We start from the raw sequence: 144,179 nt of genomic DNA, 5'->3' as shown, positions 1-144,179 counted from the left end.
GTGGACAACAGGTACATGTAGATTCAATAGACTAGTCTCTAGTTTTGTGTATTTTTGACATTTTCCATTATAAAAAAGAAAGTTTCAAATAATATGAAGAGAAAAGGAAGGAATGATGAACATCGGATTCAGGATGCAGGTATTGACATGGGGGGAGGCAGAGCAATGGGATGGCAGAGAACCCTACGAGTCAGTGTCACTTCTTGTCAAGGATCTGGCTTGGTTCTATTTTGTTTTGCATGGTGAGTTCATGGACTCCTCTTATGTAATGGATTAAATAACCAAATTAAAGCAAGCCATGCACGGAGCAATGAAGAAATAATTAGAGAATAGAGGGGAAAAGCATGAAGGCAGCTCGCCCACAGTTCTCAGTGGCACTCAGTGGATGGGTCCCAGGATGCGTCCTTCTGGTGCTCTGTTTGCAAGGAGAGAGCTTACACCTCGTGGAGACCTGGATGCCAGTTCTCCTGCCCTCCACTGGCTCTCTCTCCTGCAGAGGACGTTTCTCTCGTCAGTGTTTCTGAACATTTGACAGTATGCTGTCTGCCAAAGGCCTGGGCCAAGTATCCTAGGGCTTCTAGGTTCCCGATTAAAGGCTGGGCTGGATGTTTGGGATGTCACACAGGCGTTTTCTTGTACTGTCCAGTTTTTTTGGATGAAAATGTAGGGGTCTGTATTCATCCCTGGCATATGTCATTATTTAGGGACTCAGAAACATTTTACCTGGTCACCAAAGTAAGTCACCAGTGTTGGGGCCAGTCGCAGTGGCTCACACCTGTAATCCCAGCACTTGGAGAGACCAAGGCAGGCAGATCACCTGAAGTCATGAGTTCGAGACCAGGCATGGCCAACATGATGAAACCCCATCTCTACTGAAAATACAAAAATTAGCCAGACTTGGTGGCAAACGCCTGTAATCCCAGCTACTCAGGAGGCTGAGGCATGAGAATCAGTTGAACCTGGGAAATGGAGGTTGCAGGGAGCTGAGATCGTGCCACTGCACTCCAGCCTAGGTGACAGAAGGAGACTCTGTCTCAAAAAAAAAAAAAAAAAAAAAAAAAAAAGCAAGAAAGAAAAAGAAAAAGAAAAAAAAGAAGTCACTAGGTTTGGAAGAGCTGCCAAAAGAGAAGTGGACTCACCCGGGCACCCTAGAAAAGGGGTGGAGTGTTTCTTCTTTGAGAAGAAAATAAACTTATAAAAAAAGAAGTTATTCAATTATATATAGTGCTATAGTTTGGACGTTTGTTCCCAAAAACCTCATGTCAAAATGTATCCCCAATTTGGGGCGTGGGGCCTAAGGGGAGGTGTTTGGGTCATGAGGACAGATCCCTCGTGAATAGAGTAATTCCCTGGGGTAGTTGGGGGTGAATGAGCTCTCGCTCTATTAGTCGCTGAGAGAGCTGGTTGTTGAAAAGACCCCGCACCCCCTCCCTCTCTCTCGCCTCCTCTCTTGCCATGTGATCTGCACACACCAGGTCCCTCTCACCATCTGCCATGAGTGGAAGCACCCTGACGCCCTCACCAGACGCCTAGTCTTGAACTTTTCCAGACATCAGAATCATGAGTCAAATAAACCTTTTTTCTTTATAAGTTACCCAGTCTCAGCTGTTCCTTAAAGCAACACAAAACAGACTACGACACTTGGTAAATCATGGTAAGGAATACTTTATTTGGGACCATTGCAATAGGCGTAGGGACCATTGCAATAGACGTAGGGACCACTGCAATAGGGTCTTGCAGTAGGGGGAGAGACTGGGTTCAACTCTGAATACAGCTGGTGCAAGTGGGAGTTTATAGCCAAGAAGCAGGGTGAGGGTCAGTGGATGGAAAATTACTAAGAGGAAACGTCAGAGGTAAGGGGGATTCTGGCCAAACCCACCTAATAGGATTCTTGCTGAAGACAGGCCAGGGTAAACCAGATGTCACCTGCGGGATGGTGGAGGCTGAAGAACCTGATCAGATAATAAGGGTGAGGGGATTCTTGCTAAACTGACTTAACAGGCTTCTTTGCTATACTGGATTTTACATGGAAGTGCACAGATGGGCCTAGGAAAAGGCTCAGGAGCCTGACTAAAGTTTGGTCAAGCAGAGAACCTTTGTCAACTAATGGACAGGGATCTCTTTGGTGTGTGAGTGTGTGGGTGTGAGAGTGTATGTGTGTGTGTGAGTGTGAATGTGTGAGAGAGTGTGACTGTGTGTGTGTGCGTATTTGGTGTCCCCTCACAGTCAGTACTTGCAGTGACACCCTAAATTCCTCTCAGTCTAAAATGGTTCTGTCCTCTTGGAGACCTTAATGAGACCTCAGCAGAGAAAAACCCTCACTTACCTCCTCCCCACACCCCAGCTCTTCTGGCTCTTCTCAAAGCGTGGTCCCCAACCTTAACAGCAGCATCTGCAGCCCTGGAAACTCCTTGGAAATGCACATGCCCTGCCCTGCTGAATCTGACACTCTGGGAGTGGTGCTCAGCAGTCTGTGCCTTAACAAGCCCTCCAGGGGATTCCGATGCAGGCTGAAGTTTGAGCACCACCTAAACCAGTGCTGCATTGTATCCCATCCCTGGATTCCTTCTTGCTTCATCACCTTTCCAGACAATATTTCACAGGTCATTGTGTCTGGGACCTACTACCACCCATCTTGCCCCTATCCTTCTATCACAAATGAATGCCTTAGGAAACCTCAGCAGGGGATCAACCTCATCCCCCATTTCTTGAGATGTCAGGAGCAGCCAGAGCAAACCTCATAGCCACAGGATGCCACTCTGAGCTCCTGTCTCCTGCCTCTGCAGAAGCTTCCCAGCTGTGGTCCATTGGCCAGCTCTCTCCACACACCCATGGCCTGCCTGCTTTTCTCTGCTGCGTTTTAGCAGGTAGCTTTTGATGTCATTGAAAAAAGAAAGTAAGACCATAAGGCCAAAACTCCTCCAATTTCTCTTCCATCTGCAAACTTGTTTGCATCTCTCCTTCTTCTTTTGTTTTTTTGTTTTTGTTTTTGTTTTTTTTGAGACGGAGTCTCACTCTGTCACCCATACTGGAGTGCAGTTGCACGATCTCGGCTCACTGCAAGCTCTGCCTCCCGGGTTCATGCCATTCTCCTGCCTCAGCCTCCAGAGTAGCTGGTACTACAGGCGTCTGCCACCACACCTGGCTAATTTTTTTGTATTTCTAGTAGAGACGGGGTTTCACCGTGTTAGCCAGGATGGTCTCGATCTTCTGACCTTGTGATCCGCCTGCCTCAGCCTTCCAAAGTGCTGGGATTAAAGGCGTGAGCCACCACACCCAGCTGAGGCCTTTTTTTCTGAATCAGTGTGAGTCTACCTGGCGCACATCAGAGGCTCATCCCTCCAGCTATACCAGGTCATCTCCCACCATGGGCCCAGGAGACTCAGGCCTCACCTGTGCTTCCTCCCTGCCCAGATTCTCTTCTAATGCTTAAAAACAAACAGCAACTATGTGACAACATTTTCAAACACATTATTTTTAGAGACAGGGTCTTGCTCTGTCACCCAGGCTGGAGTGCAACGGCGTGATCATAGCTCATCGCAACCTTGAACTCCTAGGCTCACGAAATCCTCCAGCTTCAGCCTCCCAAGTAGGTGGGACTACAGGTGCATGCCACCACACCTGGGAAATTTGTCTTTTTATTTTTTTGGAGGCGGGGTCTTGCTATGTTGCCCGGGCTGGTCTTGAATCCCTGGGCTCAAGTGATCCTCCTGCCTTGGCCTCCCAAAGTGCTGGGAATACAGGTGTGAGCCACTATGCCTGGTCTAAAATTTTTAAAAATATAAACTGAGAATCTATATTCCCTAACATAGTGCAGGCATAGTTTTGAATTCCAGCTCTCCAATGACTATCAAGGAGGCATTGGTCAAATTATTTACTTTTTCTATATTCCAGCTTCTACCACTATAAAAAGAGGTATCATAACACCTTTTGCATGATTATTAAGAAAAGGGTGAAATATTACAAATGTAAACTTTTGTGTGTGTGTGTTTTGTTTGTTTATTTTTGAGACAGACCCTCGCTCCATCACTCAGGCTGGAGTGCAGTGGCACCATTTTGGCTCACGGCAACCTCTACCTCCCGGGTTCAAGCGATTCTTCTGCCTCAGTCTCCTGAGTAGCCAGGACTACAGGTGTGTGCTACCACGCCCAGCTAATTTTTGTATATTTAGTAGAATTGGGGTTTCACTCTGTTAGCCAGGATGGTCTCGATCTCCTGACCTCATGATCCACCCACCTTGGCCTCCCAAAGTGCTGGGATTACAGACGTGAGCCATCGTGCCCAGCCCAAATACACATTTTTGGGGGCATTGGAGGAACAGAGTTTCGCTCTTGTTGCCCAGGCTAGAGTGCAGTGGCGCGATCTCAGCTCACTGCAACCTCCACCTTCCGGTTTCAAGCAATTCTCCTCCCTCAGCTTCCCGAGTAGGTGGGATTATAGGCACTCACCACCACGCCTGGCTAATTTTTGTAATTTTAGAGGAGACAGGGTTTCACATTGGCCACGCAGGTCTTGATCTCCTGACCTCGTGATCCGCCTGCCTCGGACTCCAAAGTACTGGGATTACAGGTGTGAGCCACCGCGCCCGGAACAAATACAAAATTTTTTTTTATCAAAGTGATAAGAGCTTGACATGTCGAATAAAAATATTTACTGCTTGATCCATATGTTAGATTTTTTTATTTAAATATTTATATAATATGAATGCCTAAATTTCATTAGGCATCTTATGGTTCAAATCCTCACAACATGATCAGAAACTGAAGCAAATGTTCCAAGTAAAGTCATGATGAGAATTTTTTAATTCCAGATTTGATGGTGAGAAAAGTCCAATGTTTCCATGTTACAGAAATTACTTGCTTACAAGAGAATGATTATTGACGGGATAAATTGCATGATTATCTCTTGAATAAGGTGATCTCCCTTGTTAAAAAAATGAAAAACAACAGCAACATCAGCAGCGTTCTCTGCCCTGTGCCCCTCTGGTTATCGTCCTAGTTCCAATTGAGTTTCTTGACAGAACAAGCTATAATCGCGCTCTCAACTTCTTCTTCTTCTTCTTCTTTTTTTTTTTTAATTTTCTTGAGACAGAGTCTCGCTCTGTCGCCCAGGCTGGAGTGCAGTGGCGCGATCTCAGCTCACCGCAAGCTCCACCTCCCGGGTTCACGCCATTCTCCTGCCTCAGCCTCCCAAGTAGCTGGGACTACAGGCGCCCGCCACCACACCCGGCTAATTTTTGGTATTTTTTAGTAGAGACAGGATTTCACTGTGTTAGCCACGATGGTCTCGATCTCCTGACCTCATGATCTGCCCACCTCGGCCTCCCAATGTGGTGGGATTACAGGCGTGAACCACTGTGCCTAGCCTCAACTTCTTCACCTGCCTCCCGGTCGCTCTGTCTCATTCCCTGGAAACTGATTTCCTGGAGTTCATCAATCAGTAGCTTCCATGTCAACAAATCCAATGGGCATTTTAGCGCTCTGTTTCATTCCATCCCTTTCATTGAGCTCCTGCCCTATACTGAGTTCCTGGCATGAAGCTCAGCCATTGGAGGTGGCCGTGGAGTTGCTTCGTTCAGCAAGTAGTTATGGGACCCTTCCAGTGTGCCTGGTGCTGTGCTGTGTCAGAACTGATGGACAACAGCTCCCACTAACAACAACCTGGCCTTGAGAAACTTATAGCCATTACTGCAGAGTCTGGTGCAGGCAATGAGACTCAAAGAAGACGAGAGGGACTCCTGACTTTAGCCAGTGACAGCGAAGGGAATCCTAGAAACCATCCCTGAGGAGGAAACACGAGATTAGTCTAAAGGTCAAGGAGGGATTAACCAATGAGGGGAAGAAGAAGGATGCCCGGGACAGAAGCACAGCCCGTGCAAACAAGCGGGAGAAGCACAGTACAGGATGTGCTTTCCTATTCACAGAGCCTTACAGTCACATAAGGGGACGTGGGAGCATTGGGGAAGGCTTCCTGAGGGAGGTGACATCTACACTGAGCCTTAAGGGATGGCCAGGTATCTATTAAGGAGGTGAAGGACACCCTAGGAAGGTAATGCCACATGTGCAAAGGCACAAAATGTGGTGTCTTGGGAGAGTGGTAGGGAATGTGGAATGATGACTGATGTGAAGGACATAAGGACATGGTAGCACCTTGGGACAGCAATGCCATGGTGTGCAGCTTGGACTGAAAGTGACAGAAATCACTGAAGTGGAGAGAGAGATTCCCTTCTATGATGATCACTACAACTGTTTCGTGGAAGATGCATCAGAGGAGGCAAGGCTGGAGGTAGGGAGACAAGTTAGAAATTAGGCTGGGGCGAAAATGACAAATCCTCAACCAAGGCAGTGGCGGTAGGAAGGGGAAGTATTTTAAACATAGGACAGGAGGGCACGGTGGCTCACGCCTGTAATCCCAGCACTTTGGGAGGCCAAGTCGGGCGGATCATGAGGTCAAGAGATTGAGACCATCCTGGCCAACACGGTGAAACCCCGTCTCTACTTAAAAATACAAAAATTAGCTGGGCGTGGTAGCATGTGCCTATATATAGTTCCAGCTATTCGGGAGGCTGAGGCAGGAGAATCGTTTGAACCCAGGAGGCAGAGGTTGCAGTGAGCTGAAATGGCACCACTGCACTCCAGCCTGGGTGACAGAGCAAGATTCCATCGCGAAAAAAAAAAAAAAAAAAAAGCAGGACCAAGGCTAGGGACAGTAGCTTATGCCTATAATTCCAACACTTTTGGAGGCTGAGGCTGGTGAACCTCGTGAGCTTAGGAGTTCGACACCAGCCTGGGCAACATAGGGGAACCCTGTGTATACAAAAAATAGCCAGTCATGGTAGTGCACGCCTATAGTCCCAGCAACTCCGGAGGCTGAGGTCGGAAGATCACCTGAGTCTGGGAGGTCAAGGCTGCAGTGAGCCATGATCACGTCACTGCATTCCAGCCCGAGTAACGGGTAACGGGAGTGAGACCTTGTCTGGAAAAAAAAAACGTAGGACCTTAACAATGCTAGCAGACCTAAGTGTGAATCTCAGCACTGCCCTTTACTACTTGTGCCACCTCGGGCAAGTCATTTAACCTCTCTAGGATTCCATTTCCTCACCTGGGAAATCGGGACAATAACAAAGCCTACCTTGCAGCTGCGGAAAGGATGAATTGCCTAATATATGCAAAGAACACAACCCAAGACCAAGACACAGGAAATGCGCAGATAATGAGAGCTCCTATCCTTGGCATCATTAACTATCCTTGGTTAACCAGATGCAGGTTAAACAAAGAGTGCACAGTGACTCCCGGGTTTCTGGCCTGCTGTTACTAAAAGCGGAGACAGCAGTGGGTAGATTGGGAGGGAGGCCTGGAAGAGGATGAGCTCATTTGTTGAGCATGAAGTGCCCACTATTGGAAGAGATGATCCTCCATGGGTCCCTTGCACTCTCACACATCTTGCTGTGTATGCCAAGATTGCAAGACCCTGACCATTTTTAACCTGGGCCACTTCTCAGTGCTGTGTTTATAGCGAGCTGCCTTGAGGGATGAGGTACCATCTCCCTGGAGGAGGAAGAGCAGGCTTGCTTACTCCTCCCTGCATAAGCAGCTCCAGGCTCAGTGTTCCTCAGCTAGGATGCTAACCAACTGCCTGTGGAGCAACCATCTGGGGCCCCCCACATTGCCCCTGTGAGACTTGGAGGCAAATATGCTGATGCACATGCTTCTTGCTGTGCTCTGAGTAACAAAGTCCTATGTTTCTGACCCCGGAGTGTCATGTCTTCTGGCAGCATCCATGAATCAATGACAGGTTAATTTATTAGCTTATAAGTTGGAGAGAGTCATCAGTGTGTACTGGCAAGTAAAGCCAGGATTACAAATAATATCGCCAGCAGAACATGTTGGTACGTGCCTATAGTGCCAGAAATACGGGTGGCTGAAACAGGAATGTCCTTGAGCCCAGGAGTTCAAGGCTACAGTGAGCTATGATTGCACCACTGCACTCCAGCCTGGGTGACAGAGTGAAACCCTGTCTTAAATAAATAGATAGATGGATAGATAGATAGATAGATAGATAGATAGATAGATAGATAGATAGATAGATAGCATTGCCTAGGAAGAGATACGGGGTAGTACCCTGGGCAATGGCAACAAGTAAAGAATGAGGGTAAGAAAAGGAGCTCCCAGGAGAACTCAAGAAGGAAACCTAGAGGAGAGTAGTTCTTTGCAAGCCAAGGGAGTAGAGTTTCAATCAAAAGAGTAGGCAACAGGATCAGATGCTGCTTAAAAGTCAAGTAAGACAAAGACTGAATGTGGCCACTGAGTTTAGCAACTAGGTCATTTATTTAGCCGTTGCTAAAGGCTAAAGGCAAGAGACATTTTAGTGACATGGTGTGGCCAGAAGCCAAACTGAAGTGGGTGAGGAATGAATGGAGGTAAAGAAAGAATGACAATAGGCTGGGTGTGGTGACTCACACCTGTAATCCCAGCACTTTGGGGGGCCAAGGCCGGAGGATTACTTGAGGCCAGGAGTTCAAGACCAGCCTGGGCAACATGGTAAAATTGTCTCCACAAAAAAATTACAAAAGTTAGCTAGCCATGGTGGCGTGCACCTGTGATCCTAGCTACTTGGGAGGCTGAATTGGGAGCCTAGCTTGAGCCCAGGAGGTCAAGGTTGCAGTGAACCGTGACGGTGCCACTGCACTCCAGCCTGGGCATCAGGGCAAGACCCTGTCTCAAAAAAAAAGAAAGAAGGGAGGGAGGAAGACAGAGAGAGATAGAAAAAAGGGAGGAAGGAAAGAAGGAAGAAAAATGGAAGGAAGGCAGGAAGGGAGGGAGGGAGGGAGGGAGGAAGGAATGATAATAACTAAAAACCTTAGCTGAAAAGGAAGAATAAAGGTAGGGCACTGGTGACTGAAGCAGGCAGAGGCAAATGAAATTTTTCAAATAGATGGAAGAGACTTGAGTAGAGCATATCTTGGGGAGAACAAACCAGAAAAGAGGAAAGGTCACAGTAAAAAAATTAAGAGCAAGGGGAGGAGGATGGAATCAGGTCTCTGAAAAAGAGGAGAGGGCTAATATTTAGATCCCAAGTGACGGGCTGGTCTGGGCCCTCACCCACTGAAATGGCATTTGCCCCAACCACACACCCTCAAGCAGACCAACAGGCTATCTAGGTTGTGTGGTCCATCTCCAGGTGGGTAGAGCTCACTGTCTGCAGGGAGGGGCCTGGTCAGTAGGTTTCCTTGGTGGTCACTCTTTCTGGCGGTCCTGCAGACCAGAGATGAGAGACACCTAAGTATTTTTCAAGCTGGGTTATCTGAAGATGCCAGCAGGTGTATTCTGTATACAAAGGGTTCAGGTAAGTTTGGAAAGTGCTGTCCAAGCCCTGCAAAGCCAGCTTGTAGGAAGGCTGAGTATTCTCTGCTGGCAGAGATGGACATTTGGGAGTGGGGTGGCCAAAAGGAAGAGAAAGCCTGCAGGAGAGATGCCAGGACTCATACTCAAGGTACTCAGGGATAATGGAGAAGACACCCATGGAAAACCCGTGATCACAGAGCAGGAAGAGGAACTCTCATTTGCAGAGCACCTCTACTCTGCTTGAAGTTTATATATTGACAAAGACTCTTTGCTTGGCCAAACTTTAGTCAGGCTCCCAAACCTTCTCCTAGACCCTCTGTGCACTCCCATGTCCAAAGAAAATGACTTAAAATACTCATTGGATTAAAATATCTGGGTAGTGCCAGGCATGGTACTCACACCTGTAATCTCAGCACTTTGGGAGGTTGAGGTAGGCGGATCACTTGAGTTCGGGAGTTTGAGACCAGCCTGGCCAACATGGTGAAATCCTGTCTCTACTACAAATACAAAAGTAGCCGGGTGTGGTGGTCCATGTCTGTAATCCTAGCTACTCGGCAGGCTGAGTACCAACCCAGGGTTACTGGGTAGGATTAAGTAAGCAAATATAGCAGGAGAATCGCTTGAACCCGGGAGACGAAGGTTGCACTGAGCTGAGATCGCACCACTGCACTCCAGCTTGGGCAACAGAGTGAGACTGTCTCCAAAAATAAATAAATAAATAAATAAATAAATAAATAAATAAATAAAAAAAATATCTGGGAAGTATGAGGTGAACCCAATTGTGGAAAATGAGGGGGAAAGGAGAGGATTTGTGAGATTTAAAAAGCATGGGGACAGTCTGAAATATTTATGAATCATGGAAAGATGGTTCCATTATCAAGGCATAGTAGGATGCCACATATTTATATTTACTTAGAAACAGCCATTGGGAATTTAGTTGACACTGTAATTAGACTGGGTCAGTAACCTAATCATGTGCTCTGACAGATGCAGCCTTGGGGAGGGGAGATATTTGGAGTCATCTGGGGTTGGGCTTGAACAGCTTGATCTTTCCCTGTGAAGAAAGAACATTAGAATTGTTGGCTCTGCCCTGTATGTGCTGAAATGAGTGTCAGTGAAGCTGTGCACTGAAAATAAGGAGAGGTGGGGACTGGTGTTCGGGATGTGGGGTCAAAGCACTGCAGGTCCCCCTGTGGTGGGAGAAAGTGGGCTCGGGGAGTAATTGTGTGAACAGGCTGAAAGAAGTGGGGCTGTGGGAAGAGGCAGTGTCTATAATCATTCATCTGAGAGGGGAAATATCCCGGTAAGAGCTGGCTCTGGCACCTACCCCTCAAGATGAGCATGGTTAGGAATTTGAAATTCAGAGAGAACAGAGCTAGTTTCAGTTTCAACCTTGTTTATTTTTTAGGCATTTAATTTTGTTATTGAGCCCAGAGTTCCAGACTAGCCTGGGCAACACAGAAAGACCCCATCTCTATAGAAAAGAAAGAAAATTGTGTCTATCTCCAATCCAATGGTGAAATTAGGATGTCTGTAATCTCCTCTTAACATCCTGGATCATACATTATTACAGAGCTAGTTTAGTCACATTACTTGTCATGAGGAACCAATCCATAAACAACTGGGTAGGATTAAGTGAGCAAATGCATGTAAATCTCATTTTATATACATTGTTTATTACATTGAGACCTTAGGTAGGGTCTCAATGAATACTACTAGACTTTTTTCTCTTTTCAGGACTTGAGGGTGAAACGGTCATAATGCTGCCTCTGTTCATGACACATTGTCATTATTTGTCCATGCAGTGTCTTTATTGTTTTAGGTGGTCCTCTACAGTTCACACACTTTCATATGTGTGTGTTATGAGATACAGGGATATTGCTGTGGCTGCTTGTTACTATGCAGAAGTCCAGCTACCATCTCACCAGAACATAGTGAGTCAACCAACCTTCCCTAAACTCTGATTTTATAAGCCTGTCTCCCCTATGGGCCTTGTGGGTCACAACAGCAGCATAATGGCATAATGACATAGGCACCCCTGCTTCTCTTATGTGCTAGATTTATGTCATGAGAATTGCTGAATGTGCAACATGGAATGAGTCATGACACTGTTCCATCCCACCAATAACAGATTCCAGTGTTGCCTGGCCAAGTGTCCAAGGCCACATGGGGCATAGCTAGGATGGAGGTGCTGATGCTGCCTGAATCCCAGAGGTGGAGGGGCTAAGATGACTGAAGGCAGGTTACACAGAGGGTGGGGCGTGGGTACTGCAGGGAGGGTGGGAGACTCTAAAGGACTGGATGGGTGTTGGAGAACCAGTGCTCATGCACCTAAACAAGAATAAGCAAATGAGAAATTCCAGATGGTATCTGCAGTTGTGGAGTCAGGAATCCCCATGTGACCACTCTGAGGGATTCCTAGGATTTGCTGTCAGAGGAGGAATGAAATTAATACCTCTGGACACAAGGTCTAATGAGAGTATAAACCCTCTGACTTTCACTTCATTATCTGTAAACTGACTATGTGACTATCTCCATGTGAGCAGCAGTGGCGGGAGCCTTCTCACCTTTGACCCTGGGAAGGGAGCCCCCTCCCTCACCCCCACTGTGTGTGTGAGATCGCTCTGCATGTGCACATGGGTGGAGATGGGATAGGGTCACTCTCAGGTGAATGTCTGGGGGTTCATGACTGGTGTACCTGAAAAAAGATGGTATTGCATGGTTTTTTGTTTTTTGTTTTCCTCAGCTTCATCTGCTTAGTTATTGAACTGTCCCTGAGTGTGAAAAATAAATCCACTCACTGTTTCTCTTGCTTCATCTTAATTAGAAACGAAGACTAGGCTGGATGCAGTGGCTCACGCATGTAGTCCCAGCACTTTGGGAGGCCAAGGCGGGGGGATCACGAGGTCAGGAGTTTGAGACCAGCCTGGCCAATAGGGTGAAATAGTGTCTCTACTAAAAATACAAAAATTAGCCGGGTGTGGTGGTGCATACCTGTAGTCCCAGTTACTCGGGAGGCTGAGGCAGAAGAATCGCTTGAACCTGGGAGGTGGAGGTTGCAGTGAGCCGAGATCCCGCCACCATACTCCAGCCCGGGCGACAGAGCAAGAGCCCATCTCAAAAACAAACAAAAAAAGAGACTAATTTGACCACGGCCTCCTTTTGAGATCATTCTTTTGCCAGACTCCTCTGACATCTCAGGCTGACTGTCTTCAAACCTGTCTACGAACACTCCTTGCTGGTGTCCTGTGCAAAGCCCCCCTGAAGAGTATCAGGGAACATTCTGAGACCCAGTCCCTGTCCCCGTGTGCCCCTTTCACTATAGCTGCCTTGGAAACCTCCTGCCTGTCTTCAGTTGCTGCAGCAATTTCTCCTATCATTATCTTGATGATGATGGCATCTGAAAGCTCCATCTAGATTTCATTTGAGGCACAGTCTGTGCGTGTTATAGGCACTTAAGATATAATACATTTCAAACTGAGGCCCTCAACTTCCTCCCCAAATAAAAAGTTACATGTCCTCTTATCTCCAACTTCAGATAATGGCTCGACTAGTACCCAGTCATGAATCTCTGACATGGCCTCTCAAAACCACTGTCAAGCATAGCTGTGATCTCTACACGGAGCGCCACAATCGTCATTCACTTCCACACCAGCACCCAGACAGTATTCCCACCCCGCACTCACACTGCTCAGTGCCAGTTTAAATGTCAATTTTTCAGATGATACAATAGTTGGCATTTAAAAAACCAAACCAAACAATAATGTCTCAATGTCCAAAACTGACGAACACATTTTGCTTAGTTATTTCCCAAATGTGGAAGTGGATCTGATATATATTTTCTCCCTCTGCTTCCCAACATGTTCTAACTGATACATAATTTTTAGCGATACCAGTCACAATGGGGGTCCCGCAAAAGAAGGTTTTGTAAGCTGAAATTAATTGACAGCTATTTAAGACTGTCACTGTGCCATGAGGAATTGTTGGACATGTTCAAATGAAAATGAGATAAGCTAAGAAGTATATTTTAACGATGTTATTGGTAAGTTTGCTTTCATTAAAGCCAGGAAGGCAAATGTATTAACACTTTCCTTTGGTACAAACTATTTAAAGTTAAAATGATGTGAGTTTTAACACACTCACTTTGCAGTTTCTTATGTTTTTAAACTACTTTCACGTTGCAGCAAAAACGAACCTTAAAGGCTTCACAGAGGCCGGTCCACGGGAGGGGAACGCCCGTCTCGCGGTCCCGCCGGGCTCACACGGACGGAGCGGCCTGGGATTCCGCCCACCCCTTCCCGCCGACAGCGCTTCCTCCTCCTGGGAGGGTCTGGGGACTTCTCCCAGAAGCCGCCACCTCGCGCGAAGACACCGGGCGTTCGCCGCTCCCTGCGGGAGGGAACTGGCTTGGGGCCCTGCCGGGCACCGCGCGCGAGTGAGGCAGAAACCCACGCACTATGCAGAAAGCCCAGAAAAATGTCCCTGGAGAAGCCGGGGAACAGCTCCCTCCACAGCTGTCAGGGCCCGAACAGGCTGTTTCCTCACGGAGGTCTCCGCCCCAGGTTGTCACGAAGCCGCCACCACGCCTCCCCCGGGTCCTGAGGGAACGCAGCGCTCTGCCTCACTGCACACAAGGCAGTCCGCAGGCGAAACACGCTTGCGCGCCGGCAAGTCCGCCAGGGCGGGTTCGCGCGCCCTCTTGCGGCCCTCTCGGCGCAGTGCAGGGAGCTTTGCGTTTTAGGGACTTGCGCTCCCTCTGGCCATCCTCTATTGTGTTTTGGTATTTTTAGTAGCCATGCTGGCCAGGTTGGTTTGGAACTCCTGACCTCAGGCGATCCACCCGCCTCGGCCTCCCAAAGTGCTGGGATTACAGGTATGAGCCACCATGCCTGGCCCTGGCCATCCTCTTTAGTTACTGAACTTCAGATTATTCAAAGCCATCATACTCCACTCAACAGCTTCAGAATATCCTCTAGTATTCTCCAACACACACGGAACACTCTCCAGATTAGACCGTAAATTAGGTCACAAAGCAAGTCTCAATCAGTTTTAAAAGACTGAAGTAATACAATATTTTCTATAACCACAATATAAGGAAACATTAACAGAAGGAAAACTGGAACATTCACAAATATGCGAGAATTAAACAACACTCTTAAACAACCAATGGTCAAAGAAAAAATAACATGGGAAATTGGAAAATACTATGAGACAAATGAAAATGAAGCATAACATACCAAAACTATGAGAATCAGTGAAAGCAGTTTCAAAGGGAAAATTTTACGAGTAAACATTTACCTTTAAAAACCAGAGCTACCCGCCAGGCGCGGTGGCTCACGCCTGTAATCCCAACACTTTGGGAGGCCGAGGTGGGCGGATCACGAGGTCAGGAGATCAAGACCATCCTGGCTAACGTAGGGAAACCCCGTCTCTACTAAAAATACAAAAAATTAGCTGGGCGTGGTGGTGGGCGCCTGTAGTTCCAGCTACTTAGCAGGCTGAGGCAGGAGAATGGTGTGAACCCAGGAGGCGAAGCTTGCAGTGAGCCAAGATGGCGCCACTCACACTCTAGCCTGGCGGACAGAGCAAGACTCCGTCTCAAAAAAAAAAAAAGATATCAGGTAAATAACCTAACTTTACACCTTAAGGAGCTGGATAAAGAAGAGAAAACAAAACCCAAAGTTAGGAGAAGGAAATGCCATAGTTTAAATGTGTCCTCCAATGTCCATGTATGGGAAGCTTAATCTCCAGTGTAACAGGTAAGACCTTTAAGAGGTGATTAGGCCATGAGGACTCTGTCCTCATGAGTGGATTAATGCCATTATTAAGGGAGTGTATTCGTTACAAAAGGACAAGTTCAGCACTCTCTTGCTCTCTCTCTTCCCTTTTCTTGACCCCTTCTGCTTTCTGCCATGGGATAACATAGCAAGAAGGCCCTCACAAGATGTTGGCACCTTGATCTTGGACTTCCCAGCCTCCAGAACTATAAGAAGATAAATTTCTGATTTTTGAAAAATAAATTATGCAGTCTGTGGTATTTTGTTGTAGAAGCACAAATGGACTAAGACAGAAGGAAATAATAAAGATTAGAGCATAGTTAAACAAAATAGGGGATAGAAAAATAGGGAAAAATCAACAAAACCCAAGGATGGTCCTTTGAAAAGGGCAAGCTCTCTTCTCACCCCACACACCCTTCCCCCAACACATGGGCACATATACAACTGCCACTGTGTCTCAGCCCAATGATATCCACCCGGACTCCAACCCAGGCCGTCCCATCTCTGCGTCAGCCCTCAAAAGGCTTTCAGCACAGGCTTGTTGATCTTGTTAAATGAAAATGTGTTTAACAAATTGGGATTGCAAAATCAGGTTGATTTATAGAGTAAAATGCTACCTGTGGCTAGGGCCTTCCAGGGCCCTGTGCACACACGTATGGATGCCACAGCTCCCTGAAGCCACATAGCTGGAGACAAGAGCCAATCAGGTTCATCTGGTCAGGCGGGCAGCAGCAGGTGTTCCTGAAACCCTGCTCCTGAGACTCCTTAGCTCCAACACAGAATGTCTGGCCAAACTGGTCTACCTTGGATGGAGCCCCTCACCTACTCTGGGTCCCCACTCTCAAGTCCTTTCCAGACCTAGGGTATGAAAGGCCAGAGTCAGACCCAACACCTGCCCTGGTGTGGAGACTGCCCCACCAAGAGGCCCTTCCTCCTCCATTCTATACCCTCCACCTCTACAGCAAAGACACCATTCCTCAGCCGCATAAGCGGCAATGTCCCCACATTCCCAGCCACGGTCAGCTTCTTAAAACACAGGAGCCAACCTTCTCCATAGCCTCAGGGGAGGAGAGCATGCAGGGCCCTACAGATGCTCCACTTTAGGGCATGTAACAGAAGGTGATAGGGACAGAGCTCAGCTCTGTACTGATTCTTTGTGAATGGCTTGGTGCTCTCCGTCAGGTGATAAGTGAGTTCTCACACTCTTGGTTCTCATGAGAACTGACTGTTGGAAAGAGCCTGGACCTCCTTGCTAGCCATGTGGTGCCAGCTCCCCGTCTCCTTCTGTCATGAGTGGAAGCAGCCTGAGGCCCTCACCAGAAGCAGGTGCTGGCTCCATGGTCCTTGGAAAGCCTGCAGAGCCATGGGCCAAATAAGTCTCTTTTCTTTATAAATTACCTGCTTCAGACATTCCTTTTTAGCAACACAGACGGACTGCGGGGGGAGAGTGACCCAGCCACACATCCAGGCTTCTCCCCAGCTGTCTCTCTTTCTTTCTTTCTTTCTTTCTTTCTTTCTTTCTTTCTTTCTTTCTTTCTTTCTTTCTTTCTTTCTTTCTTTCTTTCTTTCTTTCTTTTTCTTTCTTTCTTTCTTTCCTTCCTTTCTTTCTTTCCTTCCTTCCTTCCTTCCTTCCTTCCTTCCTTCCTTCCTTCCTTCCTTCCTTCCTTCCTTCCTTCCTTCCTTCTTTCCTTCTTTCCTTCCTTCCTTCCTTTTTCTTTCTTTCTTTCTTTCTTTCTTTCTTTCTTTCTTTCTTTCTTTCTTTCTTTCTTTCTTTCTTTCTTTCTTTCTTTCTTTCTTTCTTTCTTTTTCTTTCTTTCTTTCTTTCTTTCTGAGACAGAGTCTTGCTCTGTCACCCAGGCTGGAGTGCAGTGGTGTGATCTTGGCTCACTGCAACCTCCACCTCTGGGGTTCAAGCAATTCTCTGCCTCAGCCTCCCGAGTAGCTGGGATTACAGGTGCCTGCTGCCATGCCTGGCTAATTTTTTTGTATTTTTAGTAGAGACGGGGTTTCACCAAGTTGGCCAGGCTGGCCTTGAATTCCTGACCTCGTGATCCACCTGCCTCTCAAAGTGCTGGGATTATAGGCGTGAGCCACTGCGCTCAGCCCTCCCCAGCTTTCTAAAGAGGGACCGGGGCTCCTCCCCTCTGCAGCCGTGGGTATTTAGGCCAGGCGTCTTGGCAGGCATTAAACCAGTATCAAACCCATCAGGGGTTTCCCCCATGAGGTTTCAGCCCTTCAAGAGACTTAACACTCATATTGAAATTTAATCCCTAATGCATTAGTGACTTTATGAGGAGGAAGAGAGACCTGAGCTGGCACCATCGGCCCCCTTGCCACGTGATGCCCTGTGCTGTCTCAGGATGCTGCAGAGTCCCCACCAGCAAGAAGTCCCCACCAGCAGCCCCTTGGCCTTGGGCTTCTCAGACTCCATAATTTTAAGAAACAAAAGCCTTTTGTTTATAAATTACCCAGCTTCAGGTATTCTGTTACAAGCAACAGAAAACAGACTAAGACAGCCGAACTACTAAGCACCCAGAATGCTCGACATCATGGGCCAGCAAGTGTGGCCAGGGGAACCCAGGCACACATTTGGACAGAGCCCAAAGGGACAGAGGATAAAAGATAAAAGGGGCAGGATTCTGAGTTGGAGACAGTCCTGGGGCTGGGCTGACTGACCTCGCTTCATCAAGAGGGCAGGTTCTTGTTGCCTGGAAAGTGATTTTAGGGCAACACAGGATTTTCACCCTTTGCCTGCAGGTCACTGCAAGATGAGTGCATAAATAAAGGCTGAAGATCACAACCGGTGCTGAGTTTCTGAATATCAAGCATGTAGACTTCAGGAACCATGGGGTCACCGTCTCAATAGGTTCTTTTAGCATCCAGGGATGTCTTAAAGCCCCTTGGTGCAAGGCAAATGCATTTATTGATTCCTAAAATGTGCAGATTAGTACTTTTCAAGAAAGGAACATTTTGAGGAAGAGCCCCTTTTATGGGGTTCTCTGTGCTGTCATGCTGTGCAGTGACTCATCTGCCTGGGTGAGGGTGGTGGTAGAGCGGAGGAAGCCACTACTGTTATCAGGGACTCGACTCGGGGTCCACTTGATCCTAATCATGTTGGGGAGAGCCTTGACCTCTGACCTCCCAGGCGGGGTCGGAGGATTCTGGTGAACTAATTCTGTGTAAAACCCTCACAGGCCTGCCCCCGCCCTTTCCCAAAGTGCCTGACTGTGGGAAGGACTCTTCCTGCATCCAAGGAGTGCTGTCCCCTCCTGAAAGGGAGTCTCCACTATCCGTGCTTCAGGCTTTCGCCTTCTACAGTAGAATTTGTGCCCTGGGCTGCACCTCTCCTCTCAGTTGGCCTTTCCGCTTGTGTGGACTCACAAAGAGCGCAGGAAGAAGGACGAGGCCCACCGGGTGTGTTGCAGGGGGGCGGCATTGCTCTGCGTCCATCCAGCGCCATGTTCACCCCCAGGCGCCTGGGGGTTTCGGTTTCTTCTGGCTCACATGGGTCATGCAAGGACCGCAGGCTGCTGTTCATTGGATTTGGCAGGAATGTTATCACCCTGGGCTTTGGGGAAACATCTTCTGCCAGCCCCCTATGGTTGTGCTTTGGCTTCCTGATTTTGCCAGGCGTGTTCCACGCCCACGGCTTTACCATCTGTGCCACCATCTTGGCACAACTCTGCAATGACTACCGCCATGAGATGCTGAATCACCTCTTTGTAAGGCATTTCCTGAGGGCTCAGCTGGGGAAGGGCGGGCAATGTGAGCCCACGGGCGTCCTCAAGTCCTCTCACCCTGGGTTCTGCCCCCAACCCCGGGTGCTGGGTTCTTCTCATCAGAAGTTGGTCTTCTGCTGCCCTTGCTATGAGGCCAGTCAAGGGAGGAGTCTCGGTTCTCCAATCACAGGTGCCTTCTCTTGAACCCCAGTTTCTGAGAGCCTGGACCCATCTTTGGCGAGTCCCAGGGCAATTAGAGCAGTTCGGACCTTTCCAAAGGAGCACCCAGCAGTGCCTGATCCTTGGTGAGCATGGTGGGGAAGGGAGGAGTGTGGTAGTGATCTGAGGACCAGAGTTGCTCTGGGGACTCGGCAACTGTCCCATCTCCTCTTTGAGCCTCTGGGGTATGGCGGCCGATTGAGAGCCTCCCATCTCTCTGGCTGACTGCCTCTCTCTGTCTCCACAGAAGAATCATGCCGACCTTGTTGAAACCATCATCCAGGTGCTCTGGAGGCAGCACCTGCCTGGACCAGAGCAAGCTCAGCCATGAGCCCAGCCTTCATGGCTCCCTGCTTGGGATCCAAGTGCTTCCACACTGCACCCCTGGTGGTCAAGGTCAAGATGAGGGTGTTCCTCGACTTGGGGAGGGCACTGAGAGGGAAGGCCAAGGGAGCGCTGAGACTCAGCAGTGTGCCCTGTTTAGAGGCAACTGGGAGAACGGCGGTGAAGCACAATGATCTGGTACTGGGCTGGACAGAAGTGTGTGCCCAGCGACAAGGCACTTCTCCTCTGAGCTCCAGCTGCTGCCTCTGGAGGGTGCGAGACAGAAGCAAGGTGTGCTGCACTGAGCACACACAGATCATGTATGGGGTTGCAGAGAGTTTTTGAAAGTTTTTCCTTGTTTTGTTTTTGTGAACTGGGGGACTCAAAATTTTTACCTATGGTTTTTACTGGCCATTATTTAGGTGCTCTAATGTTCACCAAAATTCTTGTCTCATTTCCTCCATAAAGCCATTTGCCCATAACTGTTAATGCATTCGTTGGTATCCATTTTTGTTTTCATTTTTAATTTTCTTTGAGAATAAGACTGAAAGTACCTCAAGAGAAAAATATAAAGAAATTTTAAGATGACAGCACCTAAGGATGCATGAACAATAGGATATTATGCAATGCAAAGTTTTCAAGCATAAGAATATGACAGTGGACACTAATATACTCTATAACCAGATTCATCTAGACTGATTTATTATCTGTGCACACTTAAGGTCTCTTTTCCTTTTTTTCTGTCTGTACACAAACACACATGTACAAACATATATGTGCACATGATATTTTTTCTCCCAACCGTTTGAGGCTATTTAAATACTTCAGCATGTTTTTACTAACAATGGAGATATCCTACTACACAACCACCTTACAATTATCAGCTACTATATTAGGGTTCTGCAGAGAGACAGAACTCATAGGATAGAGAGATACAGATAATAGGTATAGATATAGATACATGAAAGGGGATTTATTAGGGGAATTGGCTCACGTGATTATAAGGGCTGAGAAATCCCACTACAGGCTGTCTTCAAGCGGAGCCCCTGGGATGCCAGAAGCATGGTTCAGTCAAAGGCTAAAAGCCTCAAAACCAGGGAAGCTGATGGTGTAATTCTCAGCCCAAAGTTAAAAGTTTTGAGAACCCAGGAGGCTATTGGTATAAGTCCTAGTGTCCCAAGGCTAGGGAGCCTGGAGTTCTAATGTCCAGGGGCAGGAGACAGAGTGTCCCAAATCATTTTCTTTCCTTTTTGTTTTATCCAGGCCCCAAGCCATTGGATGTTGCCTTCCTACATTCAGGGCAGTCCCTCCCCACTCAGTCCTGTCACCATTCACTGTAGAGGAGTTTAAAAACCGTGGGAATTCCAGGATATACTGCGGAATTTCTGGGAGCAAGCTCTTGGGAAATTGGACAGAGCTAGCCAAGGGCGGGGCATTTTCTCACCACTTTTCTCTGTGCTACTCTGGTTTCACTGGTCACATATCCCCAATGGACACAGCGTTCCCAGAGAGTGTGGAAGGAATCAAGAACCCCAACTCTGTGGGCTGGATCCAGCTTCAGCCTGATTTATGCTCTAACGTCCTTCCCTCTGACTTGTATCGCTGTGAGCACGGCCACACAGAAAAGCTACCAGGAGGAAGATAGCAGCTTTTTCCTCAGAAAACATAAATCCAGAATCTGCCCAGAAGCTGTTTCTCAGCATCGGACAAGAATAGCGATCCTGCTACACTGATCCTCTGCTCACATTTCCAGATAGACCTGGATTGTCCTGGGACTCCCACAACCCAGGGAAGTGGAGCATCAGGATTTTCTATGGCAATAATATGGCCGTAAGGGACAGAGTAGTACACTGCTCCTGTGAAAAGATTAGGAGAAACTGCTGGTGCAGATGGGATGACAGAGTTGGAAAGTTTTGAATCCTGCTTGCCTCAATTATCATGAGGTAAAAGCTCATTTTCTTCTTCTAGGGATTTTATATGGAAAGAATAAGCCTCCTCTGATTTCTATGGGGTGCAAAAATTCTCAAATATAGAGAAGGCAATGTCAAAATCGCAAGGATGTGATTGCCCAAGGCAGGCAACAGATGCGGGAGCAGGAGGCACTCCCACATGCAGCTGGTGAGTGTGCAAAGGTTTTGGAAGGCTTTGGGCATGTGAATGAAAAAGCCTTATCAATATGTGTTACTTTGCCTAAGAAATTCCATTTTTTATGATCCCACGGAAACAATTAGGTTGTCTGCAAAGACTTTCCTGCAGGGTTATCAAAATTGTATTTATAATAGTGAAAAATTAGAAGCAATTTTAGCTCTTGGTTCCATAAATAAAGTCTAGATTTTTGAGGTATGACAGGTGGGGAAGAACACTCAGGTTGGGTTCCCCAGAAAGTTGTGAGATGGGATTTGTATGGAGGCTTTCATATCACAACCTGCAGAAGAGAAGGAGGTGGGATTGGGTAGAGGGAGAAGTTAGGCTGCTATGCAGTCTCAGTAAGGGCACTAGTTGACCCCAGGAAGAGCTGCAGAACTGAGACTGCCCTTCAAAATTACCCCAACTTTGAGTGGAAGGGCCAGAACTTTGCCCCATGTCAACTAGTCATTGGCTGTGGCTGTCCCAGGAACAAGATGTGTTCCAGGGCGAGGGGGTGCTCTTCGGCTGAGGGCTGTCTGCCAGCTGCACTCCCAGCAGCTGGAGAACAAATTCCTCTGTTCTGAAAGGGGGTCCTGGGTGGCACCAGCTGACAGCTGCTGCAGGCCACACCTTCCACCACTTGGATTCACTTCTTCATATAAGTTTTGGGAGAAACAATTCTAGGATTCTGGTGGGTCTCTTTTTCCAGGAAGAAACTTTAAGAGGCCGAGGGATGGACTACAGCCTCCCGGACCCCTGCAGTTGACATTGATTGCCGCTCTCCTCTGCTATCCATTCCAGGTGCCCCTCAACCTCCGCTGGCACCTCTGCTGGTCTTGGTGGCTTCCCGGTGGCATGATCCAGACATTCATCCCTGAGCCCCTGGTCACCATGTGCCTCTCAGGCCATGGCTGCTGCACTTATCTATTTATCAAATGTTACTATCAAAATGGGGCAAGGTAGTCCAAGGAGCTTTCCAGTATTAAAGTGCATTACCTGGGTGCCAAACATATTTCTCTCTCCCCCCACTGTGTGTTAATCACCCTACTTCCTTCTAATAATCAGGATCAAATACCCTCGTTGGGATGGTGACTCCTCTGCTTGCTGGCTGGTTCCTTGGCAGCAGCTGTAGTTTACAGCTCAAAAGAACTCTTGATGTGTTTCCCAAGGGAATTGTTTCACCCTCTAAACCTATAGAATGGAGGTTTGTGGGATAGGGAAGTACATAACCCTCAGCTGGGCGGCCGGGAGTGATGGTGGGCAAGGACTCTCCTGTTTACATTCCTTGGTTCCCAGGCCGCGGATGCTGCTTATCAGGAACACAACCATGTAAAGGCACGATGTCCTTCGACTTACAATGCAATTACATTCCAATAAACCCGCCTTAAGTCGAAAATAAGTCAAAAATACATTTAGTACCCCAATAAACCATCGTAAGGCTGCAAAATTGTGAGTCAAACCATCATTAGTTGGGGACCATCTGTAGTTGATCAGCGTGATCTACTGGTATTTTAGCTGTCTGCTAAAATAAGACTTAGCTCTATTTAGAGGAAGATAAGTCAGGAATATCTATAATTTTTTCAACTATAATGTTTGTCATCAAATGAAATATTAGAAGTCATGCAGGGGAAAAGAAATAATCAACTGGCCAGATAGCAACATACCCAAAAGCAATTCATTTATTGCAGTTAACACCCAAGGATTTTAAAATAAATATTATTTAAAATAAATAATATATTCAAAAAAGAAAAAAGAAGGAAGAATTTTAGCAAATAAATAGAATCCATATAAAAAGAGTACTAAGATTCCAGAAATAAAACATCTGATTAAAATGAATAATTAAAAATATGGTTTTAATAGATTAAAAACAAGATAATAGCAGAAATACAGGTAAGTGGAAAGTATCCAGGTTGATGCACAGATAGATAAAGAAGAACGGGAGATACAGAAAACTGTAAGAGCCATCTGGAACATGATGAAAAGTCCTAAGCTATCTATAACTGGAAACCTAGAATTAGAGAGAGAAAACGAGGTAAAGCAATATTTGAAGAAACCCGGGTGAGAATTTCCCCACACTGATGAAAGACATCATGACACAATCGCAAAAAGCTCTACAAACCCTCAGTATGAGTCAAAAGCAAAGAAAACCCCTGCACACCCAGGCACATTGCAGTAAAACCTATGACAGCTAACAGCAAAGAGAAAATCTGACAAGCAGCTACAGAAAAAGAAAACAATGGGACTCACAATTCACAACAGCCTTTTTAGTAGAAACGCTGGAAACTGAAGACAATGGGATGTCATTTTATTTTAGATGCTTAAAAAACAAAAACAAAAACAAAAACCAGCCGGGCGCGGTGGCTCACGCCTGTAATCTCAGCACTTTGGGAGGCTGAGGCGGGCGGATTACGAGGTCAGGAGATTGAGAGGATCCTGGCTAACACGGTGAAACCCTGTCTCTGCTAAAAACACAAAAAATTAGCCGAGTATAGTGGCGGGCGCCTGTAGTCCCAGCTATTGGGGACGCTGAGGCAGGAGAATGGCGTGAACCCGGGAGGCAGAGCTTGCATTGAGCCGAGATCACGCCACTGCCCTCCAGCTTGGGCGACAGAGCGAGACTCCGAGACTCCGTCTCAAAACAAACAAACAAACAAACAAACAAACAAAAAACAAAAGAAAAAACCAAAAACCAAAAACCAAAAACAAAACCCCAAATGGCAGCCTAGAACTCTATTTCAAGAGAAATTATCCTCCTAAATGAATGTAATATGTATCTGAAAAGTTGACAGAATCCACTGGAAGACTATGATAAAATGCCAGAAGAGTTAATCAGGTGGAAGGAAAATGACAGCAACTGTAACAAGGAGCTTCAGGAAAGAATTAAGAGCACAAGAATAGCTAAATATGTGAGTAAATACAAGCAGACATTGCTCAAAAACAATAATAGTAATAATATCTTTGGGAGTTTAAAATAAATATAGAAATAAAGTTCTATGACAACAATGGAACAAAAGGCAAGGAATAAATGAAATTAAACTTAGTTTTTTTCATTGCTTTGAAATGGCAAAATATTAATTTCAAGAGTGTTCCAATGAGTCAAAGATACATAGAGAATTTAAAGAGCGATTATTTTCAAGCATTTCAGTCTCAGGACTGCTTTACCCTTTTTTTTTTTTTTTTTTTTTTTTTTTTTTTTTTTTTTTGAAGCAGAGCTTTGCTCTTGTTGCCCAGGCTGGAGTGCAATGCCATGATCTCAGCTTGCTGCAACCTCTGCCTCCTGGGTTCAAGTGATTCTTCTGCCTCAGCCTCCCAAGTAGCTGGGATTATAGGCATGCGCCACCATGCCTGGCTAATTTTGTATTTTTAGTAGAGGTGGGGTTTCTCCATGTTGGTCAGGCTGGTGTCGAACTTCCGACCTTGGGTGATCCGCCCACCTCAGCCTCCCAAAGTGCTGGGATTACAGGTGTGAGCCACCATGCCCGGCCTGCTTTACACTTTTAAAAATTATTGAGGAACCCAAAGAGCTTTTTTATATAGGTTATATCTATTGATACGTACTGTACTTGAAATTAAAACGGGAAAAATTAAAAATATTTATTTTAAAAACTGGGCGGGCACAGTGGCTCATGCCTGTAATCCCAGCACGTTGGGAGGCCAAGGCAGGTGAATCACGAGGCCAGGAGATGGAGACTATCCTGGCTAACACAGTGAAACCGCATCTCTACTAAAAATACAAAAAATTAGCCGGGTGTGGTGGGATGCACCTCCCAGCTACTCAGGAGGCTAAGGCAGGAGAATTCCTTGAACCTGGGAGGCAGAGGTTGCAGTGAACCGAGATCGCACCATTGCACTCCAGCCTGGACGACAAGAGAGAAACTCCGTCTTAAAGAAAAAAAAAATCACTAGGAATGTGGAAAATTTGAAGAAAACTATTAACCAGCTTGATCTAATTAATATTTATAGACTATTAACATCTGATTGCAGAATTTTCAAGTGAAAATTCGTACTTTTGTGTTATTTTCAAGTGAATATGGAGCATTAACCAAAATATACCAGAGGCTGGGTCATAAAATAAGTCTCAACAAACTTCTAAGGATTAAAATAATATAGTGTGAAGCTAGGCATGGCAGCTGATCACCTGTAATCCCAGCACATTGGGAGGCCGAGGCACGTGGATCACTTGAGGTCAGGAGTTCGAGACCATCCTGGCTAACATGGTGAAACCCCGTCTCTACTAAAAATACAAAAATTAGCAGGGTGTGGTGGCACACACCTGTAGTCCCAGCTACTTGGGAGGCTGAGGCAGAAGAATTGCTTGAGCCCAGGAGGCAGAGGTTGCAGTGAGCCAAGATCTCGCCACTGCACTCCACTCCAGCCTGGGCGAAAGGGTGAGACTCTGTCTCAAACAACAACAACAACAACAACAACAACAACAAAACCTGACATTTCAGTTGGCAAGGCTGAAAGTACCTGAAACAATCATACATTGTTGGTGGGTTGTAAAATGGTACAAATACTTTGGAAAACAACCAGCAGTTTCTTATAAAGTTTTACATATATTTATCATAGGAACTAGCAACTCCAAACCTAGAAATTGATGCAATATAAATGAAAAAAATATGTCTACACAAAAAGTTGTATATGACTGTTCATAGCAGATTTATTCATCATAACCCCAAACTGGAAACAACTGTCCATCATCGAGTGAGTTAATCAACTGTGGTCATATATTAATATAATGGTATGCTACTCGGCAATAAGAGAATGAAACACTGACACACACCAAATTAATGGATCTCAAAACTTTATACTGAGAGAAAGAAGGCAGACACAGGAGAGTATGCTGTATCATTCCATTTATATGAAAGTCTAGAAAAGATAATTCTAATCTATACTGACAAAAAGTAGATTTATGGTTTCTTGGAGTCAGAGGTGGGAAGTATTGTCTGGGAAAGAATACAGGAAATTTTGGGGTTGATGAAAATGTTGTTTGATTGTGGTGGTGGCTATACAGGTGTATAAGTTTGCCAAAATTTATCAAAATGTAAAGTTAAACTGGGTACAAATTATTTTATATAATTTATGTCTCAATAAAGGTGATAAAATCTATTTGAAACAGCTAAATAGGTACTTTAAAGAAATGTATAGTGTTAAACACAAATATTAGCAAAAAAGAATTGAACATTGCTTATCTAAGATTTCATTCCAAGAAGCTAGAAAAAAACCCCAGTAAATCACACCCAAATAAAATACATAGAAGAAAATAAAGGAGCATAAATTAGTAAAAAAGAAATTAGCTCTATAAAAGTAGGTGGGTTTTTTTTTTTTTTAAATTAAATGTTAAGTCCTAGAAAACCCAATCAAGAAAACAAAAAGAGAGTACATAAATTACCAACACCAGGACTGAAGAAGGGAACATCACTTTAGATCCTAAAGATATTAAAAACAGAACAGATACTATAAACCATTTAAAGCCAGTAATTAGATATTTTGGTGAAATTATATGGACATAATTTTTAAAAGATTTTACCAAAATGTACATGAGATAAAAAATCTGATTAATCCTATGTCTATCAAATCATTGAATACATAGTTAAAATTTTTCCAACAAAAATTTTCCAACAAAAATTACTCTGGTAATTTTTACACACAAAATTATAGCAAATAACACCAAAACCAATAATACCAATCTTACACATCTTACCCACACTCTTCCAGAGGACCAAAAACAAACAAACAAAAAACCAAAAACAAAATAAAGGGAATCCTCAACTCATGTTATGAGTCCATAATTCTGATACAAAGTCAAACAAGGTTATTATAAGAAAGAAAACACAGAAAATATGGACATAGACACAAAATCCTATACAAAATTTTGACAAATTTAATTCAATAGCATATTAAAAATATTACCCACAATGACCAAATGAAATCTATTCCAGGAATGCAAATTGCTTTAATATCGAAAAATCAATTTGTATAGATGAATCTTGAGGACATTATGCTAAGGGAAATAAGCCAGTTACCAAAGGACAAATACTGTATGATTCTACTTATACGAGGTATCTAGAGCAGTCAAATTCATAGAGACAGAAAGTAGGATGGTGGTTTCCAGGGTTTAGGGGGTGAAGTGGGGAATGGAGAGTCATTGTTTAATGGGTATTCAGTTTCAGCTTTCTAAGATGAAACAGATTCTGGAGATGGATAGTTGCACAATATGACTTAATAGCACTGAACTGTACACATAATAATGGCTAGGATTATAAATTTTATGTGTATTTTATGACAATTTTTAAATGTTTAAAATCAAACCACATCATTTAAACACATTAACAGAATGAAAAACTATAAGCATCTCAATAGTGGCAAAAAATGTATTTGATGAAATTCTACACCCATCCTGATAACAAACCTCAGAAAAGTCATTTGAGTGATAGAGACTATCTAAAATTTACACTTCAAGTCATACCAAATGGTAAAATGTTTTGTTTTCCTTTAGATTCTGGGAAAAAGGCAAGGATGTCTACAAATCCTATTTCTGGAGGTCCTAGCCAGTGCAATAAAGCAAGAAAAAAGTGGTATAAAGATTATAAAGAATGATGTAAAACTGACTTTACTACAGATGACATACTGTGTACACAGAAAGTCAAAAAAATGAACGATTATAAATAAGTGAATTTAGCAAGGTCACTGGATATAAGATCAACTTTAAAAATCTATTCCATATATATATATGATATACCGTATACCTATACTGTGGCAACAATCAGAAAATGAAATTAAAATAATAGCATTTATACCATCAACAACGTCAAATACATAGTACTAATCTAACAAAACTTCTACAATTGAAAAAATACAGTAACTTCTATAATTGAAAAAATTGCAAAACATTGCAAAAATATAAAAATTGGTGAAATTTTGAGGTCAGTTCCAGAGGCGGGTGGATCACTTGAAGTCAGGAGTTCAAGACCAGCCTAGCCAACATGGGGAAATCCCATCTCTACTAAAAAAATACAAAAAATTAGCCAGGCGTGGTGGCAGGCACCTGTAATCCCAGCTACTCAGGAGTCTGAGGTTGCAGTGAGCCGTGATTGTGCCACTGCACTCCAGCCTGGGTGACAAAGCAAGGCTCCATCTCAAAAAAAACAAAAACAAAAACAAAAAACAAAACCCCCAAATGTTTAAAGTATCTATATAAATGAAATGTTTTGGAATACTCATAAATGTCTCAGTATTAATGTTCATACATTCATTTTTCCAGAATTAATCTATGTATCTGATGTAATGCCAACAAAATCCTAGCTTTTTGGTATGGGGTAATTGAAAAAAAAAAATCATTCAACAATGTATATGAAAATGCCAAGGACCTAAAATAGTGACAATTTTGAACAAGAACAAAATTAGAAAACATACAGTTGACCCGTGAGCACAGGTTTTAACTGTGTGGGACCACTTATACATGGGTTTACTTCTACCTCTGCCACCTGAGACAGCAAGACCAACCCCTCCTCTTCTTCCTCCACCTTAGCCTGCTCAACGTGAAGACGATGAGGATAAAGATCTTGATGATGATCCACTTCTACCTAATGAATAGTAAATATTATTTTCTCTTCCTTATGATTTTCTTAATCATATTTTTTCTCTAGCTTATGTAAGAATACAGTACATAATACATATACAAAATATGTTAATTGACTGTTTATGTTATTGATAAGGCTTCTAGTCAAATGTAGGTTATTAGTAGTTAAGTTTTTGAGGTCAAAAGTTGTACAATGATACTTGATTGTGTGAGGGCTCAGTTCCCCTAATCCCCGAATTGTTCAAAGGTCAACTGTACTATCAGTTTTCATTTAAAATACTTGGTATTATTACAATAATAAACGCACAGAACAATGAAACAGAGTATAGTCCAAAAGACCCTAACATGCATGATCATCGGATTTATCATAAATGTTCAACTGCAAAACAAGGGAAAGAGAGAAAGATGGCCTTTTCAATAAATGATGTGGAACAAATTGCTTATTTGTATGAAAAATATTTTGACCTCTACTCCATACCACACACAAATATTAATTTCAGATGGATCATACGCATTAAATAGTAGATATGTGGAAGAGAATGTAGAAAAACATCTTTATGACCTTGAGTTAGGAAAATATTTCTTAAACTGGGCAAAAAAGCACTAATCAAAAGAAAAGTTATTCTTTATCAAAATTTAGAACTTCTGTTCATCAAAGGACATCATTTGGAGAGTGAAAAGGTAAGCTGCAGATGAGATATTTGTAATACAGACATCTAAAAAACACCCGTCTCCAGAATATATAAAGAATCCTACAAATGAGCAAATATCAGTTCCCACTAAAAAATGGCAAAAGTCTTGAGGTACCTCTCAAAGAAGATATTTAAAAAGCCAACACATATCGAAAGGGGGGCTCAACAGCATTATCCATTGAGGAAATGCAAATTAAAGCCATAATGGAATAGCGGCATGCACAAGAGCCAGGCCCTGGGAGCTCACGGTGCCACTGAAACTGCTCTCATCAGGTTGGTGTGGGTTATCTCCAGCCCCTTACGCAATGGATACTTTTCAGTTCTTTTGTCATTTGAATCTGCTGACCATGTTCCTCTTCTTGAAGCGCTTCCCTCTAAGGCAGGAATGGGAGGAAGGGTTTAGATGTAGTGAAGATTTGGAGGCAGAATGGAGGGACCAACAGAGTTGCATTATGACATGTCAACTCTGTGACAGCAGAGCTTCTTAAAGGTCTCTCAAACTTTTCATTCAGAAAGTGGCACATTAACTATCCTCAATGAGGACGGGTCTCTTAGTAATAGTTAATAGGCTTCACTATTAAACCTCAATCAAAAATGGTCATTTTAACCAGAATGTCAAACTGTTCATTCATGATGGAAGATAATTCACATCATTCATCCTTTACCTCCTTCCCAATGTTAAATACATATTTACCCTGGCATCGTGAAATAGGTATTTGATTTTCTTAGCCTCCCTGAAGTGTAACTCATCATGCCTTGCTCTTTTTGGATGTCAGGTCTTTGGTCTGTTAAGGGCTTTCTGGTATTAGGGACACAGCTTCTGGGTTCCCATTGTTACCCTAGGCCCCTCCTAGCAGAAGTATTTCATAGTGTTCCCAGAACTTCCAAGCCCTCATTTATAGACTTGGGAGTTATTGGCTATTTTCTCTCCCTACACTTCATCATGAAAAGTTCAGAGGCTTTACATAGCCTCTTCCATAAAGACACCTGCTGTTGCCATTATGACCTTTTCTTTGGTGGCATGTTGAAAGTGGAACTTCTTTCTGAGGCTTGTGGTCTTCTGGTCTACAGCCTGGGCAGAAGTTCCAGATATTCTTGGACATATTTTTCATCTATCTGGAATTTCTATCACCTCCTACAAAGGAAACTCAGTGGGTGGTAGGAATAAGGTGCTAAGTAACTTTTTTTTTGGAATTTAGGTAACATCAGAACCAACTTCCATGCTCTCATATGCATGAGCACCTCTCCCCCTCATTGTACATCCGGCACTGAGGGTAGGTCCTGGCACATTGAAGGTGCCCAATAAATAAAATGCACAACAAAAAGATTTTTCCTTTTTATGTAAATATTACAGGTTCATTGCAAAGAAAAAAATTAACTTAAGAACACAGAAAAGAAAGTAAAAAACAAAAAAATCTGATACTCCACTAAAACAGAAATAACCATCATAAATTTTTTGGAGACCATCCTTTCATTCATCTCTCTCAAAAGTTCACATAAATACATAATATTACATATATAGTTTCATACCATACATGCAGCATTTACATTTTTCTGTTTTTATAGTCTCCCCTCCCCTTATTGCTAATTCTCCTTTTTTCACTCCCCTCAAGGTAATCAATATTAACAGCCTGGTGTATATTCTTCCATACCTGTCTCCATGTGCATCTAACCACACACACATAAATACAAAATAAATGGGTGTGATTATTTTAACAAAAATGATATATTGTATATATACATTTCTGTTATAAAGCAATTATTTATCAATACATTGTGGAAATACAGTGAAATCAGCTAGTATAGATATAGTTCATTTTTAAAATTACTCTCACACTGTTCCATAATAAGGATATGTCAGAATTTATCTAACCATTTCTCTATTAATAGGTATTCATTTGTTTGCAGTTGGGGCTTTGCCCCCCTCTACAAACAATACTTCAACAAACATGTTTATTTATATTCTTATGCATTGATGCTGCTTTTATTTCTATGGGACAGATCCCAAAAGTGAGACTGCTGGGTCTAAGAGTATATATGTTTTAAACTTTTCAATATATATTATTGGACTGCTGGTGGAAGTATGTTATATAACCTTTAGGTAATAGTACATGGTTTCCCAAACCCCAATGGCAAAAGATCTCTTAATTTCTGCCAAATCCATGAAGGGGAAGTTTCATCTCATTGAGCATTTCAATTTGCATTTCCCTGAGTAATTCTGAGGTTCAAAATCTTTTCATAGGATAATGATCACCTACAGTTGCTCTCCTATGAAGAACCATCCAGTCCAGAGGAATTAAAGACTTAAGTGTAAAAAATAAAATCATAAAAATCTTAAAAATAAATTTAGGATACTATGTATAACCTGGAATTAAGGAGATCTCTTTTCAGTAAAATGAGTCAATAAAAAATCTAAAAAGGAAATGATATATTTTCCTATAAAAATGTTGTGCCATTACCATAAAGTATAAAGACAAATGCTAGATTAAGAAAAACATCTGCTACATAATGAAAAAGGATTAATATCTAAAATATATAAAAAGCACCTCCAGGTTTATAAGACAGATAAATGAATAGAAAAATAGGCGAATACATATATAGGCAATTAACTAATGATAATTTGTTAAATGAGTAAAGTATGAAATCTGGATGAAGGCTTTCATTTGTTCATTATTTTCCTCTAGTGAGAGTTTCCTTATAACTTCTAAGATTTAATGTTATTAAATGATTTCCCACATAATTGTTTATAGTTACTCTATATACTTTCTGATGAATTCCTAATGAAGATTTTCCTATATTCATAAAATACAGTTTATAAGATTCATCTTGTGGAGTTGACATCTAGGTGAATGACTTATTGTTCTTTATATTAACTTACTTTCTCTCTGATGTATTATTTGATGTACAATAAGGCTTGAACTACTCCTGAAGGCTTTTCCACATTCATTACATTTATAGGGTTTTTCTCCAGTATGCATCCTCAAGTGTACAGTAAAGTCTGAGTTAGTTCTGAAGGCTTTTCCACATTCTTCACATTTATAGGGCCTCTCCCCAGTATGAATTCTCTGATGTAGGGTTAGCTGTGATAGAGTAATACAACCCTTTCCACATTCCTTACAGGTGTAGGGTTTTTCTCCAGTGTGTGTTCTCCAATGCACTGTAAGGTAAGAACCCCTCCTGAAGGCTTTTCCACAGACATCACACTTATAGGGCTTCTCTCCACTATGGATTTTCTGATGTTCTGTGACATGTACCATCTGGCTAAATGCTTTCCCACAGTCATTACATTTAAATGGTTTCTCTCCAGTATGTGTTCTTTGATGTGTATTAAAGCCTGAGTTACTTGTGAAAACCTTTCCACATTCATTACATTTATAGGGCTTCTCTCCAGTATGACTTCGTTGGTGCACAGTAAGCTGTGATGTATTAGTGAAGGCTTTCTCACATTCATTACATTTATATGGTTTTTCCCCAGTATGGGTCCTCTGATGTACAATAAGGTATGATTTAGTCCTAAAGGACTTTCCACAGTCATAACATTTATAGGGTTTCACTCCAGTATGAATTTTCTGATGCTCCTTGAGATGTACCATTTTGGTGAAGGCCCTCCCGCAGTCAGTACATGTATATGGTTTCTCTCCAGTGTGAATTCTCTGATGTACAGTTAAGTGTGATTTTATTCTGAAAGACTCCCCACATTCATTGCACAGGTAAGGTTTCTCTTCAGTATGAATACGCTGATGTAGAATTAGAGAATAAGAACGCATGAAGGCCTTTCCACATTCATTACATTTATAAGGTTTCTCTCCTGTATGCATTCTGTGGTGTACAGTAAGGCATGAATAATTAATGAATGCTTTCCCACATTCATTACATTTATAGGGTTTTTCTCCTGTGTGAATTCGCTGATGTTCTGTGAAATTTGCAATGCGGTTGAATGCTTTCCCACATTCATTACATTCATAGGGTTTTTCCCCACTGTGAGTTCTTATATGTACGATAAGGCTTGAATTACTTCTATAGGCTTTTCCACATTCATTACATCTAAAAGGTTTCTCTCCAGTATGAATCCTCTGATGCACATTAAAAATTGTGGTGTTCTTAAAAGACTTCCCACACTCATTGCACTGATACGGTTTCTCTTCAGTGTGGGTCTTCTGATGTACACTAAGATATGACTTGTTCCTAAAGGCTTTCCCACAGTCATCACATTTGCAGGGTTTCTCACCATTGTGAGTTTCCTGATGTCTTGCAAGTTTTGATTTATCACTAAAAGCTTTCCCGCATTCATTACATTTATAGGGTTTCTCCCCAGTATGAATTCTCTGATGTAGGGTTAGCTGTGATAGAGTAATACAACCCTTTCCACATTCCTTACAGGTGTAGGGTTTTTCTCCAGTGTGTGTTCTCCAATGCACTGTAAGGTAAGAACCCCTCCTGAAGGCTTTTCCACAGACATCACACTTATAGGGCTTCTCTCCACTATGGATTTTCTGATGTTCTGTGACATGTACCATCTGGCTAAATGTTTTCCCACAGTCATTACATTTAAATGGTTTCTCTCCAGTATGTGTTCTTTGATGTGTATTAAAGCCTGAGTTACTTGTGAAAACCTTTCCACATTCATTACATTTATAGGGCTTCTCTCCAGTATGACTTCGTTGGTGCACAGTAAGCTGTGATGTATTAGTGAAGGCTTTCTCACATTCATTACATTTATATGGTTTTTCCCCAGTATGGGTCCTCTGATGTACAATAAGGTATGATTTAGTCCTAAAGGACTTTCCACAGTCATAACATTTATAGGGTTTCACTCCAGTATGAATTTTCTGATGCTCCTTGAGATGTACCATTTTGGTGAAGGCCCTCCCGCAGTCAGTACATGTATATGGTTTCTCTCCAGTGTGAATTCTCTGATGTACAGTTAAGTGTGATTTTATTCTGAAAGACTCCCCACATTCATTGCACAGGTAAGGTTTCTCTTCAGTATGAATACGCTGATGTAGAATTAGAGAATAAGAACGCATGAAGGCCTTTCCACATTCATTACATTTATAAGGTTTCTCTCCTGTATGCATTCTGTGGTGTACAGTAAGGCATGAATAATTAATGAATGCTTTCCCACATTCATTACATTTATAGGGTTTTTCTCCTGTGTGAATTCGCTGATGTTCTGTGAAATTTGCAATGCGGTTGAATGCTTTCCCACATTCATTACATTCATAGGGTTTTTCCCGAGTGTGAGTTCTTATATGTACAATAAGGCTTGAATTACTTCTATAGGCTTTTCCACATTCATTACATCTAAAAGGTTTCTCTCCAGTATGAATCCTCTGATGCACATTAAAAATTGTGGTGTTCTTAAAAGACTTCCCACACTCATTGCACTGATACGGTTTCTCTTCAGTGTGGGTCTTCTGATGTACACTAAGATATGACTTGTTCCTAAAGGCTTTCCCACAGTCATCACATTTGCAGGGTTTCTCACCATTGTGAGTTTCCTGATGTCTTGCAAGTTTTGATTTATCACTAAAAGCTTTCCCGCATTCATTACATTTATAGGGTTTCTCCCCAGTATGAATTCTCTGATGTAGGGTTAGCTGTGATAGAGTAATACAACCCTTTCCACATTCCTTACAGGTGTAGGGTTTTTCTCCAGTGTGTGTTCTCCAATGCACTGTAAGGTAAGAACCCCTCCTGAAGGCTTTTCCACAGACATCACACTTATAGGGCTTCTCTCCACTATGGATTTTCTGATGTTCTGTGACATGTACCATCTGGCTAAATGCTTTCCCACAGTCATTACATTTAAATGGTTTCTCTCCAGTATGTGTTCTTTGATGTATATTAAAGCCTGAGTTACTTGTGAAAACCTTTCCACATTCATTACATTTATAGGGCTTCTCTCCAGTATGACTTCGTTGGTGCACAGTAAGCTGTGATGTATTAGTGAAGGCTTTCTCACATTCATTACATTTATATGGTTTTTCCCCAGTATGGGTCCTCTGATGTACAATAAGGTATGATTTAGTCCTAAAGGACTTTCCACAGTCATAACATTTATAGGGTTTCACTCCAGTATGAATTTTCTGATGCTCCTTGAGATGTACCATTCTGGTGAAGGCCCTCTCGCAGTCAGTACATGTATATGGTTTCTCTCCAGTGTGAATTCTCTGATGTACAGTTAAGTGTGATTTTATTCTGAAAGACTCCCCACATTCATTGCACAGGTAAGGTTTCTCTTCAGTATGAATACGCTGATGTAGAATTAGAGAATAAGAACGCATGAAGGCCTTTCCACATTCATTACATTTATAAGGTTTCTCTCCTGTATGCATTCTGTGGTGTACAGTAAGGCATGAATAATTAATGAATGCTTTCCCACATTCATTACATTTATAGGGTTTTTCTCCTGTGTGAATTCGCTGATGTTCTGTGAAATTTGCAATGCGGTTGAATGCTTTCCCACATTCATTACATTCATAGGGTTTTTCCCCACTGTGAGTTCTTATATGTATGATAAGGGTTGAATTACTTCGATAGGCTTTTCCACATTCATTACATCTAAAAGGTTTCTCTCCAGTATGAATCCTCTGATGCACATTAAAAATTGTGGTGTTCTTAAAAGAATTCCCACACTCATTGCACTGATACGGTTTCTCTTCAGTGTGGGTCTTCTGATGTACACTAAGATATGACTTGTTCCTAAAGGCTTTCCCACAATCATCACATTTGTAGGGTTTCTCACCATCGTGAGTTTCCTGATGTCTTGCAAGTTTTGATTTATCACTAAAAGCTTTCCCACATTCATTACATTTATAGGGTTTCTCTCCAGTTTGAATTCTCTGGTGCTGATTAAGACGGGCACACTGGCTAAAAGATTTCCCACACACATTACACTGATAAGGTTTCTCTTTAGTGTGAATTCTCTGATGTACCATAAGTGACGAGGAAGCAATGAAGGCCTTTCCACATTCATTACATTTATAGGGTTTTTCTCCAGTGTGGATTTTTTTGTGCTGACTGAGATATGAAGGCTGGCTGAATGTTTTCCCACATTCATTACATTCATAAGGTTTTTCTTTAGTATGAGTTCTTTGATGTTGAATGAGCAATGACCTATAACGAAAGGCCTTTTCGCATGTACCACATTTGTAGGGTTTTTCCCTATTATTGGATTTTTTCCCCAAAGTAAGTTCTGAAGTCTGCCTTATGGCTTTGCTGCCTTTCATCTCCTTGCAAATTATCTTCCCCAAACGGGTATCTGTAACCAAATTTAAATTCTCTGTGAAATTTTCCTCTTGTGTTTGGCATCTGCTGTGAAGCTCTTCGGTGGCAATGCCTGGTTCTGGAATAAGAACAGATTCAAATCTAAAGCCTCTTTGACTAGTGGGAGTCTTCTTGAGTGGAATTATTCTTTGACTCAAATGATTCTCCTGATTATTTTGTAATCTCAATATCCTATCATTCCATTTCCATAACCCTTCCACTCTGGAATCCCACAGACCATTCTCCGTAAGTTTCTCTAGTACGGCATCCTGTGATAAATCTTCAGAAATATCCTTTGTTCGTGTAGCATTCTTGGTTGCAGGTTTGGGCTCCATGTCTGGAATAAAAAAGAGATAAATCAAGTAATTCCTTTCTTAAGCTGGAGCAATCTCACTAAAGAGAACAATAAAAATAAATACATGGATAATGAATATATGGTTTTAATTGCTTTCACACTTGTTTTCTAGTGAGAAGAAGGTAGGGTTAAGGGAGGCTGGTTTAGCAAAAACTAAAGTAGAAAATTCACTGAAACTTTCCTGTTAAAAAAGTCCATTCAGCTAGGCACAGTGGCTCATGCCTATAATCTCAGCACTTGGGAGGCCAAGGTGAGAGAATTGCTTGAGTTCAGGAGTTTGAGACCAGTCTGGGCAATACAGCAAAACACTGTCTCTACAAAAAAAATACAAAAATTAGCCAGGCATGATAGTGTGCACCTGTAGTCCCAGTTACTTGTGACGCTGAGGTGGGAGGATTGCTTGATTCCAGGAGGTGGAGGTTGCAGTGAGCCAAGATTGTGTCACTACACTCTACCCTGGGTGACAGAGCAAGACTGACTCAAAAAAAAAAAAAAAACAGTGTTGCAGGAAGTCAGGGACCTCTAATGGAGGGACTGACTGAAGCCCTGGCAGAATGTGAAGATTTCATGGACATTTATCACTTCCCCAACCAATACTTTTGTGATTTCCTATGCCTGTCTTTAATCTCTTAATCCCACCATCTTCGTAAGCTGAGGATAAATGTTGCCTCAGGACCTTGTGATGATTGTGTTAACTGCACAAATTGTTTACAGAGCATGTGTGTTTGAACAATATCAAATCTAGGCACCTTAAGAACAGGATAACAGCGATTTTCAAGGAACAGGGGAGAGAACCTTAAAGTCTGGCTGCCTGTAGGCTGGGCAGGACAGAGCCATATTTCTCTTATTACTGAAAACAGGTAAGAGAAGTATCGCTGAATTCTTTCCCCAGTAAGGAATATTAATAATTAACAGCCCTGGGAAAAGAATACATTCCCAGGGAAGGCCTCTGAAATGGCCTCCCTGGGAGTGTCTGCCTTTATGCAGATGTAGATAGGGATGAAACATGCCCTAGTCTCCTGCAGCACCCCTGGCTTGCTAGGATGAGGAAATTCCAGCCTGGCAAATTCTAGTCAGACCGGTTCTCTACTCTTGAACCCTGTCAAAATGTTTATCAATGACAATGTGTACACAGCAGGACACAGAAGTTCATTAGTGATTCTAGTTTCGCCCTGACCTTGTGATCTCACCCTGACTTCCTGCCTTGTGATCTTTTGTTGCCCTTAAGCATGTGATCTCCGTGACCCACACTCTATTCGTACACTCCCTCCCCTTTTGAAAATCACTAATAAAAACTTGCTCATTTTGCAGCTTAGGGGGCATCACGGAACCTGCTGACATGTGATGTCTCCTCCAGACACCCAGCTTTAAAATTTCTCTCTTTTGTACTCTTTCCCTTTATTTCTCAGACTGGCCGACACTTAAAGAAATAGAAAAGAACCCACGTCAAATTATCGGGGGCAGGTTCCCCCAATAAAAAAGTCCATTTGTGATTTAGACCCAACTATTTTAGATGGTATTCTTCAACTTTTGACAAGCTCAAACACTGTCATACTCTCCTGCTATTTACTCCACAAACCAGACATTAGTTCCCAACCATACTTTCTATTTGTCTTTTTTTTTTTTTTTTTTTTTGAGACAGAGTCTTGCTGTGACACCCAGGCTAGAGTTCAATGGTGCGATCTCGGCTCACTGCAACCTCCGCCTCCTGGGTTCAAGCAATTCTCCTGTCTCAGCCTCCTGAGTAGGTGGGACAACAGGCATGTGCCACCACGCCCAGCTGATTTTTGTATTTTTAGTAAAGATGGGGTTTTGCCATGTTGGCCAGGCTGGTCTTGAACTCCTGACCTCAGGTGATCCACCCACCTCAGCCTCCCAAAGTGCTGGGATTACAGGCATGAGCCACCATGCTTGGCCTCTATTTGTTCTCATTCTTGATTGACTAGCTTTGTTGTGAGGGCTTTCTCAAATTTCACCGGCAGAATAGTTTATTCAAGTCTTTGTATATACCTTTTAATAAAACTTTTATGGAAAAAAACACTGATTTTCAAAAAGAGCTAAACAATAAACTAATCAAAAGTTAATATTTATACTTACTATTTCATATAGTGATAATTATTTAATTAAGGGTAGATTTAACAACGTTTTTATGGCCCTAAGAACTTTTCTGCTAGTTTGTCAAAAATTCATTAAAAATTACACTGTGGGATACTGGTCTTATAATGTGTTTGTGTATGCAATTTAATATTTTATTTTTAAGACACTTTAATGCTTTTTAAAACTTCTAATTCATTTTCAGGTAATTATGCCTCAATGTTTAAATATAAGTTCAATAAAAGCTCTTGTTGATGGTAGAATGGTTTTATGACTTTTTTTTTTTTTTTTTTTTTGAGGCAGTGTCACTCTGTTGCCCAGGCTGGAATACAGTGGCACGATCTCAGTTCACTGCAACCTCCACCTCCTGGGTTCAAGCGATTCCTGTGCTTCAGCTTCTGAAGTAGTTGGAATTACAGGCATGCACCACCACACCCAGCTAATTTTTCTTATTTTTAGTAGAGAAAGTATTTTGCTGTGTTGGCCAGGATGGTCTCCAACTCCTGGCCTCAAGTGATCCACCCTCCTCGGCCTTCCAAAGTGCTGGGGTTACAGATGTGAGCCACTGTGCCCAGCCAATTTGATGATTTTAAAACTCATTTTTAAACAGTATGATTTGTCTACGTTATTTTACTTTTATAACATTTAAATTAATATTTTGTTATGTTGTTGCTATTTATCACTCTTACTTTTAAATAGTTTTAATTAGTTTGAGCATATTTTTTGCTGTCATAGGATATTATATTGCCAATATCTGATAAAAGAAAACAAAACTTTTGTTGTCAGAAAAAAAGCTATAAGGCTGAGTGTGGTGGCTCATGCCTGTAATCCCAGCACTTTGGGAGGCTGAGGCAGGAAGACTACTTGAGCCCAGGAGTTTAAGACCAGCTTTGGCAACACAGTGAGACCCCATCTCTACAAAAAATTAAAAATGAGCTTGGCATGGTGGCACACACTTGTAGTCCTAAATATTTGGAAGGCTAAAGCTGGAGGATCCCTGAAGCCCAGGAGGTTGAAGCTACAGTAAGCTATGATCTACACTGCACTACAGCCTGGGTGACAAAGTGAAACCCTGTCTCAAATAAATAAATAAAAGAAGGCCAGGCATGGTGGCTCATGCCTGTAATCCCAGCACTTTGGGAGGCCGAGGTGGGCAGATCACCTGGGGTCAGGGGTTCGAGACCAGCCTGGCCAACATGGTGAAACCCCACCTCAACACAAAAATTAGCTGGGTGTGGTGGCACACGCTTGTAATCCCAGCTACTCAGGAGGCTGAGGAAGGAAAATTGCTTGAACCTGGTCAGGAGGTCAGGAGACGGAGGTTGTAGGGAGCCGGGATTGCACCACTGCACTCCAGCCTGGGTGACAGAGCAACACTCCATCTCAAATAAATAAATAAATAAATAAATAAATAAATAAATAAAATAAAATAAAAGAAGAAGAAAAGCTATAGAAAACATGTGTAGCACCAATTTGGAATTCAGAAACTAATAATAAATGTAAAAGGCCAAAAGAATATGAAGTTGGAAAGCAGAAAAATAATGAAAAACTTGCAAACATTAGAAAAGGAGACATCCAGGATAGGGTGAAAAGGTCTATCACAGATGTAACCAGAGTCCTAGAAGGTTAAAAAGAGAAGTGAGAGAGAATGGACAGAAGCTAAGTCAAAGAAACAATGTATTAGAATTTTCCACAACAGATAAAAAAAAAAATCAAGTCACAAATCATAGAAGCCAAATGAATCTTCAGCATGAGAAAGATGAAGAAAACTATACTAAAGTATACAGTAGTAAAACCACTGAAAACTAAACTCTTAAAAGCAGCCAAAAAAAGAGAGACAGGGCCAGGAACGGTGGCTTACGCCTGTAATCCCAGCACTTTCGGAGGCCAAGGTGGGCGGATCACCTGAGGTCAGGACTTCGAGATCAGCCTGGCCAATACAGTGAGACCCCGTCTCTACCAAAAATACAAAAATTAGCTGAGCATGGTGGTAGGTGCCTGTAGTCCCAGCTACTCAGGAGGCTGAGGCAGGAGAATCACTTGAACCCGGGAGGCAGAGTTTGCAGTGAGCTGAGATCACGCCACTGTACGCCAGCCTGGGCGACAGAGCAAGACTCCATCTCAAAAAAAAAAAAAAAAAAAAAAAAAAAGAGACAGAGATATCCGGTTTTGTTTTTTGTTTTTGTTTTTAAAAAAAAACAGAGTCTTGCTCTGTCGCCCAGGTTGGAGTGCAGTGGATAGGATTACAGGTGGGTGCCACAATGCCCAGCTAATTTTTGTATTTTTAGTAGAGATGGGATTTTGCCATGTTTCCCAGGCTTGTCGTGAACGCCTGACCCCAAGTGATCCACCCACCTCGGCCTCCCAACACCTGGTCAAAGACAGATGTCCTTTAACGAGCAACAATTAGATCAGCAGTTACAAATTATAACCAATTTGGCCCACTGTCTGTTTCTGTATAGCCAGCAAGATAAGAATGATTTTTTGGCCGGGCGCGGTGGCTCAAGCCTGTAATCCCAGCACGTTGGGAGGCCGAGACGGGCGGATCACGAGGTCAGCAGATCGAGACCATCCTGGCCAACACGGTGAAACCCCGTCTCTACTAAAAAAATACAAAAAATTAGGCGGGCGCCTGTAGTCCCAGCTCCTCCGGAGGCTGAGGCAGCGTAAACCCGGGAGGCGGAGCTTGCAGTGAATTGAGATCCGGCCACTGCACTCCAGCCGGGACGACAGAGCGAGTCTCTGTCTCAAAAAAAAAAAAAAAAAAAAAGAATGATTTTTTATATTTTATTTATTTATTTACTTTCTTACTTATTTTGAGACCGAGTCTTACTCTGTCACCCAGGCTGGCGTGCAGTGGGCAATCTCAGCTCACTGCAACCTCCGCCTCCTGGGTTCAAGTGATTCTTGTGCCGCTGCCTTCTGAGTAGCTGGGATTAGAGGCCAGTGCCACCATGCCTAGCTAAAATTTGTATTTTTAGTAGAGACGGGGTTTCACCATGTTGCCCAGGCTGGTCTCAAACTCCTGGCCTCAAGTGATCTGCCTGCCTTGGCCTCCCAAAGTGCTGGGATTACAAGCACGAGCCACCACGCCTGGCCAAATTTCACATTTAAAGTGGTTGAAAAATATATGAAAAGAATGATTCTGTGACACATTAAAAATGTATGAAATTCAAATTTCAGAGTTCATAAGTGAAGTTTTAGTGGAGCACAACCGCACTACTTAGTTAATGTGTTGCCTATGGATTCCTTGGTGCTAAAATGTCAGAGTGGAGAAGTTGCAGCAGAGAGTCCTTATGATCCAACAAAGCCGAAAATGTTGCTGCCTTGCCTTTTATATAAAAGTTTAGACAGATGGTTCACTTCTCAACAGGTTCTACATAAGACAGAAAACAACAAATGATACCTTTGAAATGCTGAAAAAATGTAACCGCAAATCTAAAATTCCAAGCTTACCAAAAATATCCTCCCAAAATGAAGGTCAAATGAAAATATTTTTAGAAAAAAAAAGAGAAGAGGCTAGGCATGGTGGCTCACGCCTGTAATCCCAGCACTTTGGGAGGTCGAGGCGGGCAGATCTCATGAGGCTAGGAGTTCGAGACTGGCCTGACCAACATAGAGAAACCCCGTCTCTCCTAAAAATACAAAATTAGCCTGGCATGGTGGCATATGCTTGCAATCCCAGCTACTCGGGAGGCTGAGGAAGGAGAATCGCTTGAACCTGGGAGATGGAGGTTGTAGTGAGCCAAGATCGTGCATTGCACTCCAGCCTGGGCAACAAGAGCAAAACTCCATCTCAAAAGAAAAAAATAAAAAAGAAAAACAAAAGAGAGTATGGCACAAGTATATCTGAGTAAAAGGAAATATTAAAGAGTGTTTTTTAGGCAGAAGAAAAATAATCTCAGATACAAGCTCAGCATTGAAAAAAACAGAGAAAGGAAAGGCAAAAACGTGGGTAAGTTTAAATGAACATTGACTGCATAAAGCATAATAATAATATTTTACGTGATTTGACATATATAGAATTAAAATATATAATTTCAATAATGTATGTGAGGTTAAATGGAATAAGCTGTTCTAAGATCCTTTTATTGCTTGGGAAGAGGGAAAAACCTATATATAACTATTGAATCACGGATGCAGACTTTCATCTCAGGGTTAATCACTGAACAAATAATTTAAAATGTTATGATTACCAAGTGATCAGAGAGGGCAAATAGAACAATAAAAAGTGATAAATGTAAAGAAAGGCATGAATGGAAAGAAAAAGAATACAGAATGGGCAAAATGCTTTCACAGTTAAATGTAAATGTACTATGTATAAATAGACTGAACACTCCAAAAGACAGGAACTGTCAGATTGGTTAAAATATTAACAATAGGCCAGGCGCAGTGGCTCACGCCTGTAATCCCAGTACTTTGGGAGGCCAAGGCGGGTGGATCACTTGAGGTCAAGAGATCGAGACCAACCTGGCCAGCATGGTAAAACCCCGTCTCTACTAAAAATAGAAAATTAGCTGGACATCAGCAGATGTCCTGTAATCCCAGCTACTTGGGAGGCTGAGGTAGGAGAATCGCTTGAACCCAGGAGGCAGAGTTTGTGGTGAGCCGAGATTGCGTCATTGCACTCCAACCTGGGCGACAAGAGCGAAACTCAGCCTCAAAAAAAAAAAAAAAAGAAAAAAAAATTAACAACATACTACTTATAAAATAAAGACAAAAAGTACAAGAATACACAGAAGGTGAAAGTGAGCAGATGAAAAAAGATATACCATACAAACAACAACCAAAAGAAAGATGCTGTAGTGATATTAACATCAGACAAAACAGACTTTAAGGCAAAAACTATTAAGAAATGAGATACTTCAAAATGACAAAAGCCAATTTACCATAAAGATAACAATTATAACTTTGTATTTACATAATAACATAGCTTCAAATACAGAAAGCAAAAAATTAAATGAACTAAATAGGAAACAAATGTATAGTCTCACTAGCAGACTTTAAAAAATCTTTCTCAACTGACAGAATAAGCTGTAAGTACACAGATTTTAACAACGTAATTAACAAACTTAATCTCCTGACACATCTAGAAATTATACTTAATACGTATAGGCTATAAATTTTTTTCAAGAGCACAAAATGCTTACAAAATTCTGCAAAGACTGACATAATTCAGAGCATCTTGTCTGACCATAATAGAATTAAAGTTAATAAGATTGTTAGAAAATTCCCAAATGGCACAAAATTAAGAAAAACATTTAAAAATAACTGAAGGATAAAAGATATCACAATAGAAATATAACATATTTTCCACTCAAAAATTATGAAGATGCTACATAAAAAAATGTGATACAGTTCTGATAGCCCTAAACAATTAGAAAAGAACAGCTGAAAATCAATGATATAAGTTATCTAATTCAAGAGGTTAGAAAAGATCCACAAATTAAGCTCTAAGAATGGAATAAAATAATAAAGAACAGAAAGTAATAAAACTCAAACATACAAGAAAAAGGACTAAAAACAGTAATGTTTTTAAAAGCCAAGTAATGTCATGCATGGTGGCTCACATCTGAAATCCCAGCAATTTGGGAGGCCAAGGTGGGAGGATAGCTTGAGCCCAGGAGTTTGAGAACATCTTGGTCAACATAGTGAGACCCCTCTACAAAACATAAAAATCTTAGGTGGTGGTGTGTGCCTCTAATCCCAGCTATGTAGGAGGATGAGGCAGGAGGATCACTTGAGCCCAGAAGTTCGAGGCTGCAGTGAGCTATGATCATGCCACTGCATTCCAGCCTGGGTGACAGAATGAGACCCGGTCTCAAAGAAAAAAAAACAGTTGAGTAAGATTGATAAACTCTAGCAAGACTGAGTAAGATAAAATAAAGAAAACACAAAAAACCAGTATCAGGAATAAGAAGTGGCACATTACTTCAGATCCGTATAAACATTTAAATGATAAGCAGAAGATAGTATGCCAATAAATTTAAAAATTAAACAGAACAATCCCTAAACATAATTTGCTAAACTAAAACAAAAAGAAATAGGAAATAGGAAAAGTCCTAAGTACTGAAGGTATACAAGCTATAATTAAACACTTTTCCCAATAAAAGCTTCAGGCCAAGATGGCTTCCCTGGTGAATTCCACTACCATAAAAAATAACTTTCCCTCTCTCACAACTTTTTCTTCCCTCACCATAAGCTGATGATCTTGCCTCACATTTTAGAAAATATGGCAGCTATCATAATAGCGGCCTCAATCTTCCTGCCCTCAACTGACCTGCAGGTGCACCCATCTTCTCCACCTTTCTCAGTATTACAACACAGGAGGTGACCTCTCCACCTATTAAAGGTAAATCCCCCTTTCCATTCTAGATTTTATCTCCTTTAACCCTGTCAAACACTTTAGTCCTTCATCTTTGTCTTGCAACATCAATGTCGCTCTCTCCATTAAGGCGATCCTATCAGCACTCAAACATGTCATAGCAGCTCCCATCTCAAAAATAAAACAAGTGTTTTTTCTTGACTCCATTCTTTCCTTTAGCCACTGCTCCATTTCTCTTTCCCTCTTCACAGGGGAAAAAAAAGTCCCTCTCTAAAAAGTTATCTAAAACTATCTCTAATGTCTACTTTTCACTCAATCTTTTAAGCATAAATAATATCTGATATATAAAAATATGTAATGCATGTGTGGGTTGTTCATGGCATCATAATAAAATGAATCAGAATCTATTTATTTCTTTCCATCTCCACTACCATCACCCTAATCTTCCTCTCATCTCCTGGATAGACTATTGTAACAACCTTTTAACTTACTGCCTGCTTTATGCCTCAAGTTTAATCTCTATAAACAGGGTTATTTTCTAAAAACCCTGCAGTAAAATCTCTCCATGCTTTGGAATTCACTTAGATCATCTACAAAGCCCTGCACAGGCAGGCTCCTACATCTCTAATCTTATTCTGTACCAGTTTCCGCTCACTTTAGTCACAGCAGCTTCCTTTTGATTTCCAGAATACATGGCCTTCTTTGCTGTATTAGATCCTTTGCATTGTTGTTCCCTTAGCCTGGAATACTTCCCTTTTCCTCTTCCCCTCCCTGGCTTCTTCTTCTGACCCTTCAGGTCTCAGCTCAAATGTCACCTCTTCAGAAGCTCCCCTGACCACCCTGTTTGAAGGTGTCCTCATCCCACCCCAGTTACTCTTTCCTATCCTCCAATTTATCTCACAGCTGGGAGGTATGGCAACCATCATTTAGTTTGTTTTTATTTATTTGCCAAATTTCTGTTTCTCAAAATTTAATCTTCATGAAGGCGGGGACCTGGTCCATTTTATTAGGTGCTGTAGCCCTTGTACCTAAGCCAGTTCACAGCATATAGATGTATACTATTGATTAAATACATCAATACTATATTTTGATTCTCAACTGATTTCTTGTTTGTATTCTCAATTAGTTAAGAACCTGGAGGACAGGTGGTGGGTTCCTCCAAAGTTTCTGCAGCCTTGCAGGTGAAGAAAACTAAATAATGAGTAAATAAGTTTGCCTTAAGAGAAATCAGTGGGGACCCTTATGAAAGCATTTTCAGGCAAATGAAGGAAGAAATGTCAGATAATGGTGAAACAAATGAGAAACATAAAGTTAACTGGAGAAGATAGACCTGAAAGGGATATTTTGTGTATGTTTGAATGAAGAACAAAATAATAATTATGAAAAGCATGTCCCCAGGAAAGCAGAATAGGATGAGATGGTTCCCAAAAGTGGAGGACAGAGAGAGAGGATAAGAGAAGATGGGGGTGAGAGAGACAGGCAGCGAGATGGGGGATCTCTTCCTCTGAGACAGCTTTGAACAAATATATCTTTAAAAGTTTTTCAGATGTTGTGTTGAACATCCCCCTATAGTCTGTTACTTCAAATAAATCCCATCTTCTTGGTTCTGTTTAACTCACCAGGATAGGGAATTCTTGAAATTTCTCTCATTGTCACCCATAGTTCTTTCCCATTCTCCAAATGAGATATCATGTCTGGTTTGGAAACTGCAAGCCCTGTCCAGAGAAAAATAAACAGGATTTGATTGGAGCCATGAGCAAGAACTCCTGCCAAATTCAGTCTCAGTTCTTAATCTTCCATGCAGAATGACCATTACAGGAAGCTCTAGAGCCGCACTGTCCAATACAGTTGCCAGTTGTCACATATGGCTATTTAAATTTGAATTTAAATTAAATAAAATTAAGTAAAATCTAAAATTCAGTTCTTCAGACGGACTAGCCAAATTTCAAGTGCTCAAAAGGCACAAGTGAGGCTGGGTGCGGTGGCTCATGTCTGCAATCCCAGCACTTTGGGAGGCCGAGGCAGGCGGATCACGAGGTCAGGAGATCAAGACCATCCTGGCTAACACGGTGAAATCCCATCTCTACTAAAAATGCAAAAAATTAGCCAGGCGTGGCGGCGGGCGCCTGTAGTCCCAGCTACTTGGGAGGCTGAGGCAGGAGAATGGCATGAACCCCGGAGGTGGAGCTTGTAGTAAGCTGAGATCGCGCCAATGCACTCCAGCCTGGGCAACTGAGCGAGACTCCGTCTCACAAAAAAAAAAAAAAAAAAAAAAAATAGGCACAAGTGACTAGTACCTGCCATATTGTACAGTGATGTTTTAGACAATTACAAAGACATCCCAAAGGAGCTCAACACTATGATTCTGGTTTGGTGGGATAACAGATTATGGGAATAATCTAGTGAGTTTAGAAAGAAATTGAATACATTTGTTTCTTTCTTCTAGAGGTACTGATAACTTCCATTTAAGGAAGTGACTAGAAAATACTTCGGTCCAAAATCTGTGGGGTTGTCAACAATCTCCAAGATTCCAGAGAAGTATGTTTCTTACTCTACAATGGGCAGATCATGTAGTTAAAAGTGAGGAATAGCATAACCCAACAATGTGCCCCTAAGATCAAGTACTTCAGTTAAATACTTTAGAGGCCTTTTATCTTTGGCAAACCCGGTCAAATGGGCAGATCAATCAACACAGAAGAGAAGTTATCCTTACCCAGGGAGACCAGATTCCTGTAATTCTCTAGCATCACATCCTTGTGCAGGTTCCTCTGTGTAGGGTCCATCAATCTCCACTCCTCCAATGTGAAGTCTATAGCCACATCCTTAAATGTCACTGATTCCTAAAACAATTACACTGTGATCATTTAGAGACTATACAATTAGACTTGTTAGGCAGAATTATACATTAAAAACTGGGGAAGAGCCCCAGAAACCAGAATCACCAAATGATTATGTAGGTCAACCAGTTCATCCCTTATAGGATGTATCAATCTCTCCAGTGACAAGAACTTGAAGCCATAATATGCTGCCTATATAATCTTCAGAGTTTCATCTGATAGCAGAATTTCTTTTCAGACCAAGTCTGGCTTCCTATCAATTATAAAGATTGGCTCCACTATATTATCTGGAGTCAAACAGCATAGTTTCCTCCTTCCCTAGAAAGTATTTAAAATATTTGATAACAGCGAGCAGTTTCTACCCAAATCATCTTTCTTCCTTAAAACCCTGGCTTATCTAAAATATCAATTTTCTTTCAGTTCTAATCTATAGACTATGACTTACTAAAAGATATATTTTATCATTTGTATTATGGATATAGAATACTATAAGCTTTCTCTTTGAAAAAGAAAAATAAAAAATCAAGGAACTTTGGGGAAGTTCTTTGGTCAGGATATATACACATATTAAAAAATGGAAGACTAGGCCATAAACATTTTTAATGGTTACCTACTGGAGAAAAGAGGGAGCAGAGAGGACTGGAATGAAGGCTAGACTCCTTTGGCTATTTGTTTTGTAGATTGGACTTTTGGACCATTTAAATACTTTATATTATAAATAAAATTTAAAAAAAAATCCTTAAAAATTAAGAGTAACATGAAACCAGGTGGTAGCATACTCATTCATTAGAGAGGAACTATTTTGAGTGATTTTAATAGAGTAAGTTTTCTGTATATACCTCACAAGATACACCCTGAGAAAAATAACTGCAAAATAAAAACAAAACCAAAATATTTTCAGTAAATAATCATATTAATTATAGTGACAGACATGCTATTATGTACTGTTGTGTGTGTAGTGCTGGATAAAGCAAATCAGCATACTGATGCCATTGAGAACTAATACATTTGGCATGGGAGAAAGAAGACAGAAATGTACTATTGATAAGATTAGGTTAAAAACTCCATAGTTCTGAATTTGAATAGGAAGTATCACTAGAGATTCATGAAGCATTTTAAGGGGAAAAAAATATTTCCTAGCTTCAGCCACTGAAAAGGCCCAGAAACCATAACTAATAAGGTGGCACTATGCAAACCAGACTGTAGGCTCTAAATATTACTTCCGCCTAAAAGGAACCAGGGCCTAGAACACCCTGACACATCAAAAAGCAAGGAAGGTATCAAAGACTACTAGGGTCATATATAAGACACAGGAAACAACTTGAAGAGGCTTCCACTGGCGAATGATGTGACAATTTGAGCATCAATAAGGATAATAATTGCAATGGATTTAAAAAATATCTAATACAGTTATATTCATGATTCATTATTTTAAAAATCTCATCTATCATTTTTGGAGAATACCTGGAAACCGGTAAGTAAAGAGAAAGAATCAAACTTTCATCCTTTCTTACCTATGCAAAGTATACATAGTTTGTATTATAATCAAACATAATTAAGTAGTTGATGAGGGAAGGTTTTTCTTTATGGAAGTACTCTAACTAATAAATGAAGAAGGAACAAAAGAATTAGAACATCACAATTTGCAACTTCTAATGAATTAAAGAACCATCAGCAGCTGCTAACATAAAAGAAAGGCCTCAGTTTGATGGTGTACGTCTTCTGGTGGCATATACTAGCAATATGAAATGACATTGCTGAAAATATTTTAAAAAATCAAAATCTCAGCCGGGTGCAGTAACTCATGTCTGTAATCCCAGCACTTTGTGAGGCCAAGACAGGAGGGTCATTTGAGCCCAGGAGTTCAAGACCAGTCTAGGCAACATAGGAAGACCCCATGTCTACAAAAAATAAAATAGAATAAATTAGCTGGACATGGTGGTGCGTGCCTGTGGTCCCGACTACTTGGGAGGCTTATATGGGAGGAGCCCTTGAGCCCAGGAGGTCAACAAAGAGACGTTGTTTAAAAAAAAATAAATAAACAAAAAACATCAAACTCTGAATCTGATCAAGGATCTAACTAACAATTTAAAAGCAATACAGATGGGGCAGAGGGGCATGTTAAATAATTCCATGGGGATGTAATCAGTAAAATCCGTATCTTGTGAAATACTAAATTTATGCTGTCCAATAAAAATAAAAAGCAAGCCATATAGGTGATTTTATATTTTCTAGTAGCCACATTAAAAACAAAAAGAAACAAGTAAAATTAGTTTTAATAATGTTTTATTTAATCCAAATATATAAAATGTTATTTCAAAATGCATCAAAACAAAAACTCTTAATAAGATAGTTTACGTTATCTTATACTGTCTTTGAAATCTTGTGTGTGTTTTAAATTGACAGACCATCTCAATTCGCACTAGTCATGTTTCAGGTGGTCCAGTGTCACATGTGGCTAGTGGCTTCTGTATTAGACAACATAGCTCTAAAGTACCAATAACCTGGTTTCTTTAATAAACAGTTACAAAGCGGTAAAAGAAAGAGGGGGAAACTTCTGCATTAAAAGTGACCTAAGAGGCATATTAACCTATTGGGAGCAAGTCCCCCAAAATCTGGCCATAAACTGGCCCCAAAACTGGCCATAAACAAAATCTCTGCAGCACTGTAACATGTTCATAATGGCCCTAACGCCCGCGCTGGAAGGTTGTGGGTTTACTGGAATGAGGGCAAGGAACATCTGGCCTGCCCACGGTGGAAAACTGCTTAAAGGTGTTCTTAAGTCACAAACAACAGCATGAGCGATCTGTGCCTTCACGACAAACTCCTGCTGCAGTTAACTAACCCAATCTATTCCTTTAATTCAGACCATCCCTTCGTTTCCCATAAGGGATACTTTTAGTTAATTTAATATCTATAGAAACAACGCTAACGACTGGTTTGCTGTTAATAAATATGTGGGTAAATCTCTGTTCGGGGGTCTCAGCTCTGAAGGCTGTGAGACCCCTAATTTCCCACTTCACACCTCTATATTTCTGTGTGTGTCTTTAAACCCTCCAGCACTGCTGGGTTAGGGTCTCCCTGACCGAGCTGGTCTCCGCAAGTGGTGTCCATTCGTGGGGGCTCGAATCCAGGTCGAAGGGTCGCTGGAGCGATGGTTGGAATGGAAAAACTAAGCTGGAGGACACCCGAGTACTCTTAAAGCAATCCCCGTGGTGAGTGAGAAGGGAGCTCAGAAGCGTCAGGGTAACAATAGGACAAGTGTGGGGTCTGGTTCGTTTCACCTGGGAACTTTTTCACACTGATGATGAGGAGGAAGGAGAGCATGGCAAAGTAACAGAAGAGGTTACAGAGCATGTTTATTTGCAGTTAAAGCTAAAGCGGCAAAGGAGGGAGAGGTTCATCCCTACCCTTCTGCACCCCTTCAACATTATTTTGAAGAAAAAGACCCTCCAGATCTTTCTTTTCTGGAGGACACTGGGTAAAAAGTAGTTGCCCCAGTGACTGTTTGAGCAGCACCTTGAGCAACTGCTCTTAGTTCTATTCAGGCAGGAATTCAGCAAGCTAGACGAGAGGGTGATTTAGAGGCTTGGCAATTCCCTGTTCGAATACACCCCCCAGATCAACAGGGAAATATTAGTTACATTTGAGCCTTTCCCTTTTAAATTACTCAAAGAATTTCAATAACCTATAAATCAGTATGGACCAGGTTCTCCTTTTGTATTGGGACTGTTAAAGAATGTTGCTGTTTCCAGTCAGATGGTACCTACTGACTGGGACGCTCTTACTGGAGCTTGTCTAACTCTTGCTCTTACAATGTAAAGCAGCATTCTCCTGCTTACATTGTAAGAACATCTCCTGCTTACATTGTACATCTCCTGCTTACATTGTACATCTCCTGCTTACATTGTAAGAACTCCTGTTCTTACAATGTAAAACTCGGTACGCAAATGAAGCTTACATTCAGGCTGCTCACAATGCCCAGGCCCAACCTCAAATTAATATAACTGCAGACCAACTTTTGGGGGTTGGCGGCTGGGCTGGCTGAGATGCACAAGTGGTCATGCAGGATGATGCCATAGAACAGCTTAGCAGAGTGTGCATTAGAGCTTGGGAAAAAATCACTTCAGGTGGAGAACAATACCCTTCCTTTAGTGCTATAAAACAGGGACCAAGAGAACTATACGTTGATTTCGCAGCTCAGTTACAGGAGTCTTTTAAAAAGATGATTGCAGATTTGGCTGCTCAGGATACAGCGTTGCAGTTACCTTACTAGCTTTCGACAATGCTAATCCTGATTGCCAGGCTGCTCTGCGACCTATCAGAGGGAAAGCACATGTAGTTGATTATATCAAGGACTGTGATGGTATCGGAGGTAATGTGCATAAAGCTACTCTGTTGGCACAGGCAATGGCAGGACCGAGAGTGGATAAAGGAAATACTCCATTTCCTGGAGCTTGTTTTAACTGTGGGAAGCATGGTCATACTAAAAAAGAATGTAGAAAAAATCAGCAAGTCAGGCTACCAGATAGGGGAAAAAAGAAAACTGCTGATCCTGAAATATGTCCAAAATGTGAAAAAGGAAAACACTGGGCTAATCAATGTCACTCTAAGTTTGATAAAGAAGAGAACTTGATTTTGGGAAATGCCATGAGGGGCCTGTCCTGGGTCCCCTTCTAAACCGGGGCATTTCCAGCTCAGGTCATTCCCTCACCCTTGTACAATGTCTGTCCTCCGCCACAGCTGGTGGTGCCACAGTAGATTTACGCTGCACAAAAGCTGTAAGCCTTCTGCCTGGGGAATCCCCACAAAAGGTCCCAACAGGAGTCTGTGGACCCTTGCCGGGGGGACAAGAGGATTACTTTTAGGAAGGTCCAGTTTAAGTTTAAAAGGGGTACAAATACATACAGGAGTCATTGATTCAGATTACAATGGGGAAATTCAAATCGTTATAGCTACTTCTGTTCCCTGGAAAGCAGAGCCAGGAGAGCGTATAGCACAGCTCCTGATTGTGCCATATGTGGGAATGGGAAAAAGTAAAATTAAACAAGAGGATTTGGAAGCACAAATAAACAAGGCAAAGCAGCTTATTGGGTAAATCAAATTACTGATAAACGCCCTACCTGTGAAATAACTATTCAGGGAAAGAAATTTAAAGGTTTGGTAGATACAGGAGTGGACATTTCAATCATTTCTCTATAGCACTGGCCGTCTGCATGGCCAATTCAACCTGCTCAATTTAACATAGTTGGAGCTGGTACAGCCGCCGAAGTATATCAAAGTAATTATATTTTGCATTGTGAAGGGACTGATGGACAACCTGGGACTATTCAACCAATTATAACTTCTGTACCTATAAATTTATGGGGAAGAGATTTATTACACCAATGGGGAGCACAAGTTCTAATTCCAGAACAATTATATAGTCCTCAAAATCAACATATGATGCATGAAATGGGGTATGTCCCTGGTACGGGACTAGAAAAAAATTTTGCAACGTTTAAAAAGTTCTTGCCAAACATTAGGATATCATTTTTGATGGCAGCCATTGTTAAGCCTCCAGAACCTATACCTTTAAAATGGTTAACAGATAAGCCAATTTGGATAGAACAAAGGCCGCTAAGTAAAGAGAAACTAGAGGCTTTAGAGAAATTAGTTACTGAACAACTAGAAAATGGGCACACAGCTCCAACATTTTCCCTTTGGAATTCTCCAGTTTTCGTAATTAAGAAAAAAATCAGGTAAATGGAGAATGTTAACTGATTTAAGAGCCATCAATTCAGTTATACAACCTATGGGAGCATTACAGCCAGGATTGCCTTCTCCTGCTATAATTCCAAAAAGTTGGCCTTTAATAGTCACAGATTTAAAAGACTGTTTCTTTACTATCCCTTTAGCTGAGCAAGACTGTAAATGGTTTGCATTTACAATTCCTGAAGTAAACAACCTGCAGCCTGCTAAGCGTTTTCATTGTTTTGCAGATGGGTCTAGTAATGGTAAAGCTTCTTATTTTGGCTCAAAAAGTAAAGTGTTTCAGATGCCCTATACTTCAGGTCAAAAAGTGGAGCTTGTAGCTGTAATTGAGGTATTGACTGCTTTTGATATGCCTATTAATGTGATTTCTGATTCTTCATACGTGGTTCATTCCCCACAGTTAACTGAAAATGCTCAGTTATGATTTCAAACAGATGAACAACTGATGACTTTATTTACCCAATTACAAACAGCAGTTAGGAGTAGAATGCACCCTTGTTACATCGCTCACATCAGGGCTCATACACCTCTTCCAGGACCTTTGACTGAAGGGAATCAAATGGCTGACCACCTAGTTGCTAATGCAATATCTAATTCTAGACACTTTCACAATTTAACCCGTGTAAATGCCTCTAGTCTCAAATGCAGATACAGCATTACCTGGAAAGAAGCTAAAGCTATTATCCAGCGATGCCCAACTTGCCAAATGGTACATTCCTCATCTTTTATAGGAGGAGTTAATCCTCAAGGACTGGAACCTAACTCTTTGGCAAATGGATGTCACACATGTTCCCTCGTTTGGGAGACTAGCTTATGTACATGTATGTGTGGACAATTTTTCTTACTTTGTCTGGGCTACATGCCAATGAGGAGAGTCTTCTGCCTGTGTTAAACTCCACCTTTTGCAGTGTTTTGAGGTGATGGGCATTCCAGCTTCTATTAAAACAGATAATGCCCCAGGCTATACTAGCCAAGCTCTAGCTACATTTTTCTCTATGTGGAATATTAAACACATTACTGGTATCCCACACAATTCTCAAGGACAAGCCATAGTGGAAAGAAAGAATCTGTCCCTTAAATAGCAGTTGCAAAGGCAGAAAGGGGGAGACAGACAATACAGAACCCCACAAATGCAACTGAATCTAGCATTATTAACTTTAAATTTGTTGAGCCTGCCCAAAGGCCAGATATTATCAGCAGCTGAACAGCATCTACAGAAACCAGCTGCAAAGACAGAAGCAAAACTATTGGTTTGATGGAGAGATCCAATAACAAAAAGTTGGGAAATAGGTAAAATAATAACTTGGGGTAGAGGTTATGCTTGTGTTTTTCCAGGCCAAAATCAACAGCTGATTTGGATACCATCAAGACACCTGACACCTTATTACGAGCCAGATGCCGAGGAAGAGACTCTGGGAGGATCCCGAGGACCCCCCCGGCTGCAGCCATGTCGAGGCTGATGCTGAGGAGGACCCCAACTGTCATGTCACCTGTCAAACACAGCCACCCACCTGGGGACAGATGAAGAAGCTGTCATAGATGGTGGAAGAAAACCTGAGGAAAGCGGGACAACCAGTCACAATGAATAATTTAATGGTAGCTATGATAGTGGTTATCACCACTGCCATGAGTATTCCTTCAATAAGGGCTGACACAGAGAACAATTATACTTATTGGGCATATTTATCAATCTTGGCTGGCAATAATGCCTGGATGTAATCACTCTATGACACAGTTACACATGTTTTCTGATCTCAGTATTCACCATAACAAATTTGCTCCTATAATTGAGGCATACCACCCTCAAAAACCTATTTGTAAACAGGATTGGACCCAGTTAGAAAAAATGAACGTACTTGTTTAGGAAGATTGCATTGCAGAACAGGCAGAGGTGCTGTACAATGATTCCTATGGAATCATTATTAATTGGTCCCCTAAGGGGATGTTTAGCTTGAATTGCACCTCTCAGTCTGCATGCCACGGCCACACTATGTTCAGATGATCTGAACAAAATGGTCAGATAGTAGAAATGATAAGAAGTATGGCAAGAGTTCCTATGATCTGGAATCATGGTGGTATAGTAGCACCTCAACCTCAAATGATATGGCCCATTGTAGGAGCTAAACATAAGGATTTGTGGAAACTATTAAATGCTCTTAATAAGATCAAAATTTGGGAAAGAATAAAAAAGCATCTAGAAGGACACTCTACAAACTTGTTTTTGGATACAGCAAAATTAAAAGAACAAATATTTAAAGCATCCCAAGCACACCTGACCTTAATGCCAGGAACTGGAGTGCTTAAAGGAGCTGCAGACAAATTAACAGCTAGTAACCCATTAAAATGGATAAAAACACTTGGAAGCTCTGTAATTTCAGTGATGATTGTTTTTGTAACCTGTGTTGTTTGTCTTTGTATGGTCGGCAGATGTGGATCCTGACTCCTGCAAGAAGTAGCTCACCGTGACAAAGCTGCCCTTGTTTGTATCTCTTTGCAAATCAAAGAAGGGGGACATGTTGGGAGCAAGCCCCCCAAAATCTGGCCATAAACTGGCCCCAAAACTGGCCATAAACAAAATCTCTGCAACACTGTAACATGTTCATACCAGCCCTAACGCCCGCGCTGGAAGGTTGTGGGTTTACTAGAACGAGGGCAAGGAACACCTGGCCCGCCCAGGGCGGAAAACCACTTAAAGGCATTCTTAAGCCACAAACAATAGCATGAGTAATCGGTGCCTTAAGGACAAGCTCCTGCTGCAGTTAACTTGCCCAACCTATTCCTTTAATTTGGCCCATCCCTTCATTTCCCATAAGGGATACTTTTAGTTAATTTAATATCTATAGAAACAATGCTAATGACTGGTTTGTTGTTAATAAATATGTGGGTAAATCTCTGTTTGGGGCTCTCAGCTGTGAAGGCCGTGAGACCCTTGATTTCCCACTTCACACCTCTATATTTCTGTGTGTGTGTCTTTAATTCCTCTAGCGCCGCCGCTGGGTTAGGGTCTCCCCAGCTGAACTGGTCTCGGCATTAACCAATTACACCATACGAATCAACTGGGGAGACAAATACCAAATGAGTATTTGGTGAAACAAAGGTTCAGTGTTCACTTTTTTAGCTGTAATAATAGTAATATTATATAACACTAAGAATTTTAAAAATTGTCAGAGATATATAATAAAATATATTAAATAATATAATGTTTTGTATTTGTATCAAAATAATTAGTGAGAGAAGGGTTACAGATGAAATGTGATTGTTCATGGGTTAACTGGTAGAGACGGCAATAGGTTAAAGGGATTCAAACTACTCCCCACTTCTGTGACTATAATGCTTATCAAGTATCAGAGACTGCTCTAGGGGCTTATAATGTATTGAATGAATCATCACAATAAGGAAGGTGCTATTTACAAATAAGGAGAGTGAGGCACAGAGATGTTAGGTGTCTTGCCCAAGGTCAAAGAAGCAGAAGAGTCTAGATTCAAATCCAAGCAGTCTGTATTGAGAATTCCAGCTTGTAACCTTGTTATCATTCTGATCTATGGTCTAGTAAACTAAGAGCCCTGAGTAGCTCACTACTCAGGCAAAGAAGTCAACTTAGATCATATCTGGCTAAGGTCTGTTCTAGATCAGAAGAAAGATTTCCTCTGGGGTGTTTTACTACCACTTAGATATGTATGCTTGTCATACATGTCTTATGTATACATATCCCTTTGGCGTTTTCAACCTTTAGGTTTTTGAAGCATGTTTTAGATAATACTGCTAATAATAAAACATGGCAAATGTAGGAGATGATGAGTTCATAAACTTTATTGCTAATCACTTGACATGTGTGTAATTCAAACTGTAACCAATGTACTGGGTTTTGTTTTCTTTTTCCACCAAGAACTCAGCCCCAGGAAAAACCTGAAAAGGCCCTCATCTCTCATCTATGGTTCACCTTGAGGCTCTGTACAAGCAAGAAGTGACTAAGTCAGAGTTGTAACCTGCCTGCCTAAGAGGAAAATGTATGCCCAACACATACAAAGATCCCTCTGGCAGTTGCTGAAGACTTACTGGTTTAAGGTATAAAGAAATCTGTCTAATCATTAACTAATCACCATGTTAACCAAGCAGATATTTTAGTGGCTATACATGATAAAGAATACAGACTTTACAGATTGGTTCAGGAAAGTTTCTAAACAAAAATAGCAGCAGTGCCACCAACAACTGCAAAAACAAACCCTAAAGAGGGGAGAATCTGATTTCCAGAGTTACCACATTATATTATTTAAAATAACTAACTGGTTTTCAACAAAAAATTATTAAAACACACAAAGAAACATGAAAGCATGGACCCACACACAGTAAAAAATAAAGCATCAATGGAAACTACCTCCAAGGAAGTCAAGATGTTGTACTTATTAAACACAGACATTAAGCCTGCTATTATAAGTATGTTCAAAGGCCTAAATAAAACCACGTATAAAGATTTAAAAGAAATTATGAGAATGATATTTCACTAAATGGAAATTTTGGAGTTGAAAAGTATAATTGAAATAAGTGTATCAGTAAAACATAACAAATTTAAACATATACTCACCTAACAAAACAGTCCCATAATATAGGAAGCAAAAATGTATAAAATCGAAGGGGCAAAGAGATAATTCAACAGTAGTAGCCGGAGAAAGTGAAAGCAGTGCTCAGAGGGAAATTTACAGCTATAAAATGTCTACAATTTAAAAAGAAGAAATCAATAACCTAAAGTTATACCTTAAGGCGCTAGAGAAGGAAGAGTGAACTAAATTTTTTAGAAAGCAGAAGGAAGGAAATAATAAATATTAGAATGGAGATAAAATAGAGAACAGAAAAACAGCAGAGGAAATAAAAAAGGCAAAAGTTGGTTATTTGGAAAGATTAAAAAATGGCAAACCATTAGCTAGAGGGACTAAGAAAAAAAGAGAGAAGACACAGATTACTAAAATCAGAATGAAAAAGAAGACATCCCTACTGACCTTAAAGAAATAAGAGGATTATAAAGGAACACTATGAACAATGGTATGTGAACTTAGACGAACCGGACAAATTCTTAGAAAAGCATTAACTACCAAAACTGACTCAGTGTTACAGGAAATCTGGATAGATCCATAACAAGTAAAACTTCCCACAAAGAAAAGCCTGGGTTCAAATGGCTTCATGTGAATTATACCAAATATTTCAAGAAGAATTAATACCAATCCTTCACTAACTCTTCCAAAAAATGGAAGGGAACAATTCCAAACCCACTTTATGAGACCAATATTACCTAAACTAGACAAAGACATCAGATGAACACTACAGACCAGTATCCTTATGAATACAGACACAAAATTCTCAACAAAATACTAACAAAGTGGGTTCAGCAACAAATAAAATGCAGCATATACTACAGCCAAATGGAAATTATCTTAGGAATAGAAGGTTTTGTATTTTATGTAATACAAAAAATCAATCAATAGAATAAAGAACAACTGCACAATCATCTTAATAGATTCAAAAATGCATTTGACATAATTCAACAAACTAAAAATAGAAGCAAACATCATCAACCCGATAAAGACTCTCTGTGAAAAACTACATCTAACATCATACTTAATGGTAAACAGCTGAATAGCTGAATGTGATCATAAACAGGACAACAATGTCCCTTCTCACTTTTCTTTTTCTTTTTTTTTTTTTTTTGGATACAGGATCTTGCTTATCACCCAGGTTGGAGTACAGGGGTGCAATTTCGGTTCACTGCAACCTCCACCCCACCAGTTCAAGGGATCCTCCCATCTCAGCCTCCCAAGTAGCTGGGATTACAGGTTTGCACCACCACGCCTGGCTAATTTTTGTATTTTTTAGTAGAGTCGGGGTTTTACAATGTTGGCCAGGCTGGTCTCAAACTCCTGTCCTCAAGTGAGCCACCCACCTTAGGCTCCCAAAGTGCTGGGATTACAGGTATGGGCCACCATGTCCAGCCATTCCTTCTCACTTCTATTCAACATTATATTCTACATTTTTGCAAGGGAAATTAGAAAAGGAAAAGAAATACAAAGTATCCAGATAGGAAAGGACAAAGCAAATTTCTATTTGCAAATGATACAATCTCTCTATATAGTTAATGTTATCTTGCATATAAAAAACCCTAAGAAATCCAGGCATATACACACATAATTTAGTTCTATTAGAACTAATAAGCTAGTTCAGCAAGATTCAGGATACAAGATCTATATGTGTGTGTGTAAGTCAATTATTTGCATACACTACCAATAACTATTTCAAAAAGAAATTAAGAAAAAAAATCATTTATAACAGCAAAAATAAGAAAACAGGAATGAAGTTAACAAAAGATGCGTAAAATATGCACACTGAAAACTATAAAACTACAAAACTGAAAGAAACTAAAGAATACATAAATAAATGGGAGGACAACCCATGTTGAAGTATGGAAGACTTAATCTTGCGAATACAGCATTACTCTCCAAATTGATCAACAGATTCAACACAAGACTTACGTAAATTCCATCTGGCTTATTTTTTTCTGAAATGGAAAAGCTGATCCTAAAATTCATTTGGAAATGAATTTGTTTTTCAAAACAATATTGAAAAAGAAGAAAGCTGAGGCACTCACACCTCCTAATTTCAAAACTTACTTCAAAGATACTTTCAAAACTTACTTCAAAGCTATAGTGCTCAAGACAGTATGGTACTGACATTAGGATAGACATTTCCATCAATGGAATAGGACTGACATTCTAGGAATAAATCCTTCCTATAATGGTCAGTTGGTTTTCAATAAGGGTACTAAGACAATGAGTAGAGAATAGTCTTTTCAACAAACAGTGCTGAGACAACTGAATATTCACATGCCAAAGAATGAAGCTGAATCTCTACCTCAGACCATAAACAAAACTTAACTCAAAATGGACTATAAACCTAAATGTAAGTAGTAAAACTATAAAACTGTAAGAACAAAAGAGGAACATCTCCATGACCTTTGATTTGGCAATGAATTATTAGATATGACACCAAAAGCACAATAGACAAAAGACAAGAACAGATCATTTGGACTTCATCAAAATTAAAAACTTCTGTGCTTCCAGGGACATCATTAAAAACTCAAAAAGGCAACCAAAGAATGTGAGAAAATATTTACAAATCATTTATCTGAAAAGGAATGTGTGTTTACATGTAAACAAATAACCCAAATAAAAAATGGTCAAAGGATTTGAATAGACATTTCTCCAAAGGAGATATACAAATGACCAATAAGTATGCTCAAGAGAAGATGCTCAAAGTCCTTAGTAATTCGGAAAATAAAATCCATAAGATACAGTAAGATACCACTTCACACCCAATGAGATGTCTATAATAAAAAAAGCCAGACAATATTAAGTGTTGTTGAGCAATTGCAACACTCATACATTGCTGGTGGGGATGTAATATGGCGCAGCTGCTTTGGAAAGCAATCTGACAGTTCCCCAAATGGTTTAACATAGAATTATCATATGATCCAGCAAAATTCCAACCCTACGTATATACCAAGAGAAATGAAAACATATGCTCACACAAAAACATATACACAAATGTATTAGCATCATTATTAATTGCCCCAAAGTGGAAACAACTCAAATGCTCATCAACTGACAAATGGATAAGCAGTATGTGCTATATCCATACAACTGGAATACTATTTGGCCACAAAAAGGAATACAGTACTGACACAAGCTATAACACACATAAGCCTTGAAAACATTATGCTAAAATGAAAGAAGACAGTCTCAAAGGGCCATATATTATATCATTCCACTTATATGAAATGTCCAGAATAGGCAAATCTATAGAGATGAAAAGATTAGTGGTTGTCAGAGGCTATCAGGTGGGGGAATTGAGTACTGCTAGTGGGTATGGGGCTTCTTTTTGAGGGTGATGGAATGTTCTGGAATTCCACACAGTGATGGTTATCTGGGGATATATTTAAAAACCACTGAAATGAATACTTTATGAATTATATGAATTACAACTTAGTAAAACTATCATTAAAAATACTGCCAGAGGGGTGGTTCCAAGATGGCCGAATAGGAACAGTTCCAGTCTACAGCTCTCAGCATCAGCAGCGCAGAAGACAGGTGATTTCTGCATTTCCAACTGAGGTACTGGGTTCATCTCACTAGGGCTTGTCGGACAGTGGGTGAGGGTCAGTGGGTGCAGCCCACCAAGTGTAAGCCGAAGCAGGGCGAGGCATCACCTCACCTGGGAAGTGCAAGGGGTCAGGGAATACCCTTTCCTACCCAAGGGAAGCTGTGACAGATGGCACCTGGAAAATCGGGTCATTCTCACCCTAATACTGTGCTTTTCCAACGGTCTTAGCAAATGGCACACCAGGAGATTATATCCCGCACCTGGCTTGGAGGGTCTCATACCCACGGAGCCTCGCTCATTGCTAGCACAGCAGTCTGAGACTGAACTGCAAGGCGGTAGCAAGGATGGGGGAGGGGTGCCCGCCATTGCTGAGGCTTGAGTAGGTAAACAAAGTGGCCAGGAAGCTCGAACTGGGTGGAGCCCACCACAGCTCAAGGAGGCCTGCCTGCTTCTGTAGACTCCACCTCTGGTGGCAGGGCATAGCTGAACAAAAGGCTGCAGAAACCTCTGCAGACTTAAATGTCTGACAGGTTTGAAGAGAGTAGTGGTTCTCCCAGCACGGAGTTTGAGATCTGAGAACGGACAGACTGCCTCCTCAAGTGGGTCCCTGAGCCCCGAGTAGCCTAACTGGGAGGCAACCCCCAGTAGGGGCAGACTGACACCCCCCACGGCCGGGTACCCCTCTGAGATGAAGCTTCCAGAGGAACGATCAGGCAGCAACATCTGCTGTTTAGCAATATTCGCTGTTCTGCAGCCTCCACTGCCTGATACCCAGGCAAACAGGGTCTGGAGTGCACCTACAGCAAACTCCAACAGACCTGCAGCTGAGGGTCCTGACTGCTGGAAGGAAAACTAACAAACAGAAAGGACATCCACACCAAAATCCCATCTGTACATCACCATCATCAAAGACCAAAGGTAGATAAAACCACAAAGATGGGGAAAAAAACAGAGCAGGAAAGTTGAAAATTCTAAAAATCAGAGAACCTCTCCCCCTCCAAAGGAACACAGCTCCTTGCCAGCAACGGAACAAAGCTGGACAGAGAATGACTTTGACGAGTTGAAAGAAGAAGCCTTCAGAAAATCAAGCTTCTCCAAGCTAAAGGAGGAAGTTTGAACCCATCGCAAAGAAGCTAAAAACCTTGAAAAAAGATTAGACGAAAGGCTAACTAGAATAACCAGTGTAGAGAAGTCCTTAAATGACCTGATGGAGCTGAAAACCATGGCACGAGAACTATGTAACAAATGCACAAGCTTCATTTGCCAATTCGATCACGTGGAAGAAAGGATATCAGTGATTGAAGATGAAATGAATGAAATGAAGCAAGAAGTTTAGAGTAAAAAGAGTAAAAAGAAACGAACAAAGCCTCTAAGAAATATGGGACTATGTGAAAAGATCAAATCTACGTCCGATTGGTGTACTTGAAAGTAACGGGGATAATGGAACCAAATTGGAAAACACTCTGCAGGATATTATCTAGGAGAACTTCCCCAACCTAGCAAGGAAGGCCAACATTCAAATTCAGGAAATACAGAGAACGTCACAAAGATACTCCTCGAGAAGAGCAACTCCAAGACACATAATTGTCAGATTCACCAAAGTTGAAATGAACTAAAAAACGTTAAGGGCAGTCAGAGAGAAAGGTCGGGTTACCCACAAAGGGAAGCCCATCAGATTAACAGCGGATCTCTCGGCAGAAACTCTACAAGCCAGAAGAGAGTGGGGGCCAATATTCGACATTCTTAAAGAAAAGACTTTTCAACCAAGAATTTCATATCCAGCCAAACTAAGCTTCAGTAAGTGAAAGAGAAATAAAATCCATTACAGACAAGCAAATGCTGAAAGATTTTGTCAGCACCAGGCCTGCTCTACAAGAGCTCCTGAAGGAAGCACTAAACATGGAAAGGAACAACCGGTACCAGCCACTGAAAAACATGCCAAACTGTAAAGACCATCGATGCTAGGAAGAAACTGCATCAACTGACGAGCAAAATAACCAACTAACATCATAATGACAGGATCAAATTCACACATAACAATATTAACCTTAAATGTAAATGGGCTAAATGCTCCAATTAAAAGACACAGACTGGCAAACTGGATAAAGAGTCAAGCTTCATCAGTGTGCTGTATTCAGGAGACCCATCTCACGTGCAGAGACATACATAGGCTCAAAATAAAGGGATGGAGGAAGATCTACCAAGCAAATGGAAAACAAAAAAAGGCGGAGGTTGCAATCCTAGTTTCTGATAAAACAGACTTTAAACCAACAAAGATCAAAAGAGACAAAGAAGGCCATTACATAATGGTAAAGGGATCAATTCAATAAGAAGAGCTGACTATCCTAAATATATATGCACCCAATACAGGAGCACCCAGATTCATAAAGCAAGTCCTTAGAGACCTACAAAGAGACTTAGACTCCCACACAATAACAATGGGAGACTTTAACACCCCACTGTCAACATTAGACAGATCAATGAGACAGAAAGTTAAAAAGGATATTCAGGAGTTGAACTTGGCTCTGTACCAAGCAGACCTAATAGACATCTACAGAACTCTCCACCCCAAATCAACAGAATATACATTCTTCTTAGCACCACATCGCACTTATTCCAAAATTGACCACATGGTTGGAAGTAAAGAACTCCTCAGCAAATGTAAAAGAACAGAAATTATAACAAACTGTCTCTCAGACCACAGTGCAATCAAACTAGAATGCAGGATTAAGAAACTCACTCAAAACCCCTCAACTACACGGAAACTGAACAATCTGCTCCTGAATGACTACTGGGTACATAACGAAATGAAGGCAGAAATAAAGACGTTCTTTGAAACCAATGAGAACAAAGACACAACATACCAGAATCTCTGGGACACATTTAAAACAGTGTGTAGAGGGAAATGTATAGCATGATATACCCACAAGAGAAAGCAGGAAAGATCTAAAATTGACACCCTAACATCACAATTAAAACAACTAGAGAAGCAAGAGCAAACACATTAAAAAGCCAGCAGAAGGCAAGAAATGACGAAGATCAGAGCAGAACTGGAAGATAGAAATACAAAAAACCCTCAAAAGATCAATGAATCCAGGAGCTGGTTTTTTGAAAAGATCAACAAAATTGACAGACTGCTAGCAAGATTAATAAAGAAGAAAAGAGAGGAGAATCAAATAGATGCAATAAAAACTGATAGAGGGGATATCACCACCGATCCCACAGAAATACAAACTGCCATCAGAGAATACTATAAACACCTCTATGCAAATAAACTAGAAAATCGAGAATAAATGGATAAATTCCTGGACATACACACTCTCCCAAGACTAAACCAGGAAGAAGTTGAATCCCTGAATAGACCAATAATAGGCTCTAAAATTGAGGCAATAATAGCCTACCAACCAAAAAAAGTCCGGGACCAGACAGATTCACAGCTGAATTCTACCAGAGGTACATGGAGGAGCTGGTACCATCCCTTCTGAAACTATTCCAATCAATAGAAAAAGAGGGAATCCTCCCTAAGTCATTTTATGAGGCCAACATCATCCTGATACTAAAGCCTGGCAGAGACACAACAAAAAAAGAGAATTTTAGACCAATATCCCTGATGAACATCGATGCAAAAATCCTCAATAAAATACTGGCAAACCGAATCCAGCGGCACATCAAAAAGCTTATCCACCATGATCAAGTGGGCTTCATCCCTGGGATGCAAGGCTGGTTCAACATATGCAAATCAACACACATAATCCATCATATAAACAGAATCAAAGACAAAAACCACATGACCACATGATTGTCTCAATAGATGCAGAAAAGGCCTCTGACAAAATTCAACAGCCCTTCATGCTAAAAACTCTCAATAAATTAGGTATTGATGGGACATATCTCAAAATAATAAGACCTATTTATGACAAACCCACAGCCAATATCATACTGAATGGGCAAAAACTAGAAGCACTCCCTTTGAAAACTGGCACAAGACAAGGATGCCCTCTCTCACCACTCCTATTCAACATAGTGTTGGAAGTTCTGGCCAGGGCAATCAGGCAGGAGAAAGAAATAAAGGGTATTCAGTTAGGAAAAGAGGAAGTCAAATTGTCCCTGTTTGCAGATTACATGATTGTATATTTAGAAAACCCCATCATCTCAGCCCAAAATCTCCTTAAGCTGATAAGCAGCTTCAGCAGTCTCAGGATACAAAATCAATGTGCAAAAATCACAAGCATTCTTATACACCAATAACAGACAAACAGAGAGCCAAATAATGAGTGCATTCCCATTCACAATTGCTTCAAAGGAATAAAATACCTAGGAATCCAACTTACAAGGGATGTGAAGGACCTCTTCAAGGAGAACTACAAACCACTGCTCAATGAAATAAAAGAGGCCACAAACAAACGGAAGAACATTCCATGCTCATGCATAGAAGAACCAGTATCGTGAAAATGGCCATACTGCCCAAGGTAATTTGTAGATTCAATGCCATCCCCGATAAGCTACCAATGACTTTCTTCACAGAATTGGAAAAAACTACTTTAAAGTTCATATGGAACCAAAAAAGAGCCCGCATTGCCAAGACAATCCTAAGCAAAAAGAACAAAGCTGGAGGCATCACGCTACCTGACTTCAAACTATACTACAAGGCTACAGTAACCAAAACAGCACGGTACTGGTACCAAAACAGATATATAGACCAATGGAACACAACAGAGCCCTCGGAAATAATAGCACACATCTACAGCCATCTGATATTTTACAAACCTGACAAAAAATGGGGAAAGGATTCCCTATTTAATAAATGGTGCTGGGAAAACTGGCTAGCCATATGTAGAAAGCTGAAACTGGCTCCCTTCCTTACACCTTATACAAAAATTAATTCAAGATGGATTAAAGACTTAAATGTTAGACCTAAAACCATAAAAACCCTAGAAGAAAATCTAGGCAATATCATTCAGGACACAGGCATGGGCAAGGACTTCATGTCTCAAACACCAAAGCAATGGCAACAAAAGCCAAAATAGACAATTGGGATCTAATTAAACTAAAGAGCTTCTGCACAGCAAAAGAAACTACCATCAGAGTGAATAGACAACCTACAGAATGGGAGAAAATTTTTGCAATCTATTTATCTGACAAAGGGCTAATATCCAGAATCTACAAAGAACTCAAACAAACTTACAAGAAAAAAGCAAACAGCCAGGCACGATGGCTCACACCTGTAATCCCAGCAGTTTGGGAGGCCAAGGCGGGCGGATCATGAGGTCAGGAGATCGAGACCATCCTGGCTAACACGGTGAAACTCCGTCTCTACTAAAAATACAAACAATTTAGCCAGGTGTAGTGGCGGGCGCCTGTACTCCCAGCTACTCGGGAGGCTGAGACTGGAGAATGGCGTGAACCCGGGAGGCGGAGCTTGCAGTAAGCTGAGATCGCGCCACCACACTGCAGCCTGGGCAACAAAGCGAGACTCTGTCTCAAAAAAACAAACAAACAAAAACCCCAAAAAACAAACCACCCCATCAAAAAGTGGGCAAAGGATATAAACAGACACTTCTCAAAAGAAGACATTTATGCAGCAAACAGACACATGAAAAAATGCTCATCATCACTGGCCATTAGAGAAATGCAAATCAAAACCACAATCAAAACCATCTCGCACCAGTTAGAATGGCAATCATTAAAAAGTCAGGAAACAACAGGTGTTGGGGAGGATGTGGAAAAACAGGAACACTTTTACACTGTTGGTGGGACTGTACACTAGTTCAACCATTGTGGAAGACTGTGTGGCGATTCCTCAAGCATCTAGAACTAGAAATACCATTTGACCCAGCCATCCCATGACTGGGTATATACCCAAAGGATTATAAATCATGCTGCTATAAAGACACATGCACACGTATGTTTATTGCAGCACTATTCACAATAGTAAAGACTTGGAACCAACCCAAATGTCCATCGATGATAGACTGGATTAAGAAAACGTGGCACATATAACCATGGAATACTATGCAGCCATAAAAAAGGATGAGTTCATGTCCTTTGTAGGGACATGGATGAAGCTGGAAACCATCATTCTCAGCAAACTATCGCAAGGACAAAAAAACAAAAACAAAAACAAAAACCGCATGTTCTCACTCATGGGTGGGAACTGAACAATGAAAACACATGGACCCAGGGTGGGGAACATCACACACTGGGGCCTGTCGTGGAGTTGGGGGAGGCGGGGCGGGGTAGGGATGGCATTAGGAGATATAACTAATGTAAACGACGAGTTAATGGATGCAGCACACCAACATGGCACATGTATACATATGTAACAAACCTGCACGTTGTGCACATGTACCCTAGAACTTAAAGTATAATAAAGAAAACAAAAAAAGAAAGAAAGAAAAGAGCTTCAGGATCAAGAGTGCCCTGAAGTACAGCGGTCTGGATAACGCAAGTGTTGAATCAGATCTTTCCCTGCTGCCGTGTTCCCCAAATAATAGTAAGGGCCCTCTGTACAGATGCCAACTCCACTGACCCACCAGTATTTGAAAAGGATGCCATGGGGAGTTATTTCTGCTACTCTTTTAAAAAAATAATTCACTTATGAGATGGAAGTGGAAATTCACAGAGAATTGACAGGTATGGGTTACCTCTTGTAGGGCCTCAGAATAGAGCAATGCCAAGCACCCTTTGGGGGCCTGGTCTTGTGCTACTGACCTTACTGGTCGTACAGAAGGGCTGCTCCCATTGGCTCTTGGGTGGGATGGTGAATGTGCTAAACCAGGTTCACTGCACCTTCCCCTCACAAAGGAGTATATATGCCTGGAGTGGCTCCATTGCTAGGCTCCATTTCCAGCACCTACCAATTGGCACTGTGTATTTTTAAAAGAACAACATTGAGGCTCCGTGCCTCCTTTCAAAGAGAGAGAAAGTTTCTATTCAGTGTTCTAAATGCTATCTGCTTAGTTTGATAGGGTTGTAGTGACTATCATAGGTGTTTTATTGAAGTCCAGAATATCCCAGAAAATGTACATTCCTCTCTTTTCTTATTAAATGGTGCACAGGAAAAAAAAAATACTGCCAGAAAGACAATCTTTTTCTTCTCTCCCAGGGGAAAATCAGGTAAATAAATAATTATAAAAAATCAGAGGTTTGTGTGGCATGAAGAACGAATGAAATATTGATTGTGGAATGTGGAAGTGTGAATTAAGCTTTGAAACATAAAACTGCTGCAATAGTTTTGATGCGTTCCCCCCAAAACCTCATGTTCAAAACTGATCCCTATGTTGGAGATGGGGCCTAATGGGAGGTGTCTGTGTCATAGGCCTGGGTCCCTCATGAATGGCTTGGTGCCATCCTCACGGTAATGAGTGAGTTCTCCCTCTATGATTAATAGTTCCCATGAGAGCTGGCTGTTAAAAAGAGCATGGGCCGGGCACAGTGGCTCACGTCTGTAATCCCAGCACTTTGGGAGGCTGAGGTGGGCAGATCACGAGGTCAGGAGATCAAGACCATCCTGGCTAACACAGTGAAACCCTGTTTCTACTAAAAATACAAAAAAATTAGCCGGCTGTGGTGGTGGGCACCTGTAGTCCCAGCTACTCGGGAGGCTGAGGCAGGAGAATGGCGTGAACCCAGGAGGTGGAGCTTGCAGTGAGCCAAGATCGCACCACTGCACTTCAGCCTGGGTGACAAAGCGAGACTCCGTCTCAGAAAAACAAGAAAAAGAGCATGGCCCCTTCTCTCTCCCACTCTTGCTATGTGGTCTCTACACACACTGGCGCTCTTTCCTTTTCACTGTGAATGCAAGCAGCCTGAGGCCCTCACAAGATGCAGATACTGACAGTATGCTTCTTATACAAACTGCAGAACTGTGAGCCAAATAAACCCTTTTCTTTATAAATTACCCACCCTTGGGTATTCCTTTATATGGCAACAAACAGACTAAAACAACTTCTAAGAATGTTGAGGGCATTCTGATCTTGGTGAAAGTAAATTCACTTAAGTATCCTTTATTCAGAAACTGAACTTTGTTAAACTGAAGAAACTATTACTATAACTAAAGTTTTATTTTTATTGCAAAAAGTTCCTAGGGAGCTAAAAGAGTACCCATTTATTTCAATTGCACCATCCCAGACCAACTCTATTCATAATTTAGACAAAATTGGAAACCTAATACATAATACCCGGAAATTGTTGATTCTAAGATAATACACTGATGCATACAATGGAAACCAGAAATCATAAGCCTCATATTCTTTACCTCAAAGACACTGAGAAAATAACATTAAGCCAGACTGATGTAAAAGTTTCTTTTTGATGGAGTTCGAGAAAGTAAAAATTAGCTTATACTGAGAAAGCAAAATTCTGCCCTTCCACACCTCAAGCTAGAATAGACACAGATAAAACCCATTGAAAAGTTAACAGCAAACAATATTTCTTCTAAGGTCATTCTGCAGCTGTAAAATGTCATAATTACCCGTTTTGAGCAACTACTGCTTTCTTACTCATTATGACACCTCGTCTTTTAAAGTCATAGGCTGTCAGAAATTGTGTAGTCTGAAATCACATCAGAAAGAACGAAAGTGACTTTGATGATGAGAAGCAGTTATCTGCAACTCAGATGCAGACTTTCACATGAGGGGTTTCTGAATATGTAATTTTACATTTAACTTTGTATTTTCCAAGGAAATAGGATCCCAGGTCCATTATGCAGTCTGGACATGGCATTGACTCTTTTATACAGAGCCTATTTTGCTTTAAGTCTATCACATCACTGATCTCACTGAAATTTCATCAGAATTCCCTCCTTCATCAAGATTATATGATAACCCAGTCAGGTGCCATGGCTCATGCTCGTAATCCCAGCATTTTGGGAGGCTGAGGTGGGCGGATCACTCGAGGTCAGGAGTTGGAAGACCAGCTTGGCCAACATGGTGAAACTCCGTCTATACTAAAAATACAAAAATTAGCCGGACATAGAGGTGGGTGCCTAGTCCCAGCTACTGGGAGGTTTTTAAAGGCTTCTTATTATCTCCTGTTCATCTTGAGGTTATGCTTATCTAGTTGTTTGTTGTTGGGAAATTAAGTTGTTCACCAAAAGTTACAACATGCACACTGGCACTATGATACTCACTGTCCATGACCTCACTGGTTTTAGTTTGTGACTTCACTAGCATGTAAGTGTCTTAATCTTACATATGTCAGAAAATATCAAGACTCTTTGTCTTGATGTGTTCCTTTTGGGTCAGATTATAACAATCATGCAATAAGAGTTCTTCATCAATCTTCTATAGTTTCTTTGTTAGACGTTTGCACTAAAAAACATGTACCTGTAAAATAAAAGACATTTAGCATTGAAAGTTCTTCTTTTAAAGGACTATGCTACAAACAAACAAACAAACAAACCACTAATTGAAAATGTCAGCCGGGCACAGTGGCTCATGTCTGTAACCCAGCACTTTGGGAGGCTGAGGCAGGCAGGTCACCTGAGGTCAGGAGTTCAAGACCAGCCTGGCCAACACGGTGAAACCCCATCTCTACTGAAAATACAAAAAGTAGCTGGGTGTGGTAGTAGGTGCCTGTAATCCCGGCTACTTGGGAGGCTGAGGCAGGAGAATTGCTTATACCTGGGAGGCAAAGGTTGCAGTGAGCCGAGATTGTGCCACTGCACTCCAGCCTGGGTGACAGAGTGAGACTTCATCTCAAGGAAAAAAAAAAAAAAGAAAATGTCAATAATAGTTATAAGAAAATCAAGCAAATAAAAAACCAATTAAATTAAATTAATAACTTATTGATAGTTATCATCAAATCATTGGTTCTATTCAAAGTAAAATTAAACTAAGCTATGTTCAGTATGTATAAAAAAAAAGGATGCAGAATTTAGGGAAGAGCCAGACGGAGTTAATCTTCTACCAGGGACTCCCTGTCAGAACAAAAACAAACCATACGAATTGTACACCATGCCAAAAAGTATGGCATTTTCCTAAGGTCCATGGTTCAAAGTCTAAAACTATGAATATTTCTACCTTAAGTTTTTAAGAATCTAAGTTATCATATGTTAAAAAAATTGAAAAATCATTTCAAAAATATTATGTATAAAACTGAATCTCAGAATGTATTTTCTCATAGAAGCAAAAGTAAAAACCACATTTTACATAAAACATCTCTGGAATAAAACCAACCTTCAAAGGATAATCTTAAAAAATTTAAAAACATAATTCTTCTAAAAGCATAGTGAATACTTGTCAAAGATTTACTTAAGTCATTAATGAGGGATCAGCAGCTAGACAAGACAAGTTTAAAGGAGATGCAAGAAACCGATATACAGATAGTGGAAAAAAGAATGCTGGAATAAGACTGCAAAATTAGACACAAACCTGATTAATGTCCTACAGGACAGTAATACCATAGCTTTGGGGATTATCTTTTATCCTAGCAAAAATAATTGCAACGTTTCAATCTTGTACAAGTTAATATCTTTTAGGATCTAAATATTAATTAATAGTAAATGGTAAGTCAAACAACATAACCCTCCCCTGCTATGTCAGATAACCCTTAGACAGGCTTGTTAATACAGTGGTCTAATATGACTCTGAAATGGCCTACATTTATCTTTTATTTATTTCTAAGTTTTGGATATTTTTCTCATCACAACAAATTTCTGATTTTTACTTTTTCTGGAAAAATCAAGTGGATGCAGTATTCACAAATAAGAAAGCCTTAATCAATAAAATGAAATAAAATATCTAAACCAATTTAAACTCACCTTAACACTATTTCCACCATGTTGATGTACTCTTGGTACTTTTTAATGGCACAGCATTGGGTCTTACGATGCAGCACAAGCATCAGACTATGTGATGATAGAATATTTTACCATTAGTAATCATGATGTGACTGTCTGGCTAGATTAGGGCTGCCACCTCTGAGAGAAATCTGTTAAATTGATGCCACCAGCCCTGGGGCTACCATACCAATCAAATAATCATTGTGAACTCGCAATTAACTGGTAACATTGAGAATCAGAGGTAGTAAAATAGGCATTTCCTCTGTATTCATTATATGTACAACGGTAGGTATTACCTTTACCAATTTTGTTTCTTCTGCATGAAGGTGAAGATCTTCATCTGGCTGGGTAATTTCAGGGCTCTGAAAGGATACAGGATAAGATCACTCAGTGATAGGCTGCCTATGACCTAGAGCAGAGCCTCAACGAGCACCACCAATCCACTGTGGATGCAGTGTATATGGGATGATCTCGTCTACTGTTTAACTTAGGGCTGAAATCAAAGTCCCATTGTAACATGCAATCATAATCTTTCACTTTGTTTGGGACAATGACAAACACATGTAAGATTGACAAAGATATAACTGCTTTTAACAAAGAACCTATCGAAACAAAAATAAACTTACAATAAAGGGCCTTCAGACACTACGTAAGTCTGCTTTTTCATATTGGGATGAAATCTATTTCTCAGAAAGTATTTATCTTGCTCAAGAATAATATTCAAAACCTACTATCTGTTTTCTACAATTGAAAAATCATTATAGTGTTTCGTGGGGGGATATGGCTCAGCAGTCACTCAGGAAATATTTCAGCAACCTCTCATAACATTGTTTCCTTCCAAAACTTAGAAACTGTATCTCCATGAGGGCCTTATTTATTTATTTATTTATTTTTGAGACAGAGTCTCACTCTATCACTGCCCAGGCTGGAGTGCAGTGGGGCCATCTTGGCTCACTGCAACCTCTGTCTCCCAGGTTCAAGTGATTCTCCTGTCTCAGCCCCCTGAGTAGCTGGGACTACAGGAACGCACCACCATGCAGGCTAACTTTTTGTACTCTTTTTTGTAGAGACAGAGTTTCGCCATGTTGCCCAGGCTGGTCTTGAACTCCTGGGCTCAGATACTCTGCTGACCTCAGCCTCCCAAAGTGCTAAGGCATGAGCCACCACACCCAGCCCATGAAGGCCTGATTTTATAAATGAAATGATATTTTACTTTATCTTCTAGTAATAGTTATCCATTTCAGATTTTGTGCCATTTTAAAAAATTATGGATAATAAAACTACATATTTAAAGATCATTATGAAAAAATCTCAGACTAACTCTCCCTCAACAACTTCTTGCCTAAAAATGCACAAATATTCAGATTCCAGAAAATTAATGATGATGTGAATCTTCAATCTCTGATAGAGACGGGTTGATCCAGTGATACATGACTAGACAAATACGGTTGTACCCAGTGATCAAGGGCAACATTTGGTTTTATTTATCTTTTCAAGGGTAGATAAAAGATAAAGGGTAATCAAAAGATAAAAAGGTTATTTATCTTTTTCAAGGACTATTTACATGTCACATGTTCTGGCCACAAAGAATAAAAGACCAGAATCACAGGTTATTACAGATCATTACTGTAACAAATTATTTTTGTTGGTATTCTCTTTCTTCGGAATCTATATTAAAAAGTCACTGCTAAAGCACAGCTTTTATCACATTAATACTAATCCCAAGGACACTCAAACACACATACACATTTCAATGCCTTCAGGGAAACATTAAAAGATTCATCTCAAGTATCTAATTTCCAGCCCTATCTGTCACAACTTTCCAGCTTGAATCACAAGCTCACCCCCTGTTCTCTGCCTCTGAAGCCTTGCCCTTAAACCCCTTTCTCACCTGAACTATCTTCACAAATACTTTATGACAATTAAAATCCCATTTGTAATTCAATACCAGCTTAAATCTAGCTATCTTCATGAACTTTCTATGACCAGTTTAGCCCACACTATCGTCCCATTTCTTTCTTTTCATAGTACTCATCATCTTTATCATACTGATAAGCAACTATTATTCACCTAAATAATGTAATTATTACTTTTGTACATTTTACCTCAATGAAACTGTAAATTCCCTACAGCCAAGCACTGTCTTAAACATATTCTCTCAATATAATCTATTAAATCTGATCACTTCTTAATGGGTAGAAATCACTGACAGTGGCACAAGGAGAATGGCTCCTATAAATCAGGGCTGGGGTATGTGTTTGTGTACATATATTTTCCCCAAAAATTTCCTAAATAAAATTTTCCAATTGAAAAATATTCCACTCTGCTGTCCCATAAATAACTGAAATTTCCTGGGAACAATACAAATTTAATATCAAAATTAAAGATGCCTGTCATAACTAATGACAGCTCAGATATTTTCTGAAAGATCATGTGTCCTGATATTTGGTTAAGTAAGTATAGTGAATCCTCCCATAGTTTACTGCCTCTACTGTGAACTCAATTTTCATGGGTCTATTTAGTTGAGTTCTCAGAAGCGGTGTTGGGGAAGTAGAGAAGTCACAAGCCTTCGGGAAAAGTAAACATGCTCTCAAACCAAGAGAGTAGGTCAAAAACAGGGAATCCCAACTTACCAGAGGTCCAACTGAAAAAAACACAGCAGCCATAATCTCTGCCTCTGGCTTCCCCTCTCTGGAAAGAGTGGAGTCTTGCAGAGACATATCTAAGGAAGAGAAATAAGCCATGAAAACCAATCCTGCCTGGGGAATTTCAGACTTACCAAGTTGGAATCCTGACACAGAAGTGAGCATGGCCTCCCTAAGGAAGCACAAGAGTAACCCTTAAGATCAGTGAAGGACAAAGACCCTTGCTCCTGTAGAGCTCAAGATTTTAGCACTGTTAACTATAGTCACAACTAACAGGCTAGCCATTGTACAAGGAGGTTTTAAAATATTTTCTCAAGTTATTTTCACATCAACCTAATAGGAATAATATTCCCATTCCATAGATGAGGAAACTGAGTCTAGAAAAATTAAACTACCCAAGGCCATGCAAATACATGACTCCAAATCAATCTAATTCCAAAGCCCATACCTTTTCCACTGAATCAACATGCTGTGTGAAGTACAACAAAATAATACTTCAATCTTTCTTTGCCATAATTAGTCACTCATCTAACAATTACATATTCTAAGAATCTCCTTTTCTTGCCTTTCCCACGAAGAGCCAATTTCTGAATATTTTCAGAGATCTGTTTCGTGTAAAGAGAACACTACAACTTTAAAATTTAAATGATATTGGAAGTCTTGACTTACCCCCTCCCAATCTGATATTCAAATAGATCTTTATCCTTTCTATATCAGGCAAACTTAAATAAAAAGGAAACAGGTATAATAATAATAATAATAATAGAAGAGACATGAAATTCAGTGCACAAAGCATTAAGCTGTAGTCTTTCTATGCTGAAAAAAGTATATACCTAAAAAAAGTTTTATACTATGGAGGAACAGGGTGACAGAGATCTTTTCCAGGGATGCTTGGGCACTGCTTTTCTACCTTTGGCTAATGGTATGTATGGCCTTGCTGAGGCTGAGTTTGGTTCAAGAACCAGGAGTGCCTGATGTAGGATATCAAACAGTACAGATTGTTAATATAAATTCTTCTAGGATGGTAATATTAGCCTCATGAATAAAAGGCCAGTGACATAGTAAGTATTGAGTTTTTGAGAAACTCTACCTTGTGCAAAAAGTGTTATAAGCAATTATATGGTCCTGCAGCTAGGGCCTTTGTTATGCTTAAACATGTGGAATCTGCTCCTTCCCTGAATGTGCACCTTGCTTCTCATAAGGTTCAGTAGCTTTGCTCAATAAACATAGCAGAACTCAATCTAACCTTACAGTGTCTAACAATCAGAAGCTCATCTGAAAAGGTATTTGAAGTACTTAACCATTATTCTTTGAAAAACAAGAATAATGCCGGGCGCGGTGGCTCACACCTGTAATCCCAGCACTTTGGGAGGCCGAGGCGGGCGGATCACTAGGTCAGGAGATCGAGACCACGGTGAAACCCCGTTTCTACTAAAAATACAAAAAATTAGCCGGGCGCGGAGGCGGGCGCCTGTAGTCCCAGCTACTCAGGAGGCTGAGGCAGGAGAATGGCGTGAACCCGGGAGGCAGAGCTTGCAGTGAGCCGAGATTGCGCCACTGCACTCCAGCCTGGGCGACAGAGCGAGACTCTGTCTCAAAAAAAAAAAAAAAAAAAAAAGAAAAACAAGAATATTAATATACAAAGCAAAGTTATCATGAATGTAAAGAATATCAGAGATACAAATATTAAATAATTAAATAGATATGGGTATACTGAAACTTATATTGTCAGATTAATGTACTAACTCAAGGAGGAGACCAGGGTTTAGTTAAATCAAGAAAACACATAAATATCTTGGCTGGGCCTGGTGGTTCACACCTGTCATCCCAGCACTTTGGAAGGTTGAGGCAGGCAGAGCACCTGAGGTCAGGAGTTCGAGACCAGCCTGGCTGACATGGTGAAACTCCGTCCCTACTAAAAAATACAAAACAATCAGCCAGGCGTGGTGGCGCACACCTGTAGTCCCAGCTACTCGGGAGGCTGAGGCACGAGAATTGCTTGAACTTGGGAGGTGGAGGTTGCTGTGAGCAGAGATTGCATCACTGCACTCCAGCCTGGGCGACACAGCGAGACTCTGTCTCAAAAAAAAAAAAAAAAAGTGAGTATCTTAAAAATGTAGAGTGGTTTCTTTCATGACACTGGGGCTTTCTTAGGCAAAATGAAAAGGTTTTGGTGGAAGAGAAACAATGAGAAGGTGAGGGAGGAAAGCAGTGCAGTGTGGAGATAAAAGAGGTAAAGAAAGAATAGTCTGAGGGGATTCCTGTATTGAAGCCTTAAGGTAACCAACCAGTAAGTGGTTTTGTCTTATACCAGTGTTTCTCTAGATTTTTCTGTTATACAGCCTTTTGCAAATCTAATGAAAATTATGACTCCTCTCCCATTTTCTAATGAAAACACTCCATGTATAATTAGAGGGGTCTCAAATAACTAAGAACGCAAAAAACTCACTGGATATTCTTATTAAAAAGGAAATTCTTTGGCTCCATCCAAGATCAAAATCAGGATCTCCAGATGTGAGGCACAGAAATACACATCGCTTGGTGGCCGGGCACGGTGGCTCAAGCCTGTAATCCCAGAACTTTGGGAGGCCGAGATGGGCGGATCACGAGGTCAGGAGATCGAGACCATCTTGGCTAACACGGTGAAACCCTGTCTCTACTAAAAATTACAAAAAACTAGCCGGGCGAGGCGGCGGGCGCCTGCAGTCCCAGCTACTCGGGAGGCTGAGGCAGTAGAATGGCGTAAACCCAGGAAGCGGAGCTTGCAGTGAGTCGAGATCCGGCCACTTCACTCCAGCCTGGGTAACAGACCAAGACTCCGTCTCAAAAAAAAAAAAAAAAAAAAAAAAAGAAAAGAAATACACATCGCTTGAACAAGTACACCTCAAGAAATATTTAGTTAATATAATATGTTAACATGTTAATTATATAACATGTAATATGTTAAATTATATAATGTTTTAGTTTTAGTGTAGTATTTTAAGAAATACTGTCCTGATACACAATAGGGATTCTGAAGGGTGAAGGAGTGGGAGGTGGGTGGAGAATAAGGAATTACTTAATGGGTGTAATGTACATTATTCTGGGGATGGATACCCTGAAAGCCCTGATCCCACCACTACACAGTCTATGCATACCAGTAAACCTTAACCTTTTTGGGGGTATGGACCCATCTGAGAATCTGACCTTGTCCACAGAATAATGCACATGCATATATGATGTTGCATATTACTTCAGAGAGCTTGAAAACTGACTCTCCCTCCCAAGCCCATACACTGAACCCCAAGTTTTACAAGGTTGCAAAGAAAAAAAATGAGCCAAGAATATTGCACACCCCCAAGCCCCCGAACACTAAAGTAGACGTACAAAGAGCAACATACGGCATTTTCAATTCCTCAGGTCTAGAGTAACAGTTTTCTGCATCTTTAACATTTATCAAGAGTGAGCTGAGTCATTTAAAAAATACTTGTAAATATTAATAAACTCCGTGAGAATACTTCATGTAAATTATGCTAGTAACATATGTTTAACAAACAAACTGCAATAAACACCTTGTTTTATCTTAAAATCAGAATGAACAATATTTAACATTTAATATATTCAGCTTGATCTCAATTGTGTAAATACAATGCATAGAAAAAGACTGTGAGTAAGGCAAAACTCTACTGAGACCTCTGACACCTGGGGCTGTGATGCTTACTCTTCTTTCTGCTTTTCTGTACTTTCCAAGTAGACAAGAAGAAGTATCTACATATACATAGGAGTCTGGAATAGAAATAAAATCCCAGAGCGACTGGTCACAGCCCCAGGTTCTAACCGTGGTTTGGCTACTGTAGAACTGTGACTACAGGCAAGTCACTTGAGCACAATGAATCAGCTATTAGTACATGAGAGTAACCACATTATATATTTCTACTATCCCCTTTGTCATTATGCAGAAGATATCTAGGCCAATATTCCCCAGTTATAATTTCCCTAGATATTTACAAGCTCTGTCTTTCCAGCTATTGCAAAAGTATCCAGAGACTGAAGGAGAAACTTTACTTGTTTTGCTTCCTTGGCCAGTGTAGTTATTTAGAAATAACGAAGGGTCCATGTTTTTGCTAAGAATCTCAGTGCCATTCACCAGTCCAGCATTTCCCAATCAATGCAATAACACCATTGTCATGACAGGGAGTGACAAGTGATTAAAAGGTGATTACAGTATTTGAAATGCTACATTTCAGGAAAAGCTGCCTCGGTTACTGAGTAGCGCTGGTCCCCCGATGTGAAACCTAGTTTCATCCCTGCCAGTTCAGAAGCCAGAGCCGGCATGGACATGCTCCTGCCAACCTCGCCCTCTTTCTCTAACTGCTCTCCTCTACCCACTCCGGGTATGCCCTCCTCAGGGCCAGCAAGGCGCGGGGCTGGGAAGACAGGAAAGGTCGGGTCAGGGGCCCGCCCGTCCTACTCGAATCCCAGCTCACGCCCCGCACCCGGTTCTTTTTAACCCCAGCGCCGCCAGGCCCGCCAGGGAGGAGGTTCCCGGGTTCGGACCCGGGTTAACAGGCCTCAGAGGGCACGGGGCCCGACCTATGAGGGGGGCCCGCTGGTGACTGAACCCACACTCGAGAAGGAGGCCCAGCCCCAGTCGCCTCTCAGGGGTGGGCGGGTCCGCTCAGGGTCTGGGGCTATAGAGGAACGGCCACGCCCCAGACGCCGTCGGGAGCCAAGCGCCAAGGGAGGGGCGGCGGGCAACCGAGGCCAGGCGCCCGGGACAACGAGTACCTGGCGGCAGAACTGAGGACAACTGAGGGCACTCGCAGAGCAGGGCGGGAACGCTTCCAGCAATGGCGGCGGTTCGGCGGGGCCGGCCTCCAGGCAGGGCATTGCGCCTGCGCAGCCGGAGCGTCGGAACTACAGTGCCCGGAATCCTCAGCGCCTGAGCACCCCCGCCCCTTTTTCTGCGTTAGTGAAGGAATTGGCTCTTTCGGGGTGCGAAAAAATGCCAATTGGATATACTTCTGTTGAGAAGCCTTGACTATGTGTCAAAAGCAGTAGCACTAGAGATACAAATAATGACACAACCCTTGCCTTGGAACATTTAGGTGGGACGAAAGAAAGCCATTGAGAGAACAGATAGATGTGATCCAGACAAATATGTGAACAAGTGCTCGGAAACACTATTTCTGAACAATTCCCTTTATGACAATTTCCTCAGAGTTGGAAGAGATGGCAATTAATGACAACAATACCAATTAAGTAGAATGGATATGAACACCTGAAAATACAAATTTTAGGCCAAAATTATTCGAAATACAAAGAAAAAATCTTTTTTTTTTTTTTTTTTTTTTTTTGAGACGGAGTCTCGCTCTGTCGCCCAGGCTGGAGTGCAGTGGCCGGATCTCAGCTCACTGCAAGCTCCGCCTCCCGGGTTTACGCCATTCTCCTGCCTCAGCCTCCGGAGTAGCTGGGACTACAGGCGCCCGCCACCTCGCCCGGCTAGTTTTTTTTTTTTGTATTTTTTAGTAGAGACAGGGTTTCACCGGGTTAGCCAGGATGGTCTCGATCTCCTGACCTTGTGATCCGCCCGTCTCGGCCTCCCAAAGTGCTGGGATTACAGGCTTGAGCCACCGCGCCCGGCAAGAAAAAATCTTTTTGAAGACAAATAGCTGTAGAAGTTCTCCTCGATGCATACAAATGATAATTCTTAAAACACAATGACTGAAAGTATTTATTTGCAACAAATTTATTTGACCACTTATTCAAGGGCTGCTTGTCCAAGAGCTATATTAAGATTTATTTACTTTCTTCCCTACCAAAGACGATATTTTTTGATGATAGAAACTACGTCTGATGGAATTTATTACTCAGAGTGCCTACTTAGGAGACTGCTCGCATAATGAATGAAACGAAGGAAGAATGAATGAATAATTTAGGACCCTACCTCCCGACAAAATGCACACGGAATTGTCCACATCACTATCAGCATTTTGGTCAAAACCATTCAACAAGTCTCTAGGAAGCTCCAAATGTTCCCACATCTTCCTGTCTTTTTCTGAGCCCTCCAAACTGTTCCAACCTCTGCCCATTACCCAGTTCCAAAGTTGCTTCCACATTTTCCAGTATCTTTATAGCAGTGCCCCAAACTCTTGGTACCAATTTCTTGTATTGGTCCATTTTCACACTGCTATAAAGAATAACTGAGACTGGGTAATTTATAAACAAAAGAGGTTTAATTGACTTACAGTTCCACATGGCTGGGGAGGCCTCAGGAAACTTACAATCATGGTGGAAGGCAATCGGGAAGCAGCAACTTCTTCACAAGGCATGAGGAGAGGGAAGAGCCGGGGAAACTGCCACTTGTAAAACCAACAGATCTTGTGAGAAGTTGCTCACTGTCACAAGAACAGCATAGGCGAAACTGCTCCCATGATGCAGTCACTTCCCACCAGGTTCCTCCTTTGACACATGGGGATTACAATTTGAGATGAGATTTGGGTGGGAACACAGAGTCAAAGCATATCATCATGGTTGCTGGTGGATTCGTCGATATTCTGAGGTAGAGATACAATAATCTATCAGTTTGATTAGGAGGTCTGGGTTTTGCTTTTTCTATGGTAATGTAAAAGGGCAGGAATATCAGTATGTTACACATTCAGTGCAATTACAAATCAGTCTCTGTGCATATAAGGAAGCACAAAATCACAGACCTAGGGTCTTGATAGATATGAAAGAAACCCTGTGTGATATCATGCCCTCATCTTTACCTCAAACTCTCACCTAAAATTACTAGTGAGGACTTTTTTGTCCTGCTGTTAATATTTGATAATTCTAGGTAGCATGCAATAAGATATGGAATATATGAATAATAACTTGATTTTATAATAATAACAGCCTAATTTTAAATATATATGTTGTGCCTTGTACTCTACAGAAAATGCGTACTTTTTTCTCTAAATTAGGTTTAATTTATTTCAGAAGTTTCTAGATTTTATTGTCTCTATTTAGCCAAAGCTACAAGAAAGGTCAAATTCATATCTTTAAATGCTTTCATTATCAATCAAGAAAGTGAAATGAACAAAGAATTTTACTCAAGAAACTAGTGAGAAATCAAAGAAATGTACAAAATGTAGAATACAAGAATTAATAAAAACAGATTAACAGTGGAATAAATAAATAAGTCCAACTGGTTCTTTGTAATGGAATGTGGAAAGACATACTCTATTCTTCTGGATAGGAAGATGAAATATCATAATCATATCAATGCAAGTTTTATGCATGCTCAAACATGTATAAACTAAGAAAAAGTCTGAAAGGAAATACAGCAAAATGTTTGCACTTTTTTTCCTTTAGGTGGTGAGATTAAAGGTAATACTTTTTTAATATAATTTTCTGTATTTTCTAAATCTTCTGTAAAGAACAAATAGTTTTATGATCAGGAAAAAATAAGACATTTCTTAAATGCCAAATTACCTCTCATTAATACATATAATGCAAATGCCAATCAAAATACCAGAGAGACAGATGAGGGACTGGGGAAGAACTTCAAAAAGGGCCACAAGGGAGATTAAACATTATGCAAAAGAGTAATGAGGAATTTTAAAGCAAAAAAAGAGAAAGTAATCCTATTCTACAAGATATTAAAACCTAATGCAAAGTCTGGCTAGTAACTTCTAATCAAATTGCTTCCATACTTTAAATAAAATACTTGCAAATTTAGAACACAGACAAAGATAGAAACTTCTCACATGACCCAGCACTAAGCCCATCGGATGGCAGAATGCAGAATCAGGTGGCAATGGACTGATCTTAAGACAGATGAAGCAGTGGAGAAAAATCTTCCTGGAGCTGATGGTATAATTTGCTTCCTGAAACAATGACAGTCCATGAAATAAGGTAGGAAAATGTTTTGAACCTCTCTCACCAGCAGATCCCTAAATCACAGACCCAGAACTTGGAGGAAACAGGAAACAGGAAACAGGAAGCCATCTCTGCACCTCTCCAGCACTGCTCTGGTTGGCGGGCAGAATATCATAAAATCATCATGATTCTTATATCAAAACCCAAAATTCTAGACTGATTAAATAATTATTTTTTTAAATGAGAAAAGTTATTGTTTATTTGATCTTGGGCTAGGGAAGATATTTCCAAGCAAAAAGGGTAAAAAGAAAGAAAAAGAAATGATTAACAGATTGGAATGCAATAACGGTGTAATATCAAGTGTTGGCAAGAGCTCATGCAAGTGCGTGTTCTCATGACTGCTGGAACAAATTGGTGTAATATTTCTGAAGGGCATTCTGGCTGAATATATTAGAAGTCTTTAAAATGTTTATGCTCTGACTCAGTAATTCAACATCTATGAATTTTTCCTAAATAAGTAATAAGAGAGAGATACAAAAAGTATTTACAATATTGAAAGACTGGAAAGAACATAAATGTTCAACAATACATATATGTTCAACAACAGGGGACTAGTAAATATGAATTATTTATATGATAAAATACTATCTAACCTTAAAATAATATTTTAAATAATATTTAATGATGAGAATATGCTGAGAAAAGTTTAATCATTTTTAAAAAGTTAAATGTAAAATGAAAGTTAATAACATGTACAAGATTATTCTAATTTTTTTTTTTTGAGATGGAGTCTCAAACTGTTGTCACCTGGGCTTGTAGTGCAATGGAGTGATCTTGGCTCACTGCAACCTCCACCTCCCAGGTTCCAGCAATTCTCCTGCCTCAGCCTCCCGAGTAACTGAGATTGCAGGCACCTGCCACCATGCCTGGCTAATTTTTGCATTTTTAGTAGACACAGGATTTCACCATGTTGGTCAGGCTGGTCTCGAACTCCTGACCTCAGGTGATCCAACCTCCACGGCCTCCCAGATTACTGGGATTACAGGCGTGAGCCACTGCACCCGGCCTATTCTAAAACTTTTTAAACTTATGAGATACACATACACACACATGTATCTGGAAGAAAACTCCAAAATAGTGGCAATGATTTGGAGGGAACATTGGGAGTGATTGTAATTGTCTGTTACTAGCAGCTAAAAGCATGCCAATAGACCTGGCAAACGCCCACTCAATCTTCAGAACTCAGCTCAGCTGCCACTTCTTCCAGGCAGACCTCCTGTACTACTCACTCCTATATTATACTAGGTATTCTGCTTTGCACTAGACTAGACTCTGGGCATAACTCTATGATTTCCTCCCTCCCTCCCTCCCTCCCTCCCTCCCTCCCTTCCTTCCTTCCTTCGTTCCTTCCTTCCTTCCTTCCTTCCTTCCTTCCTTCCTTCCTTCCTTCCTTCTTTCTCTTTCTTTCTTTCTCTCTTTCTTGATGGAGTCTCATTGTGTCACCCAGGCTGAAGTGCAGTGGCATGATCTTCTCAGTTCATTGCAACCTCTGCCTCACAGGTTCAACTGATTCTCCTGCCTCAGCCTCCCAAGTAGCTGGGATTACAGGCACCTGCCACCACTCCCAGATAATTTTTGTATTTTTAGTAGAGATGGGGTTTTGCCATGTTGGCCAGGCTGGTCTTGAACTCCTGACCTCAAGTGATCTGCCCACTTCAGCCTCCCGAAGTCCTGGGATTACAGGTGTGGGCCACTCTGCCCGGCTACTATTCTTTTTTTTTGAGACGGAGTCTTGCTCTGTCCCCCAGGCTGGAGTGCAGTGGCTGGATCTCAGCTCACTGCAAGCTCCGCCTCGCAGGTTTATGCCATTCTCCTGCCTCAGCCTCCCGAGTAGCTGGGACTACAGGCACCCGCCACCTCGCCTGGCTAATTTTTTGTATTTTTAGTAGAGACAGGGTTTCACAGTGCTAGCCAGGATGGTCTCAGTCTCCTGACTTTGTGATCCACCCACACTGGCCTCCCAAAGTGTTGGGATTACAGGCGTGAGCCACCTCGCCCGGCTGATTGTTGGTGTTTTTTAAGAGTTGGGTTCTCACTCTGTCACCCAGGCTGGAGTACAGTGGTGCAGACACAGCTCCCTGCCACCTCCAACTCCTGGGCTTAAGGAATTCTCTTGCCTCAGCCTCCTGAGTAGATGGGACTACAGGCATGCACCAACACACACAGTTGAAAATCGGGGAACTTGGAAAAGGTATTATTATAACCTATTTGGTCTTGACTTTTGAAATAATTAGAATTGGATTTAAAATTTGGTCCTGGAATAGCCATAATTGATCATTATTCCAGGAAAAGTAAATATTGGTGCATCCAAGTAAATGCTTAATAGATTCAAATTTTATTAAATAAATTACAACAAAATGTGCTTTAGAACCTGCATTCACAGTTTAGTACTTCACTGGTTTTACTTCACTTGGTAGCCAAATTTGTCTAGTTTATCATAGTGACAACTGGGGATAGGCCAATGATAACTGCTATAAAATTCTGCTTTGGCCAATTAAAATTGTTACTCCAAGAATGTAAGAGAGCAAAAATGTATAATAAATCCTAAAGAGAAGAGATAACATTCAGCACTGTTCCTCCACAGATCTTGCTATGACATAACCTATAGTCAAGGTGTTTTGTTTTGTTTAACAATATTTAGCAATGAGATTGTCACGTTATCATTGATATTTGACCATCTAAAATAGCAAGCTCTTCTCACTGGTTTTCCTTTACCTGGCAGGGAAATGTCTGATTTATCATAGTGACTACTGGAGACGTGCCAGTGGGAACCCATTCCCGGTAGGTACAAAACAAATGCTACAGCAAACTTACCTGAAGGAAAAATCAAGATTTGGCTTAAATAGGAATACATATTTATGTATGCACCCAGAGACCGGGTGCCGTGGCTCATGCCTATAATCCCAGCACTTTGGGAGGCCGAGGCAGGCGAATCACTTGAGGTAAGGAATTCAAGACGAGCCTCGCTAACAAGGCCCTGTTGCTACTAAAAATACAAAAATTAGCTGGGTGTGGTGACCGGCAACTGTAATCCTGGCTACTTGGGAGGCTGAGGCAGGAGAATCGCTTGAACCTGGGAGGCGGAGGTTGCAGTGAGCCGAGACTGCGCCATTGCACTCCAGCCCTGGGTAACAAGAGCAAAACTCATCTCAAAAAATAATAATAATAATTAATTAAAAATAAAAATAAAATTAAAAGCTCCAGAGTATTGAAATTATGCATTGTCACTTGGTTTTGAAGAATAACTGTAACATGTTGAATCTGTATACAGCATACATTTTTCTGCTTGCATTACAGAGTTCCTGTTGATATAAGAAAAGCTTTGGCAGGGCGTGGTGGCTCATGCCTGTAATCCCAGCACTTTGGGAGGCCAAGGTGGGTAGATCACGACATCAGGAGATCGAGACCATCCTAGCTAACACGGTGAAACCCCGTCTCTACTAAAAATACAAAAAAAAAAAAAAAAATTAGCCAAGTGTGATGGCAGATGCCTGTAGTACCCGCTACTCGGGAGGCTGAGGCAGGAGAATGGCATGAACCCAGGAGGTAGAGCTTGCAGTGAGCCGAGATCGCACCACTGCAATCCAGCCTGGGCGATAGAGTGAGACTGTCTCAAAAAAAAGCTTTGAGGTTTAAAATAAGTGTCTTTGTGGATTATACCAATTATAGATACTTAAAACATGAATAAGCATAGAGGAAAAAGGGATAGACAGTGGGGTGGGGTGGAATTTGAGGTATTAGAGAAATTCTTTATGTAACAGTTTCCCCTGTCTAAATCATCTATTGTTTGAAATTAGTTTCTTTAACCTTTGTGATAGCACTCATGTTACATGGCTTATTTTTATCATTTTTCTTGAATTTTCTTTGATTCCCCTTCTCCTATTATCAAAATTGCTTACTGGCCTGGCATAGTGGCTCATGCCTATAATCCCAGCACTTTGAGAGGCCAAGGTGAGAGGATTGCTCGAGGCCAGGATTTTGAGACCAGCCTAAGCAACATACTGAGACCCCGTCTCTACAAAAAAGTTTTGAAAAATTAGCTGGGTGTGGTGGCACATGCCTGTAGTCCCACCTACTCAGGAGGCTGAGGCTGCAGTGAGCTATGATCATGCCACCACACTCCAGCTTGGGCAACAGAGCAAGACCCTGTCCCTCTGGGGGTGGGGAAAAAAAACTGCTCACCATTTTACCATTTCAACATTTGCTTCTTATAGGAACACTTAATAGGTTAACCAGATTACACAGAGACAGAATTCTCTTTCATCAGAGACAGAATTCAATGATTCAATGCTGTCAAATCCCTTATGTTGAGGCAATTTTAGGAAAGAAAAAGAAAGAGTATTTCCCCCATGACATGGATCAGAGGCCCTATATTGCAAATGCAGGAAGCACTGTCTATGCTGAAAGAAGCTCCTTGTTATATTCACAATTTCCCAGTGAGAGACAAGGTAGAAACTGCTCTTGCCTGAGTGCATATGTCATCCTCAGTGCTACCTGTGAGACCACTAGGACCTTCCACGAAAAATGCTTCCACACTGACTCCATCACTTGGCCATCAGGCATAATGTAAGAAACTTAGCATTTTTCTAACACTTCAGGAAAGCTGAAATCAAAGCAGACATCAACTTCACAAATGATATATTAATCTGGGCTCAAATATGGAAATTATTATTATTATTATTATTATTTTGAGTTGGAATCACGCTCTGTCACTCAGGCTGGAGTGCAATGGCATGATCTTGGCTCACTGCAACCTCTGCCTTTCTGGTTCAAGCAATTCTCCTGCTTCAGCCTCTGGAGTAGCTGGGATTACAGGCACCTGCCACCATGCCTGGCTAAATTTTTGTATTTTTAGTAGAGAGGGGGTTTCACCATGTTGGTCAGGCTGGTCTCGAACTCCTGGCCTTGAGATCTACCCACCTCAGCCTCCCAAAGTGCTGGGATTACAGGCATGAGTCACCATACCCAGCCAGAAATTATTTAATGATAAAACTAAATTTAAGTATATGGGAAGAAGAGAAATAATTGTTCATTTTCTTTTAGCAAATGAATACATTTAAGGCTGTGGCTTGGGTCCTGTGAGTTGAGCTGAGATGTGTGCAGTGCTCCCCGCTACTCTTGCAAACAGGACCTAAATATTTGGCAGACATTTTTTCTGGCTACAGGTGATTTTCCATAAAAACATACTTTACTATTTAGGCATTACATTCCTAATGCCTTTATTATGTTTTCTTCTTCACAAAGAATTACACTGAAATATAAATAAGTTTTCACCTTCTTTCCAGGTGTGCATTTGGACAGTCCCAGCTATTCAGGAGGCTGAGGTGGGAGGATCTCTTGGGCCTGGGAGTTCAAGGCTGTAGTGAGCCATGATTGCATCACTGCATTCCAGCCTGGGCAACAGAGTGACCCCAGTCTCAAAAAAAAATAGTTGATTATTTTCTTTTTGATCATATATAAATTATACATTTTTAAATATTTAAATATCATTTAGAGTAAATCCCCCTGTGGCATGTTTATGATTCCTGCTTTGGTACTTGAGACTCAGCCAGGTCTGTTTTGTCCTAAACAACTGCTGGGACCTTTATTGTTTATTCAGCCATTTGTACATTGATTCTCCTGGTCATTTCTTTTACAGCTTTGTATAATAGCACAAACCTGGGAATGTTAGACAAGACACATGAATGGGCATTTAAAATATGTTGAGAAGTACAGTAACTATTAAAACTAGCACGGCTTTCAAACAGATGATGATTAATAAAATTGTGACTTCTTATTTTTCACACAGGAAATGCTGTGAATTTTAGGGCATTAAAAACCAATTGTTAACAGAGAGTGCAGCCTGACTGGAAGATTTTTAAATTGTTTAAAAGTGTCACAGTGTAGGAAGCCAGAAAGAATTGGAAACATAACTGAAAGAAAGAGACTGCTCCTTGCAACTTTTAGCCATGAGAGTAACAATACACATTTAGATAGAAAAGGCTATGAGATTCCAAAAAGTTCAGACAGTATTGAGTTTCAGAGAATAGCGGGATATAACCCAGTCCTTGGTGGTCAGCTGAACCATATTATGATTGTTTTTAACGTGGAAAGAAGAAGACTCTGCTCTCTTTTTAAAAACCTGCTGTTGAGCTGTGTACTCTCTGCCCCAGCTGATAGTCACAGCCTTGTCCTTACTGTGAGCAGAGTGAGGAATTGACCATCTCACCAGTGTGCAAGCTCTCAGACTTTTTCTTTACTGGAATAGGTGCACTCTGGGTGCAGTGATGGTTCCTCTCTGTTCCCAGAGGGCTACTCCCTCCCTCACTGCCAGGACAGATGTCGGTGTGTGTTCTCCCAGCCAGTAGGACAGATGCAGTCTGTAAACAAAATAAACACAGACACAAACACACACACACCTTCCTCCCTCAGCAACCCCAACCCCTGACAGTAGAGATGAATCATGTTACTCAAAGTAGAAAGTTGCCATCAGTAAGTGAAACTGACAAAAGGGTATCTTAAAAGACAATTGCCTCAAATTTAACATCTGTAAAGAAATATGGCTGGGCGCGGTGGCTCATATCTGTAATCCCAGCACTTTGGGAAGCCGAGGTGGGTGGATCACCTGAGGTCAAGAGTTCGAGACCAGCCTGACCAACATGGAGAAACCCCATCTCTACTAAAAATACAAAATTAGACAGGTGTGGTGGTGCATGCCTATAATCCTAGCTACTGGGGAGGCTGAGACAGGAAAATAGCCTGAACTCAGGAGGCAGAGCTTGTGATGAGTTGAGATCATGCCATTGCACTCAAGCCTGGGCAACAAGAGCAAGACTCCATCTCAAAAAAAAAAAAAAAATGCAGTTGATTATGGAGATTGATTAAGAAGTAAACTGCATGATATAAAGGAAAACATATTAATCTAAAGTAGACTAATAAATTTCATTGTACAAATTTTTTCTTTTTCTACAAGTTAATATATAAAGGACAAAATAGCATAGAATTAAAGGTGTTGTGTTTTTATTCAAGAATGATTTTTTTTTTTTTTGAGGCAGAGTCTCCCTCTGTTGCCCAGGCTGGAGTACAGTGGCATGATCTCGGCTCACTGCAACCTTCACTTCCTGGGTTCAAGGGATTCTCATCCCTCAGCCTCCTGAGTAGCTGGGATTATAGGTACTGAGCCACCACATCCAGCCAAGAATATTTACTTTTTTTTTTTTTTTTTTGAGACAGAGTCTCATTCTGTCCCCCAGGCTGGAGTGCAGTGGCACAATCTCAGCTCACTGCAAGCTCTGCCTCCTGGGTTCATGCCTTTCTCCTGCCTCAGCCTCCCTAGTAGCTGGGACCACAGGCGCCCACCACCACTCCTAGCTAATTTTTTAATTTTTTTTAGTAGAGACGGGGTTTCATCGTGTTAGCCAGGATGGTCTTGATCTCCTGACCTCGTGATCTGCCTGCCTCGGCCTCCCTGAGTGCTGGGATTACAGGCGTGAGCCACCGCGCACAGCCAAGAATATTTTCAAAAGCATGTCTCTCAGGCTATAAAAATTGAAGTGGAAATTGAATAATCAAGTTTATAGCCTGAAGCAATTGGGTCTATTAAAATAATAATTATTCATTTTATTTCTAAGTAAAAGAGATAAATCAAAGGCTAATAAAACAGTTCATTTGGGATAACTTTCTTTTCAGATGGCTTTCATTATGATTCTGCTGTTACTTTCAGATCAGTTAATACGTAGAAGACGACTACAATTTTGTATTGAGATTTAGAGTATAAACTAAGTTCCATTTCATTAACTAATAGAGACCAGCAGGTTGGTTAAGAAAGGAACCATTAATTTTACAAAGAGAGTTGTTCTAAACTGTTACAAGTTTTCCAGTACTTAATTTTTACAATCCATTAGCTTTTTAAATAGCAAATAAAATTGTATATATGTTGTGTAAAACCTGTTGAGAAATAAGCAGATTGTGGAATGATTACATTGCGCTCAGGAACATACACATACATATTTTTTGTGGTGAGAACACTTCTTGATTTTCAAGAATACAATACATTAACTGCAGTCACCATGTTGTGCAATATATCTCTTAAACTTATTCCTCCTAAGTACAATTTTGAATGCTTTCACTATGTCCCCAAGCCCCTGCCTCCCAGCCCCTGGTAACCTCCATTCTACTCTCTGCTTCTGTGAGTTCAATTGTTTTACATTCCACGTAAGTCAGATCAGGTGGTAGTTGTCTTTTTGTGCCTGGCTGATTTTAAGGAAGGAGACCACTACTCCTGCTGCCCTCCTCCCCCCACTTTACCTAGTTCACAAGACAGGAGGAAAGAGAGAAAGCAAAAAGTTAGAAAAAAACAAAAGTAAGATAAATAGCCAGACAACCTTGGCACCACCACCCAGCCCTAGGAGTTAAAAAAAAGTAATAATAATATCAACCCCTGACCTAAACTACTTGTGTTATCTGTAAATTCCAGACACTGTATGAAAAAAACCTTGTAAAACTTTTTGTTCTGTTAGCTGATGTATGTAGCCCCCAGTCACATTTCCCACACTTGCTCGATTTATCACAACCCTTTCACGTGGACCCCTTAAGGCTGTAAGGCTTTAAAAAGGCCAAGAATTTCTTTCTCGGGGAGCTCGACTCTTAAGACGTGAGTCTGCCGAGGCTCCCGGCCAAATAAAAAACCTCTTCCTTCTTTAATCCGGTGTCTGAGGAGTTTTGTCTGTATTCATCCTGCTACATTTCTTGGTTCCTTGACCGGGAAGCGAGGTGATTTACTGACGGTAGAGGCAGCCCCTTATGCAGCTTATGCCTTCCCTGTAGGCGGACTCTGGCCAGCTTGGGCGGATCCTGAGATGTACATCCTGAGATGAGGATCCTGAGAATGCTCCCGGGTAGGCATTTGCCGCAGTGGAACGTCTCATCAGGAACGTCTCGTCAGAGCAGTGCACGGCAGACCCCCATGGAGGATCAACACAGTGGCTGAACACTGGGACGGCACTGGCACTTTAAGTCTGGACATCTGAAACTTGGTAAGACTGGTATTTAGAACTTGCCCACTCCATTTGAGTGGAAGCGTGGCCTGATCACCCATGGCGTGCCTGTACCGGCACTTTGGTTTTTGTTTTTGACTTGATTTGAATTAATTGCTTGATACTTTGGTTTTAGTTTTGATTCTGACTTGACTTGAATTGCTTGATAAACAGGCGTGCCTTTATTGGCACTTTGGTTTTGGTTCTGATTTTGACTTGGCTTAAACTGCTTGACGAACAGTTGTGCCTTTAACACCACTTTGGTTATAGCTTTGATTTTGATTTAGTGTGAATTAGACGAGTGAGTGATCTTGTGCCCTTTCCTTCTTGTAGTGTGAATGTTGTTTTGTCGCGAGAGAAAAATAGGTCAGACACAAAGTAAGGCCACTCCACTAGGAAATGTGTTAAAAACATTTAAAAAAGAAAAAAGGAAAGTCATCAAATCATCAAAACTTACTCTATTAAAATGCATGTTACAGAACCTTAAAAAAGGTTTTGCAGGAGATTATAGAGTTAAGTTAACCCCCTAGAGGTTAAGAACTCTGTGTAAATTAGAATTGCCCTCTTTTGGTGTTGGATGGCCCACTGAAGGAACTACAGACAGAGAACAATTGGCCATGTATTTAAGGTGGTGACAGGGGTCGGAGGACAGCCAGTGTACCTAGATCAAATTCCTTTATATTGACTCATGGTTAAATATAAGATAGACAAAACCAGCATAAATTTAGCCCTGTTTAAGAGCTTATTGCAAAAAAGCCAAAAGTAAAAGTAAGAGCAGCTTCGCCAGCAGACACAGAGTTAAAAAAAAAAAAAAAGGAGTCACAGAAACAGCAAGAGAAGCCAGTTTTGCAGGAGTTGCCAGAGATAATAGAAATTCTTTCTCCATATGTCCCAGCCTACCCCGCTTTACTGAGGCCAACAGCCCCCTCAGAAACGAGATTCAGGAGCTAACATAACCCAGGTCTCACCTTGAAGGGGAGGATCGGAGCCTAGAGAGGCCAAGGAAGGAAGTCAAGATAGTCAAGTGGGCCCTCTCAGATCTGTTCTTGCTTGAGCTATGTAAATGCCTCTCAGGCAGACGCAAGGACCTGTCTATTATAATGACCAGGCCCACATCCAGGGGGGGCAACAGACTTTCATCTATCAGCCCTTTCCAACCATTGATTTACTAAACTGGAAACACCCTGAACCCGGCACCTTGCTCCCGGCAGCTAGAGCCCTGTCGAGCATAACTGTGTAGAGGTGTGTGGGACTCAAGTTTACTCTAGCAGACCTGACCTCCGGGACCAGTCTTAGGCATCAGTAGACTAGGAGCTATACAGCTTCATCAACCCACAAGGAGAGAGAGGTGCGGAATATGCGGTGGTAACCCTGGACACTGTCTTGTTAAGCTGAGCTCATTGCTTTAATTCGGGCCTTAGTACTCGGTAAAGATAAGAATGTAAACATTTACACTGACTCTCGGTATGCCTGTTTAACCCTCCAAGTGCATAAAAAAATTATATAAAGAAAAGAACAACAACAACAAAAAGACTAAAAGTAAGTGTAAAAAAAAGAATCAGAAGAAAACAGGAGAGAGAGAGAGCAGTGTGCGGGGGCGGGGCCCGTGCCCTTGCCCCGCCCCACCAGCTGGCTGTAAGAGCAGGATAACTCAGAAGGAAAAAACAAAAAAGCAAATTAAAGACTTAAGAAAAAAAGCCAATCTGTTAGCAACAGCACTCATAAAAACAAAAATTAGCAATGTGAGAGGACGTGGACGTGAATATAAATGTGAAAGAAGTCAAGTTAGGCAAGGATTCAAGAGCCGGACAAGGCTAGAGAGAGATTAATGTGTGAGATGCAAAAAGAAAGGACACTAAAAAGGTAAATATTTAAAAGGCAATAAAAGAAATGGCCAAGGCTGCAAGACAAAGAGGCCATCGGCCAAGGGCTGCCGCACCTTGGAGGAACCAAATACTGACCTGATCAGGCTGACAGGAGCTGAAGAATGTATAGACTAAGGCAGACTAGGCACCTTATTTTAGGCTCCCAGGAGCCCATGGTCACATTAGAAGTTAAAAGCAGCAAGATTCTGCCGTATCTGGATTCCAACTACTCACTGAAGGCTAAGCCACTAAATAGTGTTACCAAGAGGGGGTGGGGGAGAAGAGCCCCTCCTCTAAGAAACTTAAACAGGAAAAAGAGCCATACCTTGTGAAAACTTGCATATAGACTTTACAGAACTGCTCCGTGCTGGAGGCTGTCGATACATGTTAGTGCTTGTTTGCACATTTTCAGGGTAAGTTAGTTTTCCCTGTCAGGACAGAAAAAGTACAAGAAGTGACTAAAGTACTATTAAAAGACATTATCCCCAGGTTTAGAGTACCTCTAACTTTAAAGTCAGACAATAGGCCAGCATTTGCTGCTGACATAGTGCAAGATTTAACAAGACTGTTAAAAATAAAATAAAAGTTACACACAGCCTATCGGCACAAAGTTCAAGAAAAGGTAGAACGCATGAACTAGACACTCGAGCAGCTACTGAAAAAAATATTGCCAGGAAATTCATTTAAGATAAAATCAGGTTTTTGGCTATGGTCCTCCTCCGAGTCAGGTGCACCCCCACCAAACAAACTAGGTATTTGCCCTATAAGATTGTGTTCAGTCTGCCACCCCCAAATCATAGGTCAAATTAAAGGGGACCTCCAGAAACCAAAGGAATTAACCTTAAAAAAGCAAATGCAGGCTTTAAAAATAGCCATACAAAGTGTTCATAATTAAGTAAATGAAAATGCCTATAATCCGGACACCCCTTTAAATCTAGTGACTCTGTTTAAAGTAAAATTTAATTTTTCTAGGACCCATATAGGATGGGCCCTGTACTGTAACCTTGTCCACTCCCACTGCTGTTAAAGTTGCAGGTGTTGTGTCTTAGATCCACCACAGTCAGATAACACTGGCAGCTCAGGACAATGGACCAGCCAGCAGGATGCAGATCACCCAACCCAGCCCATCCTGAGATGAGACCAAGCTGCTGCTGAGAACGACAGCCCTGCTCTAGTCACACACCAGCAGCTGACTAGTCTACGCACGGCCGAAGCTTGAGGACTCATCAAGCAAGTAAATGTAGTTAAAAATCTTAAGACTAATAGTTTTCCTGTAATACTGTTTTCCTATTGCTCTGTGTCTGTATTCAACCTTTTTCCCAGGTAAGGACCTCTTTTGTCCTTGCTGGATATGAATATACTGTACATTGTTTTGTTGTTGATACCCCCCATAACCATGCTAGAAGAAACACCTATATAAGGTGTCCCCACTGTACACATACTACTTAGGAAACCCAGACCCATCCAGCCCAGCAACAATTCCGAGTCTTTCAGTCATTCTTTAAACATATACACCAGAAGTTACCAGAACCTCCTCCTTCAGCAAAAAGAAAATAGAAAAAAACCTATTTGCTCAGCTGGCTGAAAACATTGCTGGCAGCCTGGATGTCTCTTTATGTTATGTTTATAAAAAGGCTAACATAAGAGACCAACAGCCTTGAGAAGCAAAAGAGTTAATGCCTCAAAATAACTTTACTTTAACTAAATCTTTCCCCAAACAGACGCCCCAAGTTCAAGCATCTGGCTCTTAAAAGTTTCTGTTATTAAAAAATACTGTGTTACTTGCTAAGAAAAAGCTTTTAAGACCCAGTAAAAAAACTAACTTGCTTAAGACATGACAAAGTTGGTACATGTGCCTGTACAGGTTTAACACAGGTTTGAACCTAAGTCTTCATTCAGAAAACAGTTTCCAACTACAAAAAAATGTAAAACCCTCATTATAAGTGTATTACTAGTAACAGAAACGTGCTTGCTGCTCCCCTGTGTATTATACTTGCTCCTTCAAATGATGAAAGGTTTTGTAGCTACCATGGGTTCCTCAGAAGACTTCAGCACAAGCGTATTACATAAAACACTATTGCTCTGTCTCGCGAAGAGACTCAGAAAGTAAAAATAAAAGTAAGAACTCCCACTAATTAGTATAAATTCTCAAAGAGGGGGATAAGGAAGGAGATCACCACTACTCCTGCTGCCCTCCTCCCCCCACCTTGCCTAGTTCACAAGACAGGAGGAAAGAGAGAAAGCAAAAAGTTAGAAAAAAACAAGTAAGATAAATAGCCAGACAACCTTGGCACCACCACCCGGCCCTAGGAGCTAAAAAAAGTAATAATAATAACATCAACCCCTGACCTAAACTACTTGTGTTATCTGTAAATTCCAGACACTGTATGAAAAAAGCATTGTAAAGCTTTTTGTTCTTTTAGCTGACACATGTAGCCCCCAGTCACATTTCTCACGCTTGCTCGATTTATCACGACCCTTTCACGTGGACCCCTTACTGTTGTAAGCCTTTAAAAAGGCCAAGAATTTCTTTTTCGGGGAGCTCGGCTCTTAAGACGCGAGTCTGCCGACGCTCCCGGCTGAATAAAAAACCTCTTTCTTCTTTAATCCGGTGTCTGAGGAGTTTTGTCTGCGGCTTGTCTCACTACAATTTCACTTAACATAATGTGCCCCATTAAGCTCCTGTGAATCCCAGTTTCTAACCTGCAATTGCTCTAAGTGTTTTTGTTGCCTTTTCATGGTTTCTACTAAGAATTCCAGAGCTCAGCTGCAATGTTTTCACTGCCTTGGAAGTTATTCATTGTTTTTCTTTACATCTTATCCACAGACACACAAATAAATTGTCTGGTGCAAGTGCAGCGGCTATATGCCCTTCCTGTGAAGGCAGGCCGGTTTGACATCGATTAAGCAAATCCATCTCAGCATTCGTAACAGCCTTTATATTGTTTGATATCAAGCTCAGTAATTTAAAAAATATGCCTCTGTCTTTGTAAGACTACCTATGGGTTGGAGACGACTTATGTAGTATTCAACTCAGCAGATAATGTATATAAAAATTACTTCATATGATTTAATGATCTTGAATTGATTTAACTGTTTCTATGTCATATTTGGAAAAAGCAGGGCAATTATAAAATTTAATAATGGCATCTCCATAAAAAGCAATAATTCATATGCTACTTTAAAAATCTTTCTCCGGCAGTTAGGTGGGCAGAAAACCCAAAGTTAGTAACTTTGAACAGGTCCATCACTACTTTTTTTTAAAGTTAACTGAAGCAGCCTCGGGCAGGTCTTTCAGGAGGTTTCCAGAAGAAGGCATTATTATCAAGGAGATGACAGCTCCATGCCTGTTACTGCCCCTGAAGGCCTTCCAGTGGGACAAGATGTGGCGGTAGAGGACAGTGAAATCGATGATCCTGACCCTGCTTAGGTTTAGGCAAAAGTGTATGTTTGTGTCTTGGTTTTTAACCAAAAAGGTTTTGAAAATAAAATAAATAAATAATGAAAAAAGCTCACAGAATAAGGTTAAAAGGAAAGAAAATATTTTGTATAGCTACATAATTTGCGCGGTTTTTCGTTGATTTGTTTGAGACAGGGTCTCACTCTGTCACCCAGACTGGAGGGCAGTGGCACAATCAAGGCTCACTGTGGTCTCAATCTCTTGAGCTCCAGAGATCCTCCCACCTCACTCAGGAGGACGCCAGTCCTGCAGGCAGACATCAGGCCCCAGGTGGACCCTCCATTGGTGTACACCAGGCCCCAAGTTGACAACCAGGCCCCAGATGGACACCAAGGCCCTAGGTGGACAGCAGGCCCATGTTGAACACCAGACTCATGTGGACATCAGGCCGCAGGTAGACACCATGCCTTGGTAGACATGTAGGCTCCAGGCGGACATTAGACCCAAGGTACACACCCAGTCCCCAGGAGAACATCAGGCTCAGGTGAAAACTCAGGTCTTGGGTGCACATCTGGCCTTAAGTGGACACCCAGGTCCCAGGTTGATACCCAAGTCCCAGGTGATCACCAGACCCCAGGTGGACACAAAGCCTTAGGTGAATAACAAGACCCACTAGGCCATCAGGCCCCAGCTGGATACAGTCCCCGGGTGAACACAAGGCCCCAAGAGGAACATAGGCCCAAGGCAGACATCAGGCCCTCTGTGGATATCAGGCCTGAGGAGGACATCCGGCCCCCGGTGATCATCAGGCACAGGTTTCCAAGCAGGCCCTGGGTGGACATAATGGTGTCTAGGTAAGGAGGTGTCCTGGGGGGAGGGTGAGCAGTCAGCAGCCCAGTGGAGTCCTGAGGAGGTCTTATGGAAGAAAGGGGCTGAGGGGACAGAACCTTAAAGAAGCGACCTCACTTCCTTAATGACAGACCTGAACAGAACTTAGAACTCTGGTAACCAGGCGCCCAGATCCTAGAGTCAGCACCGTAACCAGCTCACTTGGTGGGAGACGCTCGAGACAGCAAGATGTTCTCGTGTTGCTTCCCCACTTCGAGAGGCTGCTGCTTCAGGAATGGAGGGAGTGAGAGCCTTTTCCGACGATGCCGAAGAAGGCTCATCCCTCACCCCAGACGCCTGTGGCCCTTTGTAAGAAGGTGCACCCGGGTACCACAGGGCAGCCCGGGGCAGGCCCTAGCAGGGCCAGGCCACACCAGAGATCCCATCAGGGCTGCATCTGCACATTGTCCCTGTCCAGGAGCAGATTCGGGAGCCCATGGAGGCACAGGCACATGGTGAGGTGGCCTGCAGTCTGGAAGACTTTGCGGGGGCGGTGTTTAGGGGCTGGAACTCCTTTAAATTCAGGGAGGTTGTTTCTGTGTTTGGAAATTCCAGTGGAAAGTGACTGACGCTGGGGACCCTTTCTCCTTTCTCAGCTCCTGCTCAATATGCAGAAATAGAAGCATTTCCAGCACCAGCTGTTGAGCCAGAACCAGCATGGGAAGAGTCCCCTCCAGAGACAGCGCTGGAGGTGAAGGGAGCTCCAGCCAAGCACCAGCCCAGAGAGGAGCTGCCTGAAATCACGGCACCTACTATAGCCACTGGCCTTAGCCTTGCAGCTGAAAGGGTGGCTGGAGAGACAGGTGGCAGGGAGGGGGTGACCAGCACGGCCCCAGCCAGCAGCTCCCATGCTGCCCCTAGTCCTGGGCATGGTGGCAAACATGGAGGCGGAGACCAGGGTTTTGAGCCTGGGTTCCTCTACCTCGCTGGAGAGAGGCTTGTGTCATTCACTAGAGCTGCAGTCCTGCTGCTGCAGGGCCTGTTTATTCTACTGCTGCTGGTGGGGTCTATCTGTTTGCAGGAGGTGCTTGAGGGCATTAAAAGAAGGCTGAGAGGAAGAATTCCAGCAGCTCCTCCTGCACCCAGAGGCGGCCTCCTCCTCCAGGGATGGATGTCTGTCTGCAGCTGGGCATCCGGGCTGTTTGCCCCTGTCATGCTGCCCAGGACAGGCTCTTAAAAGGCGGGCAGAGGGTGAGGGGACCAGGAGGCAGCTCCAAAGGGTACAGCAAGCAAAGCTTTTAAAGATAGCACTTGTGCCCCAGGCTCTCTGTGCCACCACCCGCCCTAGCATTTATTAATAGTGTTAGAATTGCAAGTTGATGAAACAATATTTCAATAAAGTTTGATTTCCGGAACTTCACGCCTTTTTGAACTCCCTAATGTTAGACGGTGTTTTTGAGGCGATCCTGAAAATCTCTGATAGTTGTGTCTTTTGTTGTGGTTGTTTGTGTGATTAAATTACTGTCGAGTCAACTGTTATTGGAAACCTTTCAGGTATGGCTTTTAGAAGACCTTGACTTACTCTTGCCTGTTTTGACTCTCTGGTTTATTGTGGAAAGAGGGAATGATGTAGGCTCATGTCTCTGGCAGATCAATCACCTTTTGTCATCAAGGATTTGGCATCAGAGTTTCCAAGAATTATGTGTGCAAGTTGACATGCTGGCACTTTAGCTAATCTTGGTGTCAAAACAGAATGCCACAGACTAGGTAGCACAGAAAATTGATTTCTCACAGTTCTGGAGATGGTAAAATCCAAGGTCAAATGGTCAGCAGATTCTGTGTCCGCAGAGGGCTGGCTTCCTTGTTCATAGACAGCCATCTTTTTACTGTGTCCTTACATGACAGAAGGGATGAGGGAGCTCTCTGCAGTCCCTTTGATAGGGGCACCAATTCCATTCACGAGGTCCCTGCCTTCATGAACTTATTCACCCACCAAGGCCCCACCTCCAAATACCATCACATAGAATTAGAATTCAACACATGAATTTGAGGAGGATAGTAACATTTGCTTTACAGAATCAGGTCTCCCCGAGCCATATGCACTCACAAGAAATCTGTAATCTTCTATTAAGTATTTGCTGGTCCCCTCTGGGACTAGGGAATTTTTTTTTCTTTAAGAAAAATGATCTTTCATGTGATCCATGGTTTATTCATAGAAAAGCACTGTGAGTTCACACACTTGCTAAAAACAAGGGCAATTGTGATACAAAAATGAGAGTGCTTTCTCTCTCTCTCCCCCTCCTCTCTCTCTCTCTCTGTCTCCCTCTCCTCTCTCTCTCTCTCTCTCTCTCTCCCTCCTCTCTCTCTCTCTCTCTCTCTCTGTGTCTGTCTTTTTTAACCAACCCATTGGGCTGAGACGTTGTGGGGCGCTTGGCTGGGCAGTAGGACTTGAGTAGCCACAAAAGGCAAATACAACTTCTTGGTCAGTTTTGAGTAGAAAAGCTGACAATTTGTCAACAAAAGAAAAAGTAAAGCAGATGGAGAAGTTCTTAGTTCGCATTCTAGCTACACCACCTCTTCCCTATCAAACCCCACCCCGGACTCAGGAACTAAGACATAAAAGAGTAAACACCAAGGCACTGGTAACCAACTGACTCTTCTGAATGCCCTTGCTATCTCCTACAACAATTCCAGGCTGAGCATAGGGGTCAGGAAGGTGGCAGGAACACAATGATTCACTGTGGAGGTCAGCCAGAGCTAAGACAGGGCTGCTCACTAGGGCTAGAAATTAGGAAGGGAGAGGCTAAGTGCAGACCAGCCCTAGCCTCCAAGTCAGCAAGCAATGAGACTGTGACAAAAGCAGGCAGAGGAAGCTTGAGGTAGAAAGGTAGAGGAAGAAAGCAAGTACGGGGCGAGAAGAGAACTGGGCAGCGAAGGCAGCTGATCTGATGGCAGAGGGAGGCTGGTGTTTAGAAGCTCGTTTGGGGAGAGAATGAATAGAGGCGGCACAGAGATGGGGAACAAACATTTAGCTGGTGAGAGAGATTTAAGATGAATGGGAAGAGAAATCTCACAAAAAGGACAGATTCATGCAGATCCTCTAAGATGAACATGCAGTCATCCCTACATGTAGAAATATGCTCAGTTACACATATAAAAACACAGATGCATGGAGAGCAAGTGTACACACAGACACATATTTCTACACATGCACTCATGTGTGCCCAGGTACACACACACTAAACATGCAAAACATGAGAGCATTTACACATAGATATGCATCCTCACATGTATGCAAATGTTACATCCTCACATAGAGACCCACAGTCCAGTGTGCACATATCCACACAGGTACGCAGCCATAGAACTGACATAGATGAGCATAAAGATGTAATGTGCACATACAGACAGGCATGCGCAGATTTATCTATGCACATAGACACGTGTACTCAGTCATACAGATACACACACTCTCTGACACAAAGGTGACCAATGTAGATGAATATTGTGAGCTCAGTGGCCTCGCAGACCTTCATCTTTTCCCTGCGCTTGTTTCAAAGGTGCTCAGCAGACTCCTGGCGAGGCTGTGTGAGGCAGGGGCAGGAGCTCCAGAGTCCTCACAGGTTTGTGAGGCAAAAGTGTAAGTCTAGTCCTGGCTTCTGCCGTTCACCCACCACTGGGCTATTAATGCCCTGTCTGCAGGGGAGAGATTCTGCGTAGACTAGTCTTGGGATTTTTTCTAACTGGCCGTTTTTCTCCTTGGCACCCCCACTGTCCCACTGGGAAGGGCATACACTCTGCAAGGGAAACCTGAGAAATGGTTGTGAGTCTCCTCAGACAGTAAGCATATTCTCCACCCATAGCTACCTCAAGTGCCTATCAAATCAGAACCAGAATTATAAATATTTATGACTTTACAATAATTGGCAACACATATACTATAGTATTTACAGTACCATAAATGCATCTGTTTCTCTGGTTCAGCAATCTCTGAGATGGAACAGTGTTCTGTGTTTGCCAAGGGAGACAGCGCCAATGCCCAGGACACACAGGACGTAGGGGCAGAAGGTGGCATATCGTCGGGTTTCTGGTCGATCTGCAGGGCCCAGCTCCTCCATGAACAGTGGGCTGTAGTGAGAAGCTTGCTAAGGTATGCGTATCCACTAGAGCTGGGCTCTCCCCATCCTTAGCCCCGTGGTCCTTTGGCCTCAGCCACAGGTGCTCAGAGTCCTCTCAGGGTAGACAAATGTTTCAGTGTCCTCGGCCTGACCTAATAATTCCTGGGGACCCAGGCTGCCGGGCAGGTGAGCTATCTGCTTTCTCAGCCAAAGGGCTCTAGAACCAGCAACATCAGCTGGTTATAACCACTAAAAAAAATTATATGAAGACATATTCTTAAAAAAAAAACTATATATAAATCGAAATATAATTCTAAAGAAAACGTCCAAATAACCCAAAGGAAACAGGAAAAAGAAAACAGAAATAATAACCAGAGACACAAACAGAAAACAAAAAACTATTATTCCCTAACATATCAGTAAATATATTAAATGTAATGATCTAAATACACCAATTAAAAGATACATTGACAGAGCAGACTTTTTAAAATGATTCAACTATATAGTGTCTAGAAAAAAATTCACTGCAAATATAATGATTACAGGCAGGTTGAAAATAAAAAAATAAAAATCATACATCCTGCAAACATTAATCTACAGCGAACAGAGTAGTTATATTATCATATAAAGTATATTTCAGCATAAAGAAAATGACCAGAGACTGAGAGGAATATTGCATAATGATAAAAGGGTCAATTCACTGAGACATAGTGAGCCTAAATGTTCATGCACCTTTAAACATCAGAGCTGCAAAATAATGTGAAGCTAAAACTAATAGAACTGAAAGGAAAAATAAATAAATCCACAAATATTGTTGGAGACTTCAACACCTCTCAATAACCAAACTAAAGCAGTCCTAGGAGGGAACTAAATGTAACTAAAATGCTCACATTAGAAAAGAGGGAAGGTCTCAAATCAATAATCTATGTTTCTACCTCTAGAACCTAGAAAAAGAAGTACAAAATATACCAAAAGCAAGAAAAAGAAGGAAATAATAAAGATAAAAGTAGAAATCAATGAAACCGAAACCAAATCAATGAGCTGGTTCTTGGAACAAATTGATAAAATCGACAAACTTCTGACGAGACTAACAAAGAAAAAAAAGACATAATAGCACAAATTAATAACAGAAGTAAAACAGGGATATCATTACAGATTTTGCAGACATCAAAAGGATAATGAAGAATACTAATACAATTCTACAAATATTAATTTGACAACATACAGAAAATGGACCAATTTCACTGAAAAACACAGATAATTAAAATGATACTATAAATATTAAGGAAACTGAATATGTAATGTTATAACACACACAAAAAAATCTCCAAGCCCAGACGGTTTCACTTAAGATTTCTACCAAGTGTTTAAAGAACTAACGCTAATTCCATATAATCTTTTCAAGAAAACAGAAGAAACACTTTCCAATTCATTTTATGAAGCTAGTATTACCCTGATACCAAAACCAGACAAACTATATACAAAACCCAAAAATTTGTTAAAAGGGAAAAAAGAAACTATGGACTAACATCCCTCACGAATATATAGTAGTTCACCCTCTCTCCCATCGAATGGTTCCGCGGTTTCACTTTCCTGGGTTTGTTACTCACAGTCAGCCACAGCCTCAAAATATTAAATGGAAAATTCCTGAAATAATTTACAAGCTTTAAATTGCATGCCTTTCTGAGTAGTGTGATGAAATCTTGCATCATCCTGCTCCATCCCTTGTGGGAGGCAGATCCTCCCCTTTGTCCAGCGCATTCATGCTGTATACTCCACCTGCCCCTTAGTCACTTAGTAGCCGTCAGTTATCAGATCGACGGTGGTGGTACTGCAGTACTTGTGTTCAAATAACACTTGTTTTACTTAATAATGGCCCCAAAGCACAACAGTAGTGATATGGTTTGGCTGTGTCCCCAACCAAATCTCATCTTGAATTGTAACTCCCACAATTCCCACATGTCGTGGGAGGAACCCGGTGGGAGATGATTGAAGTATGGGGGTGCATCTTTTCGGCACTGTTCTTGTGACAGTGAATGAGTCTCACAAGATCTGATGGTTTTCAAAATGGGAGTTTCCCTGTACAATCTCTTTGCCAGCTGCTACCCATGTAAGATGTGACTTGCTCCTTCTTGCCTTCCACCATGATTGTGAGATCTCCCCAGTCACGTGAAACTCTAAGTCCAATAAACCTCTTTCTTTGGTAAATTTCCCAGTCTCGGGTATGTCTTTATCCGCAGTGTGAAAATGGACTAATACAAGTAGTGATGACAGCAATTTGGATATGCCAAAGAGAAGCCATAAAGTGCTGCCTTTAAGTGAAAGGGTAAAAGCTTTCAATTTAAGAAAAAAAAAATCATATGCTAAGCTTGCTAAGATTTACAGTAAGAAAAAAATCTATCTGTGAAATTGTGAAGAAGGAAAAAGAAATTCATGCTAGTTTTGCTGTTACCCCTCTAAATAAAAATGTTACAGCCATAGTCCATGACAAATTGCCTACTTAAGATGTAAATAGTTGGCTGGGCATGGTGGCTTATGCCTGTAATCCCAGCACTTTGGGAGGCTGGGGCAGATGGATCATCTGAGGTCAGGAGTTCGAGACCAGCCTAGTCAACAAGGTGAAACCCCGCCTCTAAGAAAAATACAAAAAATTAGCCAGGCACGGTGGTGGGTGCTTGTAATTCCAGCTACTTGGGAGGCTGAGGCAGGAGAATCGCTTGAACCCAGGAGGCAGAGGTTGCAATAAGCCAAGATCGTACCACTGCACTCCAGCCTGGATGACAGAGACTCCAAATATATATATATAAAGTATTTATGGCTGGGTGTGGTGGTTCACACCTGTAATCCCAGCACTTTGGGAGACTGAAGCAGGAGGAGGTCTTGAAGCCAGGAGTTTGAGACCAGCCTGGGCATTACAGCAAGACCCTGTTTCTACCAAAAATAAATTAATAAATATATTAAGCTAGGTGTGGTGGCAAGTGCTGGCATAGGCCCAGCTACTTGGGAGGCTGAGGCAGGAAGATCACTTGAGCCCAGGAATTCAAGACTGCAGTGAGGTATGCTTGCACCACTGCACTCCAGCCTGGGCGACAGAGCCAGACTCAGTCTCAAAAAAAAAAAAAAAAAAAAAAAAAAGATGGAAAAAGTATATTGGGTTTGATACGAGGGGGTTCCTGGGTTGTTTCCAATCAGAAATGTGTTCCTACTGAGAGCAATCAGGTTCAGTACTACCCGTGGTTTGAGGAATCCACTGGGGGTGTTGGAATGCATCTCCTGCAGATAAAAGGGGACTGCTATACAAGCAAAAATCAACAAAATATTAGCAAATAGAATTCAGCAATATATTTATAGAATTATACACAATGACCAAGAGGGTTTATTCCAGGGATGCTGGTTTAATATTCAAAAATCAACCAATGTAATCCACCAAATTAATACTCTACAGAAGAAAAGCCACATTGATGCAGAAATTGATGCAGAAAAAGCATCTGACAAAACCCAACATCCATTCATAATTATTTTAAAATTCTCTCAGAAAAGTAGGAATACAGGGAAACTTCCTTAACTTCCTAAGAGTGTCTCTAAAAAAAAAACCTCCAGCTAGCATCATACATAATGGGGAAAGGCTGATTGCTTTCCCTCTAAGATCAGGAACTAGGCAATGATGCTCATCTCAGAATTCTTATTCAACATAGTGCGGGAATTTCTAGCCAGTGCAATAAGGCAGGAAAAGGAAATAAAAGGCATACAGATCAACATGGAAGAAATAAAATCTTTACAGATGACATAGTTGTCTGTGTAGAAAATCCCAGAATCTACAAAAAAACTCCTAGAACTAGTGAGTTCAACAAAGTTGCAGGATACAAGATCAGCATACAAAAATCAACTGTATCTCTATATGCTAGCAATGGACAGGTGGACACTGAAATTAAAATACAATACCACTTCCAATTGCTTTAAAAAAAAAGGAAATACTAACATCCTAATATGGGTGACACATTGACAGTTGCAGGAAACCACCATGGCACATGCATACGTATGTAACAAACCTGCGCATTCTTCACATGTATCTCAGAACTTAAAGTATAATAATAATAAAAGAAAAAGAAAAAAGAAGTCCACGCACAGTGGCTCATGTCTGTAATCCCAGCACTTTGGGAGGCCCATGTGGGCGGCTCATCGGAGGTCAGGAGTTCAAGACCAGCCTGGCCAACATGATGAAACCCTATCTCTACTAAAAACACAAAAGTTAGCCGGGTGTGGTGGCACATGCCTGTAATCCCAGCTACTCGGGAGGCTGAGGCAGGAGGATCACTTGAACTCGAGAGTCGGAGGTTGCAGTGATCTGTGATCGTGCCATTGCACCCTAGCCTGACTTCAGAGCAAGACTTCATCTTAAAAAAAAAAAAATTAGGTATATATACAACCCAACATGTACAGGAACTACTGAACACTACACAACACTGATAAGAGAAATCAAAGAAGATCTAAATAAATGAAGAGACATAATATATTCACGAACTGGAAGATTCTAAGATGTCAATTCTCACCCAATTGATAATCAATTTAACACAATCTTATCAAAATCCCAGCAAGATTGTTTGTAGACATGGACAAGATTATTCTAAAATTTACATGGAAAGGCAAATGAACTAGGATATTCTTAAATTAAAAAAAAAAGAAGGTATAATCCATTTACCCAATTACAAGACATATTACACATCCACAGTAATGAAGACTCTGTGGTATTAGTGGAAAGTCAGACACATGGATCAATGGAACAGAAGCTAGCAATAAACCAACACAAATATGCCCAATTTTGACAACGGTGCACAAGGAATTCAATGTAGGAAAGACGGCCTTTCAACAAATGGTGCTAGAGTGACCCTCGTCCATAGGCAAAAAACCAAAACCAAAAACGCCTCAAGCTGATACAAAAAGTAATGTTAGACAAAAAGTAACAGAAAATAGAACAAACTTAAATTGATAAATTGGACTTCATTAAAATTAAAAACTTTTGCTCTGCACGAAGTCCTGCTAAGGAAGATGAAAAGATAAGCCACAAAGAAGGATAATGTGTTTTGCAAACGACGTATCTGACAAAGGACTAGTATCTAGACTATATACTAGTATCTACACTATATAAAGACCCTTAAAACTCAATAGGAAAAACACTAAACAGTCTAATTAGAATATGAGCAAAAGACATGAGAAGACTTTCCACAGCAGATAAATAGTATGAAAAGGTGTTCAACACCATGAGCTATAGAGGAAATGCAAATTAAAACCACACAAGATGTTACTATACTCCTATCGGAATGGTTAAAAAAACAAATGGTGACAACACCAAATGCTGGCAAGGTCACAAAGTAAGTATATCTATCACTCATACACTGCTGGTGTGAATCAGTTTGGCAGTTTTTTAAAAAACTAAACATGTAACTACCATACAACCTAGGAACTGCACTTCTGGATATTTATTCCAGAGAATGAAAACATACACTCACACACAAACTACATGTGAATGGTTATAGCAGCTTTGTTCATAACAGCCCAAAACTGGAAATAACCTAGGTGTCCCCTCTTGTCATGGAATACGAGTCAGCAATAAAAAGGAGCAAACTACTGATCCAAGCAACAACCTGGATGAATCACCAGAGAATTCTGGGTGAAAAAAGCCAATCTCAAAGATTCCAGGTTATATGATTATCTTCACATAACATTCTTCAAATGTCAGATTTATGGAAATGGAGAAGGATTCCTGGGTGGCTGGGGACAGGGAGGAGGTGATGGAGACACTGGGTACTTTCTGCATCGTAGCCAGTATCCTATCCCAGATGTGGTGCCATACCACAATGTTGCAGGATTTCACCATCAAAGGACCTGGGCAAAGGAGTACATGGGATCTCTGTTATTTCTTACAACTACAGAGGAAACACAATTATCTTAACATAAAAAGTTTAATGAAAAAGGAAAAACAAAACTCAGCCACCATGGCCTCTGCAGTCAGTCCTCAGGGGTCTACAGTGGATGGCCTAGTGACTCCACCAAGTTAAAGCAGGTTCCTTCCCCTGAAGCGTGCATCTTACCACCTTCCATTAAGGTGATTTCGCAGGGCAGGCTGGACAAAGGAAGTAGGGCCTTTCATCGCTCCTTCTGCCTCTTCTCGTCCCACACCACTCTCTTCTGTTCTTCCACAAGCTTTTGACAACTACCCTTTTGCTACTGACATTCTGTTTGTAAGAGCATCACCCTCAATATCCAGGCAAGACTCACTTTAGGCCTTTCCTGCTGCTCCAACTAAAAAGTGAATGCCCAACAGAGTGCATTTGCTAACAATTCAGCTCCCACTTTTGCATGCTACTGCATGTTCCATAGGATGTAGAAGAACTGGGCCATGAAGAAACCAAGGTTCCTTGTCCCTCGCACATTAGGCTGTTCAACTGAACTCCCCTTGAACCTTCTGCAAACCACCCTCCATAAACTGACAACCAAATACTGACAGTCAGTGAAGTTGTTCCAGGACGGCGGTGGGAGGGCAGAGGGAGATGCATGGGCAGAGGATGGCTCTGTCCTCTCTCGCCGGGAAGGACCCAGGCAAACTGAGAGGCAGGAGAGTGAATGGCTTCCATGCTCAGGTTTCCCACACAGCAGTTTCACACGGTTAGGCTTTGCTTTCCTGTGCTCTTCCCTCCTCTCTGTGTGGACCCTGGGTGCTTTCCCACAACTCCATGCCATTCTCCCAGGGAGCAGTATCCAGTCCCATTCATCTATACTCAAGGACAGCTGTCACCTGCTTTAGAAGGGCAGTGGTTTTCGCATTAAATTAATTGCCCTCCTCGTTAATGTGGGGAGGTGGGAGGAGTAGGGGAGTGAGGACTAATGAGCGAGTGCGGGCCTCACTGTCTAACAAGCCTGGAGCCTCATCCTGGCTCTGCCGTTTCCCGGACATGTGGACTGAACAAATCCCCTGGTACGGCCCACTCAGCACTTGTTAGCAGCTGCTTTGCAGGCTGTCTGCTCACCATATGCAGGTGTGGCAGAGCACCCCAGCGCAGTGCTCCCACCTGCACACAGATGGCAGTGCTGCATGCTCCCGAGGCTCAAGAGAGGCAGCGCTGGTCTCTGATCACCTGTGCCTGGTTTACTGAACAGTCTGAACTCACTGAGGGACCAAAGAAAAAGCTTAGGCTTCTCCAGCTACCGTCTTTTAATACGGTCCTTAGCTTTTGGATCATATTAAGTTATAAGGATGATCTTCTTTGGGCAATCAACAGTCATTTTCAGATTATTAATAACTCCTAGCTGGGCAAGGTGGTGTGCGCCTGTGGTCCCAGCTTCTCAGGAGGGTGAGGCAGGAGGATCACCTGAGCCCAGGAGTTCGAGGCCAAAGTGAGTAACACAGCCAGACCCTGTCTCTAAAAAATGAAACAAATGTTTTTTCGACTGAAAAATTTAAATCTCATATCTCTCTCACAACTTTTATCTCCTCAGGCCTTTAGGCCCAATAGTCACCTGATCTGTAACTTTTAAAAAAACAGTTTCATTCCATCAGTCTATACAATTCACCCTTATAAAGAATACCATTCAATTAATATCTATATATACACACTTAAATCAATGAATTTTGGTATATTTTGTTATTATATTTAAATTGTAGTAAAGATATGTAACATAAAATGTACCATTTAAACTCCCCTGCCCGCTTTTGTTTTTGAGACAGGATCTCATTCCGCCACCTGAGCTGTAGTTCAGTGGTGTGATCATGGCTCACGGAAGCCTTGAATTCCTGGGCTCAAGTGATCCTTCCTCCTCAGCCTCTCAAGCAGCTGGGGCTACAGGTGCATGTAACCATGCCAAGATTCTTTCTTTTCTTTCTTTCTCTTTTTTCTTTTTTTGGTAGAGATACAGTGTACTTTGCCCAGGCTGGCCTTGAACTCCTGGCCTCCACTGATGCTCCTGCCTTGGCCTCCCAAAGTGCTGCTATTACAGGCATGAGCCACCACACCCAAATGTCCTAACCCTCCCCGCCATTTTTTTTTAATAGATAAGATCTCATTATGTTGCCCAGGCTGGTCTTGAACTCCTGGGCTCAACGGATCCTCTGGCTTCAGCCTCTTGAGTAGTTAGGACTATGGGTATGTCCCCATGCCTGGCTTAATCCTTTTTAGGTGTACAATTCTGTAGCATTAATTGTATTCACAATGTTGTGCAACCATTACTACTATCTATTTTTGGAACTTTTTCATTACCTCAAACAAAAACTCTGTAACAGGTAAGCATGACCTTCCTATCCCTAACCCCAGCCCCTGGTAACTTCTAATTTACTTTCTATCTATGAATTACACCAATCTCACATAACTGGAAAGAAAGATTACCTCCATTTGCAGATGACACCATCTTATATGGAGAAACCCATCTGAAAGTTATACAGAATCTTGAGGAACCCCAAATAACCAATCTTAACAAAGAAGAACAAAGTTGGAGGACATGCACTTCCTGATTTCAAAACATGCTATGAAGCTACAGTAATCAACATAATGTGGTCCTGGCATAAGAAAAGATATAGACCAATGGAATCTAATTGAGAGCCCAGAAATAAACCCTTGCATATATGGTAAGGTGATTTTTCAACAAGGTACCAAGACCTTCTTTGGGAAAGGACAGTCTTTCAACAAATGATGCTGGAAAAACTGACATCCACATTGTCGTGCACAGCAGATTAAATGGCAAAGGATGAGAGATACTGTGACTTAATGCTCGAATCACATGGTTTCTTGGCATGCAAACACTTCTTAACAATGTATGTATTTTATCCCCATTCACGCTGGGTGCAACTCCACTTTTTCACCCTGTTAGGAACAGGTGGGGAATCTTACATAAATAGGCACAGGATTGGTTGCAGAAGTCCTCAGGCATCGGGGAATAGGTTCCTCTGATGTCAAGGTTGGAGTCTTGAGGTCAAAGGGTCTTGTCGAGGAGATGGCAAAGTTGACTCCTGCCCAGCTAATTTTTTTTTTTGTAATTTTAGTAGAGATGGGGGTTTCACCATGTTGGCCAGGCTGGTCTTGAACTCCTGACCTCAGATGATCCTCCTGCCTCGGCCTCCCAAAGTGCTGGGATTACAGACATGAGCCACTGAGTCCGGCCAACTGCTCTTTTTATAGTCCCTTCATGAGTATCTACCCATGTCTGGTTATCTTGGAGGTCAGCATGCCCTAGTGCATGATGTCATCTCACCTCAGAACATGCCAACACAGCTGGTCTAAGCAAGTTTGGGTGTTCTGGGCATTTTGGCAGACATCCATGCTTACAAACTAATTATGATGACATGCCCATAAATCGCACTGCTAACACACATGAAAAGAATGAAGCTGGATCTAAACACCATATACAAAACTTGACTCAAAATGGATCAAAGAACTAAATGTAGGTGCTAAAAGTATAATGCCTAGAAGAAAACAGGGGCAAATCTTCATGACATTGGATTTGGCAATGATTTTTTGGATTTGACACCAAAAACACAGAAAAGACAAGAAAAGAATAACGTTAATTAGCCAGGTTTTTAAGCTTCATCCTATCAACTTTTCAATCCAAAATCCCAAGCTCGCTCTTTCTCACATAAGTGCTGATATGGAAAATTACTGGAAAGGTAGGTTTCAGAACCAATATTTATTTTGTTCTATAAAACAGAGACTAAAGCGGTTCTAACTAACATCAAAGGGAAATTTATTCCTGCCTACAAATACAAGACTGCATGTGGATGGCCCCTAAAAAAGAAAGCACAGAATCAAAGACATAAGTACTGCCATGTATCCTATTTATACAGAAAGGAAACAGAAAACCAATTTTCAGCTTCCACACATATACATGTAACCTTCGATAAATTTATGAACTCAAACAACACAGCAAAGAGGTGGATCTTTCTCCCAATTTATGGTTTTGTGTCTTACAGCAAACCTTATAAAAACTTATTCATCTAGCAAAACTAAGGGCAGAGTTTATCAACTAGGAGTGCAGTGCAGTGGCACTGCAGTCTCAGCCTCCCTGGTTTTCAGCGATCCTCCCATCTCAAATCCTGAGTAGCTAGGACCACAGGTGTGCACAACCACACCTGGCTAATGTTAAATTTCTTTTTTCTATATACTTGTAATCCCAGCTACTTAGGAGGCTGAGGCAGGACAATCACTTGAACCTGGGAGGTGGAGGCTGCAGTGAGCCGAGATCACGCCACTCCACTCCAGCCTGGGTGACAAGAGCAAAACTCCATCTCGAAAAGGAAAAAAAAAAAAATTGTATAGACAAAGTTGTGCTATTGTGCTATGTTGCCCAGACTGGTCATGAACTCCTGGGGTCAAGCGATCCTCCTGCCTCAGCCTCCCAAGGAGCTGGGATTACAGGCATGAGCCACCATGCCCAGCCTTCTAAAGTACAAATTTATTTCCAACGTTCTGTGACCTTTTCAGCCACACTGAATCCCAGCCCGGTGTGAATAGTAGCCTAAATTGGTCTGAGAGTCAGGGCAGAAACATTCTTCATTTATCCTACTCAAAGCAAGCATCTACACTAAGTAGATACAATAGAATTCTATCACACCCACTATGTTCTGACCACTGTCTTCTCCCTTTAGTTTCTCCATGTCAGAAGTCATCACTCTCTGCTGATCCCTCTCCATGGATTAGTCAGCCTGGTCACCTGTGGCCGATCAGGGCCCTGTGTGTCCTGAAATGGAAGCTCCTCTTCCAGAAATGCCAGGGAGCTCACCGTTGCAACCTCAGCCCCTACATCCAATCAGCCTTTTCACAAACAGTTGCTCTTAGTTGCAAATGAGATAAGTTCCCTGGATATGACTCACTCTATTTTCATCTCTACTACTTAAAGCTTTTGTTAATATCAACTACCACTGTGTCACCTAGAAATTAAAGAAATGTTTCCTTTACAACAATTGTAGCTGTGGCAAAACAGCATGATATTGAGGCGATGGCTTCCACGTGTCCATAAGAAAATAGCTGGATCATAAACACATCATAAAGATAGAGGTATGTTTTGCCATCAATTGTCTCTAAAAAAATTTTTTTTTTAAATTAGCCAAGTGTGGTAGTGCATGTCTGTGGTCCCGGCTACTCAAGAGCCTGAAATAAGGGAATCACTTGAGCTGGGGAGGTCGAGGCCACAGTGAGCCATGATTGTCCGGGCAACAGAGTGAGACCTTGTCTCAAATAAAACAAAACAAAACAAAACAAAAAAATCAGACATACTTCTTGTGTCAGCCACAGTTAAAATGGTGGGATTTACTCTTTACTACATGTACTGCTTGTAGAGCTTTAAGGGACAAGGGTGACTGCAGCAACTTTATAAACTGGTATATTGTTTCCAATAGGACTTTTTAGGCTAATGTTTTTAAGACAGCATCAGATTATAGCATTTTATCAGGGAAAGGCCTAAAAATATCTTTACCTGGAATTGCTAGGCTTACATGAACTATTTCCTAAAACAGGTCTCTGGCTTGGGCCCTTAGAAAGTGCTATTCTGAAGGATACCCTGCCAACCCTATAAGCATTCCAATGAAAATGCTATGTTGTAGGAGAGAAATTCAATGAACACAGTCAGAAACAAAACCAAGAGCAAAACTGAGTTTTATGTAATTTCCAGAATGTAGAATGAGTTTGATTTTGTAAGGCTGTGAAAGGTAAATTTATCTTGAGGCCACACACAGTGCTAAGGGAGCCTTTTCATGAACTGTGTGACTGGACACAATGAAACCCGTTGCTGAAGGCCATAAAATCACCTATGCATACCCAACCCCATGCTGACCTCAATGACCTCAGAATGCATGGAGCTCTTTCTTTGCAAATGTTTGCCTAATTTGATTCCTAACTATGTGTTTTAAAGGGAAAGATGAGGGTCTGATGTTTCATTAGCAGTAACAGCACAAAGATCTCGTAACTTTTCACAAGAAGTCAGCTGGACATAGACAGTGGGCCAGTCATTCACCACCCACGGTCACGTCAGATGCTAAGGCAAACTGGGGGCATGATCTAGCTGAGTTTGGCTTGTCCCTTTCACTTTCCTTGCCAAGTGTCACCAGTGGGCGGCATGTGTTATTTGAGATAAATGACAAAGTGGACTTTTGGAAGAGTGGAACTGCAAATCAAAACTCAAAGAATGGCAATTTGGGGGCCACAACTATCCCCATCTTGGAAGTTCGCCTCACCCAGGTTGTGCCGCTTTGACTTCGCATGCTCGTGAATATGCTTCTTTGTGAAACAGCCGAAGAAGATGCAGTAGAGGCAGGAATGCAGCCTGTCCAGGTGGAAGCCTCAGATGTGGCAGACGCAGGACTTGGCCTGAAATTGAGAGACTAGAAGGAGTGAGCAGTGTGTGACAGGACAGGGGTGCTCAGAGGAAATGCTCAAGCAAAGGATTGCTGCTCCCCCACACCTGCCCAGACAGCCGCTGGAGGAAAGGACAGGGAGTTCCATCCAAGGCTTATTACTCCAAAGGATCATTTTCTTAATTATTTCAATTCCTCCAAAAGAGACTTCCTTCATTTAGCTCAAAACTAGCTGTGGAGGAAAAGTTAAATATTAAATTTGAACTCAACTGAACATAGTAGACACAAACAATGGTCACCAAGTCCTGGAACAGGTTGTGTGAGCCCCTTGAGGTGTTCATCCAGTGCTGTTTGGGAGAAATCTCTATTTCAATCTATTCCTGTATGTTAGTTATTGAAAAACAATAGACAATCGCAAAAACAAGTTGACCTTTTTTGTGTTTCTTGAGCCCAGTCACGAAGGGCCCTCTGACTGGGCCTCATGCCAAACAACTTGTTACGAAAAGAGCAACGGTCCCAGATTGTGCCAAAGCTTCGTGAGACTCTCCTCGACTGTGCACCGAGGAGTAGCTGACTCTGGAGCCCAGGCTGTTGCTTCCCAATCTGGTGGTGAATTCTCCATAGTCCGGTGAGTGTAAATATCTACTCCCTTCTCCCCTTCCCATTGCAATTTCCTTATTATATCAATCTGCTTATTATATCCATCTGCTTATTATATCAATCTGCTTATTGTAACATTTGTTTATTATGTCTGCATTGCCATTTTCATGGGATAAAGCTTGTTTTCCCTTAAAGGTGTTGTGTGTATGTCTTTTCTTCTCCCCTTGCACGTTTCCCACATAGAACACTAGCTCCCCATAGGAAAACTCAGCCCACAACCTCAGCTGCCAAAACCCTGTAAGCTACAGGGATGTTACCCGATGTCCTCTTCCCAATCCTGACGGGCACCCCGAGCCCAGCTCCTGCCCCCACTGCAGGCCGGCAACACCTAGTCACCCTTATACTGGACATCATTTTAGGTTTGAGAATCCAGGTTCCAAGGCCACAGCAAATTTGGAAGCAAAAAGAAAAAGGGAGGGTGACATACAGGAAAAAGAAAGAGGAGAGGGCATTACGGAAAAAACAGACCTCAGAAACCTGAAATGTTAATCACAGCAATGATGTGCGCAGTGGTAAACAACCCTTACACCCCCAACTACCCAGGAGCGCCACTGACTCACAACACTGACAGGACGTATGAACACGGACAGGTGTCATTGGCAATATTTGCACAATTTGAGTATAAAAATGAATAATAAAGATTTTTTTTTTTTTTGAGACAGGGTCTTACTCTGTTGACCAGGATGCAGAGTGCAGTGGTGTGATCACAGCTCACTGCAGCCTCAACCTCCTGGGCTCGTGATCCTTCCACCTCAGCCCACCAAGTAGCTGGGACCATAGGCGTGCACCACCATACCTGGCTGCTTTTGAAATTTTTTGTAGAGATAGGGTCTCCCCTGTGTTACCCAGGTCATTCTCAGACCCTTGGGCTCAAGCGATCCTCCCACCTCAGCCTCCCAAAGTGCTAAGATTACAGGTGTGAGTCACCATGCCCAGTCAAGAATAAATTATTTATAATAAATTTTAAAAGAATCCCTAAGTCAATATTGATAAAGATATACATCTATTATGTACCCATAAAATGTTTTTAAAAAGAAATTAATATTATACATACAAACACACATTTTTTTTTCCTGAGATGGAGTTTCACTCTTATTGCCCAGGCTGGAGTACAACGGCGCCATCTCAGTTTACCAAAACCTCCATCTCCCAGGTTCAAGTGATTCTCCTGCCTCAGCCTCCCAAGTAGCTGGGATTACAAGCATGCGCCACTACGCCTCGTTAATTTCGTATTTTTAGTAGAGATGGGGTTTCTCCCTGTTGGTCATGCTTGTCTTGAACTCCCGACCTCAGGTGATCTGCCTGCCTCAGCCTCCCAAAGTGCTGGGATTACAGGTGTGAGCCACTGCACCCAGCCACAAACACACATCCTTAAAGCCTTCTTCACAAGAGAATTCCATCTAATAAATGTCATAGAAAGACAAAAATACAAGATCTTCATTTTATAATCATCATAGTAATAACTAGATTCAGGCAAGAATCATTAGTGGATACTAGAACCATTGGGTAAAAAACACTGTGTCATTCACAACAGTCAAAATAGTAGAAATGGCCCAGATATTCATCAATGGATGAACAGGTGAACAAGCTGTAGCATATACCTAATGGAATATTAATTATTCCACCATAGAAAGGAATAACGCACCGGCCCATGCTACCACACAGGTTAACCTTGAAAACATCATGCTAGGTGAAAGAAGCTGGAAACAAACAATCACGTATCCTACGAGTTCATTTACATGAAATATGCAGAATAGGCAAAACCACTGGATATAACTGAGATTGCAGGTTGCCAGGAGCTGGGGAGAGGGAGAATGAGGAGCAGATAAAAATGTTTTGAAATTTGATGGAGGTAGGGCTGTGACTGCACAGCAGTGTGAACCACTAAATGTTACTGAACTACTCCTCTAAAATGGTTAATTTTATTACATAAGTTTCATCTCAATTTTAAAAAATATTAGGTTACATATACCGTTGTCTCTCAGTATCTAGGAATTGGCTCCAGGACGCTGTTCAGATGTCTGAAATGAGCAGGGGACAGCTCAGCCCTTCCACTATGTGCAGCTGGACAACTTAGTCACATTGTGTCCTCTACTCCCTGCCCTCAGACAGGTCCACCACCGGGTCCCTCCCCTGGCCATGTGGCTCTGTACTTCCTGTTCGCAATCCACAGCAAATCCCACTCCTGTCTCGCCAGCCCATGCAAGTGTCAGAGGACTGAGCAGAACAGACCTTAGCCCCGGACCCCTGGAGAGATACAGGGCAGAAGAGTGCACAGCAACAGTCACTGAGCCACTGAAAGCTGCACCATGGCACAAGTGATGCCAACAGGTCCTCACACAGCCCCCAGTGCTCACAGCCTGGGGCTCTATCCCTGGAGCCAAGATGACGCTCTGAGGTTCTGCCCAGTGCCCTCTGGGAAGGGGGCTTGGCTGGTAGTCACACGCAGGAAGTGGCTAACCTTGTCCCATGGAAGACAGTTCATCCCCAAGGAGCAACAGCCCTGTGGACGCCACCTGGGTCGTTTTGCTGTTGCAGAGGGGACAAACATTGGAACTCCCAGACTGTGCTCAAATCCCAGCTCAGCCATGTACTCGCTGCGTGACTGTCAGCGAGTTACTTCAAATTTGATACTCAATCTCTCAACCTGTGAAGGGAGTAAAAATGACCTGAAGGGGAATCTATTGCATCGGAGGTGGGCAAGGTTCCAGGTTTGGTGGGAAGTTTCAAATGCATCACTGGATGTAGGGAAAGCCTGTGGGTGGCCAGACATCAGGGTGGCAGGCATGGCCACTCACCTCTGTGGCTGGGCTCGTCTGCTCCTCTGTATCTGCACCGCCTCCATGTATATCTGCACTTCTCTCTCATGAGAGACATTACGCTAGATTAAAAGTGGCCACTAACTCACCATGGTTATAAATTTGTTCCCACTCCTTTCAATCTCTGAATCCAGTGGCACTGTGACTTGAATGAAATGCAGCGGCGGTGATGAAATGCAAATTCCCAGCCTAGGCGGCAAGAGGCCTACGTGCTCCTGTCTTCCGCACTCCTGTATCATCATGAGATAGACACATCTGGCCAGCCCACTGGTCCCAGGAGGAGGATGAGAGGCACATGGAGCAGAGCCAGCTGGGCACAGCTGACCCCAGCCAAACCCCTGACTTGCATTTGGGGATGGCTTGTTAGGCAGCAGCCGCTAACTGGCAGGACAGCAGACGAGAGCAGGAGATGCCAGGCTAAGCAGGGACAACAGGGTGCTGGGCAACCTCCATCATTAGGCACATAGGCCATGCCCTCGGGACCTTGGCGCTGAGGCCTGATCTCATGGAAACAATGTTATCACAGGAAAGTCACTGCAAAGGAAAGGAACTAGTCAGCTCCCTGAGAAGAGCAGGCCTACTGTCTCTCCAGGACAGGCCGAGAGCAGGGCAAATGCCATCGCTACTGTTTATGGATCCACACGGCATCCCCCTCCCGTCCTTTCTGATGCCACAGAGCAGGGCAGGTGCAGCAAGAGGTGTTTGCTGGGAGGATTAATTAGATCATTTCTGATGCCTGACATTTAGCAGATGCCCAGCTCAACAGGACCCTTCTTCCCATGTCCAAAGTGGCCATCTCCAGCCATAAGCTTTTTCATTTTATGTATTTTTTTTAATTCTTTTTTTTTTTTTTGAGATGGAGTCTCACTCTGTCGCCCAGGCTGGAGTGCAGTGGTGTGATCTCGGCTTACTGCAACCTCCGCCTCCCAGGTTCAAGTGATTCTCCTACCCCAACCTCCCAAGTAGCTGGGACTACAGAAGCGCACCACCGCACCTGGCTAATTTTTGTATTTTTAGTAGAGACGGGGTTTCACCATGTTGACCAGGCTGGTCTTGAACTCCTGACTCACGTTATCCACCTGCCTCAGGCCTCCCAAAGTGCTGGGATTACAGGCATGAACCACCACGCCCAGCTGAAGACTGGTTTTTCAAATTCACTCAGACAAAAATAAAGAAAAATACATTTTAAAAAATGAACTGCCGGGCGCAGTGGCTCACGCCTGTAATTCCAGTACTTTGGGAGGCCGAGGCAGGCGGATCACGAGATCAGGAGACCGAGACCATCCTGGCTAACACGGTGAAACCCCATCTCTACTAAAAATACAAAAAATTAGCCGGGTGTGGTAGCGTGTGCCTGTAATTTCCAGCTGCTTGGGAGGCTGAGTCAGGAGAATGGCGTGAACCCAGGAGGCGGAGCTTGCAGTGAGCCGATATTGCGCCACTGCACTCCAGCCTGGGGGACAGAGTGAGACTCCGTCTCAAAAAAAAAAAAAGAACTAAGCCTTTGAGAAATATGGGATTATATAAAGTGACCAAACCTACAAATTCAGGTATTCCACAGGAAGAAGAAAAAGTTAAAAGTTTGGAAAACATATTTGAGGGAAGAATTCAGGGAAATGTTCATAGTCTATCAAGAAATATGGAGCTCCATATATAAGATACTCAGAGAGCAAATGGACCATACAACAATTGAACCAAATACACATTTTAGAACTTTCTATCGAGCAACTGCTGAATACATTTTTATCGTATGTACATGGAACATTATCAAAAACCCTCCACGTACTTGGCCACAGAGCAAGTCCCAATAAATTCAAAAAAATCAAAATTATATCAACTATTGTCTTGGACCACAGTAGAATAAAATTAGAAGTCAATATGAAGAGACATGCTCAAAACTACATAAATACATGGAAAATAAACACCTTGCTCTTGAATGATCTTTGGGTAAACACATTAATTCAGAGATGAAAAAATTTTTGAAACAAATGAAAATGAAGACACAACATATCAAAACCTCTGGGATACAACGAAAGTGGTGCTAGGAGGAAACTTTACAGTATCAAATGCGTACATCAGAAAGATAAAAAGACCTGAAAATAACAACCGAGGCCAGGCGCGGTAGCTCATACCTGTAACCCCAGCACTTTGGGAGGCCAAGGAGGGCGGATCATGAGGTCAGGAGATTGAGATCATCCTGGCTAACACAGTGAAACCGCATCTCTACTAAAAAATTAGCCAGGCGTGGTGGCCGGCGCCTGTAGTCCCAGCTACTCAGGAGGTCACTGCACTCCAGCCTGGGCGACAGAGCAAGACTCCATCTCAAAAAAAAAAAAAAAAAAAAAAGAAGAAGAAGAAGAAAAGAAGAGCCAATGAAAGAGATGCTAAAAATTCTGGAGTCCCTAGAAGAGGTCATGAGAATTATCCCATTATAAGGCAGTTTTTCAAACCTGACAGGAGGCCAAGAGCTGAACCATGGTGGTTCCTTCCCTAAGAGTGGGCCTGGGGCCTTAAAGCTGTGCTGTTCCTTTCCCTCCACTCAGGCCTTCCAAGCTGCCAGGCTGCATTCAATCACCTCAACTGCATCTGAGGGTCATTGAGGCCAGTAGATCTAGGGGAGCGTTCCCTGGGCTGGGGTTCCTCCACCTTCATGTGCTGAACACAGCAGTCAGCTCTTTCATGATCAGTTTTTCTAAATCTAAAGAATATTTAACTTTCTGGAACACATCAAGAAATGTGAAGCTTACTTTCCCCTCAAAGGAAGTTTGGATTCTCTTTCATTAGCAGTGAAAGAGATACAGTACTTGAGATGCTGTACTTAATAAAACATGAGGATCTTTTATTAAAATTGAAACATTATCAAACTACATTTCACACAACAATGCTTTGTAAATATTTATGTATATATTAATCTTATAAGTGAACACTTGATTTTTTTCTCTATATACTTATTGTATTAAACTTTAAAAATATGGGCAGTTTATCTAAAAGTCTTTTAGGACTCACTAGCAACATTTTTTTTCTAGTTTTATATTCCCAGCAGTCATAAGTAGCATGTTTTGGCCTACATATGTACTCATTGGAAAATAAAAGAAGGTAATAGATTTCTTTTGTGATTGACTTAAATCATGCTAATAGATAAATTTATATTCAATATGTATATTCTAATATAATAATGCATAAATATTATTAAAATCAAAATTAATAAATTATGCAGACTTTTTTGTGCAACAAGAGTGCTGTAGGGAAAGATTTCTGACTAAGAAGAGATTCTCTTGGACAATATTGGTGAACCTTTAGATTACTGTCCCTTTCCCATCTCAAGTTCACCAAAAACACATCTTAGTGGAAAGCTGAGGAAAGCTGTCAAGGTCTTCACTCTCACAAAACTAAGCCATGGTAACCACAATTAGTATATTTAGTTACCAATTATATACCATCTTTAGGCAATGAGTACAGGTTGAATGTTATCATGGTGGAAGGTGTCAACTAAAACTTCCAAGCCCCACCCCCCATGCTGACTGAATAGACCCTCTTGTGCTAAAGGGGATCCCAGAAAAGCCTTAAAACTGAGTTTCCAGTCATGATAGGCTGGGAGATCAGACATGCCTCATTATACTCCTTCCCTTTTAAAGTTTAGACACATCCGACCAGCATGAATGTTAACATAGAGATCATAACACCAGCAGAGCAGACTCTTTTTGACAAGAGGATACCAAATTATAAATAGAGCCTAAAGACTTACCAGGCAAGGGTTAACTCATGCACTCTTACACTTAAAGAATAAACTACATTATAATGGCCACAAGGTTTTTCTTTTTCTCTAGCAGCTAAACAAGCAGAGCCCTGAAATAAGCAAGATTAAAATCATTACAACTCACCCAGCTCACCAGTCACTGACCATCTGACTCCCTGTTCCACTAGCTATGACTACAGCTTTCGTTGGGCAAGAGAATTACTTCAGTAACATTTTCCAGTTAAGACCACTCACAGTGGACTGCTTCTGGTCCATTTACAGAGATGCATGCATGCCTTCATGTTCTGAAGAGACCTTTTGACATATAATGCCTAATTTTAATAGATTTAAATGCTAAGTCTCTATCCCAAGGTGAATGTGAGTCATAGTTGACACCCATGTCGTTCAATACACGTGTCAGGACCATCTTTATGAATATTCATAGCTCTTCCTGTAATCTGTTGAATATGTACATTTAGCCAACTTGTTCAGCATAAAGCTTCTGCCCTAACCACTTCTCCTTCAAAATGTCTTTCTCTGGTGAGAGGCATGCCTGGTGAGAGGCGTGCTTCCCAGCCTGCAGGATGGCCACCTTGCAGGCTGTACTTTATTTAATTAATTAATTTATTTATTTATTATTTTATTTATTTATTTTGAGAGGGAGTCTCGCGGTGTCACCAGGCTAGAAGGCTGTGACATGATCTCAGCTCATTGCAACCTCCAACTCCCTGGTTCAAGTGATTCTCCTGCCTCAGCCTCCCAAGTAGCTGGGATTACAGGCATGTGCTACCACGCCTAGCTAATTTTTGTATTTTTAGTAGAGACAGGGTTTCACCATGTTGGCCAGGATGGTCTCAATCTCCTGAGCTTGTGATCCGCCCGCCTTGTCCTCCCAAAGTGCTGGGATTACAGGCGTGAGCCACCGTGCCCGGCTGCAGGCTGTACCTTATAAGAAATAAAATCTCCTTCTCCTTTTCTAAATTTATAAATTGTGGGGTTATTTTCAGTTAATACTAGTGTCCAGCCTTGTTTATTTCTGACAGCAAATACACATATATATACTCACATTCTCATATCCATATGCATATATATACAAGTAACAATACATGTATATAAATACACATTTATACACACATACATTTATATATATTCATAATGGATGACTTGTATTCACTACACATTTTGAAGATATTACTAGATTTTAAAAAATATCTCATGCTCTCTGCATTTCTTTTCTGTTCCTTTGATCCCTGCCTTCAGTGCCTGAGCTTTCTTTCCATATTTCGTGCTATAGGAATTCCTCAAGTATGAAAAGGTCCCTCACCCCCATTCATGTTTATGTGATTGGAAGAAAATGGCTGAGTGGAGCTTGTGTGCCTATGTGGGGCCTGTGCCATTCTGGACTCAATGTTTCTTCTAGACAGTTGAATGTTCAACTAGTAACAGGCAGACAATGGCATTGCCCATGCTAGGCTCTAAAAATACACTTGATTTTCACATATTTCCCACAATGACAAACATTCTGTGAATACACAAAACACTGACAACATACACTCCACTTTTATACTCATAGTTTGCAAATCTGCATGAGTATTCTAACCTCAAACTAAATCTTATAATGCACACTGCCACTTTGACCGCACACACACACTACCCAAAAACCCACAGAGACCACACTCTCAGAGTCCATAGTGACGTTATGCCCTCTGAGTGCAGACAGACATTGACAGAGCTCACCTACACACAGGCCTCATCATGTCCTACCATTCCCATGAGGCCCAAAGACTCAGTATAGATGGAAGGGGTTGAGGACAAAATGAGTTGTTCCACTCAATATTTTAGTAAAATAGCAGCTGGAAAATATTGCCCTTTATTCAGCATTACAGGACTTCATGATTTATATATGTGAAGTCATTTTAATCTCTACAGTCCACCTGAAACATTGTTAATAATTAAATGTATTGATGGGCACACGCTAATTTATTATAGGAGAAATAGAAGTAACTCATCCCTTTGAACTTGAAGTCTAGAAATTAAAACCAAATAAAGGTTGTGTATATGACTCTGAGTTTGTGGCTATGTATATTTACCTATTTGATCTTAAAAGTAACCCTCCCTTTATGTTTTTTTTTTCCATTTATTAAATGGTGTGATTTGAGATTCCAAAAGCTTTAGTGATATGACACATTAATATGGCTAGAAAAAATTGGGCCTGAAATCAAACTTCGCTTAGCTTGTCTCCAAAACTCAAATTCTTAAACATGCTCATCTTGAGGAGACCCACCAGAGCCAGGCTTCACCTGAACATGCCCCCTGAACAGTGGGCAGGGACCCCTCCTCATTATAATGACCTCCTCTCCTCCTTCCAGTCACTCATGTAATTACTCCCCACACTCAGGTTCTCCAGCCCTAGAAGAAACTGGCACAATAATTAGATTCCCAAACATCAGCCAACACCATTCCTCATTTTTCCTACTCTGTTTAATTCACACTTAGAGCTTTAAACTTATATTCACTATGACAAAAGTTCTCACATCCCTCTGAGTTTTTAACTGATTCACCAATAAGGACCACAGACATAGATGACTCCAAATACCCGCCTCTTCAATGGCTGTTTCTGACACAGCACATGAGTAGTATAGTGACCTGTGTCTAAATACAGAGTCACAGGTCTCCCAGTGGTGCTTCTAGAATGTCTTTTCAAAGAATTAATCATCCAGACACAGATGGAACCGCCTCCTATACACAGATGAATTCAATAAATTGACAAGTAGGTGTGTTTGTGTATATCTACTTGCATTTATCTGATGTGTGTTTTAGTATTTGGAGAGAGGTTCGGTTCTGTATACATTTAGATATGAGAAGAATATGTCTGCCTTCTCTGTGAGTGTAGAGAGTGTAGAAAAGTTAATTTGAAGGGTGGAGGTTTGGGATCCTCTGTTTTGACACAGCATTTTATAAAGACATGTATAAGACATGTACATTATTTTAGACAAAATCTGTTATTGTGCTCTTAGCTATAAAATATTTATAACTTATAAAGCTTCCCTGGATTGCCTCTATTATTTAAAAAGTCACCAATTTTTGCCTGGGTGCAGTGACTCATGCCTGTAATCCCAGCACTTGGGGAGGCCGAGGTGGGCAGATCACAAGGTCAGGAGGTTGAGACCATCCTGGCTAACACGGTGAAACCCTGTCTCTACTCAAAATACAAAAAAATTAGCCGGGCATGGTGGCAGGCACCTGTAGTCCCAGCTACTCGGGAGGCTGCGGCAGGAGAATGGTGTGAACCAAAGAGGCGGAGCTTGCAGTGAGCTGAGATCGCACTGCACTCCAGCCTGGGCAACCGAGCAAGACTGTCTCAAAATAAATAAATACATAAAATTAAAAAATAAATAAAGTCACCAATTTTTTTTTATATAGAGATCTCTGCACACAACAAAAACTCAAACAATCTCAAATTATATTATAAAAAGCAAAGTACAACCAATAAATGGGAAATGAGATACATGAAACAATACAAAAGATGTTAAATTCTATGTTTTCTGGCCTTAATCCAATGGAGTGAGAAGTTACATCAAGAATTGTTTTAAAAGTCAATTAATTACCTCATGTTTAAAAAACTGTTTAAAAGCCAGCCAATTGATTACTTCATGTTTATAGCAGCATTATTCACACTAGCTAAAATCTGGAAGCAACCCAAGTGTCCAGGAAGAGGAGAATGGATAATCACAGTATGATATATCCTATACAATGAAGTATTCAGCCTTGTAAAGGAAGAAAATACTGACAAGATGAATGAACCTTGAGAGCATTATGCCAATGAAATAGGCTAGACACACAAAAAAGACAACTTCTGTATAATTTCACTTATCTGAGGAGGTCTTTAGAGTAGGACAGTTATAGAGACAGGAAGCTTCCATGGTGGTTGTCAGGGGCCATAGGAAGGAGAATGGGAAGTTCTTGTTCAATGGGTACAGATATTCAGTTTTACAAGATGAAAGATTATGAAGATGAATGGTTGTAATGGTTACACAACATTATGAATGCATTTAATACCACTGAATTGTACACTTAAAAAAGTGTAAGATGGTAAATTTTGTTATGTATATTTTACCACACAAAAAAACTAATAAACTAGAAAAAAACACAATTAATAAATTTTGTTAATGAAGAGATAGTGCTATTGGAAACTCAGAAACATTTACATCTGAAAAATCACAATGTACACATTTCAAATTTTTCATATTCTCGCAAAAGATTTTCCTAGAGAGACACACACAGTGAATATATATTTGCTAGGGAAAGGGGAGTATTTGAAATAATAGTCCAGCATTCAACTCAAATATTTGGAAAATAGCAATCAAATACATAACGAACAACAACAAAAGAGCAAAAACTAAAACTATAGTTAAAATACAACAAAAAAGACAACATAAAAAAGATGGAATATTTTAAAATATTTATAAGCTGAAATTCACGTTGGGCACATTCATGGAAAAGAGAAAAGTTGGAAATAAATCACAGAATCAAAATGGGTCATTAATGATAGACTAGAGACTGGATATAATATTTAATCATATGACTAATTGTAAGCTCAAAATACAAGAAAACTCAGATCCAGAAGACAGATTCCAGTATGTGGAGGGAACAGACTCTATAAGAAATTATAGATTTAACTTCAGTGAGAAGAGGATCTTTTATTTAAGAAATGATGCAGCAATATCTGATAATCCATCAAGCAAGAAAATAAAGTGGAGCCATAAATTCCTGTCTCTTTTTTTATTTTTTTGAGACAGTCTTTCTCTGTTGCCCAGGCTGGAGTGCAGTGGTGCAATATGGGCTCACTGCAGCCTCAACCTCCAGGACTCACATGATCTTCCCACCTCAGCCTCCAGAGTAGCTGAGACCACAGGCAAACCACCATGCCTGGCTAATTAAAAAAAATTTTCTTGTTAATTTTTGCTTTTTAATTTTTGTCTTATTATGTTATATGGCTTAAATACTTTAGAAAGAAAATCCTGTTGAAAATCCTATGCAAACTAATACAAGAACAGAAAAACAAATCCCACATGTTCTCACTTATAAGCGGGAACTAAACATTGAGTACACATAGACAGAAAGAACGGAACAACAGACACTGGGGCCTACTTGGGGGAGGAGGGTGGAAGAAGGGGGAGAAACAAAAAACTACCTGCTGGCTACCATGCTTATTACCTGGGGGGACAATAAAATACTTATACCAAATCCCCGTGACATGCAATTTACCTATATAAAAAACCTGTACATGCATCCTGACTTAAAATAAAAGTTAAAATATACATATATAAGGGAGACATTTTGTAGTAAGGGAGACTTATCTTGTATCTTTCAACTTATCTTGTAGGTGGAGGGTATATATGAGGCTGCCCAAAAGAAAAGTCATTGACAAAAGTATGGTAAAATGCTATGTTTTTTGGCCACTGTGTTTACAGCGTGGTGGAGAAACAGTGTGGTGGTCTGTAATTGCTGAGTTTTATGTGCTTTAAGGAGTCATATTTTTTCATCATGCTCTGAAGAGTGGTGCTTACATTTCTCATTTTCTTTTTTTTATTATTATACTTTAAGTTCTGGGTTACATGTACAGAATGTGCAGTTTTGTTACATAGGAATACGTGTGCCATGGTGGTTTGCTACACCCATCAACCCATCACCTACATTAGGTATTTCTCCTAATGTTATCCCTCTCCTAGCCTCCCACCCCCACAGGCCCCAGTGTGTGATGTTCCCCTTCCTGTGTTCATGTGTTCTCATTGTTCAACTCCCATTTATGAGGGAGAACTTCTGGTGTTTGGTTTTCTGATCTTGTGATAGTTTGCTGAGAATGATGGTTTTCAGCTCATCCATGTCCCTGCAAAGAACGTGAACTCATCCTTTTTTATGGCTGCATAGTACTCCATGGTGTATATGTGCCACATTTTCTTAATCCAGTCTATCATTGATGGGCATTTGGGTTGGTTCCAAGTCTTTACTATTGTGAATAGTGCCGCAATAAACATACGTGTGCCTGTGTCTTTATCACAGAATGATAATCCTTTGGTTATATGCCCAGTAATGGGATTGCTGGGTCAAATGGTATTTCTAGTTCTAGATCCTTGAGGATTCACCACACTGTCTTCCACAATGGTTGAACTAATTTACCCTCCCACCAACAATGTAAAAGCGTTCCTATTTTTCCACAACCTCTCCAGCATCTGTTGTTTCCTGACTTTTTACTGATCACCACTCTAACTGGTGTGAGATGGTATCTCATTGTGGTTTTGATTTGCATTTCTCTAATGACCAGTGATGATGAGCATTTTTTCATGTCTGTTGGCTGCATAAATATCTTGAGAAGTGTCTGTTCATATCCTTTGCCCATTTTTTGATGGGGCTGTTTTTGTCTTGTAAATTTGTTTAAATTCTTTGTAGATTCTAGATATTCACTCTTTGTCAGATGGACAGAACACAAACATTTTCTCCCACTCTGTGGTTCGCCTGTTAACTCTGATGATAGTTTCTTTTGCTGTGCAGAAGAAACTCTTTAGTTTAATTAGATATCATTTGTCAATTTTGGCTTTTGTTGCCATTCATTTTGGTGTTTTATACATGAAGTCTTTGCCCATGTGTATGTCCTGAATGGTATTGCCCAGGTTTTCTTCTAGGATTTTTATGGTCCTAGGTCTTAAACATTTAAGTCTTTGATCCATCTTGAGTTGATTTTTGTATAAGGTGTAAGGAAGGGGTCCAGTTTCAGTTTTCTGCATATGGCTAGCCAGTTTTCCCAACACCATTTATTAAATAGGGAATCTTTTCCCCATTGTTTGTGTGTGTCAGGTTTGTCAAAGATCAGATGGTGGTAGATGTGTGGTGTTATTTCTGAGGCCTCCATTCTGTTCCCTTGGTCTATAGATATATAAATATATGTATGCATGTGTCTATCGTAGAATGATTTATAATCATTCTGTATTTGTGCAGAGGTGTTTATTCTCTGGTGGAGTTTGTATTTCTGTAGGATTGGTGGTGATATCCCCTTCATCATTTTTTATTGTGTCTATCTGATTCTTCTCTCTTTTCTGTTAGTCTTGCTAGCAGTCTATTTTGTTCATCTTTTCAAAAAACCAGCTCCTGGATTCAGTCTGGTATTGGTCTATATATCTTGTTTTGGTACTAGTACCATGCTGTTTTGGCTACTGTAGTCTTGTAGTATAGTTTGAGGTCAGGTAGCATGATGCCTCTAGCTTTGTTCTTCTTGCCCAGGATTGTCTTGGCTATGTGGGCTCTTTTTTGGTTCCATATGAAGTTTAAAGTAGTTTTTTCCAACTCTCTGAAGAAAGTCAGTGGTGGCTTGATGGGGATAGCATTGAATCTATAAATTACTTTGGGCAGTATGGCCATTTTCATGATATTGTTTCTTCCTATCCATGAGCATGGAATGTTTTTCCATTTGTTTTGCCCTCTCTTATTTCCTTGAGCAGTGGTTTGTAGTTCTCCTTGAAGAGGTCCTTCACATCCCTTGTAAGTTGGATTCCTAGGTATTTTATTCTCTTTGTAGCAATGTGTTCACTCATAATTTGGCTCTCTGTTTGTCTGTTATTGGTGTATAGGAATGCTTGTGATTTTTGCACATTGATTTTGTATCCTGAGACTTTGCTGAAGTTGTTTATCAGCTTAAGGAGATTTTGGCTGAGATGATGGGGTTTTCTAAATATGCAATCATTTCATCTGCAAACAGAGACAATTTGACTTCCTGTCTTCCTATTTGAATACACTTTATTGCTTTCTCTTGCCTGATTGTCCTGGCCAGAACTTCCAATGCTATGTTGAATAGGAGTGGTGAGAGAGGGCATCTTTGTCTTGTGCTGGTTGTCAAAGGGAATGCTTCCAGTTTTTGCCCTTTCAGTATGATATTGGCTGTGGGTTTGTCATAAATACATCTTATTATTTTGAGATACGATCCATCAATACCTAGTTTATTGAGAGTTTTTAGCATGAAAGGTTGTTGAATTTTGTCAAAGGCCTTTCCTGCATCTATTGAGATAATGGTTTTTTGTTGTTGTATCTGTTTATGTGATGGATTATGTTTATTGATTTATGTATGTTAAACCAGCCTTGCATCCCAGGAATGAAGCTGACTTGATCGTGGTGGATAAGCTTTTTGATGTGCTACTGGATTTGGTTTGCCAGTATTTTATTGAGGATTTTCCCATGGATATTCTTCAGGGATATTGGCCTAAAATTCTCTTTTTTGTTGTTGTCTCTGCCAGGCTTTGGTATTAGGATGATGCTGGCCTCATAAAATTATTTAGGGAGGATTTCCTCTTTTTCTATTGATGGGAATAGTTTCAGAAGGAATGGTGCCAGCTCCTCTTTGTACCTCTGATAGAATTCAGCTGTGAATTCGTCTGGTCCTAGACTTTTTTTGGTTGGTAGGCTATTAATTATTGCCTCAATTTCAGAACCTGTTATTGGTCTACTCGAAAATTCAACTTCTTCCTGGTTTAGTCGGGAGGGTGTATGTGTCCAGGAATTTATCAATTTCTTCTAGATTTTCTAGTGTATTTGTGCAGAGGTATTTATTCTCTGGTGATAGTTTGTATTTCTGTGGTATTGGTGGTGATATTCCCTTGATCATTTTTTATTGTGTCTATTTGATTCTTCTCTCTTTTCTTTCTTGTTAGTCTTGCTAGCAGTCTATCTATTTTGTTTATCTTTTCAAAAAAACTGGCTCCTGGATTCATTGATTTTTTGAAGGTTTTTTTTTTTTTTTTTTTTTTTTTTTGTGTCTCTATTTCCTTCAGTTCTGGTCTGATTTCAGTTATTTCTTGTCTTCTGCTAGCTTTTAATTTGTTTGCTCTTGCTTCTCTGGTTCTTTTAATTGTGATGTTAGGGTGTTGATTTTAGATCTTTCCTGCTTTCTCTTGTGGGCATTTAGTGCTATAAATTTCCCTCTACACACTACTTTAAATGTCCCAGAGATTCTGGTACATTGTGTCTTTGTTCTCATTGGTTTCAAAGAACATCTTTATTTCTGCCTTCATTTCGTTATTTACCCAGTAGTCATTCAGGAGCAGGTTGTTCATTTTCCATGTAGTTGTGTGGTTTTGAGTGAGTTTCTTAATCCTGAGTTCTAATTTGATTGCCTTTGGTCTGAGAGACAGTTTGTTGTGATTTCTGTTCTTTTACATTTGCTGAGGAGTGTTTTACTTCCAATTATGTGGTCAATTTTAGAATAAATGCAATGTGTTGCTGAGAAGAATGTATATTCCGTTGATTTGGGGTGGAGAGTTCTGTGGATGTCATTAGGTCTGCTTGATCCAGAGCTGAGTTCAAGTCCTGGATATCCTTGTTAAGTTTCTGTCTCATTGATCTGTGTAATATTGACAGTGGGGTGTTAAAAGTCTCCAACTATTATTGTGTGGAAGTCTAAGTCTCTTTGTAGGTCTCTAAGAACTTGCTTTATGAATCTGGGTGCTCCTGTATTGGGTGCATATATATTTAGGATAGTTAGTTTTCTCATTGAATTGATCCCTTTACCGTTATGTAATGGCCTTCTTTGTCTCTTTTGATCTTTGTTGGTTTAAAGTCTGTTTTATCAGAGACTAGGATTGCAAGCCCTGCTTTTTTTTTTTTTTTTTTGCTTTCCATTTGCTTGGTAGATCTTCCTCCATCCCTTTATTTTGAGCCTATGTGTGTCTTTGTATGTGAGATGGGTTTCCTCAATACAGCACACTGATGGGTCATGACTCTTTATCCAATTTGCCAGTCTGTGTCTTTTAATTGGGGCATTTAGCCTGTTTACATTTAAGATTAATATTGTTATATGTTAATTTGATCCTGTCATGATGCTAGCTGGTTATTTCACCCATTAATTGATGCAGTTTCTTCATAGCATTGATGGTCTTTATAATTTGGTATGTTTTTGCAGTGGCTGGTACCAGTTGTTACTTTCCATGTTTAGTGCTTCCTTCAGGAGCTCTTGTAACGTAGGCCTAGTGGTGACAAAATCTCTCAGCATTGGCTTGTCTGTAAAGGATTTTGTTTCTTCTGTGGTTTTCAGCTCCATCAGGTCATTTAAGCTCTTCTTTACACTGGTTATTCTAGTTAGCCATTTGTCTAACCTTTTTTCAAGGTTTTTAGCTTCCTTTTGATGGATTAGAACATGCTCCTTTAACTCGGAGGAGTTTGTTATTACAGACCTTCTGAAGTCTACTTCTGTAAACTTGTCTACTTCTGTCAACTTCTGTCTACTTCTGTCAACTCTTTCTCCGTCCAGTTTTGTTCCCTTGCTGGCAAGGAGTTGTGTTCCTTTGGAGGAGAAGAGGTGTCCTGGTTTTTGGAATTTTCAGTCTTTCTGCTCTGGTTTCTCCCCATCTTTGCGGTTTTATCTACCTTTGCTCGTTGATGATAGTGACCTATGGATGGGGTTTTGGTTGTGGATGTCCTTTTTGTTGATGTTGATGCTATTCCTTTCTGTTTGTTAGTGTTCCTTCTAACAGACAGGCCCCTCAGCTAGAGGTCTGTTGGAGTTTGCTGGAGGTTCACTCTAGACCCTGTTTGCCTGGGTATCACCAACGGAGGCTGCCTGATGCTTCCTCTGGAAGCTTCGTCCCAGAGGGGCACCCAACTGTATGAGGTGTCTGTCAGCCCCCACTGGGAGGTGTCTCCCAGTCAGGCTACACGGGGGTCACGGACCCGCTTGAGGAGGCAGTCTGTCCGTTATCGGAGCTCAAACGCTGTGCTGAGAGAACCACTCCTCTTTTCAGAGCTGTCAAGCAGGGATGTTTAAGTCTGGAGAAGTTGTCTGCTGCCTTTTGTTCAGATATGCCCTGCCCCTAGAAGTGGAATCTAGAGAGGCAGTAGGCCTTGCTGAGCTGTGGTGGGCTCCGCCCAGTTTGAGCTTCCCTGCTGCCTTGTTTACATTATGAGCATGGAACTGCCTACTCAAGCCTCGGCAATGGCAGACGCCCCCCACCACACCAGGCTCTAGTGTTCCAGGTTGATCTCAGACTGCTGCACTAGCAGTGAGCAAAGATCTATAGGCATGGGACTTGCTGAGCCAGGCATGGGAGGGAATCTTCTGGTCTGCCAGCTGTGAAGACCACAGGGAAAGCACAGTATTTGGGCAGGAGTGTACCACTCCTCCAGGTACAGTCACTCACGGCTTCCCTTGGCTAAGAAAGGGAAATCCCCCAACCCCTTGCACTTCCCAGGTGAGGTGACACCCCGCCTTGCTTTGACTTGCCCTCCGTGGGCTGCTCCCACTGTGTAACCAGTCCCAGTGAGATGAACCAGGTACCTCAGTTGGAAATGCAGAAATCTCCCATCTTCTGCGTCTATCTTGCTGGGAGCTGTAGACCGGAGCTGTTCCTATTCAACCATCTTGGAAGCAAACCCCACATTTCTCATTTTCTAATGTGGACTAAGCATGCCACCAGGTTTGAAATAATTTTCCTCCATTAAAATATATGACTAGAATCACTGCCTAGTCTCAAATTTAGTTGACTGATAATGACTCACTAGTTATTATAAATTTTTATGCATGAAAATAATCAATACTTAATTTTCTTGGGTATAAAATATTCACAATGTTCATACATCAAAATAGAGAAAGGTTGTTTGCTGTGTCACCTCTCATATGATTGCAATTGCATAATTATGACCACTATTTGTGCAACATTTTTTGTTGAATTATGGCCAGAAAATTTTCTTTTCTTTGATAAACTATTGTTCTGTTAAATTAAAAAGAAAACTTTGTCTATTTTTATTTTCAAATATATTCAATGCTTAGTGAAATTATTCACTTAGATGTTAGAAATTAGAATTTCAGTTTACTACTTTCAAAAGTAGTAAATATAAGTAAATATGAGCAGTTTATTGGTGACACAAATTATTTTTGTCAACAAATTCCATGATAGAAAGAATTATTTTCAAAAACATCTGATACTTCATAGCAGATGATGTCTTTTGGAAATCCACTTTTCTTCTTGTTAAAACATCAACTTTATTTTGAAGAAATGATTTGTGTTTTTATTTTCCATCTGTTTGGTAGCATGTTACTAACAACCACTGTCGCCACAGAAAAGATCAACAGTCCTTTTCACATTTGTACATAAGAAAATATTTCATTTATCTTTGAGACAAACTTGAATTTTGCAATAAAAAAAGAATGTAGAAAAATTCATAAATTTCACATTTTAAATAACCATCTTTATAATTTTGTTTGCTACCTTCTTTCAGATCTGATTAGGTAGTCATTGCTTCAGCAGCCAGTACATGGAGAGTTCCAATTTATAGTGCAAGCTGGGCATGGTGGCTCACACCTGTAATCCCAACCCTTAGGGAGGCAGATGCAGGAAGATAGCTTGAGTCCAGGAGTTGAGACCTGCCTTGGCAATACAGCGAGACCCCATTCCCCACAAAAGGGGAAAAAAAGCCAATTTATAGTGCAGGCATCTCTTTGCCCATTTGCTCAATCACATGGTAATCAAACAATTAAAATTCACTTCAGCTGTTATTTTTTGGCAGTTTCTTTCCAGTCACTTGTCTATATTATAAGTATTTATGTGAAATTAGACCATATAATCTGTATGTCCACACAATGATCTCACATAAACTACAGAATGTTACAGTGTGCTGAAAGTCCAGGAAGGTGTCAGTTCCGTGCCAGTCTCTGGGCATGGTGAGTGAATAATAATATAGACCACCCTGGGTGCCTGAGTGTCTCTCATGGTGAATGTGTGTTGGCACTAGTATGAATCCACACCTAAATATTTCTAAGTCTATGAAGTACCTTCTTTCTAATAGTTAACATTTTTAGAGAAGAGTAATCTTGCCTATTTTCCAACTTTTATCCGTGCTCTTGGGATTCAACAGGAAAACACTTTCAAAGGGTTAATAATGCTGTAAGCCTGATTGATGGATATTCTTGCCCTCTTCCTTTAGGTATACTTTTTAGGTCTTATTTGTGGAATCTGATTTTGAGTAACATTTTTCTTGCATAAAATGTGTGCAAGCAAAAAACTGGCTGTTGGTTGTACAAATAGAAATTTTACACACAGTGTTAAGAATACTGTTATTCTTATCCACCAGACTCATCTCATCTTCCCACTGGTACCACAATTATTCACCCTTCCCAGCCTCTGTGTCCAAAGGTGTGGCCATAGGAAGGAGTCCTGGCCAAGTTAATGTGGGTGGAAGTGACACTCACTTGGAACAGGGCTGGCCTGTGAAAACATCTTCCATGGGGCTTTGTACATTTTTCTCTTTACAACTGAGTGGAATGAGACCAAGAACCACAGCCAGATTTGAAGACACATGTTGGCAATGACAAAACCACCAATGGAAGACATCTGGGTCTTTGAATCTCTTTCTGGAGGAAAACAGAAAAGCAGAGTCACATGTTATTTGAAAGCCTGTGTTGCAGTGGCATATTCAGCAATAACAACTTTCGTATGATGTTCAGATAGTTGATACCTTTGAGTTTATGTGTTGCAGCAGCTAACTTTATATTAATGTATAAAAGTCTGTTACAAAATATACTGAAGTTTGAGTGCAAAATTTCCTTTAAAATAATACAATACAGCAAATATTCCCTGAATATTCCAAAAGGTAGAGGAAAATATAAATCATAAGGTTATTTAAGAAACATAGATCATGTCCTCAACTGTAATTTTTTGGAAATTGAAGATGCACAAAATATTTACATATATTCCCAGGATTTAGTTTTATATATTTTACAAGTACAATGATATGAATGCAGATTGCTGCATTAATTAGAAAGGGTCATGACCATTTCTTATTTTCTGATTTTTCTTTGGCACATGTTAAATGAGAGAAAAGTACATGTATGTTTTCCCTCTGTCATGTTCCAAGGCACACCTAGCTGTTTTTCATTGTCTCAGGTACTTACTGATTCCTTGGACATACTTGGGCATACTTCTATATAGCAGTTCCCAAGTAGGGACAAGTGAGAAGACTTTCCACATTCATGTTCTGCTCAAGTTGTGTGATCAAACCTAGTGATTTATCACATTGGATCATATCTCTAATAGCACTGTACTCATCTGTGTCCTAAAAGGGTGAAGATCTGCAGAAGAATCTGATGGTGGAAATAAGTGGCTCGTGTCTTCTGGGTTTTCTTCTCCTTTGTTCTAAGGAGAGTTGGAGCAGGTGCTCTCATTCAGGCATGATTGAAATGGATTCCTTTTGGATTCCACCTTGTCTCCAAGCTATGTCACAGCCAGATGAGCAGGAACATGTGGGCTGTGAGAATTTCAACAGTTCAGCAGGAGGTCCAACTGGGGGCACCATAAACCAAACAACAGTCCTCCTAAATGCACCAAAATGCACGTGCACCATGCAGGCAGAAAAGGCAGGTTTCTTAGTCTCCTCCTGGCCACTGGGTCACAGCACAGGATGCTAAGAGCTCACTTCATAGCGGTTGTTGGGTGCCCCCTGCTGGAACTCCCACTGGAGTACTGAAATCTTGAATGCCCTAACTGATCTGCTGTCTTGGCTGGGGCATGTCTTGGATCCATAAAAACATAAAGTGAAGAAAAAATTATTCTTAAATTCATTGTCACTCTTTTTTCACTCCTCGTCTTTTATCAGATGTAATACCTATCCAAAAAAACAGAGACCCAGAGAGGCTGTGGAAAGACCTTGGTGTACTAACACATCTATCTTATAGACACAGCTTCTCACAGGGAGTTTGGAAACTTCTGGTCAATCTCTATCCCACGTGAGCACAAGAAGGACCACTTCACTCTATTTGGAGACTCTGGGAGCACACACTGTGTATTAATCTGAGCACAAAAGCTTTGATGGAAAAGATGGTGGGAGGTGATGGTTTACACAAGTAGAGCTACATCACTCAACTCCTATGTAAGGAGAGAAATGGCAGAAGGAAAACTATGGGGAGTTGAGATATCAGCATGTCTTGTCCTTTAAATGATGAACAGCCTTGGTTCCTTCCTCTGTGTCCATATTCCGGCAGGTCTGAGTGAGTGAGCTGAGCTCAGGGGAAAGTGAACTCAACCTCAAGTCCGTTGGAAGAGTGGGCAGGGCTGTCCTCTCCCTCTCTTTTTTATATGAACACCAGAGTTGTTCCTGTTCCCTTCCCCAAGAGAATTCATCTTCCAAAACTTTAATCCATTTAAGCCTAAATATTCGATATGAAAAACCCGGCCAGGCAAGGTGGTTCATGCCTGTAATCCCAGCACTTTGGGAGGCCGAGTCAGGTGGATCATCTGAGGTTGGGAGTTCAAGACCAGGCTGACCAACATGGAGAAACCCTGTCTCTACTAAAAATACTAAATTAGCTGGGCATGGTGGCACATGCCTGTAATCCCAGCTACTCAGGAAAGCTGAGGCAGGAGAATTGCTTGAATCCAGGAGGCGGAGGTTGTGGTGAGCCAAGATCACACCACTGCACTCCAGCCTGGGCAACAAGACCAAAACTCTGTCAAAAAAAAAAAAAAAAGAAAGAAAGAAAGAAAAGAAAAACCCTTAAAGATGGAAACAGGATAGTCAGTTCTAGGAAAATCAGAAGTATAAATAATGTTTAAATGAGGGAGAAGTGAAGCAAGATAGTGAAATAGGACCCTCCAGCAATTATCTCCTCACAGAAATATGAAACTAACAACTATCTGAGCAAAGAAGTACCTTCATAAGAGCTGAGAAAACCAGGTGAGAGATCAGAGGACCTGGTTTTATCACAATAATAAGAAAAGAGACATTGAAGAGGGTAGGAGTGGCAGAATCCCATTTCTCACCTTGCCCTTCCCTGATTCCCAGCAGTACAGCACAGAGACACAGCTCACTTGAGGAAGGGGAGTGATGAGAATGAAGGGCTTTGACCTGAAGCCCCATTCTGAGCCCATCACAGTAAAATTCAGTGCCAGGGAGAACCCCAGGGCCTCTAGCCCAGGAAAGGATGCATGGGCAGTCTCTGGACTCATCCCAGCACTAAGTTAAAAAACTGCAGCCCCAACAGGACAGTCTCATGTTCTGACCTGCATCACCTCTGGCTTTCTAAAGCGACATCAGGCCATAGGTGAACTTCAGCAGCAGGAAGGGCACATCAGTTCGGGCCTTAGGATACACTCCAGGGTTGTGCTGGTCCTAGTTTCCATGGGCTTTGGGCATCTAAAGAACTTATCATTACATCTAATATCTAATATCACATATCATTACAATGCCTTTTCATAAAATACAACAAATAATTCCAGTTATTTAATATCTCTACAAGATAAGAGAGACATTTTTTAGCTCTCTAAGGGGCCTAAATGAAAAATCCCAAAGTTCATTTTAGGTCAAAAAATTTAGAATTTGATTTGGAGAAAACTGCCAAAGATGTAAAAGTCTTCACAACATTGAAATCACAGATTACTGTTAAATAATAGTTTTCTATATAACCAGACTAATAATCAAAATACTTCAAAAGCAATAGAGATAATTACATGAATGTAAAATCATTAACCTTTTTAAAGCCCAGTTTTGCTAAGTAATCAAATATCTAAGAAGACAAGATAGAAAATCATCTTGATAAAATATTACATCTTTTTTGTTTGCTTGTTTTGGGTCAGTTGCTAAAAAGGTAAAGAAAAAAACTCTTGTAGTATTAATAGCTTCTCCTACAGAAAGTCCATTTAGGTATCTTGGAAGTCAAATTGATGAAATAGAACTTGAAGCTGATCAGACACAGGAAGAATGTGTCCAGGGTAATGAGTGTACACTATATTATAAGGAAGTATAAACAAGAGAATTATTATCTTGAGCAGAATAATACACAGTTCTTAGTAACAGCGTGGGAAGTTTCCTGGTTACATAGAACAATTCAGACATATCACGAAAATACAAGACTACAGAATCAAGTTATACTGGAGGAAAACATCGCTTTTTAGACTTTTAAGATAAACATTTCAAGCCATAACACTGAAGTTAGAACCAGAGGAAAAAAAAAAACATAGGTGTTAATTAAAAGTCTGAAGGACAGCATTGTCACCCCAGATAAGCAAAAACATATACTTTTCCAAGAGAAGAAAGAAGAAAAGCTATACTTTCTACCTGAGACTAGGAACATAAAACGGATCTCAGAAAGAAATGTGGCACAAATAAAACTCTCTGTAATATAGAATATAGCTGTTAAAAACAATTTTAGAATTTGAAATCAAAATTCTAGTAAAAGATCCTTGCCGCTTGGCTTTGACTCTGGACTCTGGTGGTCTTCTTTGGGGAACAAACGGTCTGGGCATAACACCTGTTCCTATCAAGACCCCAGACACAGTTGGTAGAGGGGAGAGAAGTGGCTTGACTAGAGAGAGGTGACTTGACTTCAGAGGGACAACTGGACTTCGAAGAAGAGGCAGCTTGATTTCAGAGAAGAGCCTGCTTGGAGACGGCTGGACTTCAGAGGAAGATTACCTGCCTGTTGTGTCCCTTCTCCAGTTCCTCTCTCTGCTGACAGCCACTTCCACTGGTAAATAAAATTCTCCTCCTCTACCACCCTTCAAGTGTCCGCATAGCCTTACTCTTTTTAGATGCCGGACAACAGCTCGGAACCCACTGAGTACAGGTACCCAAAAAAGGCTGTCACAACTGGCCCTTTGCCCTTGCTGGCAGAGGGCAGCTGCCCCACTTGATGGGGCAAGGGGCCCACTCAGGTGATAACACACTGCTGTCCATGGATGGCAGAGCTAAGACAGCATTGTAACATGCCCTCTGGGGCTTTGGGGATTGCAGGCACCCCGAACTGGGCACCACCGTGGGGTCCACAAGGAGCTTGCTCCTGTCAGTGTCCAAAGTGGTCGGCTGGATCCTGCACTTGTTCGCCCATGCCTGGTCAAACCAACCGGCCTGGACGAAGCTTGCTCCTGCCGGTGCCCAAAGTGGCTGACTGGATCCTGTACTCACTTGCTCACATTCTCCCTCCCTCAAGGGGTCAAAGGGTCAAGTGTGGCAGACTAAGTAAATGGGGCACCCCCTTCACAAGTCAGAGGAAGAGGTGGAGAAAAATCCTGCATTATATACACATGTAAATAAACAGATATACAAAGATCTTATAGCTTCAATTTGAGAATTTTAGTCACGAAATAGTAATACAAACTCACCAGTTAGAGAGTTAGATCAAAATTAAATTTTTCATTGATACATAGTATCTGTACATATTTATGGAGGTATATATAATATTTTGTTACATGCATGGAATGTGCAGTGATCAGCTCAGGGCATTTAAGATATTTATCACCATCATCATTTATCATTTCCTTGTACTGAGATCCTGACCTCGTGATCCACCCGCCTCAACCTCCCAAAGTGCTGGGATTACAGCCACCAGGCCTGGCCTGTCACTACTTTTCTGTAATTTTTGGCATACTGTCTACTTTGATTTACGTTAGGGTAAAAAATGAGTGATAACTCAAAAGTGTAGACAGGTGAAGTAGCAGGCCCCATGCTTTGACATTAAGAAGAATGGGGTAAAGCGTCAGGCTTCTGTGAATTGTCTCATCTATCTAGATACTAGTGATAATGACCCAGAGGCATGTTGTCCAATAGCCACACATAGCTACTACATTTAAATTTAATTACAATAATATAAAAATTCGGTTAGTCACACTAGCTACCTTTCAAGTTCTCAAAAGCCACATGTGGGTAGTGGTTAGCACATTTCTTAGCATAAATACAGAACATATCTGGCATCAGAAAAAGTGTTGGAGAAAGCTTATCTGGACACTTAAGCACACACAGAAACGTCAAATTGGGTTAAGATGCTATCAAAAGCTAATGTTCAGACTTGCCATTAGACAAATACATGTTATCAATGCCCTGCTGATATGAGAACTGAGAATAAAATGTGTGTTCCAGGTGTGGTGTAACTAAACAGTTGAATGCCTGACTACAAACATTTAAATCTAAGTTCTTGGATTTGGTGATTTGAACCTGGAATGTATCCTTAGTTTGGCTGAACATGGAAAACATTCTTCTCTTTCTGACCAACTTATTAAAAATATTTGAATGATAGCATTACATATATTATGCAAAATCTACCTTTCTGAAATATTGCAAGATATATATAGTATAGGAAGCAACTACTATATGACTGTATTAGCAGTTTGACTGCTTAATAAATGCATTTTATATTAAAAAATTAATAAGTACCCAAAATGTAATTAGGGTATTCCTCCAAAATATTATAAATAATAAAATTAAACAACTATGGAAATGAAAAGAAAGGGTCAGCAGTGTGCGTTATGGCATGAACATTTGTTTCCCCCAGAATTTATATGCTGAAGATCTAACTCTCAGTGTGACGGGATTTGGAAATAGGGCCTTTGAAGTTAATTAGGTTTACATGAGGTCATGAGAGTGGGGTCCTTATGATGGAAATAATGCCTTTATAAGAAGAGGTCAGAAAGCCTGTTCAAGAACCAAATCAGCCATTGTCTTGGTTATAGACTTCCCAGACTCCAGGGCTGTGAAAAATAAATGTCTGTTGTTGAAAGCACCCAGTTTTTAACATTTTGTTATAACAGCCTGAGCAGACTAATACAGCATGTAAATATCATATAATGACAATAGAATAAACAATGTGGGTAAAAAATAGATAACAAAAGCATCTGGGACCATTACACCCTAAAGTCTGTTACAACTAAATAAATAAATTAAAAAATTAAAAATGCACCTTCATTATGTCAAAAGCAGGTAGAAAAAATATAACAATTATTAGAGTGTTTGTGTCCAAGCACATAGTATAAAATATCTACATAATATATCATTAAATCTTCGTAACGAAGTAGTTTTATGCTCATGTGTCATAAATAAATGAATAAATTATGAACAATTGAAGCTTAGGGAAAATTATCAGCATTCCAGTTAATAATTAGTGGGTCTAGAATCAGGAAAATAAACCTAAATACGGTATAAGTGACTGAAGTATATTTAATAGAAAAATACGTTAAGGGGCCGGGCGCGGTGGCTCAAGCCTGTAATCCCAGCACTTTGGGAGGCCGAGACGGGCGGATCACAATGTCAGGAGATTGAGACCATCCTGGCTAACATGGTGAAACCCCGTCTCTACTAAAAAAATACAAAAAACTAGCCGGGCGAGGTGGCGGGCGCCTGTAGTCCCAGCTACTAGGGAGGCTGAGGCAGGAGAATGGCGTGAACCCGGGAGGCGGAGCTTGCAGTGAGCTGAGATCCGGCCACTGCACTCCAGCTTAGGTGACAGAGCGAGACTCCGTCTCAAAAAAAAAAAAAAAAAAAAAAAAAAAGGAAAAATACGTTAAAATACTGAAGACAAAGAATGTTGTTCTGTAAGCTCGTAACGCAGCAATAAACAATTTCTATAAATTATTCCTAATATTAATGAACATGGAGAAATCAGTGAATAACACGTTGAAAAATGAATGCCTAGGAGATGAAGTAAAACTTTGGTCTTTTTGGAATATTTAATAAATTCTTGATTTAATGATGAAAAAAATGAAGGCAATTCCAAATATGACAAACGAAAAGAGACATACAAAGAGATATGCGAGACATTTTTTTAATTCACAAAATGATACATGTTAACTCGAAGCTGGAAAACACAGATCACTAAGTGATTGTGCGAAGCAAACAACAAAATCATTAACTCGGAAGTTATACCAAAAATGCAAAGGAGCCTTCCCACCTCTGCACAAAACAACAAAAGCACAAAAGTTGTTAGGTTGAGACATTTCAAAGTAAATTATTTTATGACCTCAAGAAAAAGATCATATCAAAGCTATTTTATCAGTTCCAGGAAAGTTTCCAAAATGTTTAATCAAGTCAGCATAAAAATGATACCAAAATCTAGGAGAAAACGCATAATAAAATGCTGCAAAACACAGTTCATCCTCAGTTATATCAGTGAAATATCCTAAATTAAAGACTTGCCGATAGAATGCAGCGAAAACAGAGACAGAGCAAGAAAGGACGCCGAGCAGGAGCCCACGAGGTTCACGGTAAGAAAACAAGTGGCTGAGCAGCCGGAGAGAAAGCAGCCCGGGGGATTCGGCCACGTGACGTGCGGTGGACCCTGCGGCAGGGACCCGCCAGGCTGCCCGCCCCTCAGCCCCTCAGCCCCTCAGCCCCTCAGCCCCTTAGCCTCTCAGCCCCTCAGCCCCTCAGCCTCCACACTCCCTCGGCCCCTCAGTCCCCTCAGCCCCTCAGCCCCTCAGCCTCCACACTCCCTCAGCCCCTCAGCCCCTCAGCCTCCACACTCCCTCGGCCCCTCAGCCCCTCAGCCTCCACACTCCCTCGGCCCCTCAGCCCCTCAGCCTCCACACTCCCTCGGCCCCTCAGCCCCTCAGCCTCCACACTCCCTCGGCCCCTCAGCCCCTCAGCCTCCACACTCCCTCGGCCCCTCAGCCCCTCAGCCTCCACACTCCCTCGGCCCCTCAGCCCCTCAGCCTCCACACTCCCTCAGCCCCTCAGCCCCTCAGCCTCTCAGCCCTTCAGCCCCCTCAGCCCCT

At 41.5% G+C, this 144,179-nt stretch overlaps 2 protein-coding genes and 2 long non-coding RNA genes across 8 annotated transcripts; 2 read left to right on the top strand and 2 right to left on the bottom strand.

Annotated features, from left to right (window-relative positions):
* Positions 1 to 10,216: 10,216 nt before the first annotated feature.
* LOC135967952 (uncharacterized) lies at positions 10,217 to 13,879 on the bottom strand. 2 transcript variants are annotated; one of them, XR_010582297.1, is made up of 3 exons: positions 13,540 to 13,879; positions 12,339 to 12,460; positions 10,217 to 10,398 (listed from the first exon to the last, which is right to left on the bottom strand). It is a non-coding gene; the product is annotated as an uncharacterized lncRNA (long non-coding RNA). The 2 variants fall into 2 exon arrangements; XR_010582298.2 differs by having other exon boundaries at positions 13,801 to 13,879.
* Positions 13,880 to 31,111: 17,232 nt separating this feature from the next.
* Positions 31,112 to 95,210, bottom strand: LOC102136801 (uncharacterized). Of its 3 annotated transcripts, none has more exons than XM_045375312.3 (6): positions 95,098 to 95,210; positions 75,980 to 76,068; positions 73,643 to 73,708; positions 48,541 to 48,667; positions 47,447 to 47,542; positions 31,112 to 37,390 (listed from the first exon to the last, which is right to left on the bottom strand). In XM_045375312.3, exons 1-6 carry the CDS (start codon positions 95,156 to 95,158, stop codon positions 32,649 to 32,651), a joined length of 5,181 nt encoding a protein of 1,726 aa, XP_045231247.2. In that variant the 5' UTR covers positions 95,159 to 95,210; the 3' UTR covers positions 31,112 to 32,648. The 3 variants fall into 3 exon arrangements, with proteins under 3 accessions (XP_045231247.2, XP_065388883.1, XP_065388884.1); XM_065532811.2 differs by having other exon boundaries at positions 73,649 to 73,708; positions 95,098 to 95,202; XM_065532812.1 differs by lacking the exon at positions 95,098 to 95,210 and adding an exon at positions 80,759 to 80,846.
* Positions 92,410 to 96,890, top strand: LOC141408757 (uncharacterized). 2 transcript variants are annotated; one of them, XR_012425301.1, is made up of 3 exons: positions 92,410 to 92,525; positions 92,699 to 92,907; positions 95,802 to 96,890. It is a non-coding gene; the product is annotated as an uncharacterized lncRNA (long non-coding RNA). The 2 variants fall into 2 exon arrangements; XR_012425300.1 differs by lacking the exon at positions 92,410 to 92,525 and having other exon boundaries at positions 92,772 to 92,907; positions 95,822 to 96,890.
* Positions 96,891 to 99,134: 2,244 nt separating this feature from the next.
* On the top strand, positions 99,135 to 100,415 carry LOC102145723 (CMT1A duplicated region transcript 15 protein-like protein). The gene is given in 3 exon segments (XM_065532813.2): positions 99,135 to 99,420; positions 99,422 to 99,515; positions 99,657 to 100,415. Coding segments are annotated over 3 exon segments (846 nt in total). The 5' UTR covers positions 99,135 to 99,249; the 3' UTR covers positions 100,238 to 100,415.
* Positions 100,416 to 144,179: the final 43,764 nt, after the last annotated feature.

Source organism: Macaca fascicularis, chromosome 16 (genome assembly GCF_037993035.2).
Source record: "Macaca fascicularis isolate 582-1 chromosome 16, T2T-MFA8v1.1".
Taxonomy (NCBI): Eukaryota; Metazoa; Chordata; class Mammalia; order Primates; family Cercopithecidae; genus Macaca; species Macaca fascicularis.
This window is presented reverse-complemented; position numbering and strand designations above follow the sequence as displayed.

What these genes read in the sequence shown, in the direction of transcription:
- LOC102136801 (XM_045375312.3), bottom strand. Translation starts at nt 95,158, where the DNA reads ATGTATCGACAGCCTCCAGCACGGAGCAGTTCTGTAAAGTCTATATGC. An exon ending in TATATGCAAGTTTTCACAAG is followed by an intron (nt 76,069 to 95,097) that starts GTATGGCTCTTT and finishes TCTCTTCCTTAG; the next exon opens with ATATGTCTCTGCAAGACTCC. An exon ending in AAGAAACAAAATTGGTAAAG is followed by an intron (nt 48,668 to 73,642) that starts GTAATACCTACC and finishes TAATTGTTTTAG; the next exon opens with GAATCAGTGACATTTAAGGA.